Below are 144,179 nucleotides of genomic sequence, written 5' to 3' on the forward strand. Positions count from 1 at the left end.
AGCAGAAAGGGCTGACTGAAGCCTGAACCCAAACACTCACAATGATTGGAATGGCCATTATGATATTTTTTAATTGATTTTCCCTTCTCATTACCTTTGAGACAATTTTGAATAAAAAAGTCTTACTCTAATGGCTTTTTGCAGGAGTGTTTCATTTCTGGATCCTCAGAGCCAGGGAATATGGTTGAGATTTTTTGCTTTCATTGCTGATCTTGCTTTCTCCCTTTCTGACCCCATTTCTCGAGATTTGTGCGCTGTTACAGGTTTTAGTATTACTGTGCCAGGGTAAATGGAAGTGAAAAAAAGAGCGAAGCAGAAAGTTTGAGTACTTATTCCACCAAAAGGAAGCTTCTAATATCAATACTCTCTTGCAGAGAAATCCTTTTCAGAGCCCTACCAGGAATCAGACTATCCTGTGGTAAAATACCTGAGGGAGGCTCTGTATTTTGAAGTTGAACTTCTCCACCCTAAAGATGCAAGATTGGACCTCAACCTGGATGACTGTTGGGCTACCAACTCCCAAAGCCAGGACAGCCTCCCCCAGTGGCACATCATTAACCATGGGTGAGGAAGGCTTCCCTCCTCTGCTTGGTAACTGCTTGGCACGAGGTGCTGTACCTCAGGTGGGAGGAAAGGGAAAGTGGCAGAGGTCACCTTAGAGGCAATTGCTGCTAATCTGTGGGGTACTTGTTGGTGTCAGCCCAGTGGCTGTGCCTTCTGGGGGCAGCAGGTCATGCAAGTGGCCAGAAGTGCTTCTAGCTAACAATTCTGGCTGGAAAGAAAGCAGGAAGCAACCCGTGGCCACAGGCAGGGATCCTGAACTGTGGAGATATCAGTCATTCTCCTATGGCCCAAGGAAAATGGAGAACGAAGCTCTGCTGTATTTCACCTCTTTGCTGTGTTTCAAGATGTGGTTGAAGATTTGGATTAAATACACTTTCTTTCACTTTCCCAAACAGGTGTGAAAACAACAAAGACTCCCACAGAACTGTCTTCCACAAAGTTGATTATGGCCTCAGAGTAAAATTTCCTCAGCACCTCAAGAGATTTGAAGTGAGGATGTTCACCTTTGTCCAGGGCGCATCTCTGTTACAAGAGCAGGTGAGATGTCTCTGTTCTGTCATGAGTTGCTGGCAGTCCTGACAGACGAGCCTGTGGTGCATGCAGCCTGTGCTGTGTAAGGGCTCAGCTGGCCAGTGCCTGCCTGGGGCTATTGGACACCTCCTTGAAGGCATAACACTCTGGAAGGGGTGAATGAAGAGCAGCCCCTTGTGCTCAGTTCACAGAACAGAGTTACAGACTCATTCAGGTTGGAATAGACCCCCAAGATTGTCAAGTCCAATATTTAATGACCATCATACCCACTAAATAATATTGTGAAGTGCCATATCTACTCATTTTTTGAACACTTCTGGAGATAGTGACTCCACCACTTTCCCTGGGAGTCTGTTCCAATGCTTTGTCACTTTTTCAGTGAAAAGCTTTCACCTAATATCCAACCTGAACCGCTCCTAGTGCAATTTGAGGCCATTTTCCCCTTGTCCTGTCACTAGTTGCCTGGGAGAAGAGGCCACCCCCCTACCTTGACCTTCATATACTTTGGGATCAGTATACGTTGGATTCCAAATAACTATAATAAGTTCCCTATAACTATAAACATAATCTGTTTTCTTGTAGCTGTATTTCCACTGCACTGTGGTGATCTGCAACACTAAGCAACAGCCTCTAGACATTTTTTGTCCAATGAGATGCAGTCCTGGGAAACACAGACTTGGTAAGAAAACAGGCATGTCTCTCCTGTGGTTTTGCTCAGGAATTTGGCATGTGCTCACACAAGTCATGTCAGGTCACAGACTTCTAGTCCTAGATTATGCTGTCCAGGGAATGAAAAGCTGAAATGTCTTACAGCCCACATTGTGCATCCACATGGGCAAGTGTCATCTGGACCAGTGCTTGTTAGGAAGAAAAACTAAGGACAGGTTGGTGTCAATCTTAAATTACACTACTGGAATACCAAGTGTACTGCTGCTGTAATGTAACAGACCTGTGTGTGCCTCTCTTCTCCCTGCAGGTGAATGCACCGACTTCCCACAGACTAAACAAGAGCTACTTTGTTTTATGGAGTCGCAGTTAGGTGGCCTAAGCAAGCACAGCCTGCTGCCCAGATTCACAAGTAAAATTGTTTCTGTGGTATCTACTGGGAAAATAGATCATCAGTGTCTATAAAGAAAAGGGTCAGTTAACCAATATTGGGTGTAACTTCAAGTTAAATTATTGTATTGTTCTTCTCTGTTCCTCTACAGCATTAAAGTCTTAGGCTGCTCAGCTAACATGTCAAACTTGTGCTGCTTTGCAGTTGAAAGCATCTGTTTTGGAGTAGGGAATGAAGATGGCAACAGGTGTGAACTTAATTGTAAATCACTTCAAGCTTTTTTTTATTGTTAAACTTCTGTATGAACAAAGGACTGTAGGGAGCTTAATGTCAGTAAAAAAATGTGGTTGTTTTTGGAGTAAGATGGGATGAACATCCTTGAGAGCCTGTAGTGGCTGTTGACAGGAAGGCTGTAAACTGTGATTCTGGGAGGAGTGTTGTGGCTCTGCAATGTCAAGTTGCCTTCCCTAGGTGGGTCAAATTGCTCACAGGAAGCTTCAGTTACTGCCTAGCTGAGTATCCTGTCAGTCAAAATGGAAACAATTTTTAGTGAAGACTTACAATAGTAATAATGATAGTACATGGGCTCTATCTGCAAAGTGTTAAGGATTTTTCCTTAGTACAGTGACGCTTAAGGGGTCCTGTCAGATTTCCCTGTGTGTTTTGTTGGTTTTTTAAATGAGTAAAAAATTTCTTGGTTTCTTCTTTGCATCTGAACAATGGTGTGAAAAGAGTTTGGATTCAACATTGTTTTCCTGTTCTAATGAAAGTTACTGCTTAGCATGAATCTTGATCCCTTTGGGGTAAATAGACAATAATAGGTGCCTGCTTTTTAACTTTAGATTAAAGAGAATTATACAACAATAAATTTCTGTGAAAGCTAACTTGAGAAAGAACATATTTTGTTAATCTATTAGCACTTTGTGAGACAGCATACAGCAGAAAAAAACATGTATCTCTCTTGCTACCTATACAGAGAACCCACTAAACAGTTTGTGCTGTAACTGCAGCTCATTTAAGTCTTGTTTGCCTTCCAGTTGCCTGCTAAGCATATCTGTAGTAGATGTCTTACTGTCATGTCTGGAAAAACCTGTGTGGGCCTCATGAGAAAGATATCAAGACTTTTCCAGCACAGAAGACTATCGTGATAAAGGATTCATTTTGCTACTCCTGTTGTAGGTGAAGACTAAAGCCATGGGGCTGTGATATTGAGGAATATCAACACGGGAATAGCAGGAAAATGCAGAACACATAAGCCTGACAGCAGATTTGACAAGTCAGTGACTTAGTGCCCAGTGCTTTCCCTTGTGTTAACCCACTGGTCTGAGGACTGGTTAATGCTCAGTCTGCATGCAAAACCTGTTAACAAATCAAGGGAGACACCTCTAATGTGCTGCCAGGGTTTTGCACCTAGGAGAACACAACTGTGGGTGCTTTAAGTGATGTGGTGACTTCCCTATGTCTTACATTGTGCTGACTGCCTCCCCAGGAAGTGAGACTGTTAATCAGTGTTTTCTCTAGCTGAGTGAGTGACAATCTTCATTTTCTACCAGCACAGCACAGGCTGCCTTGAGGAGCATGAGCCACCTTCTTTCTTACACTTGTTGGGGGGGGGGAAGAGTGTAATATTTAGAGACTGCTGTGAGAACCAAGCCTGAAGTTGGGCAGGCTATTTCAGTACTGTTAACTCTATCTTGATTGTGGCTTCCTGGGTTTTCATGTTTTCTCTTCAAACCAAAACTCAAGGCATCAGGCATAGAAATCTGGTATTTACAGTCTTGTCAAAGACACCTTTACCTATTTTCATAAGCTTAGCCAACACCTTGAGATGCTTGTCTGTTGATGAGCTTTTAGGAGTTGTAGAAAAGCAAGGTGATGCCCAAGTATACTGTAGCTCAGCTCTTCTAAAAGCTTTGTTTAGTGCCATTTTGAAGGATGAGTTATGTAAAGAATCATCTTCTCTATTAACCTTTATGATATGTGGAAAAAATCAAGGAAGTTTCCCTCCATGGTTGAACAAGGATTTATATAAAGCTTCTTGTCAGATGTTCCAACAGCCTATGAGATACACAAAATCCATTTGAATATCAGTGAAATCTTTTAAAGACAAGGCAGTAGTATTCTCTCTACTTCAGAGGTGTCTGTTTATACTAAAATTCAGGAACTGCCTTCCTGGTTTTATATATATATATCTATATATGAAAAAAAAATCTTCAAGTGTTTTATCAACACCTCTTTGCCTTTTAAGTGGATATTTTATGACCACATGCTTTTCCCCTGGTATTTGGGATGTTATTTTTATATCCCTGTTAACACAAGTTGAAAGCAGATCAATCTTCTTTGTTTATGCTTAACGTTTTCTGCAATTTCAACAGGTGAATGACAAAAGTGTAAGGGAAAAGAGAAGGCTGGTGTGATTTGTTTTTATAGGAAAATAGGAACAATAACAAATGTACTGCAGATTAGTTATTTCCATTTCAAATAAATGTTAAGTCACTGCTAATAAGTAACCTCATATCTGGTCACTGATAGGCAGAAATCTCATTTTTTCTGTAGTCTATATTTAATGAGATCTAGTATTTTAAAGCTTTATTGTTTTGGTGACCTAAAGTATCAACAACTTATTATTACTGAAAAACTAAGAAAAATTATATTTCCTTTTTTGTCTCAATTAATTTTCTCTCACTGGCATATTCCTTTGCTTTTTCTTTAAATGCCAAAGTCTTCAGTAGATGCTATGCACCTATATCTAGAGGAAAATATGTTCTGACAATATTCTAATGATCTGGAAACTTTAAGGAAGTTCAAGTCTTGCCTTCTGTCACAAGTTTGAGTCTTTAGCTGCTTTCATGTCATTTCTGCCTTCATTTGTGCCTTTTGAGTCCAGAAACATCTAAATATGGTGTTAGCTAGAATGCTGGAAGGGTTTGTGCTTGGAAAGAAATGCTTTAAAGTATAAATAAGGTGAGTCTTTTTCTTTATCATGCCAAGTACTGTAGGAGTGCAAGCCTGGGCTGATGTCAGTGTTTAAAAAAGCAAAAATCAGGAAAGGGGGTTCAGAAGGACCCAGCTTCTATAGCTCACTAGAAAGAGTCAGCTTTACTGGGATCTGTGAGTTCTCTTTCCAGTTTGCTGTTAAAGGCAATAAGAGCATTTGTGGTTGCATAGCAAATAAGCTGGGGAGATACTGACACAAGTCAGATACTGGGCCCTTAGAAGCTGGGGGTGTATTCATGTTTCTGTGGAGTATTTTTTTTAGCTACTGCTAGGCAGAGCTGGAAGGATAGCTCCTGGCTTCCCTGGTCAGAGGGGATATGGCAGCTCCCAGAGAAGCTGCTCTCCCAAGGAACTGGTTGAAGCCCATTTGCAGGAGGTTTTCTTTGTCCCAAACACACCTATGTGCAGCCCAAATGTGTCACCATAAAACCTCTTGGCACCTACATGGTGCTCCTCAGCATAGAATTTCAAAGCACTGTGTGCGTGCGGGCGGCCCCAGGCTCCCCTCTGCTTTGGGGGTGGGGGTGAGCCCTGTGGATTACAGAGCTGGGGCTTGCCTAGGGAGCTTCCTCCACGTGTAAGCCTTTAACCACGGCCTTAAAGGATTGGGAATATTCTCTCCAAGGTACTTATTCTTACCTTCAAGAGGTGATTTGACCTCCTTGCCCTCCTCAGGTTCTATGTCTGGGCATTGCTGCTGCTGGCGGACAACACTGCTGCCTTCTCTGAGTAGAGTAGGCAGAGAAGCTGCCATGCTCCTGGATTCAGGTGGAAAGCCTGCCCTGCTGAGTGAGGCTCTTGAATCCTGGGCTAATGCCCTACCTGCAAGGCCTCCTCCTTTGCATTGCTGTGCCTCCTGCTAAACAGAGCAGTATCATATACTTCAGCTGCCCCAGAACAGCCTCTGCTCCCTGAGGTGGAAAATGAAACCCAGAGTCTATTCTCATATCGCTGGCACCAGCAACTGCTCCCTCCAGCAGCACTGACTGGCTCATGGAACCAAAGGAGTTAACTGGCATCAAATCCATTTTATGTTCTGCCCAGTCTTTTTCTTTCCTAATAAAAGGGTTAAGATGGATATGGGGCTGAAATGCCTCTTTTCCCTGCCTTCTGACATTCTTATCACTCTGTGGTTGCACCTGCTCCCCCCTCAGCAATTCGCCCAGAGAAGAAAGGGCACAACTCTTAGCATGAACAGGTCAGAATGAGCTGGTGGGGTCCAGTCATCTCACATGGTTTGGTGCCACTTGCTCATTTCTCTTGCCCTCAGCCTGCTTCTGGACTGCTTGTTTCTGGCTTGGTGAAAAGTATGCGTTTTAAAGTCTGGAAATATTTGTTTAAAAGACAGAAAAATGTACTTAAGTGCAGCAACTGATGGTAATCACCTCATCAGTAAACTGAGAGTGAAGAATGGGTAGTTCAACCCAAGTGCAAGACCTTCTGTAACTCAAGGCTTCTCCTGAGGTTCTAAAATCCATTTTGATTAATTAATTTCTGTGGGAGGCCTTATAATGTACTTTATCCTTTTTCTCTTTAGCATTTGAGGACTGGTCTGCTGTCCTTTCATTTTTATGGCTAGTATCACTTAAGAAATATGATTTCATGTACCTGAGAAGATTGAATACAGTAAGAAACCGTATTTTAGTTGTGTTGGTTTCTACTTTGGGATCCATGTTCTGCTTTCCAAGTTAGTAAAGAATTTTGATGACATGCTAACCTGCAAAAGGGTGAGCTCTTGGGGACAGAAGACTTAATTGTGTAGGACTAACTCCAGTTCCCTCTATCTTTTCAGCATGGTGCACAATTTTATCAGACAGAGTATAATTTAATTTTTCAGCCATGGCCTTTCAGCTATTTTAGCTTTATTTCCATGTATATTTTTAATACATTTTGTTGAGAGAAGGTGCTCCTGTGTGAGAGATCTTCTCTACTTCTGTGACTCGTGCAACTTTTTCAGACTGAGGTTCAAGTTTTTTTGCCTCTTTTCTACAGATTATTGTGGTGTTGCTGTTAGAATTAAATACCGCTTTATGGACCTTACAGTCCTGAAAGTTAGATCTCATAACCATAAGTGGGGAATTTGACCTCTTTCACATCACTTGGGTATCTTAAACTCCTGGGCCTAAAGGAAAAAGAATCTGAACTGTATTCAATTATATTTGGAACAATAAAACCCAACCTTTAATAGCACCAGGCCATGTACCATCTTGTACTGTGAATATAATAATTCAGATTATTTTCTCTGGGTAAGTGAAATATGTGTCAAGGGAAAGAATTATGAAAGGTGGGGCTTATAGAGATGTTTTCTGTTAGGCAGAGCAAGAATTAATTTCTTTCTGAAGGGGAGGACACATCCTGGGAAACACTCCATCACAGGCACATACTAAACCTTGTCTATTCCTTCTATTCTGACACATAATAGCTCCCACCCTTCCCCCCACCCCAAGTAAAAGGAGAGGTCCCCTGAAAGGGGATCAAACAAATTAAATGGTACATGAGTAAACCTATTCTAATAAATGCTCTTCGTTGTGGATGTGGGCTTTGGCCCCACTGTGGCACAGGGGCAGCTTGTTCCCCAAGGTCAGCTTAGATGCAGCCCTGTCCTGCTGGAGCCTGGGAGAGTGGCCCTGGACTGCTGGGGCCAGGGAGTAGGCACAGCCAAGGTTTGGTTCACTGACACAAAGGCAGTACCATGTTCTTCTGAGACTCACAGTCTTGCCTCATGGGTTACTGAGAGCTGCTGCTCCACCTTGGACTTGTGAGGAGACAGAGGAAGTCCCAAGGCATGTAAAAAAGTTACAGCTCAGCTAGTCCAGGGCCTTTAGCTCCCTGTTTCACTGGGGTGGGGGGGGAATGATGACTGAGCCACTTCTCCAAGGTGCAGGGTACCTCTTCCTGCTATATTCTCCATACAGCATCACTCAGGTTTGTGAGCAGCAGCTTTCTGAGGCCATTAGTTATCAGTCTGTTTGCAGATGTGTAAACTGAGGCAGCAATACTGGATGACCAGCCAAGGTCATAAATAAAATAACAATGAAAGCAGATACTTTTAACCCCTTGTTTCTCTGCTTTAACCATAACCCTATAGGCTTCCATAGCTGGAGAGCAGAGTCTCTACCTGTTTCAGATGTGGAACATTTAAAGGACAAAGTTAAAAGTCTTCCCATTAATAGATTTTGGGTTGCTGAGAAAGAATGGGGTATCAGGCTTTCAGTTATAGTTCTGTACAAGGTCCCATGGGCCTCATGCAGTTTCAATCCTTTGCAAAATAGATCCAGACTAACCTTCCCTACGTGGCAAATCTGCTCAAATCTGGATCAGCTGCACGGATTTTTACTGAGGAATGCTCTCCTGACATCAGTGTTGCCACCTCATATTTCTAATTTGACAATTTTATAGGGTTTAAAGAAATTATTCTATTTATATTCTTGCTGAAACACTAAAGCCTGTAACAAATCCATCAGGGGCTGGTTCCAAACAGAAGCAGATGGGATATGCTTAAATGTGGTTACATCTGAGTGACAGTAGTACCTGCAAAAATTTCAGGGTAGTTGCTTTTTTTGTGATGGTGCTGGATTTCATTCTGATTGCCCCAGTATGCACATACCATGTGAGAAGAGCATTCAGTCAGGTTGCTGATCCTTGGAAGAAAAAATGTACCAAGCTAATTGTAATTCCTTCCAAACAAAGAGGGGGAAAGAATTATGTTTGTTTTTTAAGTTTTAGCTTTGTGGGTCTCTGCTACAGGATTTATCCACAAAGCTAAACCATCTGTCCCACAGAGACATGCTGATCTGGGGGGAGACAAACCTGTTACCTACCAGCTGCTGTGCTCGCTGTGACTTACCTCTCCCTCAGCAGAAAAAGTTAGTATGACTTAATTAGCTCCCCACAGCTGGGGTTTGCTCTTCTCCGGCTTGTTTCATAGCCCAAGTCAATGAGATTTACAAAGCAGCACATACTTTTGGTGGTGTGGTGCCCATCAGCTGAAAGTCAAAGTCATTAAAGATTAAAGCTACATCCCCAGTTGTTTCAGGGGTTTTTTTGGGTTTTTATTTTTGTGTGCATGTGTTACAGGACTGTGACTGGCTGTAGGAAACAGCTGATCTGATGGATTTTAATAAAGTGACATGATTACCAGAGTCCTCCTAGATTTAAGTACACCTTGAGAATAGAACTTCACATATTTGTGAAACCTAAATCAATTTATTTCATGTCAGACAGTAGGATATCTCGATCTAATATTGTTTAAGAAATTTGATGTAAAAATATCTTCCATCATTTATCAGCACTGAAGAAGGGTTTTTTTACACATTAAATACAGAAAAATTATATACTTCTGTATATATTAATAAAGAAGAGAGGACTTAACAGCAATTTATCTATACAAAATGTCAGTTTGCTTATATTTTGTTTTCAATATTTAGCAGTCATCACTAGATTTTACTTATCTACCAATCAGATTTATAATACAGGATACAGACTGTGACACATTTACTTTTTTACATGCGAAGATGTTCTCACTATTACATAGTTACTTGATTTTTAGGTACAGTGAAAATGTGGATAAATAGACAATAGTTAGTTCAAATACATGTTCTTCCTCATCCGATGATTAAAGTGCCTACAAATCAATACACTTAGTATTCTTATAAAGCTGTTGTCATTTTTTAAAATTCAGTTCAATGCCTACGGATTTACTATTGGCCTTCTAAAACAAGCTCGGTCAGAACAGTGATATGTAAATCCTACGAAGATCAGCTGTTTTTGTTTTTTACTTTTGTATGAGACTAGGTTCAATATTTCTCAAAAGCTTATTAAAACAAACAAACAAAAAAATTTAAAAAGGCAAAGAGCAAGACTTGTGTCTCAGCAACCTGCAGCTCAGGTTTTCAGGCAATCCTACATCACCTTCCAGCGCAGCGTCCCAGGAACAGCGGCGGTCCCGCTCCTCTCACCGGGCCCCACCGCTCCCCGACGAGGAAGAACGCTGATGTTTTTTTGTCTGTACAGGCCCCGAGCGCTGCCCCAGTGCCGGGGCAGGCGCTCCCGGCGGGCTCTACGCCCGCTTGACGCTGTTGAGGAGCTCGGTGAGTTCGCTGATGTACTTGATGGTGTACTTGAGGGTCTGTATTTTGGTGAGGGGCTGGCCCCGCTGGCTGTAGATGGGGGGCAGGTAGTTGCGGAGCGTGTGGAGCGCGTCGGCCAAGGTCCTCATGCGCAGCTTCTCCCTCTCGCTGGCCTTCCTCCTGCGCTGGGCCGACATCCGCACCTTGGTGCCCTTGGGCAGCCGGGCCTGCCCGGGGCTGGGCAGGAATGCGGGCGGGAATTCCACCAGGCCGTACCCGGCCAGGCCGCTGCCGCCGCTGCCGTAGGGCGCCTCGGCCGCCGGCGGACAGGGGGACGAGGAGCAGGACTCGAAGGAGGGCGTCGGGGACAGGCTGTGCGGGGGCGACGTGGCGTGCAGCTCGAAGGAGCCGGCGGAGCTCTTCCAGTCCCAGGATGACAAGCAGGCGGGGTGTTCCGAGCCCAAGGCGTCTTCCATGTTTATCAACGTCTCGTGCAGTTTGTCCATGCTGGAGGAGCGCTCGGGAGAAGCGATGCCCTCTGCCCAGCAGCAAAGGCTGGAGCCGGCGGCTGCCGCGACCTTTTTATGATGGAGGGAGGAAAGTGACAGAGTGGGAACACGGGTTTGGTGCGAGGAGTTCAAAGGAGCGCCAGAAGTGCTAAGATAGAAAATGAACTCCTGATGTGCTAGTTTCTTCTCAGTGATAATTATCAACCTTCAGCTAAAAAGCCTTTAAGCTAACAGGCAACAGCAAGAAAGGGAGAAAAAAAGATTATCTTCTTGCAACTAAACCGATTAGGGCTGCGCATCTACACTGAGTGTTGGGCTGGGGGGAAGAGCGGTGAGAGAAGAAAAAGAAAATTAACCATTTTACAAAACAATTTACAGATCCGGAATTTATTGGTCACTAACACAAAGCCTAAATTTAAGCCATTGAGCCCTGATTTCTGGGTAACTGAGGGTGATGGCACTGCGGCAGAGAAAACGTGAGCCGTGCTGACTGCTGCTGGGGCAGTCTCTTATCTGCATGTTAATTGTGAAAGTCAATTGAATTTCTGTGTGTTATGGCTCTCTGTGTATTTCTCCTCTCGTGAGAAGCCAACCACTTTGGTTTTCAATGTGAGAAAGGAGGAAGGAGCTGCAATGCATTCCCCTGCGGTTTGTAGCTTTACGTGGTATTTTAATACATGACTGGGAAATCAAAAAGGAAATCTGTAATTGTAAACAAGGTCATAGTCCCATTAAAAATAGGAAAATGTAATTAAAAGGAAAGGTCTAGGAAGCAAAATATGCAGTGTATAAACTTTGGATCCAGAAAAATGTTTTTTGTGGAAATTTGATTCAAAGTTATACACAGGTTATATATCTGTTAGAGAAGACTAGAAGCTACTTCTGTGAAATTTTCTGCCTCTAGGAATCTGTTCTTCTGTCCAAAAAAATCTGTTTCCAGTCCCAGTTTAATGCAACAGTGGTTATATGTTTCACAGTACAAGTGAAAATGTGTAACTTATAAATTAGTGTCATTAATAACAAGCACTTTTCATATCGGTTTTAGTACAGCTTAGAGAGGTGATTAATGTTCTCTGTTACTCTGGGGAAAAGAATAAGTGGAGGCAAGGAGGAGCTTTCCCCAAATCACACAGCAAAGCATTAGGAGAGCCAGGAAAACTGTCCAAAACTCCTGAGCTCTGCAGCTGTTGAGCAGCTTGGCTGCCGGCCATGACTCTGTGTTGGCACATAATGGAAGCAAAATGTAATATATCATGAAAAGAAGGGGGGCATCAACCTGGAGGAAAAAATAAAAGTAGGATTTATTTTAGAGTTTCCTTCTTTATAATGATCTTTGTATGCTCCATAATCCCCTCCAGACAAATGCAGGGAATACCTCACAATGGCACAAAGCCAAAGCATGCTGGGGTTTTCTGGAACATGCCACTTCCTTGTGTGAAATCCTCCTACGACCACACAGAGAAAAATAATCCAATACTCAGCACACTTAGCCACTGGGAAAGCTTCTGTGAGTTTTTATGAGTTAGGTATCAAAACATTAGGAGACATTTTATGAGACACTTACTGGTTTCACAAATACATAAAGCAAAGTACCAATAAGTGGAGGACTTCTGCATTTCCACCAGCGCTGAGAAAGTTTGACTGTCATGACATCTACCCCTCACAAGAACTCAAGGCACAGCCCCTACAGACAGCATTGCTTTGTGTTTTATGGTTACCTCATCATATTCTGAGCTCTTCTCTGGTCCTTCTTTAAGGAAAATGAGATGAAACAGTCCTAAGAAGCACAGAGAAGATAAAACTGCTAAAAACTAAAATTAAGACAAGATGTACAGGTTTTTGCTGTGACTTAAGTGCTTTCAATAGGTTTCATTGAGTACCAAGGCAATGGTCACAATGTCACAAATTAGACACCAGATCTAATTTTGCATAAATATTTAACTTGTTCAGTCCCACTCTTTTTCCTCCCTGTATTTGTGTTTATAGTGTCTTTTCCACTTGATAGGATCCCTGTTCTTATTTCATGTCTTCTTTTTTTTTTTTTCCTGTTAACACAGGAATTAAAAGACTACAAATATAAAAATAGAAGGAGAGGGAGGTGGATGAGGAAGCACTTTTGTCAGGGTGTGAAAAGGAAATTCGCCAACATATGTATGTATACATGTTTACATGTACATAATATATGCATATGGAATATATAAATATATTAAAAAATACACGTAGTCTGCACATATATAGACTGTTCTATACAGCAGTTTTCATTTTGGAACCAAATTGTAATTTAATGCAGTCAAAATTAGAAGCCAAATCTTCAACAAGTCACTTTGTTTCCTGACTATAAATAATGTACCTCACCAGTTATTTTATGGGTAAATCATAGAAAGTGCTGCTCAGACACCAAGGTGGGGGGGGGGGGGGGGTGGGGTGGGGAAGATTTTGTGCATGTCCAAGATTTTGTACAGATTTTTGCTGTGAATGAGAGATTAGCAGGTTCTGATTTCATCTCTCTGTTTTTATATATTGGGATTCAGATGAGATTGGGCAGGGAAGAGGAATGCAAATTATACCAATAGCTATATCTTATGGGCAAGGCACGATATGAGAGTATGTAGACAGCAACTCTGGTAGCATGAAAAATCACTGGATCTTGTAAGCTTATGCTCTTGTGAACTGTTACACTTGCAAGAAAAATAATGGGCTTTTCTATATTAATAGATAATATGGGGCTAATGCCTTGCAGTGGCTGTGCATCCTTTTTATGACCGCTGTGCTCCCTGACACTGTTTTAGCTTGGACACACCTATTTATGCCCCAAATGCTGCCTGACTGTGGTCCAGGAGAGGCTAGGGGCCCAGGGGTGAGCAAAGGATTTCCCCAGATTAAAGCAGGCATTGCCACAACACAGCTTCAGAGCCAAAGAAGGGCTGTGCCCTGTTTGCTCTGCTGCTGGAGATGCAGACAGAGGTTCTGTTTGGAAAACTAGCCACCAGTTCTGGCCTCAGCCCCCAGGTTCCCTGAACAGACTCAAATGAAGCGTGCTTCTGTTTTGGCTGAATTGGGAATCTGTGTAACACCTCTCCATGATCCTGGTGTGATCCACAGCCTGTGTGAGTCAGCAGAGTCTAGTGGTATGTAGCTGTTCTTGGATTAAGTAGTTTGGGACAATGCTACAGTTTGCACCCACAAGAATGAGAATTCTCACTTACGAAATTATTTTGCAATGTGTAGAAAATTATAACGCAAAAAAAATGATGGGAACAGTAGAACAGTTCTCAGTGTTATTTATAACACTTTAAAAAGTATTGTACAGAAGAAGGCAAGGCTACAGGCTGGATGTCAGGTTTATTTTCTAAACCCTATGACAATTGGATGGTCTCATTAAAATACTAAGAAAGTCTAGTATTTCAGGTGGCCTCTTCCTTACAGTAAATTCACAGAAAAAGAAAAAAAAGAAAGTTTTGTGATCTTTATTTTATTCTGCCTCCAGCAAATTTTAGGAATTTCCTCTTTGTCCATTAATAATGTCATAACATTGAAGGAAAGTGAGATACAGGACTAGCACTCATGAAATATGAACTGACAAAAAATGATAAGGCATTTTCTTCTTGACTAGTAGTTTGGATTTTCATTTCAATAATCTATTCTATAGTACAAAGGCTAACATCTCAAGCTTCGTCTCCTTTAAAATGAAATGTTCCCTGCTCATATTTTTGCATTCATCACAGGAATATGGATGCATGGAAGGAGCAAAAATTTTTCCATTTAAAAAAACCCAAACCACCCATGGCATAGAAAATTTCAAGAGCTTCAGGTTTCAAATTTAAAATAAGTCCAGATAGTATGGCATGATTATGTATGGTAAAAAAATGCATTTTTGTGTACAGTAATTTACAGCTGATATATTTTTTTTCTATATTAGAATGTATTTTCTACCAAAATGTGGTTTTGGTAGGAGAAACATACAGTGAGTAAAAATTTGTAGTGGCTGGGAAGAATGCAGGCTGAAAATGAGTAAATGTGGATAAATGTGTTTAAATAACACTAATTGCAGTTAGCCTCCTTTGCAATCAGGACAGAAGTCTAGGCTTATTTTTCACAAGAAGCAGATCATACAAACATCCTTGTAGAGCACTTAGATGATACAGTCCCATCTTGCAGTTTGTAACGTGGAAAAAGCAAAACATCTCCCAAAAGCTTTTAAAGTCTGTTCACCTCCTCTTTTATAAACAGTTCCCCACGTACTGGCTGCAGCTTCACCCTCTTGCTGTGGAGGTGTCTGTGGCCATCCTGCACCAGGAGCCAATCGCCACATATAAAACGTGGGGCAAGCAGCTGCAGGTCTCACTAACTTCAGCAGACGCAGCAGGTGTTCAACACTTCCGAGAAACAGTGTTGAACACCTCTGTTTACACCCAAGCTGGCAATAAAGGAAGGAAAGGATCCACCACATTTGTTATCCAGACTCACATTATCCACCAGACGATGCTTCTCTCCTTTTTAAGGCTTTGCCTCAGTATGAACAGAACAATTCTTTTCTAGAATTTTTAGACCTTGAAGCTTCCTTCCTATTTGTGGAAGGTTTAATCTGGGTCCAATCTCAACTGAAACAAAAAAAGACTTCTGAATAAGCAAGCTGGTCAGCAAATCTGTATATTTGGGGGTTTTTTGAGGTCAGTATGCTGAAGAATGCAGATGCATTGCCACTTACAATTCCCAGACAGAAAGAAGGCATTAAGAGAACAAGGACCAATTCTTAGTCCAGCTTTATAAGAGGTAGCCCAAAACCCTTACTATAATCAATGAAAATAATGTGTAAATTGGATGTCTAATTGTCATTAGACAATTAGACCATCTTTGGTCAAGCAAACCTGTGGCTAGCACAAAAGAAAACGTTGTTATTAATTTGTAGTGATACCAGAAATAGTCTAGTTCTAATGCTTTTAAAAAATCCTGCCACAAACATTTAAAACTTTGTATATTCTCAAGGGTACAGCTCCAAAATATCTGGACTGGACCCTGCTCATAGAAAAGAAACAGTCGAGTGAGTATCACTGATTTCTCCAGGGCTTTGCATAGTGAGCAAGCATCTCTCTGGTGTTGGGCTGGCAAGATCAGGACTTATCTGTCTGCTTTATATCCTCAGATGTAAGTATTTGATCCTCCAAATAGTGTCAGTCTCCATCCACTGACAAGTAACATCAGCTCCGCAATTCATTTAAAACATCTGATCTCCAAGCAACTGGCTTCCCAGATGAAAAGCTGTGTGGAATTTACACCTACCCACCTTTTAAGTAGAGGGTTTATTACCTAGTGGTTTTCAGCTGATATTTAGGAATGTCTTTTTAATACCCCTGTTAACAGAAGTTGAAAGGAGGTTCGACTATGTGGTTGGTCTTTAATGTCCACTGGCTACTTCAGGCAGAAGGAAAAGGCAAAGCTGGGGGAGGAAGGAGAGCCTAGTAAGATTCATTTTACTCACAATTGAGAAGTAACAGATATTATCAAAATAATAGAAGCTGTTTCTGCAGGAAAACTGTATTAGCACTTAGTGCAGCTAATTATGTTATCTTTCATGTTTTGTTTTGAAAACTCTCGTCTGCTGTAATGGAGTGGATTTATCTCAATTTTTCATGGGAGAGGTGGAGGGTTACCTATTGCAAGTATTTAAAGATCAGCAATACCTCCTTTCATACCCAAATGATACTTCAAATTTAATAAATTGTGAAGTACAATATATTTTATCTCCAATTGTTTCTTCTACTGTCACTCAAACAGTGGGATGATTACCTTTGCCATGTGTAGCAGTGGCTTCACAGGAGTTATTAAAAAACTGGGATAGCACCTAAGGGTTTGTACTCTTGCTTTCCTGCTATCAAAGTGGGCTTTCATGCATTAATTTTGCAACATGATGAATTTTCCAAAACTAGGCAAATCTTGCAAGAAATTCCAATATGGAATGGCATTAAAAGCTCAGTTGTGACTGTAGTTGAGCTGCAGAGCTGAAGCTGGGTGTTTGTGGAGGGAGCTATTTTTCAATTTCTGTGATTGCATTCCAGCTCAGGCTGTTCCTTTTTTTCCACTGAACCTCCTCTTCGGTGTCTGTTCATTTCTTCCTCCCCCACATCCTAGCACTAATGTGCAGAATTGCTTTATGCTGCTAACATAAACCATGTTTGATCTCTGTGTTAAATGAAGTTATGCTCTGGGCACAGTCTCAGTTCAGTTTAATGATTATAAAATGGATCAATAGTCTGGATAAGAGACAACATACAAATGTTAGATTACATATTTTATTTATCACTTACATATTTCACATTCTGAAATAAAATGCTGTGTGTCTGTTTGAGCACCTTTCATGGCACGTGGTTATCCTGTGGGTGAGGACCATTGATTTCAAACTGCAGTCATAAATTTCTTGGCAAGTTGCTAAATCTTAATTTTAATCACATTCCATCACACACACACAAAAATAACCAAGAAAACAAAAAAAAACCCAAAACAAAACAATAAAACCCGAAACAAATGAACAAACAAAAAAACCACAAACATAAAACCCCAAGTCTTTCCTTCAGGCTATTGATGGGATGTTAATTTGGATTTATTTTTTTTTTTTTGCATTTTCTCAGAGTGCTTCCATGAATTTTGCCTACCAAATTAAACTCAGAAGAGTCCCATGAATATATTTGAGTAAAATTGTTCACATATTTTGTAGGTAATGCTGCATATACAGAGGTTTTCAAATGGTATTGAAGTGTGGGTAGTGGTTAATGTCTTGGAGAACAGAGCTTCCATCAAAGGGACTGGAGAAAATTATCTGGGAGCAGCCTTGGGATGTGCAAAGAAAGCAAAGGCGAATTCCTGTGCTGGCTGGGATAACCCCATGCAGCAGCACAGGTTCAGGGAGACAAGCCAGGAGGCAGCTTCTTAGAAGACCTGGGAAACCTGGTGGGTTGAAACACTGGAGCAAGGCCAGAGAAAGGTCACCAGGCTGGCCTTGGACCAGTGAATGTGGTGTGTGGGCAGAGGGCCAGGGAGCTGGGTCTGCCTTACCAGGGGGCTCAGGGACGCCTTTCCCCTGCCTGCAAGTGCAACTACCTGGTGGGAGGTGAGAAAAAGAGCAAGCAAGCTCTTTGCACACTGCAGGAAGGACGCAAGAAACACAATTTCTGAGTCTTAAAAGCCCTTGACCTTTCAGTGATGCATTATAGGTTTCCTGCTGTGATAGAAGACATTTTCCTGCCCGATTATGTTTTTGGACAGTTGTGTTTGGGTTACAAGGCCATAGTGCAGAGGTCTGTGTTTCTCTACCACTGAAGACTCTGCTTCTTTTCTTTACCTCATGATCAACTTTTATTTTCCGCCCCTTCTCAATTTTTCTTCTTCTAGTTTGTCCCATCTATCAGTAAATATTCCTTTTGCTCTTCTCTTTATAATTTAAAATTAATTTAATTTCTCTCTCTCTCTCTCTCTCTCTCTCTCTCTCTCCCTCTCTTTCTTTAAAGTTTCATCTGCTTGATTTTCTCTGTCTCTCTTTAAAGTTTCATCTGCTTGATTTTCTCTGTCTCTTTTTGGTGCTTCTTGGTACTGACAGCAGAAAACTATGCCTTTTCTTGACATCTCCTGCTCATATAAGTCATACATCTCTCTCTGTCTACTCAGTTGCATGTATAAAGTTAACGTAGAAGCAGGAAACATTTAATTATCCACTTGAAACAAGCTTTTTAGGCAGTCCTAAGCACAGCCTATCAAATACTTATATTGTTATAGTATATAGTTACAGATAAGGACTCAGTTAAGGTTGTAAAATTGGAAAAAAAAATGCTTTACGTCACTGCTGTTTAGAAAAGTAGTTTTTGTTTCTATTTTTAAACACAAAGAGTAAAAAAAACCTAAACTCTTGCCAAGAATGCTTAAGTATGGGCAAGTAAGTCAAACTTATGAATCTATCAGGTCAGACAAAGAGAAGATAAAATGTAGAGCTAGAAGGAAAAAAAAAAAAAGGATTACCAATCAAACCCTTCGCTTGCCTTCATTCTGAGAGCCCATTTAGCTGTGTGCTGCTGTCCCCATCACTCTGAAGAGACACAGACATCTGGTTTGCACCCTGCCTGAGTTCCTGCTTAGTTAATGGTAATTGGGATGTGTAAAAGCGGTGCATGCATGAATAAGCAGGTAGATCTCACAACAGCAGGTATGCAAATCCAGGAGGCAGCTGGTCCTGGCTGCAGCTCCACTCGCTTGGGATCCAGTTTGCTGCAATGCAGGGAAAACAGTAAAGCATGGTCTGCAGAGGCAGCACAGCCAGGTCACAATCAGGACGGGAAATCAGGTCACCAGTGTCCCGTTCCCAGCCCTGCCACTGACCTGCATGATCACAAAGAGATCTTTTCCCTGTCTTCCGCTCTTGCTCCCCAAATCTCCCTTCCTTGGATACAGGCTGTGTCGGGGAGGGATCACCTCTCTGCAGAGATCTCTACAGTGCCCACCACAGCGGTCGGCTTAACAGACTGTATAAAATGGAGGTGGAAATAGAAAGCAATTAAATCTAAATTCTCCGGTTGATACCGCTTTAAGCCAGTTGAGCTTCCAGAGAAGTGATTTTCTACAGTAAATATTGGCAAATGGGTTATAGTAAAAATAAAAACAAAGAAAAAAAAAGGGAAAACGTCGATTTGCCTGACATTGACCTGCCCTGTCAGCCTGGGGTGCGCATTCATCAGTGTCTCCCTCTTATCTGGTATCTGACATTCTGTGATGACTTGAAAGCAAAGTAACACAGATGTACGGCGTTCTCTTTTGAAGAACAAAATGTACCGCGAACCGAATTTTCAAGTACATTCAAAGTGAAGTTAACTCTTAGATTGAAGGAGCATCTTTTAATGGAGAGGCAGGAACAAAACCCCAGGGACTCAGTGGGGCTATTGGGGTTTCCCTGTGACGTGCATCCAAAGTAAACTAACATTTACATAGTCCCTGCTACTTCCAGTGTACTCCAGACAATGGCTAATCAGTACTCATTACACAGCTTTAAAAAGGCCGAGTATTCTGGGGTGGTGACCTGCATCCTCCCCAAATAAAACCTAGAGCCTGAAGCTATTTGGCCAGACACCTCCATCCTTGGAGCTTTCCTGAGATCAGGTTGGCTGTCCTCCTCCAAGGAGTTTACCAAGCCTTATATTCTTTCCGAGGAACAGCTCAATTATAGAAATATAATTGCTAATGGAACAGGAAGGAATTTCATCCAGGGAATTCTTAATTAGAGAATTCAGACTACTTTAGGAATCAAGTCTGAGATGAGAATGAAATGAGGCACTGGCTCACACACCTGGAATTCGATCCAGCAGAGGAATCAGATAGCTATGTGAAATTTTAAAAAAATCACGAGGGATACAATACTCCTGTTTGAAATATTCACCTATGTTCCTACTTAGGAATCCTTAGGCTTCCTACTTATATTGGGTTCAGATAGTAAATGCTAAGAACATCTTTTATGTATCCTAGGATTGTGTGTTTGATTATGCTTACATATGCTCATGGTGCCAGGAGCAAGCACCATGATTTTTTTTTTTTTCAGGGCTTCCTCTTCCAGCCCAAAGATAGCTCTCTTGCCCAGAGAGTTAATTTTTTCTTTTCTTTTTGGCAGAGCAGAATTTTAAATAATATTTTGTAAGTAGCTCCATGGCTGCCACAGTCTTTTCTCACTTGGTGTCAAAATTCTTCAAGTCTCGTGCAGCAAGAAGTTCCTTTCCATAATAAATTCAAACCTATAGAAGAAGTGAATCTTTATAGCTAGTGGGCCATCGGACTGTATTTTATAAAATTTCCCATGATGACTTTCTCTAATTTAAAATTAATTCTAACAAAATAAGTCTCGATGTATTTTATTTCTAGCTTTATATAAAGGCTGCTCAAATTCAGCAATAAAGTATTTTCTGGACACAAATAGTTTAATTATTTTTTACTAGTGTACATCTTCAGGGTGACTCTCAGAGTTACTTTTGCTCCTAGATCTTTCACCTGGTAAAACCTACACTAGGTGTCTGGCCAGGGGCACAGGCACTGAGGGGAAAAGATCAAAGGCCTATAAATGTGTCAAACTTTCAAATGCAAATCACCTGCCATAACGCTGCTGAGAACAAATCCTTCATTATCACCATTCTGTGAAAGGCTTAAATTAGCCTGAATTAGCTGAAAAGAACAAGAAAAAGAAAGCCATCTATCTTCATGTGGGTTTTATTACCTTTAGATTTATTTGGCTAATGGTTTGATAGCCCACTAATCTGAATATCTGCATAACAGATTCTTCAAATCATCCATAAATAATATATGTGATCACAGAATGTTGCTATTAAAGTTGAAGTGAGATCTGTGACAGTAGATTAATAAAAGAGCACTTACAATAAGCCACTCCTTTTCATTGCCAAACTATGAGCTACAGTGATTGATATAATAGCAATTATCAACTGGCTTCTTAGTTTGAATCCCATTTAGAGGATTTTTTTTTTGGTGCACTTCCTAAATTGTGTGTTCTCGAGATAGATGCTGTACCCATCTTTACTATTGGCTGCCGTTCTGTAACATAATTACTTTCCTAAGATGTACTGTATTTTGGAGTTTTTTAATGAATTGTTTTAGTGATGTAATAGAATATCTGATCAATTTGACTCAAAGAGCAAGAGTTATAAACCCCCACAATCGCACTATACTTTATTTATAAGGGGAAATCCTAGCACTGTATTTTGTTAAATGAACAACTGCAGAGAGGTTTTGTTAAGTGAACTTTATTTGGAACCTTAAAGAGGATAGACTGCTGTCAGAAAGCTCTTGGGTGGGTTGGACGAGGCAATGTCTGGGAGGAGCTGACTGGGCACCCTGAGCTCCACAGGTTTCTTCAAAAGGTGTTCTCAGGTAGGTCGGGTGGGACTTCCCACAACATCTGTGCTGGTAATGTCTGTCTGCACCATGGACACTGTACTTCACAGGCTCTTCTTTGGTCAGATTTTTAATTATTCCCCCCTGTTAAACATTCATCCTGCTAGAGTCACTTGCTCAGGTTATATTCTGAGTTACATTACTAGTCAATCACAATATACAAACTCAGGTCTTTTCCCCAGGCACGAGTAACAATGTTGTAAGATTTCCACACAGGTGGGCTATACCAGATCATATGGATACCCACTTGGATGAGGACCCCACAGTTTTGAAATCTCCCTGTTCCCTGTCACATCAGAGCAGCTCCAAGCCTTTGGCTTTCTGTGGTGAGAGTGGCCTGGCCATAGGAAGACACCAACAATTGTTGATAGCAATTTTTTTCTGAATCTGTAATTTATGGCTTTCCAGCACAAACAGTTTGGTTTTGTAGTAGAAAAGAAAAAAGAAATCCCACACTTAAATTGCTGGTATCTTCCAAGGTAAATATATTATTAAAAAGAGTGTTTTTGCAACATAACACCATTATTGTTGGAAGGAATATAATCTTGTTCAGTTCTGTAAAAATTCAAACATTTTTCAATGCCAGAGCCACATGCCCATTTTCCATAGTTATTCTTCAGCTTATCAGTGTGGGTAGAGGAATGTTCTCTCCGTAAGGCCTCAGTGGTGAGCTGTTGATAACAGAACAAGCAAAGAATTAGAGGCCTTTTAAAAATTTTTATTAAATATGCTAGGTTGTTATACAGAAATCAATAGATTATTACAGGGTATTTTTCAGCCCATTTTCCAAACCACTAACACCAGAGATTACATGGTGGAAGGTGATGGATTAGAAGCTTCTGGAAAAAGGTTTGTTTGGTAAATAGAAACTTGGCCTTTGAAGCTGATATAGCCACAACCAACCCCAAATAGAAAATATCACTGTTCATCCTGCTTGCTTTCATTACTATATCTCAGAACCCCTTATCTATATGACTATTGCAGTGATTTCTTCTGGTATTGCTAAAAAGAATATTCTTAAAACAAAACAGCAGAATAACATATTCTATGAGTTTTTACCATTATCATTCTAAAAACCATAGCAGTCAGCAACTGACTGTAATAGCAGGGGAAAACAACCAAATGCCATCAATTGAAAACAGCATTTCTTTAGAAATCACAAACAAAAATAACGATGGTACAACTTCTCCCAAATATCTTTCTTGCAAATTCTAAGCAATCTGCAAAAAGAAAAGGGATTTTTAGAAAAGGAAACAAAGTGACATCTTCTTTGATGATGGCATTTCAGGAGATGACAGAACAAAGGTAGGTAGGTAAGTATATTTCTGCTTGGAGATGCATGAGCACAAACCCATCACCTTCCCTTGGACCTGACTGATAGGAAGAACATCCACAAATACCATACATCTCATGATAAACAATAAACACAGAGAACACAAATCACTACCTGAAACCATGCTGTCAAAGCTTGTATCTTTCAGGTTAAAAGGTAAGAGAAAGGAATAGATGTTGGGGGCAGATGTTAGGAAAGGAGTAGAAAGGAGTAGATGTTGGGCTGTGCAAGCCTCACTAAAAATTGTTGTAGGAGCCATACACAGGGAGGACAACAGTTTGGCTGAGTTGCTGATCTGCATGCTTTGGGCTTTTCCAGGAGGTTTTGCAAAATCTGGCAACACATGTGCTTGGGAATTCAGGTTTCATATATGCTCTATGCCACCCCACTGTACTATTTCCTACTGTTCTGTTTCATTTCCTAAACTCTGTAACATCAGCATCACCTTTCTCAGTTTTTTGATAACTCCTTAAGGCAAATCCTTTGCATCCTCAGGTACTCCTCCTTTGATGTGACTGCCAGCCAAAGACAGCCCACATCACAGTTTAGGGCAGCACATGCAGGCTGCCCAGAGGACTCGTCAGCAGAGTCACTGCTGATTTCTTTCCATCAGGAAGGTATGGCACTAATTAGAAAAAAATCAGACTCTCTTCCACATTTCTAACTGGCAGGTCTGATTTGGTAAAGAAGCCATTCAATAATTAGAAAAACTAGCGATACATTAGTCTGGAGATAAAATCCTATGAAGCCTCTGTACTTTAGGTATGCATGTGGCTGTCACTCTTGAAGCCTTTTGTTCCATTAAACTCCAGGTTTTGGGGATTCTGCGAGCAAGTTCAGTGCTGTTTACCACACAGCTGTAGATCAAGCAGCAAATTTAATTCTCCAGTGCATAAGGTTCAAAAAAAAATGTTTACAGCACATCACAGTGAGCTGAGAGAGAGGCTTAAAGGCTAAATCTGCTCTGGGACGTGGCATTCATGTTGGACTGACAGTCTGAATTCAGCTCAAAGGGGGCCATAAATTTAATGGTTTTGTGGCAGATAAAACTTGGACCATTTCTAAGGCTGGACCTATCTCATCTGTTGTTATGTGGTGTCACTGCCTGGGCAACACTGTGATCTTGGGATAGAGGACTAAGACAGCATGGAAGGGTTCAGCTAGTTTGCCCATAAAATTATCCAAAACAAACCACACTCACAGTTCCTTCTACCATGTGCCAAAGAATACCCAAAACTTATCACTGATCCAACCTTTGTGAAAAATATATGGTGTGACAACTAGCTGGGCTTCAAGCCTGGCTGCAGAGGTGCTCTAGCGGAGCAAATTGCATTTAAAAATAAGATATTAAAATAACAAATACTAACATAGAGCTACTTCTACACTATGTTGGCATTTAAAATATTCCCAATTAACGTATTTTCCTTAATTGATTTTTATTCAGGCAGGTAATGAAAATTAAATATCCATCAGGAGTTTTAGTAGGGCTAGCTGTTTTTAATGAACAAGAGTTTCAAAGGTAACCCCCTTTCTCCAGTTGTGCTCAGTCTGTGAAGTGACAAAACCTCTGCAACTTGGCCAAGGGAAATTGGGGTGGCGGTAGAGACAAGGCTTGGGCTTAAAGAACTTTTAGTTTCTTATGTGATTAATCTTAAATTAAATTCAGTACTGATGGTAGCTATAACACAGGATACATGAGCAGAACTGCGCAGAGTGGTTCTGTCACCCATGGTAATTTTGTTTTCTTGAAACAGTTAAAGTGTTTTGTTTCCTGAAGGAAAAAGCGCTAAATCTAGCACGGAGTTTATGGTTTTGTCAGTAGCACTTGGGTTTACAACAACTCCAGTAATATTCTAACTGCAGTTTCCTTTTATCTGCTGTTATAATATGGCAGGGCCTGACACCTTTTTAGACATGAAAAGACTATCTTGTCTCAAGTAACAGCTGCCATTAGTCTCTTTCATCACTCCATTTCCAAGCGTCTCCCTCAACACAAGAGCACAGAGCCAAGGCTGTGCAGATCTTCAAAGTTAAATAAATCCCTTCTCAGACTAAGAAATTTCTTGGTTAACTAGCAAAAGGTTTATTGCGTTCATCAAATTTTTGTGTTTGTAAGGCAGATTCACACATAGATAAGTATGTCAATAATTTCTACTAATGGAAAAATGACAATGGGATACAGAGACAGTGAGAGATGATCTTTTAACTGATATATTTTTTCTAGCTCTCTATGTATGTATTCCATGTAAACAGCATTTATTTTCTTTTCTTGCTGATTGTGGACCTGAAATAGTGAGTTACAATCCCAAGGAATGCCAAGTAAATGTTTCCATTTGTCAAGGTATGCTGAACAAATGAGACACATTTAATGTTTAATACTGTTTATAAGTGGAAATATTTACACTGCTAAGACAGAACCTATGGCTCTGCTCTGTATCTCTGTGAGCATCATTCAAGCTAGAGGGATGCCAGCAAGAGTGACAGATCAGGTAAGACAGATCAGATCTAGGGCTAGGACAGCAGGTGTGCAGAAAACCTTTCAGAAAACGACTTTAAGGAGGATAAGCCCCTTACCTGCCCCACCTCCATAGAAGCTACATTTTTATTACTTTGTATGAAGCACCCCGGTAGAACTTATTAGACAGATCAGGACAGGTGATGAATGAAAATCTGTTCAGGCTCATGAGGTTGATATATGAGTTGATTTATTCTTCTTACAGACAGTTTAACATAATCCTGGAGAAACATTCCCTGCAGAAGAAAGTTAAATTACATCCCCTCAATTTATTTAAACATTATTCTCACAAGTGTGAGAGTTTGCAAAGCAGTCAGCACAGTAAAAAGCTCCAAAGAAAAATAATCCCTAATCTTTAGACTGAGTAAATTACATAAAGAGGAGAAACCAAAAAGTATTTTAAAACTGTAATTGCCCTTCTGTAATGAATCACAAGTTTAATTCAAGCAACGGTCACCCGCAATGATAAATGTTTTTATTTACTGCAATGGGCAGCTACAGCCTAAATAGAGGGAGCATTCTACATAGTTGTTTTTTTGTTCCCACATCTATTGCTGCTTCTAAAGTAGTGGCAGAAAATTGGCACAAAATTTGAATGCATTATATAGGAAAAAATTGAAATTTTTCTGCTTTTCATGCTTGAACTGTACTTGTTAAACCCAGTTAATTAGAAGGGAAAATCAGCAACATAATATCTTTTCCTCTGCAGTTCTTAATATATCTTGTTTCTGACTTTCATCATCCTCAAAATACGAACTTGTCACAATTCTAACACAGTATTTTCATCTTCTCATCCATTGAAGCAGTCATTTCAAAAAGATTTAGAAAACAAAGAAAATTCCCTCCAAAAACCACTCTGGCCCCTCAATTCTAAAGAAAGCTCTAAACCACAGAAATCCACACATTGTGGATGAAATGGAATGATCCCCCTGACAACAGAGCACGTTCTCCTACACTGGGAGGGAACAAAAGTGCGTGCATTCACATGATCTTGGTGTTTTTATTCAGGCAGATTTAAACCCTTGATTTCAACTTTCAGTATTCATCAGCAAGGGAAAAAAAAAAAAAATCACAAAAAAACCCCACTCAGATCTCTCCATTACTGATCACTGCATAAGGAATGGTTCCCTGTCCATGGCATGGAGGTTGGAACCAGATGATTTTAAGATCCCCTCCAATCTAAACCGTTCTGTCATGCTATGAATCTCTCCCTCCCTTAAAATTCTCAGGTGACTCTTACTCTCCTTCACAACACTTCTTCCAGCTACCCTCTCACATCAGCTGGGTGCAAAAGAGTCTCCAGAAGACAAAGACAGCCTGCAAAACTGAAAAAAAGTTTCCAATATTTCTGATTTTTTTCTAATTTCCAGAATACATTTATCATTTGGAAAATCAATTATAAATAGATTTTTTTCCATCTTCCCACGGAGTAAATTAAGAAACTACCATTTTGGCTAATTATAGACTGTATTAGCTGTAGGCTACCTATGTCTTCCTTAAAAACATTTGGAATTTAGCTTCCAAACTTGGTCCTTGACCATTATGAAGAACTGGTATTTTCACTAAGGCACAGATATTCTAAATTTCTCTTGTTAACAATATATCTTAGCAAGAGTTGTCTTCTTTCTGGCTGGTGCACAGAAAAAGTTACAAACAACTAAATACAGACAACAAGGCATTCCTGCAACAGGCAACTGTTGAATACAACTTTTTTTGATGTATGAACAGAGATTGCTTCTATAATAAAGAGGTAGGAAGAGCCCCTTCAAATTTATAATTGTACTCAAGTTTCCCCTTTTAAAAAAAAATCCAAAATGATATCATTCAAAGAACTCACAATATGATAATTAGATTTTCTGTAACTTAACTTTCACTCTGTTATGAATTGAAGTGGATGTTAGATGGAATTCCAACCTTCTTTAAGAAAAATACCATAATTAAATTCAAATTGAATTAAATTAACAAAAACTGCAATCAAATTTCCTTAAATACTAGATATGACAGCTACAACACCAGAGTATCCTTACATGGCTTTTTACATTATTTGGAAGCAGCACACCCACAAAGAACAGCTTGTTATGGGGCATGGCAGATATTAATATAGCCACCCTGCAAGGTACATCTGCTGTGTGTCTCTATCTGGTCCTTCAGAGATGGTCAACACAAGCAGAAACACAGGATTTCAAAACCCATTTCAAAACTTGAAAAATTAAATTAATGGAGAAGAACGGAGAATTTCAGTTTAAAAGTGCTGCATCACTTTGTCTTATTAGAAGAATCCAAGATCACTGCAGGTGCTGTTCTAGTAAGTATTTTTATAAGCAAGACAAATAGCTCTATATAAAATCTGGGTAATTGATTGGGGAAAAAAACCCCTTTTTCTTAAATACATCTACCTCATCCTTGCATACTGTATCCTGATGCTTATATAACAAGTTCAGAGTATAAACACAGCCAGAACGACTGGTGCTTGCCTACGATCTACTGGTACCTTTGTTAACGTTTTAATTTCAAACTTTGGCTCCAATGACAGCACTTCCTATTCATCAAAACTGTGTCCACATAAAATTGATACATACTGCAGACACTTTGAGAAAGACCTCTTCAAGAACTCACAGTTAACCGATAGTTAACTGATAAGGAATTGCTACCATAATCTATTTTATGGAGAACCTAATTTTTGATTCTTCTTTTCAGTCTTTCAGACAGGGGAAGGGGACTGTCTGCCCATGCGTAAGTCAGAACAGCACTTTTGTCTTCCTGTGTGGGAGAACCCAATCTTTCAATTGGTTGCTCTGAATTTTGGGAACAATTAACTTCCTCTACAGAGGATGGTTTTAGAGATACCTGTACTGGGAAACTATTAACATCTTCCTTTAAATTGGTCGTTTTTTTCTTCCCTTTAATTGTAAGGGCTGAGTCACTGTTTGTCCTTTTGCTAGTAACAACACTGCTCATTTTCTTTGTAAAACATTTTTTAAACTGGCCAGGGTTCAGGTGCCTTTTCTGCTGCTCATAAACCAGGATTTTATCCACATGCCCATCATCACTGTCTTCACTAGAAGAGCATCTGTTCTGACAGACACTCTTTTTAAAAGAAGCTTTCCAAGTAGTTTCAATACAAGCTTCTTTAATGTGACAGCCAGTTGCATCTGTTGGCTTTTGAGAAACTGGAAGCAATTCACACCCAGGATGAAACATCTCTGTTGTTTGCCCACTGAAGGCTAGACATGCTGCACCACTTATATAAGGGTCTTTTTTCACCATTTCAGCTGGGATGTCAGCTTTTTTGTACACATCTTGATAGATATGTACACTGGATTCACTTGCAGAGTTTTCTGATAGAACAGTTTTACTTTCCTGCACTAGGTTATTTAACTGACATGAGGAAGAGACATGATTTCTATCAGGATTCACTGTTTCTTTTGATTGTTTAAAACCATTCAAAGACTCCAGTTTCACTACATCTTCAGACAAAGGCTGTGATGGAATGGGAGCCTTCTTAAGTATTCTCTCGCTTAAAGACCACTCCTGAAGTTGTCTCACAGCATCATTTGAGAACAAATCATCTTCACTACCAGAATGCATATCAGACTGTGTAACATCAGAATATTCTGAGCTGTTTCTCACTGTTTCACGACTTAGTGGATGTGAGTGTTTTATGCATGTGGTTAAGTCTGCTGCTGGATCACAGTCATCACCTACACAGGCTGGTGAAGTGCTGAAGGAGGTTCCTTTCCCATCAGTACTGCTCAGTTGCAAACCAGCTGGTACAGAAGAAGAGGATGATATCCCTGAATACTTAGTACACTGTGAGGGCACAGATGAGTCAGCAGGAGCAGCTGTTGATGCTGACACATGAACTGTTGATGTGCAGGAAGCTGAAGGTAATGCTACGTATTTTGATCCAGTACTTCTCTGCTGTGTCTGATCTTCTGGGGGAGCTTTTGTATCTGACATGGAGTGCTGCCCAGGAAGAATTCTGTATGTAGGCTTTAAATTCATTTGAGACAGAAGACTGGTAACTTCATCATAAGCATTTGGTAATACCTTTTCTTCTGGTCTGTCTTTCTTTTCTGAAAAGAAAAATAATAAAAGTGCACTCTGAATAGCATATTAATCACAGTTCATATTTCTCAGTGCAAAAGTATCAAATAGTAAGATTAAAGCACAGTCCCTGTGAGGCATCATGACCTCATCTTGTTTTGGCGTGATATTGTTCAAGAGTGGAAGAAATGTTTTTTGCTTTTTTGCATTCTGGCAAGACACATAAATTCATAACAAATAAGTTTCTTGACTTACTTTTCTGTTTGTTCTGAAAAACTTCAGACTTTTCCACTTGATAGAGGGCAACAACATCAGGATAAGCAGCCTGAAACAAAGACTCTTCTTCTAGTGTGACTACAAACAACTCCACAGGCTCATCTTCTGGATCAACATAATGTTCTGAAAAACATAATGAATGTACTTTTCATATGAATATACACATCAAAGTAAGGAATGAAAAACCAAACAGCAAAGATTTGAGTAAAAAGAAGGTACATGAAAAGCCAATAGTATGATATTTGAGATTTATCTACAAGTAAAGTCTTTTTCTTCCAGTCAGTCTCCTGGCACAAATAGACACACTACAGGGAGGAAGCTGGTAGCACAGAAAATTTTATAGCTAGTAAATAGTGACAGCTTCAGGTACATAGTGAAATAAGATATTAAATACACAGTTCAGGTCTTATTAACATATACCAGAAGAAGCAGCTGAAGACCAAGTCCTTTGCTTTATAGGTTTTTTTTTTTTTCTTTAAAGCATTGCTTTTTCTTTCAGGGTATGTCAAATTTGATGTACATTTCCTGCTATTTCCACAGAACATTTTCCAGTCTTGCCCACATTCCATTGCCTCAAGAGTGTTGCCAAACTTGTCCTATTTAAATCTTGATTTTATCTTTTTCTATGAATTGTTTCATTCCATAATGTACACAGAAACCAGACCCACCTGGTTTTTGCCATTCAATTTCAAAACAAGGAATTCCATTTTTAATACGTGTCTTAACAATCCTGTAAGAAGAGAAAGTTCATTAAATGACTTAAATCTAAAATTATTTCAATATTCTGATTTGGAATGATACAGAGAAAAAAAATCTTCTTGCAAAATTGAAATTACTACACCTTTTAAAAAATACACTATTCAGTATACAGTAAAATTTGGAGTATAGATTTGAGCACTGAAGCATTTTTATCTGCCACTCAGAAGTGCATTTACACAAAATAAAAAAAAAGCTCTTCTGTAACAGACAAACATAATGCAGTCTCCTACAAACATCAGTTTGGTCTCTTCAGCTGACCTGCCTGAAAGGCAGGTCCTGCTTGACCACCTTTTTCCTGCTTGACCAACTCAAGGGGATGAGGGAAAGGCTGTGGATGTTGTCTGGCTAGTCTTTAGTAAAACCTTTGATACCATGTCTCCAGCTTTCTCCTGGGGAAACTGGCTGCTCATGGCTGGGATAGGTGCACCAGCTTAAAAATGGTTCAGGTGGCCAAGGCCAGAGCAGGCTGGTGAGTGGAGCTACATCCAGCTGGAGGCCAGTCACTGATGGGGCTCCCTAGGGCTCCATACTGGGGCCAGTCCTGTTTAATGTCTTTATCAATGATCTGGATGGGGGCATCAACTGCACTCTCAGTCATTTCACACATGACACCAAACTGACTGGCAGTGTTGACCTGCTGGAGGGCAGGAAGGCTCTGCAGAGGGATCTGGACAGGCTGGATTGATGCTGACACCAATGGTATGAGGTTCAACAAGGCCAAGTGCTGGGTCCTGCCCTTGGGTCACAACAAATCCTGCAGTGCTGCAGGCTGGGGAAGAGTGGCTGGAAAGTGGCCAAGAACAAAAGGATCTGTAGATGTTGGTCAACAGCAGCTGAACATAAGCCAGAATGTGCCCAGGTGGCCAAGGCCAATGGGATCCTGGCTGCATCAGCCATAGACACAGGCCAGCAGGACCAGGGAAGTGATTGTCTACCTGCATTCAGCACTGGGGAAGCCACACTTCAAATCCTGTGTCTATTTCTGGGCCCCTCACCACAAGGGGTGATACTGGATGTGCTGGAACATGTCCAGAGAAGGGCAGTGGAGCTGATGGAGGGGCTGGAGCACAAGTGTGTAAGGAGCAGCTGAGGAAGCTGGGAGTGTTTAGTGCAGGGAGGACCTCATGGCTCTCTGCAACTGCCTGAAAGGAGGCTGCAGCCAGGTGGGGGTCAATCTCTCCTCCCAAGTAACAAGTGATAAGAAAGGAAAGGAAATGGCTTCATGATGTACCAGGGGAGGACTGGACTGGGTATTAGAAAAAATTTATTCATGGAAAGGGTTGTCAATCATTGGAACAAATGGTCCAGGGAAGTGGTTGATCCACCAGCCCTGGAGATATTTAATTTAGAAGATGTGTAGATGTGGAACTGAGTGACATGGTTTAGTGGTGGACTTGTAAGTGTCAGGTTAATGGTTGGACTTCTCCAAACTAAATGATTCTATGATTTTTTTAAGACACTAATGCCAGAGAAGGCTGTTGCCCTGGACAGTAATTTTCTGAATGACCAGACAGGGTCATTTGTATCTTTTGTATGAGAGCATGAGGTGGGGTAGAACTTGATCTGAGAAGGGACAGTCAGTCACTATGAGATTTTTCTAAAAATATTATCTACACCCCAATTTAGTAACTGCCTATGCATGAAGAGTAGGATCATGATGACCCTGCTGAACCATTACTGCATTTTTAAACATTTGTTTACAAAAGAAATCTTCGAGAGCACACACCATCTGTCTTTTAAACTCTTGAAACACTACAAAGGGTTATAAACAGAGAATGTCAATGAATTCAACCATCAAGGTAAATGCTGGTAATTTATCTTGCCAATCTATTTAAAAAAAGCATTCTCCAACCAGCCTCCCCAGTCTTGTGAAAGGTAACACTGAATAGATCAGCATCTCTGTAAGTACTAATTCAAGACTATGACACATCAACCCAGAAGTGATAGTATCATACTGCTATTGACTGTCCTCCTGTGCTCCACAATTAATGTCTAAAAACCCTGACTAGCACAGAAAAATTACTAACCTTCCTCCAATAAAACAATTAGGGAGGCAGGGAGAATTTGGGTTTCATTTGGGAAACAAAACCATCAGATAAAGTTAAAATAAGTCACAATTCCCTTCAAAGTGAAGTTCAGATCTGCTGACACTATAGATTCTAGAAGTTGATTTAAGAAAAGATTATGTCTTTTAAAAAAAATTACATTGAGGGCTGACAGAGTAAGAAAATACTAATTCTGTCTCAGTAAATTTATCAGTTACAGAAATCTGGATGGTGGGAAAATACTCTGGGAGAAAGTAATTACATGCATATCTTGCTTTTTCTTCCCTTCATGTCCATTTTTAGTAACAGTATACTTGGCCATTTTTACAGTCCTTAATGTAGCAGTCCCGAATGAAAAGTAGTGTTGACACATAATACAATGACAGCTGGTAGGTTTGATAAGCAATTAGAGACTATGACTGAATTTGCAGATGCTCAGGCTTAGGCCTGAACTCTTATTTTGAGACACAGAATTCAATTGCATGTCTGCTAAGAACCTGAACAGAGGACCTAGGCAGATCCAATGAAAAGGAACACAGGAGAACACAAGCACTTCCAGTTAGAAAGAAATGTCTCTATGTATTACTTTGTGCAGCAGTAAAATTGGTGCACTGATCTGAATTTTTACGTCTATTCAAAACAACTTGAAACCAAGATGGAAGAAAACCATATTTCCTTTCTTTTTTCAGAAAAACCTTGTGTTTTTTATCTGCCACCAGAAGTAAACATATTACATTCAAGAAATCAAGCTACATTACCGTATTGCCCGCAGTTGTTTTGAGTCAATGTATCCAGATTTTCTCTGGATCATATCATAGTGTGTCAAAAGTGCTAACAGCTTCTTACAAGCATAATGTTTGGTCCATTCCATCTTCTCTGAAGCAAACAGCTGTTTGTATAAAAAAAATCCCAAACTTTAAAGCAGTCTTTATTCTGTTAAGTATCATGCTTAGATAGTTATGTAGTCGGGAGGGACACTGGGCTAAATACTTAAAATACCTAGGGTGCTTTTATATAGTGTAAGGCCCAACAACACCTCACTGCCAAGGGAGGGAACAGCCATCCCTACCAGGGCACATTCATCAGCTGTCAGTGACAAGCCAAGGGAACAGTTGTGTGGTGGCAGCAGGGATAAGACAGTTGTTAAACACCTTGTCAGACTGACATCAGCTCTACCAGGAACTGTGAAAACTACAGATTTCACATAAGAGACAATGAAAATGGATTTTCATTAAAGCCATTTTATTTAACTGTGGTCTACTCTACTGCCCATAATGCTTACACTGTCATCAAACCTAAAAAATGAAACACTGAGAGAGATCGGATTTTGTCAATAAAAACCAAGTGAAAAGCCTTCCTAGAAAACAATGCTAATGTACGTGTATTAACACCCTCACCCCATCTAGCAATATTGGACAATGAAAAAACAGAACAATGACAAGTGAGTTCTCTCTTTCTTCCAATTTTCTATCTACCTATTTACAGCAATTATTTTTTTCCAAAGTCTTCAATTTTAGGCTTTCAAAACAGTGAGGTATATTGAGATGTAGTAGCAAGATTCTTTAGTTGTTATTTCAAGTAAAATTACCATTGAAGACCACAATTACTACAGATGCCTTTCTCAGTAACACATAAAAGACTACAAAGCTGAATATTCAGTACTTTGATACATACCTGGAAGGATAATAAATTTGGCCTTCGACATTCCTTTATGTTGATCAATTTATTCTTGTTCACAAGAAACTCTTGAATAACCTTGAGATAAAATATAAAAGAGACAGTTCAAGAGAGAGCAAAAAGCTTAAATTTAAACTACTAGATTGAAACAATTGATGTTAAGTAGGCTTGTTTGTTACCTCAGAGAATGGAAAGCCCTCACAACTCTTGGCTTTTCTGCAGGTAAAAACAAATGTGTTAGGAACTGAGGATAAATGGGTAAAATGGAGAATCTAAATGCTCACCCTGCATACAAATGCAGGCAAAAGCAGTTTAATTTTCAGGCCATTCCTACTTTCTGATACTGTCCTCCACTGCATTTGCTTGTTTCACTCGCTCCCACTGATGCCATGCACAAGGGCAGCAGTGTTTGGAGTCACTGGGTTTGCAGCATCTCACGCTTTCACAGAATTTACATCCATTGTGCTCATGTTCCTTGTAAGATCCTATAGCAACAGACACACAAAGTGAGGAGAAAAGGGGTTCCCAAAATCTCCAAACCTATAAGGGCAATATTACAAATACAAAGCTCAGAACACATACTAATGTGATGTGAATAGCAGCTGTAAGCAGATCTGAGTGCATTAGTTGCATTTATGGATCTACAGTAAAAACTGAAAAAGACATGCAGGCTTCCATTTTTCCAAAGACTTTTTCCCTCAGCAGTTTCAGATCTTAAATGTGCCTTAACCTGGAAAACACATATGAGTAATATATTTGAATCAGGCTTTTCCTTCGCCATAAGATGGATTTGAAGGAGTTCACTGATCAAAGATGATACCAAAATTAGGGTCCTTGGGATTAATTTTTTTTTTGAGAAAACATGGCCACAAATCTCAGCAATTATGAGATTCTGTCCTCTTGATGCAGGACCAATTCAAGCAACTAAAGAAATAGTTGCTGGGCAGCATGGAGTATAACATGCTGACTTTACTGATCATGTTAAAAGGGCAAATATCTGGGATGCCACAGCAGCATTGTGATAACATTTCATCTGCTGTCACCTAGTTTCACATTTGGAGAAATTGAGTCTCAAGCCTTAAAAGTGTTTATATAAGGGTACATGTACACAATCTTGAAAATGTAAAGATGGAAGCTGAAAAGCATTTTTAATGCTAGTAGGAAAAAACCCATAACCCAATAAAACAAAACCTATCACCCCATAATAAAAAGTAAACCATTAGGCTAGAAGTACAGCTCAGCACTTTTCACACTGACCTGGATGATGGCACTCTGAACAATGAATTACCCTTTTAACAACCAAAGCTGGATTATCATCATACTGAAATTGTTCCTTCCACTGCTCAAACCTAAATACATGATGTTTAAAGGATAAAGAAATATTTTTGGCTTTCACATTTAAACCACTGAAAAATAATCTCTTTATACTTGTCAAGCATTTATCCAAAAAAACAGTTTTTCAACTTATGAAACAGGGTTCTTTTACAGTACATCATGTTGGATTTCTAACATTGAGACACACATTATGATAACAAATACAGAAAGCACTTGGTATCTCAAATCCAAATCCACAACCCGATTAAAAATCAGTATTTCTCATCAGTCCCTACAACTTTCACTCCAATATATCAACTTATACCTGCTAGCTCAAGAGCTAGGAGCTAATGTTTAAAAGAAGTAAGAGACTTGCCTAGTCAAACATCCAATCCCTTTAGCAAACACAAGGTAAGGAATGTGGCAATATCCTCCCTAACTAAAGTATTACAAATATTGTCTTGGAGCTGAAGTACATGCTATTAAGTCTTTGAATAAAAAAGCACTTAGGTAAATTTCCATTTTACCTTTGCAATAAATTTTGACCTCGCAGAGTCTCAAGTAACTTTAAAGCTTGTTCCTTCCCTACTCCTGGAACCCCCTATAGAGAAATACAAAATATTTTTTAATTACAAACAAAATATTATCACAAAAATATCTTTATTACATAGCGTAAAGAAATGACAAAGGGATTTTAGATGTTGAGAATAAATTGAAAAAAATATTTTTGACCAAGTTTAAGGGCAGATTACAGCTGAACCGCCAGTGTGCTGTTCTTATGCTCAACAGCACCTCACTTAAACAAGGCAAAGAAAGAAGTAAAAAGCAGTAATAAACTAAAAGAAGTTTGAGTCAGAATAGAGAAGTGAAACACTGGCAGAGGTTGCCCAGAGAGGTGGTAGATGCCCCATTCCAGAAGTATTCGAGGTCAGGTTGGAATGGGGCTCTGAGTGACCTGGTTTAATTGAAGATGTCTGGCACTGCAGGGGGGTTGGACTAAGTGAACTTCAGAGGTCCCTTCTGACCCAGACTATTGTACCAGTCTATAATTTAAAACACACATATTGCTTTCCAGTTCTTTCCATCTTCACCCTATTTTGCCAAGAATCAATACACCTGGTTATAAAGATTGTATTGAGTGTACTTTCTATAGTGTCATTACAAATAAATCTGTATTTATTCACCTGTAATGGCACAACTGAATATAAAATAAATCTACATTTCAAACCAAGTCCTCATTGGACGACAGTCAGATATTGAAGTAGTCAGATATTCAGCTTCTTCAAGGAAAGCATTATTTTAATGTATTTTCAACGAAATAATAATTCCCATAATTCAGCTTCCTTTATGAGTTTCTCTCTTCATCTACTTTGCTGAGCTGCAGTAACTCAAAGGATCTATCTGACATCACAAAATTGTGACACTTTAGGACTGTGTAAGAACCTGGCATTCCAGGAGCTGCTTTGGTACAATAACCACTGATTATCCAGTTTTTTTTACTCCCTCTCTTTACACAGTAGTAACAAACTATTTAAAGATTTCTAGAATAGAAGCAAAATTTAAAAAAACAAAAAAACACCAAAAAACCCAAAATAAAAATAATGAAAGGTTTGTTTTTTCCAGCAGTATGAGTTGTTTAAAGGGCAGTTTTATCAAATTGGGACACAGTTATTTAAGAATAACTAGGTATCTGTTGAGGCAAACCTGAACAGGAGCAACCATTGCCTGAAGTCACTATGTGAGGAACTGTATGGAAATCATCCCACTTTTTCCCTTTCAAATAGCCATTACAACAGCTTCTGTTCAAAGTCTCAAAAAAGAATTCAAGAGTTTACAGGAAAGAAAGAAAAAAGTGAAGTAGTAATGAGCGAGTGTCCTCTCAATTAGGTAAACTTCCAAAAAGATCACTTTTAATTCTTTGTAAATTATATATTTCCAAAGGAACAGGAATACATCCAAACTGCATACAGAATTACCTTTACTAATAAGTACAGCTCAAATCCATCATGACTGAGTCTTCCAAAGAGCACAGACAAAACCATTTTTTTCATTTTCTACACCTCCTCTGCCAGGGATGCACTTGTATGTGACTTGTTACAAAGCATCCTCATAAACAATGGAGTTCTCTCACCTTGGCTCAATGTAATCAGCTTATGCCTTCATAAAACTTATGCCTTCACCTCCACTATAGAAAATGTTTGGAACAACACAAGACAGTCTTAGAAAGATAGATGTTCATGAACCATTTTTAATATCTTTAGCCTTTTATGAATAGAATTTACAGTGACTTACTACACATCTTCTACTGGATCTCAGTATTCATGCACTGCATAAGCTTTCCCAGCATGCACATTTTCCTTGATACACTTTGTTGTTTTCAAGACAGTCTTAAGCACCAAATAAAAAATAACTATATTGGTTACCTTTGGAAGATAATCACAGCCCAGAAGAACTGCTAGTCCAATCAAAGACTCTCTGTCACAACCGAGTTTCTCTTTAATAGAGGACATTGTGTAACAGTCAAGATGTGGATCCTGCAAGAGAAGTTTATTGCATATTATTTCTGTTACATCAGGGAAAGAACTGCCCTAAGTCACATTCAGTTGGGATTGCTTACTCACCCCTATTCACCCACACGTGCAGGAAAGGGGTCTACCCCATAAGAGGGGGTCTCATAAAAAAAAAAATAAACTGCCATTAAAATTTATAATGTAATGCATCGACACCACATGAACAAGCTCTGGAACTTCAAGTATGGGCATCAACTGTAGAAAGAAACTAAAATAAGCCAAGAGGTCCAGCACGCTGCTGGATAACCATGTTACATGATGGTGACCAAATGGCTCACAGATCAGGCAGAGTTACTGTGGATGGGGTTAAATCAAGCTGGCAACCTCTCACTCGAGGAGTTCCACAGGGCTCCAATCGTCAGCCCATTTCTTCATTAACATCCTGAACTTGATACCAAAAGGGTTAATTCAATTTCAGGACTGGAAGGAATACTAAGTAAGTTTACCAACAATACTAAATTGGGAGGAGTTGTTGACTCCCTGAAGGGCAGAGACAAACTAGAGAGATGTGCTATCACCGCCCACATGAAGTACAACAAGGGGAAGTGCTGGATTCCACACCTGGGATGAGGCAGCCCTGGCTGTGTGCACAGACTGGGGAATGAGATGCTGGAGAGCAGTGCCATGGAAAGGGACCTGGGATCCTGGTCCATGGCAAGCTGAACATGAGCCAGCAGTGCCCTGGCAGCCAGGAGGGACAACCCTGTCCTGGGGACATCAGGGACAGCATCACCAGCCAGACAAGGGAGGGATTGTCCTGCTCTGCTCTGGGGCAGCCTCACCTTGAGTGCTGGGGGCAGTTTTGGGTGCCACAATATTAAAAATACATTAAACTACTAGAAAGCATCCAAAGGCAGCCAAAAAAGATGGTTGAAGGCCTTGAGGGGAAGCTGTGTGAGGAACGACTGAGGTCACTTGGTCTGTTCAGCCTGGAGGAGAATGAGGGGAGACCTCACTGCAGCCTTTAACATCCTCACAAAGGGAGGGACAAGGACAGACCCTGATCTCTGATCTTTTCACTCTGGTGACCAGTGACAGGACTAGAGGAAGCAGCATGAAGCTGTGTCAGGGGAGATTTGGGTTGAGTATCAGGAAAAGGTTTTTCACCCAAAGGGTGGTTGGGCACTGGAACAGGCTCCCCAGGGAGGTGGTCACAACATCAAGATACACCTGACAGAGTTCAAAAACTGTTCAAATAAGGTTCTCAGGCACATGGTGTGACTCTTGGGGTGTCCTGTGCAGGGCCAGGAGTTGGACTCAATGACCCTGATGGGTCCCTTCCAACTCAGTATATTCTATGATTCTAGCTGTTTTTATTGTTTACTAGCTGTAGAAAAAAGTGCGGCAAAACTAACATCATCGAATAGTAGTGGCTGCACAAGTCATTTCAGGAAGTGAAGTTTTTAAAATGCATGTAAATATTTCAACATTCTACTTAAGTAAAATAAAAGAAAAATAATAAAAACATTATTTAACATATTAGGCATGAGATAAAGGAATCTTTGAAAGGCAAAGGGACTCAAATACAAGATGGAATCAAGATTAACATGAATTAAAACATAGGCCAGTGCCTTCTTCCTCAATCATGACGAAAAACATCCCCCCACAAGCCAATAAACCAAAGTGATCTATTTTGCTAGAATAGATGCCCCTGACAGACACCTACTCAAATTATTTTTATGCTGACCAATATATAAGTAACTAAGTACACCTGAAAGACTGTGCTTGCCTTCACTGTTGGTGATAAATGACAAGGAGGATGAATGAAAGAACTAGGTCAAGGGAAGAACTCAAACATGGTGGCACCAAAGCAAATAACCTTCCATCAACCCTAATTATTTTTTTTTGAGTTAATTATTTGTAGTGCAGTTCTTTTGTTCTATTGATTTTGTCATATCTCTGAAGTATTTTCTCAACAGTAGTTTTCCTCTCACAGATGATACAAGAATTACCAGTGAATCAAATAAGATGTTCCTGTCTTAAACATACTATTTTAAACAAACTCAACTACTGCAAGTTAAATTTAATAACATATAAATACTTTTTCAAGTCCCTTCTTCCTATTTACATTTCTGTAAAGAGTCTATAGAAAGGGTGGAACAGGGTGAGGTACATTACCTTAGCATTCATGGCAAAGTTCCTATAAACTGTTTGAGCTCCATACAAGAAAACATCTCCATCATTGGTAATGCAGCCATCAACAAGTCCTTTTGCATTAAGGTATGCACACATTGCCTCTGCTTCTCCAGCTGCTTGAACCCAAGGGACACCTAAACACTCCAGCAGTTCAAGACACTAAAAGAAGGAACACAAAAGGAAAGAGGTTGAATGCTGAGCTATTAAAATTCACTTATTAGCATGCATTTTCTCAGACACAAGTGCATATAAAAACTGCTACTGTTGCTCCACCATGTAACACTACACTAATGAAACAATACTACAGCAAAAAAAAAATAAAAAAAATTCCTGTAACAGTGAAAAGTAAATATCCACAAAGAGTTAAGAATTAATTAACTTGAACACAGCATGTTTAATGGCCACTCCTTCACAAAAATCTTTACACATTAAATAGATATTTAGGATGTTTTCAGAAGAGTAATAACAAAGGAGTATTTATCTATGAGAAGTAATGCTGTTTACTCAAGCAATAATGCTGAGCCAGAACACCTGTTCTGGCAAGACATCTTCCAAACAGGTGCCAAACTCCCCAAGAATATCATGCAGGAAAGTACAATCTTGTCATCCTACCAAGACTGGATCACTGTACAAGAAACACCAATATATACTTAGAAATTTCAGAGAAAATACTTCATTTTAGAATTTAAGAATAAAGTATGAATTGGTATGTACAATCTAGTGAAGCCCTGAGTGTCCATAAATTCTACTTCATAAAATTTTGAATAGACAGGAATGGTTAATGGAGGAAGAAGGGTACGAAGAAGTATGGATACTAACACCATAAAAGAACAGCAAAGTTAAATTTTGCAATAAATCTTCAGTTATGGTTGTCAATCACAATAGCACAATATGCACAGGAACAAATCAATGAGAAAATTATTCTGACACTGTTTCTCTTCTATACTGCTTTACAGATGACAAATCCCTGGCCGGCATCCCCCAGCCAAAGAATTTTTGGGTGTGTGTTGGTGAAACCTCTCATCCACAGGGGATGCACACCCACCATGGGAGGATGCCCACAACAAACCAGCCTTTGTTTAACAACAAGCTGATTTTTGAGCAGGGCGAGGCTAACAATAAACAGATCCTGTGAAGTGGGATGCTATTTATCTCACCAGTTTCCTCCTTTACACAACTAGCTCAGGTGTAAAAGATGTACACACCAGTCATTCAGTGTCATTCCACCTTAATCCTACCCGAAGGAATCTATTAACAAGAATCTCAGTTATCTGGCCTTTGGGAGTGGGCTGTAGCAAAAGCTATCAATTATTTCAGTTCCTGTATTTAGTTTGGTTAAGATTTCTATCACATTAAAAATACTTAAACTCTCAGTTACGCACCTCTTTTAACATGGCTTTAAATAAAGATCTCCCTGTCCTTACAGCTCCAGCTTTCTTCGAAGGCCCATATCGCATCTCATTCCTCTTGCTCATGGTGTCTGCTTTCAGCCTGGGGGCCTCTCCCTCCATGACAAACACTAGTTTAATTCCCATTGATGTAAAGAAAGAGAACCGAAAAAATAGGTTTCTGCAATAAAGCAAAGTGTTCCATAAGCTGTACTGTTTGTGAAGACTGATTTCTTCAGACGTTTTCCTTATATACCTTGTATTTTCCTGAGCCTACCACTGGAAAAATCCTTTCACTGTCTTTACCTCTAATGATCCTCTCACCCCCAAGGTAAACAAACCTCTGATATATATTCCTGTAGTTGGCTGAAATGGTCATAACATTAAATTGTAGCAGGTTTACAAAATTCCCAAGAAAATACCACATATGGACAAGAAAAACCTTTTTTTCAGATGCAAAGATGTAAGCAAACTTAAAAGGTTTAATAAAAATGCGTTCAGTATCCAAAACCTGCCTTCAAACACATATTGACATTGATTCTTTTATATCAAATATTAACCCCAAATCTACCAATACAGGTACCTCTGTAGTATTGGACAGACTTATGGATACCACTACCATGCCGATTTATTTCACATTCACACCAGCACCACGGAGGGGTGGAGTTTTACAAGGCTGCAGTAAAACATATCAGATGACATCAGTCAAATTAAGAGCAGTCATATCAAACAGCACGTGCATTTACCAGCAGTTCCAGTATCAATCTTTCAAAAGGAGTATATCAACATTTACATCTCTTTGACTGACATGGAGAGACCATTAAACTAGATTTAATTTTGTACAGTTACTACTAGCAAAAACCAGTAAGCTGGTCTTTTGAAGTTAGTTCTATTTTCATAAATGATGTAAAAAAAAATAAATCCATACACTAAATTACTTGAAAATACAAATTCTCAAAAAAAAAAAAAATTTGCCTGTCTGAATTTTTTTTTTTTTGGTAAAAATCTGTTCAACCCTTTGTCTTGCTTTGGAGGTCTGGACTGATGCTTCCATTCCACTGCACACAGGACATCCTTATCAGTGTGATGCAATGACTAGTCATGTTGCCAGTTTTACAGTTAATTATCCATTTGAATTTGTAAGTATAAAACATTTTAAGACATTATTCTCAGAAAATGCTGAAATTTTGTATCATGCTGATATTTCATATCATGATGAATTCAACAGAAGTCACAGGAGTGTGTAAGACCATCTAGTAACTCAGTATTCTGCACTGGTAACCAATAACAAGCACTGATGAAAACTTGTGTATGTTTTCTTTTTTGCTAGCTCTGTTTGCAGAAAATAGTTCTTTGACATTATAGATGCTTAGACATGCTCATTCCTTAGGTAAGTCATTTAAATTAAAACATATACATATTCTTCAAGTCCATTCAAATGCCTGAAGAATGATTTAAACATTTAATTCAACATGGGGGTCTACTTAGAATTAACTTCAAACCCTTTACACATGTAGAACAAGTGATAACTGAATCAAGACAGCAGTCACATGCATTTCAGAGCTACTCTTAGAAGTCTATTGAATAAGTAACATATTCAAATTATACAGCTCCAAGACTTTAGGCTCGAATCATGTATGTGGATACCATACCTGAGATGTGGCTTGGTAACTACTCCAACCATCTTTCTAACAGTCTGTGCTTCACAAACCCACAAACTTAAATCAACAGCCAGTGTTTTCCCTTTAAGACTACTCATGCTGACAGGTTGTCTCACAGGCTCAAGGATTTGCCACAGGTAAGTCACTCCCATTGTTTTAGCTTCCTTGGTGTCAGAAGGTAGATTTTAACTGTGAAGACCAAACAAAAGTTTCAGAACATGACATGAAGTATATTTATCTTCTGAACTTCACAGTCATAATATTTGCCACTAGAAGTTCTACTTTTATGAGCCAAGAACACTTGCAACCAAGTCTAAGTGTAGTGACTCGAGTTCACAGATGGTTTATTACCAAATACCTTATTTGGACTGAACACTTGCATTACTAATAAGCTGAACACAAACAAAAACAGAGTTGACAAAAAGGAAAAAAAAAAAAAAAAAATTCATTTCCAAGTCTCACATATGCCTTATATAAACACAATCCAAGTTTTATTAAAAAACCCCCCATAGGATTCTTAAGAGAATTACCTCCTGATTTGAGATAGGATTCACATTAAAAATTTTCTGTTCAAATAGAAGTAGCTTAAAGCTATTTGAGTAATATTTACAATGACAACAGAATTAAAATTTTCCTTGCATTCCAAGATGATACAAGAAGGGTCAAGACCCAGAAATTCTTGGTAAATTCAAGTTGGAGTTCAGGAAAAAAAAAGATGGTATTGCTGCAGTGGTTGCTAACAAGTTGCAGATACTTTTAACATTCAGCTGGCATACTGTCCTGCTTTAATCCAATGGTGATGGAAGCCTCTCTGAGCAGGGCATCAGCAGTGATTGGCACCAAAATTTGGGAAGAGAGCTACAATATAGCATTAAGAAGAAAGCATTATTTTATTCTGGTCAGGGATGCCTGGGGAATAGCTCCACCCAATATGCACACCTGGCTCAATACCCTTGGCCAGGGATAGCCACATTCATCTGAAATTTGTTACCCTTCTGAACAACTTGTTACTTGGAGCAGGCACAGATCCTAAACTTACTACTTCAGGCAATCACAGAGCCCTGAAAAGGGATTGGGTCAACTTGTCTCAACATAACATGATGACTTCTGAATCTCCCTTCCAAACAAGGGTTCCAGCATTGCTAACACTGTGATGGCAGAAGCACACCAAGCGTGTAAGTTTTCACAGTGTCAATTTTGGTATTGTGTGACTAGCACTACCTATAATGCATGCCAGTTGAAAACATACACCCACTGGGAGATGCATTTCTTTGTCTTATGTGAATTTACTAATACAGCTCCATTCTCCACTACCATACTTATTTTCTTCTGATTTTCATACCTCGCCTGTATTATACAAGGCCTCTAGCATATGCTCTGCTTTCCCCCCTCACAATACCAATTTATTACTGCACTGTCTTATGGTACAAAGTTTGTCTCATGCTTATTTAGTTTCTCTCTTCTCTCCCAATATCAGAACATAAAAATCAAATATTACCTGGAATATTTTTTATTTCTTTCTGCTTTTGACACTACTGTATACTCAGATAAATTAAAATGTTCCCTTGAATAAATCAGACTAGATGACCTACCAGTGCTTGGAGATCTGCTTAAGACACATGAAGAGCTAAGCCACTGTGTGGTATCTCACATGTAACACCACAGTCTGTCAGAACAGCAAGCCTGCCTTTGGAGGGTGCATTCTTTTATTCTCTAATTCTGTTTTAAAGCAAGGCAGCTATTCAATTCCAGGCTGCTTTTATACCAAGTTCTTATATTAAGATTTACTTTCAACAGAATGTCTCTAATCAATTTCTTTAGCTACTGCAGTCACTCAACCTCATTTTCGTTGTATGCATACACAGTATTGCTTTTGGTGTTATATGTCAAGCACATAAAATTAGTTAAAAATACAAATTAAGCACACAACTACACAGTACAGTCTTCAAGTCCAAGATGATCAGTTTCTCTGATGCACAGGGGAAGTAGCCAAACCTTCCCAAAAAGACAAGCACGGTAATTCAGCTTCAGTAAGAGAACACCTAATAAAGAAGGGAGATATCTTTTTGGTGTTATCGTTTGGTTTCTGCTAGTCTGCATCAATACAATTTCTTAAAAAACAACTGTGTTAGTCAGTTTGCAAATACTGCTATGGAGTGTCACATAGGAACTAATGGGAAAGACAAATACACTACAAACACCCCATATTTGGTTAGATAACAAATAATAAAAAAGTATAAACATCTTAAAATAAAAAAAAGCCTGACCTTTTCATTGTAATAATATATAGCTATTTGAGGACTGAAGTTTTTTATATCCCATTGAATACATATCAAGGGGTGAGTTATGAAAGCTTGAAAGACCTTCCAATCTTTGTTTTTGAGTGTATTTCTTAAATATTTAAATTAGAATTAAATTTACAAATAACTACTTTTAATATGAATGATCTGTCTACTCGGATTTTATTTAAGAACTTCCTTAATCTCAAATCTCCAACCCTAGAGATGGAAAGTTCCAAAGAAGCAAGACTGAACTTGATTTATTTTCATATACTTAAAAATCACTGAATATAATTAACAATAAACATAAACACACCCCTATAAAACCTTCTCAATATCTCTTTAGGCCAGAACGCGCTAAACCTATAAAGCTGTTATATCTTATATAGTGTTGTAAGACTACGTTCTGCTCTACTAAGTTTTTCACACTGCCAGAAATGCCAGTTACTTAAAAATTACTACAGAAAGCTTTAAACGCTGAAATTCAATTCATACAGATACTTTCACACACTGCCAAGGTAACTTGCAAAGACAGCCAAGCATATGCTTTATGTCTCACCCAGAAGCCTTTAAAAAGGAGGAAAAACACGGCGGAGGAAAGACGAAAGCTCAGACGTCTTTAAGATCTCTCCCCCCGTCTCTCGGCGTTTCCCCAGCACAGCTTTGCCAATAAAGCCGCGCAGCCGACGGATAGCATTTACAGATCGCTCTTTAAGCCCCTCCGGAGCTTTGGCTCCGGACGGATGAGCACAGCCCCGAGCAGCTGCCGGCGAGCGGAGCGAAGCGCTCGGACCGCGGGCTCCTCGCACGCAGCGTTTGAAACTCCCGCCCCGCTGCGCCAGCGCTCCCCGCGCACCGCGCCCACAGGAACAGGCGTAGCCCGAGCTCCCCTGGGCCGCTCAGCCTCGGCTCGGGAGCGGGTCCGCCTCCGCGGGCACCGGCGGGAACGGACGGCCCCGCGCAGGCCCCGCCGGGCCCGGCCGGACCGGCTGCAGAGCGGCGGGCGCTCCGCCCCCACACCCGAAAATGGCGCGCGCACGGAAACGGGCCCCGCGGGACGCGGAGCGCGCAGGCGCCGCGCTGGCGGCGGCGGCTCTTCCGCCCGCTCCGGCCCGTCCCGCCCCGTCCGCCCCGCCGTGCGGGGCTCGGGAGCTGTCCCAGGTAACAGGGCGCGGGGCAGGCGAGGGGCGGAGGGAGGGGAGACGAGGGACGGGTGCCCCGTGCCGGGCCAAGGTCCCGGCGGGCGCTGTCCGGGCGCGCCCCGCGCTCCGGAGGCTCTGAGGGAGGGGAGGGCGGCCTGGCGGCCGCAGAGCGAGTCAACGGCTGCCAGCCGCCCCTCCCTCTGCCCCCGCGCCCCGCGTGCTGTCGCAGGTGGCTCTGCGGGGCAGTTAGCGGTCGGAGCCGGCGTTTGTCACCCGCTGCCCGGCCTGGGGTGCCCCGGCGGGTGTGAGCGCTCCCCCCGGTGCCCGCCTCTGCCGGCGGAGAGCAGGAGCGGCGGTCAGCCGGGCGTTCCAGCCGCCGAGGGACCCGCGTCCCTTTCCTAGGGAGTGGGGGATCCTTCCGGGTCGTGCGGTGTTGGGTAAAGCAACAGGTAATCGTGGACTTGAGGGTATTTCTGCCACTCTTTCGTTTTCGCTGTCCCTAGAGGAGGCGGAGCTGCCCTCTGTGCGGCAGTGCAGTTCTGGGCTCCTCTGCGCAAGACGGAGCTGGAGGTCCGGTGGAGGGCTGTGAAACATGATTAAGGGCTGAAGCATCTCTCTTATGAGAACAAGGCTGAGGGAGTTGGGCCTGTTCAAATTCCAAAAAAGACTGCTGAGAGGAGACCTCAGTCGGTATGAATATCTAAAGAGAGGGTGTCAAGAGGATGTACCAGGCTCTCCTTGGTGGTGCCGAGCAATAAGAATAGAGGCAACAAACTGATATGCAGCAAGTTCCCACCCTAACATAAGAAGGAATATCTTTACTGTGCAGGGGAACACGAACTGGAACTGACTGCCCAGTAAGGCTGTGGAGATTCCCTTACTGGAGATGTTCTAAAACTGCCTGAATGCGATCCTGTGCTGCTTGCTCTGGGATGACCCTGCTTGAGTAGGGAGGTTGGACCAGATGACCCACTGTGTTCCCTTCCAGCCTTCACCCATTCTGTGATTCTGTGGGTCAGGCAGTGCTTCTGCAGTGTTTAGATGGGATGGTATAGGCTTCTTATGCACTGGCTGTTAATGTATTAGGAGAGGAGTCGTGAGCGTCAGATTTGTAACAGTCTGACTTGGATCATCTGGCTCAGTCCCAAAATTGTAGATTACCCCACTGCTGTGTCTGAGGCTGGGCTTCTGATTTCAGCCCTCTGAAGTATGTCCCTTTAAGTACAACAGATACTGGTGTAGATCCTTCATTACTATTAACTGCTAGTGTCAATTTGTAATTTTGTTGTGACTCTTTGTAATATTTTTGTGACTCTTAAATGTACTGTGCTATACATCAGTCAAAAACCTCAAGTATTTTCTTCCTCTTCTTCCCATATATTGTGTTCATCCTGCCATGGATGACCTATCCCATGACCAGATGTATGTCTGCTCAGATGTCTTTGCTTTACCTCTGTTTTGCCAGCCAGGTGAAAGGCAGGGTTATAGCTGGGCTGGGTCCAGAGTGTTTAAGGTGGATGTCCCACAAGACAGATGGGATACCATCCTACCTTCCATGGATACCAGGCCAGTGAGGGCTGCTAGAAAGCCAGTGATGTCTGTTTGGTGACAGTGGGTTGGTTGTGTCAGCTCTGGATGAGCCAAGCTGTGACCAGACATGTAGGGAAGAGGGAAAGAGTTGTGGAAGTCCATTGCAGTGAATACTGTGGAAAGATAGTCCATTGATTAAGTTGGAACATGGGTGAAGCTCAGTGGATGCAGCCTCTGCCTTTCTATCCTTTGATGTGTACAGGGTAAGTACTTTTCTAATATAACATGTAGCAGTCCTTACAGTTTTATACAGAACACTTGGGGCTTGCATTTTTCTTTTGTGCTCTCATTATATGAATGTCCTGGTTTGAAAGACAGGTGTTTGCTAAGGAAAGCAGGAGCTTCCCTTTGGACTGAAAAAAAAAAAGTGATTCTTCTTATTATTATAATTTTGGAATTAAGAGAGCTCTCAGGCAAAGATATGGGGGTAGGAATAACAGTTCTTTACTAGTGTATCTAACGCGACAAACAAGAACAACAACAGCTATGAAATTACCCACAAACAGAACAGTAACTCAGTCCCAGTGTTTTTTGGCTGCAGGCACCTATTCCCTGAGCTGCAGTTCCCGGTGCTGGAGACGGGCGGGTCCCGCAGAGCCGCACGAGGGCTGGGGGTGATGGCAGAGCTGTCCCAGGGGGAGAGAGAGAGATGGAGAGAGAGCTCTCTGCTCACGGTGTGGGTCCCGGTGATCAGTAGAGTGCTGGATGGTGGTAGTTCACAGCGAGAAGACAGCCGGGCAGGGTCCGATGGTGGTTTCCCGACGCTGGGATGGCAGGGATGGGACACAGGTGGCGATCGTCCTTCTCGTCCCAACTCCGCGGGGGAAATGGGCCGAGGCCCAGCCTTCCGCTTCCTCTTCTGGCTGTTTGAATCTCGCGGGGCTTTTCCTCTTCCCTCCCGTCCCCTCCCCTCCCCCTTGTCACCAGGGCCCAGTCAACAGGTACCTTAGCATGACAACGAGGAAAATTCCACAGAGGGAAAAGGGAAAGAAACCAACCCCCAACATTATCCACCCCGAATTTTCCCCTACCATCATGCCAAATCAAATTAAAAATCTTCAAATTATAGACATCCATACAGTTACAGATACAGGCACAGTATTGTAGGTAGTTCACCCTAAAACAAGGTCTCCTTGGGGTATGCATCGGGACTTTCCATCCCTTTGCATGATCCACCAGGTACGCCCTGGCCCTTGAGCAAAAACCACCCCACTAATTGGATTGTCTTTGCTGGAGGCAGGGTTCACCCAAACAGTTTTTCCTAGCATACCTCTCATATGCACCACTGGAACCTTGTTCCCATCTGGTGTTCTCAAGGGCTCAGACTGGGCAGGGCCTGCTCGATTAGTGGAACCTCGGGTGTTCACTAACCATGTGGCCTTTGGTAGATTAATCTCCCAGTTTTTGAAAGTCCCCCCACCCAGTGCCTTCAAGGTGGTTTTAAGCAGCCCATTTGCACCGTTCCACTTTCCCAGCCGCTGGTGCGTGATAAGGAATGTGGTACACCCGCTCTCTGGCCCAGGTGTTTATGAGGCTGTTCTTGAAATGAGTCCCATTGTCTGACTCAATTCTCTCAGGGGTACCATGTCTCCAAAGGACTTGTTTTTCCAGGCCCAGGATGGTGTTGCGGGCAGTGGCATGAGGCACAGGGTAGGTCTCCAACCATCCAGTGGTGGCTTCCACCATGGTCAGCACGTAGCGCTTGCCTTGGCGTGTCTGAGGCAGTGTGATGTAGTCAATCTGCCAGGCCTCCCCATACTTATATTTGGACCACCGCCCCCCATACCAGAGGGGCTTCACTCGCTTGGCTTGCTTGATGGCAGCACACGTCTCACAGTCATGGATAACCTGGGAAATACTGTCCATGGTGAGATCCACCCCTCGGTCTCGTGCCCACTTATAGGTAGCATCTCTGCCTTGGTGACCTGAGGCATCGTGGGCCCATCGAGCCAGGAACAACTCTCCCTTGTGTTGCCAGTCTAAGTCTATTTGTGACACCTCTATCCTTGCAGCCTGATCTACTTGCTCATTGTGTTGCTGCTCCTCATTAGCCCGACTCTTGGGGACATGGGCATCTACATGACGGACTTTTTACGGGTAGCTTCTCTACCCGACCGGCAATGTCTTTCCACTCATCAGCAGCCCAGATTGGTTTTCCCCTATGTTGCCAGTTAGCTTTTTTCCATCTTTCCAGCCAGCCCCACAGAGCATTGGCTACCATCCATGAATCAGTGTAAAGGTAAAGCTTTGGCCACTTCTCTCTTTCAGCAATGTCCAGGGCCAGCTGAACGGCTTTGAGTTCAGCAAGTTGACTTGATCCACCTTCTCCTTCAGTAGCTTGTGCAACTTGTCGTGCGGGGCTCCATACGGCTGCTTTCCACTTCCGGTTCATCCCCACGATGCGACAGGAACTGTCAGTGAAAAGAGCGTAGCGAGTTTCATCTGCTGGCAGTTGGTTGTATGGCGGGGCTTCATCAGCCCGGGTCACTTGTTCTTGCTCCTCTTCATCGGCAAGACCAAAATTTTCACCTTCTGGCCAGTTTGTAATTATTTCCAAAATCCCAGGGCGATTTGGGTTTCCGATACGGGCACGCTGTGTGATGAGGGCAATCCACTTGCTCCATGTGGCATCGGTGGCGTGGTGGGTAGAGGGGACCTTCCCTTTAAACATCCACCCCAGCACTGGTAGTCAGGGTGCCAGGAGGAGCTGTGCTTCTGTGCCAATCACCTCTGAGGCAGCTTGAACTCCTTCATAAGCAGCCAAGATCTCCTTCTCTGTTGGGGTGTAGTTGGCTTCAGACCCTCTGTAACTTCGGCTCCAGAATCCCAGAGATCGGCCTCGGGTCTCACCAGGTACCTTCTGCCAAAGGCTCCAGGACAAGCCCTTGTTCCCGGCTGCAGAGTAGAGCACATTCTTCACCTCTGGTCCCATCCTGACTGGGCCGAGGGCTACAGCATGAGCGATCTCCTGCTTGATCTGGGCAAAGGCTTGCTGCTGCTCAGGGCCCCAGTGGAATTCGTTCTTCTTCTGGGTGACCAGGTAGAGAGGGCTGACGATCTGGCTGTACTCAGGAATGTGCATCCTCCAAAAGCCTATGGCACCTAGGAAAGCTTGTGTTTCCTTCTTGTTGGTTGGTGGAGACATCGCGGTCATCTTATTGATGACCTCAGTGGGGATTTGGCGCCGCCCGTCTTGCCACTTTACTCCCAGGAACTGGATCTCTCGGGCAGGACCTTTGACTTTGCTCCTCTTGATGGCGAAACCGGCTCCCAGCAGAATTTGGATGATCTTTTCTCCTTTCTCAAATACTTCCATTGCCGTGTTCCCCCACACAATGATGTCATCAATGTATTGCAGATGTTCTGGAGCTTCACCCTTTTCGAGTGCAGCCTGGATCAGTCCATGGCAGATGGTGGGGCTGTGTTTCCACCCCTGGGGCAGTCGGTTCCAGGTGTACTGCACGCCCCTCCAGGTGAAAGCAAACTGAGGCCTGCACTCTGCTGCCAGAGGAATGGAGAAAAATGCATTGGCAATGTCAATGGTGGCGTACCACTTTGCTGCCTTGGACTCCAGCTCGTACTGGAGTTCCAGCATGTCCGGCACGGCAGCGCTCAGCGGTGGAGTCACTTCATTCAATGCACAATAGTCCACAGTCAATCTCCATTCTCCGTCAGATTTGCGCACAGGCCAGATGGGGCTGTTGAAGGGTGAGTGGGTTTTGCTGACCACCCCTTGGCCCTCCAGCTCACGGATCATCTTGTGGATGGGGATCACGGCATCTCGATTTGTCCTGTACTGCCGGTGGTGCACTGTGGAGGTGGCAATTGGCACTTGCTGCTCCTTCACCTTCAGGAGTCCCACTACAGATGGGTTCTCTGACAGTCCAAGCAAGGTATTCAATTGCTTAATGTTTTCTGCCTCTACAGCAGCTATTCCAAAAGCCCACCTGAGTCCCTTTGGGTCTTTGTAATAGCCATTCCTCAGGAAGTCTATGCCTAGAATACACGGTGCCTCTGGGCCAGTCACAATTGGATGCTTCTGCCACTCCTTCCCAGTCAGGCTCACCTCAGCCTCCAGCAAAGTCAATTCCTGTGATCCCCCTGTCACCCCAGCAATAGAAACAGGCTCTTCCCCCACATGTTCTGATGGTATTAGGGTGCACTGTGAACCAGTATCAACTAATGCCCTATGTTTTTGTGGCTCTGATGTGCCAGGCCATTGGATCCACACCGTCCAAAAGACCCGGTTTTCCCGTGCCTCTCCCTGGCTAGAGGCAGGGCCCCTCTAGCACTGGTTATTATTTCCTTCCTGGGCATACATGTTGGAGGTTCCCTCAAGGGGATCTGACAAATCATCCTCCCTTTTGTAGTACCCTGCATCTTGGTTATGGGAAGTTGAGGCTACCTTCAATTTAGTGGAGCTTCCTTGGTTAGTGTTTCCCTCCCTGAGTTGACGCACCCGCGCTGCTAGGGCAGAAGTGGGTTTCCCATCCCACCTCCTCATGTCTTCCCCATGGTCACGCAGAAAGAACCACAGGTCAGCTCGTGGGGTGTACCCTCTATCCCTAGCTGGGGGGCGTTGGGCTCTAACTCTAGGATCTGTGACTTGCACTGGTGCTGCATTGACCTTCCTCATCTCCTCCCTCATCTCTCTCATCTCCTCTTTGAGTTCCCTAATCACAGCAGAGACCTGAGCCTGCATTGGGCCATTCATTATACTCTCAAAATTCCTGAGCCTATTGGCAACAGAACCCACTGTCTCGTGGTTGGTGTCAGCATTAATGGCTGCAATGAATGTGGTGTATTGAGATGGCCCCAGGTGTGCGAGATTCCACAACATCTGCCCTGTGCACCTGACCTTGTCGGGGTCATTGTCATGTTGTCCACCCCTCCCAAAGAGTACCTCCAGTACTGCCACTTCTCTCAGCTGTTGGATCCCCTCCTCAGCGGTTTTCCAGCGCATTCTATGGTGGTGGTCCTGCATTCTCTCTCTATGGACAAACCTCTCTCTTACACTCATTAAAAGCCACTCCCAGAGGGAAAGGGGGCCTGGTTCCCTTACGAATATGTGATCCACACCTGAGTCCTGGGTCAGGGGTCCCAAATTCCTTGCCTCAGTACCATCCAGTTGCACACCTGTACCCATAAGGTCCCAGACCCGCAGTAACCACGTTGTAAAAGCCTCACGACCCCTTCGTACAACATCTTTACGCAGATTACGGAGACTCTCGTACGACAGGGACTCTGTGACGATCTCAACCTCTGGCTCCCCTGCTGGTTGTGAAGGCCCTGCTTTCTGATCCTTATTATCCAGGTGCTTTGTTTTCATCTTAGACTTTCTAGTTTCCACAGGGGCAACTACTGCTGGCTGTGAGTGCCCTTGCAGTTCAGCTGGAACCTGGAGAGATGTAACATTTGTGGGTTCCACTGCTGCACCATCAGGTTCTCCCTCTTTAAGGCAGAGGGAGAGTTTCTCAAGAGCTGGGGGAAGGTACTCCTTCAGCATTTGGCCCATCTCCTTCACTAGAAACCCCACCCACTCTGGATGGTTCCTTTCTGAGGTGAGCTCTGGGGCAGAATCAGGCTCAGGGGCAACATCCTTAACCTCTGGGGCAGAATCCTTAGTCTCTGGGGCAGGGGCAGGGTAAGGGCAAGGCCTATTAGCAATGTCAGCCACTGTATGATATCATTACTGCTTAGAAGAGATTTGAACCCCTCAAAAGCTGGTGGAGCAGACCCAAAAAACTGTGTAAGGGGTTGGGACAAAATTTTTCCTGGTGTCATATCCTCACAGTATGTGCCATTATTAATGTAACCCCAAAAACATACAGTTAGAGTGTGATAGCCCTGAATCCATGTACCCACCTTCCAGAGGAAGTTAAAAATCCATGAATTTCTCACGTTATCAGCCCACAAAAGGAACTGGATAATAGTTACAGCAGCCTGAGTTATAGGACCCATGTTCAAGTAAGGGATTGCAAATGGGAGAGATAAAGCTGAGGCCACATGGAGCCCAAACCACGGTAGGCTGGACAACATGATGCCACCTAACACAAAACTGAGGTAACTCAAGAACTGTTATTCCTTTTTCACCCTTTTCTCTCAATGCCCTGGGGCCCCACGTTGGGTGGCCAAAATCTGTCCTGGTTTGAAGGACAGGTGTTTGCCAAAGAAAGCAGAAGCTTCCCCTTGGACTGAAAGAAAATGTGATTCTTCCGATTATTATAATTTTGGAATTAAGAGAGCTCTCAGGCAAAGATATGGGGGTAGGAATAACAGTTCTTTACTAGTATATCTAACACGACAAACAAGAACAACAACAGCTATGAAATTACCCACAAACAGAACAGTGACTCAGTCCCAGTGTTTTTTGGCTGCAGGTACCTTTTCCCTGAGCTGCAGTTCCCGGTGCTGGGGGCGGGCGGGTCCCGCAGAGCCGCAGGAGGGCTGGGGGTGATGGCAGCGCTGTCCCAGGGGGAGAGAGAGATGGAGAGAGAGCTCTCCGCTCACGGTGTGGGTCCCGGTGATCAGTAGAGTGCTGGATGGTGGCAGTTCACAGCGAGAAGACAGCCGGGCAGGGTCCGATGGTGGTTTCCCGACGCTGGGATGGCAGGGATGGGACACAGGCAGCGATCGTCCTTCTCGTCCGAACTCCGCGGGGGAAATGGGCCGAGGCCCAGCCTTCCGCTTCCTCTTCTGGCTCTTTGAATCTCGCGGGGCTTTTCCTCTTCCCTCCTGTCCCCTCCCCCTTGTCACCAGGGCCCAGTCAACAGGTATCTTAGCATGACAATGGGGCAAATTCCACAGAGGGAAAAGGGAAAGAAACCAACCCCCAACAATGAATAACAATTGCTTGTTATAATTTGTAGTAATCCTTTGATTGTTTTTATAATTGAATCTGTCTTGCCTTTATTTGCTTTATTGCTTCATTGTTCGGTCCAGTTTTTATTCCTAACTGTATACTCTTACGTTCCATGATAGTGAAGTTTATTTTCTTCATTAAATCAGTATTCTTGATTTCTCTTCCTGAATGACTGTTGGATTCTTGTTTGAATTAACTTAACTTTGTCATCATGAGTTTTTATTACTTTATATTGCAATATACCAAAGTATATTTTATTATTTAGTTTTTTATTTATAGTTTTTAAATGTGATGCCTGATATATTAAAAAATCCTTTTGTTAACATTTGCCATTAATGTCCATTGTTGGCTTCTCAGTAGCCTATTCCATATTTTAAAATGTATTGATGTATTTTTTTCCACTTTAATTGTTTCCAGTATAGTATTGCATACTTTAATAACCTTCAGATAGGTTGGATCAGCTGCTTTTCCTTTGCCTTGAATAGTTATTCCCAAACTGTTGTTCAGTTTAGGGTAAGTAGTGTTGAGACTGAAAGCAATGACTTTTTCAATTAAAAACTTAATGTAGAAAATTAGGGGCGCCTTGGTGCAAGAGTTTTGGGAGCAATTGAAGTAAAAAAAAATGTCAAAAATATTAAGGGACGCAAAGATAAAACTGAAATACGTGCCATTTTCTGTGTATTTATTTTTTAAAATGTTGACTGTTTCTTCCTGTGCCTTTTAAATTCTTTTTTCTTGTAAAATCTTACTAATGGGTTCCTTGTGATTGCAGTCAGTTTCTCGCTGCTTTTGGCTTTTTTGTTCTCATGGAAGGTTCTGCATCCACTGATATTTGTCATTATTTCTGAGGCTACTTATTACAGTTTGCTTGTAGTTCCAGCTTGTTTGTAGTACTAGCTCTTTAACAGTTTTGATGTGCAGACTGTTCTGTCTTTTGCCTTCCTCATAGTTAGATTACATGAGATTATTTTGTTCTGTTTTCCACTCTTATAATCTCTTTTCCTTGAATGTTCAAGTAGTATAGCAATGGAACTCATAGCCCTCATCTTTGGTTTGGATGTTATTAATTACAACATTTAAAGCTTGTGTTTCCCCTTCTTTTTAGAGGAAGATTTTAATGGAGTAGCAGATTCCATGAGTACTTGTCTTCATATTTGGGTGACGGATGCCAAGAGCTTGCAAGTGACTGTTTGCTGGATTGAGTAATTTGGTCATGAAGGCATGTTTCTCTAGCAACCCAAGAGCAGCATAGCAAAAGGTATGTAAGCCTAATCATGAAGTGTATCTGCTCCTTGATTTCCTTGTGTGTGGTATTAAACGACATTACATAAAGTGGATATGACAGTTTTGCTGTAAATACTTAATGGGCATCATCATTTTAATAATAATAGTAGTAATAAAAATCATCAGTAATAAGAATAATCATCCTTCTCCTCTTGCTCTAATATTTGATAAAGAAATCTCTACCATACAAAATGATTTCAAGAGTATCAGATGGGAAGTTTATTACATTTCTGAATTTGCTTTGAATTTTGTTCATTCTACATAATGGAAAGTGATTATTATGTTTTTTCTTTATCTTTTAGATGCTGTGTCATAGAAAATTAATGAGGGGATCATAAGAGACTGTATTTTATGAAGCAGTCAACAAATATATAGACTAGAAATTAGATATTCTCTGTAATGATATGTGAAATTTTGATGTCTCTTGTTTCTCTTATAATAAATGCTTTTCTCTGTGATGCTTGGTGTATAAGCTGTCTGACCTCCTGTCAGATGAATTCAGTCAGTAGTGTGACCAGAACATTAGGCTGACAAAAGGAAACTGCTCAGAGAAGCATCTCTTTCTCCACAGTGAGCCAAGCATACAGATCTGCATCATTAAGTGGTTAGGGAGCTCACCTAACTAAATTAAAAGAAAGAAGTTTTTTCCTGCATTGCTTTTTAGTAGAATCAGACACTTGAGGTGATGTATTATTTTGTTGTGTAAAGAGCTTCTTGGACTTGGAGGGATGAGACAGAATGAGAAGAGGGAAGAAAGACTGCTCTCCATTGCAGCATGAGTTCTTGTGACTGAAGTTCTACTTCAGCAGTCTCCATTTCATAGAGTTCTCTGTAGATCCTTCAAGCAACTAATCTTAAAACATTTACAGAGAGAATGTGGAGCAGGACCCATTGAGAATCTCTGGGAGGGCCTGAGGGCTTTGACAAGGGGGTCCCTGGGTCCTGAGGCTGTGCACTGCACAGCTGGACCAGCTGTGCTGACCTACCTGGCTTTCTCACTGACCCTGTCACCTTCTCCAGGAGATCATGTTAGGAACTGTTAGGCTGACCTGTATGACTTCTCTCCTGGATCATTGCGTCTCTCCTGAGGGACAAGGAAATGCTTGCCTGTTGTCATCACCTGTATCCTTGACTGGGAGTCTTTTGGCCTCCAAGCCCCCAGTGTGTTTAGATGTGTTACCAACTTTGGGCATGCTATGTCTCTGATGGCGGTCATTCTTTCCTGTACCCCACACATAAAAAAAAATAAAATAATTTTTATAAATAAGCAGCCTATTCTTAGACCACATGTCATGCAGTGGTCTTTCCATAGGAATGAATGTTAAATACTTTTATTACCTCTGAATTTTGTTTGAACGGGTGTTGTGCATTAAAGTTGGTTGTTATCTTTCTTAGAGGGGACATCTAGATTAAATTCCAGCAAACAAAGCTGAGTTGGAGAAGATAATTCATTTCTGCAAAGTTTTGATGTCAGAAAACTGTGCAACTGATGTTAGTTTTAGCCTGTTCTGGATATTGCTCGTAGCTGACTTGCTACTGACAAATAAAGATATAAAGACTATGTATTGCATTTTTGTAAATAGCATCTTGCTTCTACTTTGGGCAAGTATGTCAGCTTCTGTGTTTTGTGTAGAGCTTTGGGTCTGTATGTATGAAAATCTTTTATGTACTTTTGAGAGAATAAATGTTAGTTATATACTTATTACCATTAATCTTCAACTCCATTGCTGACCAAAAGCAATTCTAGAAAGTATTCCAAAGTCTAATGTACCAAGGGAAACAGAATCAAGGTTGACTTTATTTTTAATCAACACATTCAACTTGATTAGAATAATGAAGTTGTGTTTCTTTTGTTTTGATGCAACTCTTTCATAGTAGGTGTAGCCTTAGATTACTGAGTTCAGTAATTCAGTTCTGGAAAAGTATTTGTTGCAATGTTTGCTGTGATTTTAATATTTGTTTTACCAAAGTAAATAATTTACTATGTCTGTGCTGTCACCTGTGGGTATATTGTAACCTAGAAGACTGAAACCTATAATATTTCATTACTTTAATTTTTCAGTACTCATGGGTAAGAGAAAGGAAGAAAGTGTTTTAAACCAGGGGTCCCAGAAAAGGCAGAGAAGAGAATACACAGATGTACATAGTGATGAGTCTAACGAAGAAGAAACTTCAGCGCTCTCAGCTAATGGTAGTGCCTCTTCACAATTGGTAAGTAGTTTAAAAAGTCACAGAGATGAAGATATAAGAAAAGTTCTGTGCTCGTTGAAATAAATATCTTGGATGTAGGCATCTGTAGAACAAAGATAAAAGAAGCTAGGGATACTGTCTGTGATGAGGACTTTTGCATGAGGTTATTCTGACGTTATTTCTTTTGGATCATCTAGTTGTAATAGTTGATCATAAAATAACAACATCCTGATTTAATGGAAGTAATACTACTGCAGTGGTCAAGTAAGTGAAGGAAATGAATTTTGATAGAACTATGGTACATTTCATTTATGGTTGCAGTAAAAGCAGACAAAATATTTGGAAACTAATTATTTACTAAAAGAAGTGCCAAATACTTGTTTGTTTTGTTTTGTATAGCTGACACTTCCAGATGCCTAAAAAGGTCTAGTGTTTGAAATGCAAATTTTGATGGAAACTTGAAAACAGGAATGTTATTTTTTTTCTGCTTTTCTTATAGCAGTTGAATTTTAGTTTGATAGAAGATTTTTTAAAATCTGTTTTTGAGATTGCAAATACTGTGCTGTATATTTAGACTGGACATTAGGAAACATTTCTTTACCAGTGGTAAGACACTGGACCAGGTTTCTCTGGGGTGTTGAACCTGTCTGGGTGCCACGTGTGTGCCAAAACCACTCTGTCACTGCCCTCTTCTCCTGGGCAGGGGAGAGAAAATAAAACAAAATGGTTGAGATAAGGGCAGGGAGAGATCACTTTCCAGTGACTGTCGTGGGCAGAGCAGACCCAGCCTGGGGAAATTAATGGAATTTACTTGCATTCAAATCTGTATTTGAGAGATAATGAGAAATGAACCCAAATCTTAAAACACCTTCCCTCCACCCCTCCTTGGCTCATCTTCACTCCATTTTTTTCTCCCCCCAACAGCACAGGGAAATGTGAGTTTTGGTTAGTTAATTACATGTTGTCTCTGCCACTCCCTCCTCAGAGGGAGGACTCACACTAGTCCTGTGCTCCAGATTCCCTCCCAAGGGATGCAGTCCCTCAGGAGCAGCTCCAGCATGGGTCCCCCATGGGGTCACAGGTGCTGCCAGCAAACCTGCTGCAGTGTGGGCTCCTCTCTCCACAGCCACAGCTCCTGCCAGGAGCCTGTTCCAGGGGAGGCTTCCCACAGGGGCACAGCCTCCTTTGGGAATTCACCTGCTCCAGCATAGGGCTCTCCATGGGCTGCAGGTGGATCTCTGCTCTCATGCCTGAAGGACCTCCTGCCCCTCCTTCACTGACCTTGGTGTCTGCAGAGCTGTTCCTCTCACAAAATCTCACTGTTCTCCAGCTGCAGTTGCTGCAATTACAGTTTCTCTTTCCTGACTTAACCTGGAAGTCACTACCACTGTTGCTGATGGGCTCAGCCTTGGCCACCAATGGGTCTGTCTTGGGGGTGGCTAGGGAATGGCAGTGGCTGTCAGACATGGGGATGCTTCTGGCAGGTTCTCACTGAAGCCACCCTTGCAGCTTCCTGCCCCTTGCTACCACAACCCAAAGCCAGTGCAGCTTCCAAGAGAGGTGCTTGGTGCCCCAAGCCTGGCAGTATTCACAAGACATTTGGATAGTGCCCTTAATAAAGTGCTTTAACTAGGTCAGCCAACTGTCTTAATTGTCTTAATATTTTATATTGTATTGATGGTAAGTTAGTAATGGGGAGAACTGAAAGTTACTATGTGTGAGAGATCAGCTGTGGTAACTTTGTTTTTATTTTTCTTGGTATCTGCTCTCTAGCAAATGACTTCACACATTGCCGTGAAACCCTTCTGTTTTCTTATGGCTTGTACCAACCAATGTTTTGTGTCACTGTAATTTTAATTCTCATTGTGCTTAAAATACATAAACTTAATCTCATTTAAATACTGACATGACTTGAGTTTTAATTGTTAACTTGAGTTTTAATTGTGTTATCTTTAGCCTGACGGTGAAGTTGGGATAATTGAAAGTATCCAGCTGAAGAATTTCATGTGTCATTCAAATCTGGGGCCTTTTCCATTTGGATCAAATCTCAATTTCGTTGTTGGAACCAATGGAAGTAAGTATTAATTGCGTAGAGTCTTTATCAAAGAACCCTTCTGTTAATAATGTATAAGATGTAATTGTTATTTGAAAAAGAATTGTGAGCCATCTTTCAGGCATGGACAAGGATTCACTTTTGAAATGAGGTACCACACAGGTCTATCCCAGCGTGTTAAAGGCTGGTGAATTAGGTCTTAAAATTGGAGGTTTTTGTAAAAGATAATGTGAATATAAATATTTTAATATCTAAATAATGCTTAAATTTTTATTTGAACTGAATGTACTTATATGTTTATTATTAAATGCACAGTAATTGTCCCAGTGCCTGGCAGTTCCCATCACTGAGTTTGGAGGGGCCACAGTGGCTGTAATGGGGGGCTGAAGTACTGCTAATAGTTGAAAAATGCTGAACTAGATGTGAAGCACATTCCGTAGCAACCTGCTTCCTGCTGGTTTCAGCTGCCCAAGGACATCCAAGATTTTCCAAGGCAGTTGCAGTTAGCCTGGAGGAAGGGAAGGTGTGTGCTCTAGGCTGGCTCTCAGAAGAGTGAAGGGTGTAACTGTGAGCAGTTGCCGCTGGATGGCGCAGGCAGCCCGGGGTGAGGCTGGCGCGCGTTTCAGGACCAGCAGGTCCATCATGTCCTGTCATGTCCTTTACCATATCTCATCTCATCTCATCTCATCTCATTTGCCATCCTTACAGAGCGCTTCAAAAGGATAACCTTAGCCCAGGCCCCAAAAGTGATAAACACCTGTGAGGAAGGTGTTACATAATGCAGCTCTGAGAACCAGCACATAAATCAGCATTGTGATCCACAATTATTAAACTAATATCATGAATGGTTACAGCAAATTCATTTTAGCATACTCTGGTCAGTTATATCAACCCTTATGAGCCACACATTGGGTGCTAGAAAGGACTGCTGTGATTTAATCCCTTTTTGCAACTAAATACCATGCAGCTACTCATTCATTTCCCCGTGTCCCCCAGTGATGGGAAGGAGAACTGGAAAAAGGCAAAACCTGTGGCTTGGGGTAAGAGCAGATTAATAATCAAAATAAAATAAAATACAGTAATTATTGTAATGAAAAGCAGAAAGAAAGAGAGGAATAAGACCCAAGAGAAACAACTTATACATATTATAGTTGATCACAGCCAGCTCATCCCTGAGCAGCAATCGGTGGCTGCTGGACAGCATCCCATAGTTTATGCACTGGGCATGACATTCTATTGTATGGAATATCCCTTTGCCCAGTTTGGGTCAGTTCTCCTGGCCAGGCTCCCTCCTGCCTTCTTGTGCACCTCCTCACTGGCAGAGCATGAGACACTGAAGAGTCCTCAACTCTGCTACTTAGCAATGACCAAAACATGAGCATGTTACCAGCATTATTCTCATGCTGAACCCAAAACAGTGCTGTACAAGCTACTAGGTAGTAAAGGAACTCTATCCCAGCTAACCCAGGACAGTATGGGGCACATAGGAACTATTATAAGAAAATAAAGTGATACCTGTTTATATACTTCTTCTGGAGAAAGAATTTAAAAAATTAAATATAAATTTTGAAAGAGCTTGAAACCTTTCAGGTAGTTAGATGAACAGTAATGTGTGTTTGATATCTTTTGTTGTATACATGTTTTCAGTATGCTTTGAAGAATGGGGAGATTCCTTCTGACCTATGACATGTTGAATGCAGCATGTCATTCAATTGCTGAATAGAAGTAACAGAAGTTTGTCTCAGCATGTTGGTTATTTTTAGGGACAACCTTGAAAATGGCAGATACTTTACTATACTTTATATGTTCAGTAAGGACAGAATTTGAGCTTCTAATGCATGAATATGAAGAAATCAAAAACTGTAATATGGATGGACTAGAAGTTACAGTATCTTCTCTTTAAAACAAGTTCAATGCTTCAATTACAGGTGGAAAGAGTTCTGTATTAACAGCACTAATTGTTGGACTTGGTGGAAAAGCCACTGCAACTAACAGAGGTTCCTCATTAAAAATGTTTATTCAAAAAGGAGAGACGTAAGTAAAACTTTAATCTTAAAAGTTGCATATGTAGTTTGGCAGTTGTCATTGAGGTTGGCTTCTGAGTTGTCTGTTTACGCTAATTTTCTGCATCTTATGGGATGCATCAGACTGGAATAAAAAGCATAACACTGAAGAGATCGTATTTGAACAATACCCTCCTCCTGCAAAAAAACCCCAAACCCTGAAAACGAAAAACTTCAGAAGTTTTACCACTAGTACACCATTATTTGTGAATGTTGTAGTTTGAACCAGCTGGAAATTAAACTCCAAAGAGCTGGTCTCTTTCCCCTCCAGTGAGAGGGATAAAGGTAGAGCATACAGGTTGAAATAAAAATGCTCTGAAGAAAGCTATCAACAAGATAAGGAAAAAAAAAACCACTGACAGCAACAATACTAAACAACAGTGGGTGATTACAAGCAAAAATGCTTACTGTGAAAGTGACTTCACAGCCCAAGTCACGTATCTCCTGAGACAAAGAAGAAGATGGCAAATGGAAGTGTCTGTACCCATGTTATGAGCAAAAGAAACAGCGGTGGACAAATCTTCTGCAGCCACACTCCTTCCCCAAGCCCAAGATAAGAAAAACAATGACACACCAACCCCACCGCAGGACTGGAGGCACCCCACTGCTTCACTCACCGTCCACCTTCCCTGGAGAAAGGAACAAAATGATGGCATTTGCACTTCATGTTCTCCTTTTCTTCCAGCTGAAGCTGTGCCCCCAGGTATGATGTGTGAGAAATGGGATAATGGAGGCATTCACTTGGCTCCAGGCTCTGCACCTCACAGTACTGGCAAGAAAGTTAACTCTGTCCTACCTGAAACTGGGACACTGAATTAACTAACATAGTCATATGTCTTCTGTATTCCCTGCTCTTGTGTATTACTTCCACTCTGTAATTGAATATCCTGCAGAAAAATTGGGTTCTCTAGAAAAATTCATAGGTGACTAGTTATCATTGATTTGCAAGCAGTGAGGTTAATTATTTTTCAATCTTTCTGGTGATGTGAATGGATATGCAGTATAAAGACCTTGACTTAAAACATGCAAGAAGTGGATTCATGCCTGCGGTGAGAGTGAGGATAACATGTTTAGGAAAACTAATAAAAAGATAGGAGGTTTAAGAGTTTGTATTTACACTTTATTCAGAGTCCCAGCCTTTTCCTTTCAGAGGTGCTTAAGAGTAAAATTGTTGGTAGTACTTGCAGTATGTGTATTAAGTTAATGTTTCAGCAGTCACTTGAGAAACAGGAATTTGGAACTGAAATCGCATCTCAGTTTTTCTAGAGGAATGCCTTAAGCATTCTGCTATAGATGAGTTTGGTTGAGCTGTAGAAGTCAGACAACTGTTTTATACAGAACCCAGTTTGAAAAAAGGAGAACTACCAAAAAGCAGCTTGAGTCTGCAATGTAAAATGAGGGCACTCAGAGGGGAAGATGGACGAAATCTTCTTTCACAAATATTTGCTTTGGTTCACTATTTAGGTGAAGCATAGGTGGTGCAAGTAGCAGTCTGTCTTGGTTTAGAGACAGATCTAGGAGAAAACACTCTGGAATGAGTGTTTCCTCTAAAGAAAATGACTTCAGTAATACCTTTTGCCAATGAGAAAGTGAATACCAGTTGGTGAAAGTGAAAAAACCCCTCTTTATTAACTAACAAAGTGCCCTCACGGCATGAAAAAAGAATTGAAAAAATGCTAGATATTGAGCCTTCATGACCTTCCCCCCCCACACAGAACAGAACAAAAAAAAACCCTCAAGATGCTTGAAGAAATAAAAAGGCTGGCCGCAGGGCAAAGCGGGGACAAAATGCCATCTGACTTGTGTTTCAAGGAAGAGGAAAAAAGTTTATGCATCAGCTTGGGCAAAACAGATGGGAACCTGTTGAACCTCTGTTGTTGGTCCCCTCCTCACAGCAGTTGAAGCTGATGGATTTTGGTGTCCTTTCTCTTGTTGGTTCATCTTTGCCCAAGGTTTTGGGTTGGCCAGAGTGGCCCCCACTGCCAGCCTCGGCTGTTATCTGATCTTGGACCAAAACCAAGTTGAAACAGCTCAAGAAAAAACAGAAAAATACCTGCAGAAGGATTGCTGTTGCTGTCTAGGGGAAAGGTGGAGTGGGAGGGGAAAAGAAAACTTCTTGCTAAAGCTGCTAAAAAGCGGAGCTAGCTAAGCAACAAAGTAAGCATCGCTTTCCACAGCACCCAGCACGCTGGGGAGTGTCATTGAACACAAAATCCACACAGGAACCCCAAAAGGCTCCTGCCCCTCCTCTGGACCCACCTAAAAGCCACGGCAGTAATTTCTGGGCATAAAGCAGACAGGAGTGGAGCATCATCATAAAATTTTCCCAAGGCACAGTCCCTTTTCTCTTCCTCCGAGCCACGGCTTTTGTGCTTTGGTGCTGAAAGACAGCGCCGGCAAACCCAAGATGCCACTCGGAGAAAAAGGAAGGGGAAGGAACAGCAGCGGCAGGAGCGGAGCCCAGCAAAGCTGTGAACAGCTGCAGCCACAGCACCAGTGCAGCACTGGGGCAGCACCGCCACAACCCCACCATAACACCAGTGCAGCACTGGGGCAGCACCGGCACAACACCAGTGCAGCACCTCCACGGCACCGGGGCAGCACCAGTGCTGCCAGAAGCACCGAGCACTCCAGTCCCGCTCGTGCACAGTCAGGCCCAGGAAAAGGGTCCCCTGGCCAGTTTGAGAGCCCTGTCAGGTCCCACCAGGTTGTGTCTTGTCCCTGTTTTTCTGTTGTTTTCGGACTGGGGAAGGGGAAAGTTAAGCTGTGAGCATCCCTGCTATTGTGCCTTTGTTTTCTCATGCACCATGTGGCCCAGCACAAGGCCAGTTGCCATTCTGCTTTCACCTGGGAAACCATGCCAGACGCTGTCCTGGGGAAGCATTTTTGTTTGGTGGTGAATACTGTTCCTTGGGTAAAACACTCTCTGTTTTGTGCACTTTTATTGATATTGTGGGCTTGAGATTTTGCAGTAAATTGTGATTCTGTTTTACAATTTCTATTACTGTTTTCTCCACTATGGGAAGAGGGTGGAGGAAAGGGGATAGTTTGAGTGGATTTACTTTTCCTGCTGGGTTTTAAACCAGCAATGTGTCTAATGCTGCTATGGCTCAAACCAAATAAATGCACGTTCTTCTGATTGGTACCATGACTGACTATGACTATGCAGCTGTGACCTGCAGGACGCATGACAAATTGTATGGAAAATTAAAATGTTTTGATTTTTTTTGTTGTTGTTTTTAGATTTGAGATTAATTTAATTCGTCTTTTTTATTATTTTTTTATTTTCTTTTAGTTCTGCAGATATTTCCATAACTTTGCGAAACCAAGGAAGAGATGCATTTAAACCTGAATTGTATGGTACTTCTATTACTGTGAATCAGCGCATTAATCAGGATGGAAGCAGAACTTGCAAATTGAAAAGCAAATCTGGTTGGTGGTAGTTTGCTTTGTTCTCAGTCTTATTTCTCTGAACTTGTTCATGACTTTGAATTGCCTTGATGTTAGTAAAGGATGATGTTTCTCTTTTCATAAAATCATTCAAGGATGATGACAATGTCCTTTTTTTTTTTTTTGTTTTTATCCTAGACTAAGAATATTTTGGCATGTTAAAAGCATTATGTATTTATCGATATGTATTATTTAGTATGTCAGGTGTTACACTATGTATTCGTTTTTATAAAAATCTGCTTGTGTGATGAGGCTGAACATAGTTTTTAGTCTTTTTGGAGATTGTATTAAATTTACTGATTTATCTAAATTCTGTCACAGAGAACAACTTCACAAGGAAGGACTTCAGTTAGAAGTCTTTCTGCGCAAATGCAAACATATTTAAAAATAACAATAAAAGAACAAACCCTAACCAATGTTCCTCATTTAGGACTAAGTCTGCGTTACAAAAAGATTGATCTCATTTTTTACATTTTTTACAATGGACAAAAGACTGCGGCATTGGACCTATTGATATTTTTCATTTCTTTTTTTACCACTAGGGACCATAATTTCTTCAAAGAAAGAGGAACTCATAGGAATACTGGATCACTTTAATATACAGGTAATATATAATAATATATGAGTAGTTGTAGTGTTTAAATTCTATGCAGTTTAAGAAGACATTGGCATGTGATATTATAATTCTTCAATTAAAAAGAAATGTATCATTCCTTGAAGGAGTTTCACCTCTTCCATGTTATTTAAAGATCAAATTCATCAGCAAAAGGAAAATTGAAATATATACCTCATGCAATGCAGAATAGGATGCTGTCCCAGACAGATAAGTATTTGCTGTCATCTGTGAGTCATCTGTCCTGTTGGTAAAAGTCTTGACATATGTAGCTTTCTTTTGTATCTGGAGAGGTTTGTTCTGCTGATTATTTCAGTTCTTGCTTTTCAGAAATTTGAATGTGATTTTACTGCCTACATGATTAATAAGAGATCAGATAGTGCCTATGAAGTTTAAAATATTCAACATACTTAGAATTTCAAATCATAGAAATTTAAGTTAGGATGTATTGATTTTGTTTTGTGGCAACGTCTGTAAGAATATATGAGTCAATTCATTGCATTTATTGCAATACTTTGTTACAACAAGAATTTCTAATGCTGTTTTTGTTAAATAAATGGAACTTACAGGTACTGTTTTTATAGAAGACACGTATCCTCTTGTAAGCAGTTCCTTAGTTGTCCTTGCTGTGGTTCTGTTTTGTACTTGATATAGTTGGATTTTTTAGTGTTCTGTTTGTTATTGTTTTTGTTATGTTATGTTTCGGGTTTTTTTAAGATGTGAGAGGATTAGCAAGCTTGATTTCTGAACCTTAGCTTATTACTAAGTTGCAAGACTGGAAAAGGGTGCTCATTTTCGTGTATTTGCAGTTCCATGGTAACTTGTAATTAAAATGAAAATTATTTATTTTTTGCAGGTAGATAATCCTGTGTCTGTTTTAACCCAAGAGATGAGTAAACAGTTTTTACAGACTAAAAATGAAGGTGACAAGTACAAGGTAAGAAAAACAATTTAGCATACTCATAAAACATTAAAATAATAGTTGCAAATTTTTAGAGCATTTTGAAAAAAAATCAAATTCCGTAATTTTAATAACCTGTTTTGGGCTAACTCAGGTAAGTAGCTAAATACCACACAACCACTTGCTCACTTCATTTCTGTTCTGCCCCCAAGCTTGGGATGGGGGAATAGGAAATGAAGAGTAAAGGTAAAAAAAAGTAAGAGGGATGAGATAAAATTTGTATTGCAACTGAAGGGAAAACTGAAAGCATAGAGAAAGAAAGTGAAACAAAATAAGAGATGCTCAGGCAATTGCTCACCACCTCCTATTGGTAGACTGAGGCCCAAGCAGAAGATGGGTAATCCCCCTAAACCCTCTTTTATCTGTTTATATTGCTGAGCACGACTCTGCTGGTTTGGGCTGGGTTAATTTTCTTCATGCCAGCTTGTGTAGGGCTGCTTTGTGGATTTGTACTGAAAACAGTATTGATATTGTGGAGATGTTTTAATTTGTAAAACTAAAACTGTTTTTGTAACTGAGCTCAGTGGGTCTCACTTGGGCCATTGATTATAGGTCACAAGAGACTGGGCTTTAGTCACAGTAATTTTTCATCCTGACCACAGTTCAGGTCAGTAACTTTCTTTGACAATTCTTAATAGAAGTGTTGTTCTGCTTGGGTTGTTAGTCAGGCAAGGAAAACAAGTTTCAAAGGCTCTTCATCAGAAAGAGTAGCATGTCACACAGTCCAAGTTCCTGGGAGTAGAGGGAGTTTCTGATAAACTGAAGAGGAGCTGAGCCCAGCTTCTGTTCATCAAGGTTGGGGCCTAACAAACATTTCAAATATCACATTGTGGCCCGAGGTGGGGTGGAAGTTGTGTGTGGAAGTACCACCACAACCTGACCAGTTTTTTCATTCTGGGTATCATTCAGCATGCAGGGATATTGGGATGAATGGTCTTCCTGTTGTAATTATTGAAAGTCCACTTAAATAAGGTGCTGATCTCACATTTGCATCTTTTTATTCCTTTTCAGTTTTTTATGAAGGCAACTCAGCTGGAACAAATGAAAGAAGATTATTCATTTATTGGGAAAACTAAAAAAAATACCCGCGTTCAGATAGAACAAGGGGAAGAGGTATGTAAAGGTTGAAGTAATTACTAGGACAAACCTGAGCAGTGAGGGAAGTACAGGAGTTAAAATGCATAGTTCTGGTTTTATTAGGTCTCAGTGACATTAAATTTCAAAAAACCCAAATATTTCCAAAATTTCATATTATATCACAGCTTTTTGTAGTCATGATTGAACCCCTGTTTTCTTTTTTAAGCGTCTTGAAGAACTTAAGCAGCTGTATTTGGAAAAGAAAGAAATTTTCAAAAGCATTAAGTTTGTGAGTGACATGCAAAATCGTCTCGAAGATTTGAAACATCAAATGGCGTGGGCAGTGGTAAATGTCTTGCTAAATTATGTTTGTTCATGTGAAATGTGCTTCATTTCCAGTCTGCTGTGGATATGCTAATATAGGTTCTCTTTAGGTGATTGAGATGGAAAAAGAAATAGAGCTGCTCAAAGAAGGCATTAAAGCTGAAGAAGGAAATACAGAGCTCCTTCAGAAGGTAGAAGAATGCCAGGTACGTGTATGTTCTAAACCAGATATCACTCTAGCTGTAGTCACCCTCCAAGTCAGAGATCTGTTGTGGAGATTTTCTTGGGTATCATTGCCTTCAGAACAGATAAATGATTTCAGGAGACCTCTGGAAGTTTTGGGATGGTTCTTGAGACTTCTTGTATGTAGCAAGAAAGAATAATTTTGTCATACATTCTGATTCACATATGAAACACATTTTATGCAGAGAAGCCATCATCAGTGTTTTGAATCTAGAATAATGGAATGGATGGGAAGAGACCTTAAAAGATCATCCAGTTCCATCCCTCTGCGATGGGCAGGGACACCTTCCACTGGATCAGGCTGCTTAAAGCCCCATCCCATGTGGCACTGAACACTTCCAGGGACTGGGCATCCACAGCTTCTCTGGGCAGCCTGTGCCACTGCCTCACCACCACCACAGTAAAGAATTCCTTCCATATATATATCTAACCTAAATTTCCCCTCTTTCAGTTTAAACACATTATACCATGTTATTTAATAAAGATAATGAAGAGTCTCTCTCCAGCTTCCTTGTAGACCCCCCTTCAGATACACAAAGACTGCTATGAGGTTTTCGTGCAACCTCCACTTCTCCAGTCTGAGCAGCCCCAAAACTTTTCAGTCTGTTAGCACTTAGTTTCCTTTTTTTAAAAAATGTTTTTATGATTGTTTTTCTTTCTTTTAAAAAGTATTTGTTTCACAATTGAGACATTTTTGGTTTATGCCTAACATGTCTATATAGTGATGAAGAAATATTGTCTAGATGCTGGTTTCATTTCTTTTGATGTCCTGGTACTGACCTTATTGTATTAAGAGTCCTGTGTTTGAGTAAACCTTGAGATAGAAGAAGAGGTTGCTGTCTGCATCACAGATTTGGTGGTCTGTTGATTTCCCAAGAATGAACATTTATGAGTTTTCATCTTAGCATATCCATAGTGGCAATAACTTGCTTTATTTTTTCAAATCCAACAAAAACAATTGAGGTGTGTCGGATGGATCCTTTTGAGAGATATTTGTCTTGTAACATAAAGAAGTTTTGAAGAAAATTTTGTTCCATTACTACTTGTTTTGTTGTTTTTTTCACCAAAGGTAAAAGTGAATGAAGCAGAAAAAAATTACAAAGCAATACAAGACAAACTTATAACAGTAAGTGAAGAAGCACAAGCTCTTCATCCTCAGTGTATTTCTTTGAAGGCTGAAGTGCAGGCAAAAAGAAAAGCAGTCAATGAAACTGAGGTAGGCAAAAAAAAACCCCTTTCAAAGTTCATACCAATTTAAAGCTTTAAACTTGTCCATGCTCTACCCATCTGTAATTCTGCACCTGTGTCTTGGCTTCTTGAGTCCATAGTGGAGTTCAGAACAGGTGCAATTTCCTGCGTGTCTGACCAGTAGTGTCTGTTGGGGGCCCCTGGCGTTTATGTTTTTGCATAGTTACTAAACAGTGTTAAGCTTAGGTCAAAATAAATAAATAGATGTAATTTTTGAAAATCGAGTTAAGTTTGTCTGGTTTGGTGCAGCTCAGTATTTACTCAAAACTGTAGTTCTTTTAGAAATTATTTCTTCTATTTCTTAAACTACTGTGTCCTATTTCCTTGATAGATTGTTTATAATCGTTCCAAAACTGAGTTAAAACGTCTGGAAAAAGACAGTGAACAGCTGCGTAAACGAATTGAAGAACTGAAAAGCTGGTAAATACAGATACAGTGGTTATGGTGTATGTTTATTAAGGTACAGGTGGAAAAGAAGTGGGATTTTCTGATTAATGAGGAAACCTGCAGTAATAGAAAATATTTGTTTAGTCTTTAGCAGGCTCCAGTTAAATGCCTGAATATTTCTGGTCCTGCTTCTTTACATACTAAGATTTTGACTAGAATATCAAAAGAAGAGGTAATTGAGTAGAAAAAGTGGCTTCTATTTTTGTTTGTTTGTTTGCTTGTTCGTTTGTTAGGGGTTTTTGTTTGTTTTGGGATTGTTTTGGTTTGGTTTTGGTGATAATAGATATTCTCTAGCTTCCATGCTAGTATAAAACAAACATGTCTTAAACTAAATGCAGTAGGAATGTAACTGGGGAGAGTTACATGAGATTAGAAATTTAAAAAAAATTAAAATTGGCATTATTGCTACATAGATCTTGCAAGTTAACAGAATCTTAAATGTAAATGATGAGTATGTAAATGTAAATGATGAGTAAATCGTCTGTATGCTACAAGTAATAAAATTCATTTCACTTGTAAATCATCAGTATGGTTTTAAAATATGGACGTATATTCTTTTCTAGTGCTAATCAGGTTTCAGAGCCTGAGAAATTGGAAAGACAGAGGAGAATTGCATACCTGAGGGAGCAGTTAAAAGCATTCCATGATGAAGAAATAATGATTGGTCAGCAGGTGGATCAGTTTCAGCAGGCTATATCTAAGTGTAGGGAAGAACATTCTAGACTCAGGTAAGTTGTGGTTTTTGAGTGTAATTGTTCACCTCTTTGAAATTAGAGAGAATCCCTTCTTTTCTATATTCCTTCTTACATACCTGTGGTCTCTGAGGTGTTTGGCTCCAGTTTCTTTTTCACATTATAAGAGAATAGATACACTTAGGAGTAACTGCTGCTTCTATAGTTAAGGTAGATTCACAGAGGCTTTGAGGCAAAGTGGTTCAAATTTAGCCCATACACAAGATAGAAAAAACAAGGCACTCTGGCTTTGGTTTGGAAACCTGAACTTGAACAATGATTACTGGAGATATTATGGAAATGTCAATTATTGTCTTAAAGGATTTGAGAATTGTTCGTTAATGAACTTGGTTTAAATTACTCTTATCAATTATTTTACCCAATGCTTACTGTGTTTTGTTGAAGATCTTTGAAGACAGTGAAATTGAAGCATATAATTAGAAATGAAATAAATTTATTATAATTTGTTAGAAATAAAGAAGTCTTGTGGAACTGTTGCAAAGTAGTAATTTTATCTTCTTTAATGTTTCTTGAAACTATAAAAATATTATTGCATGTGTGTACCTAGCTTTATATTGAACTACTGACATCTTGATACACAATGCTATTAGTAATTGAAAAACAAGGCTTTATAATTGTATTAGTGCACTTAAGGCTCTACAACGACTGAAAAAAAAGTCTGTTATCTTAGGAGAGAAAGCAGTGAAGTGCAGCAAGCACTGGATGCCCAGCAGAAACAACTGAGAGACCTGAAAGATAGTAAAACAAACACTTTGAAAAGATTTGGACCACATGTACCAGCATTTCTTGAAGCAGTTGAAGTAGCCTATAAACAAGGACACTTTAGAAAGAAACCTCTTGGACCTTTAGGTAAGCATAATTGCTGAAACTTATTTTCTCATGGGATATTTTAGTATGGCTGCCAACATAAGTAGTAGTCTTTTTGAAAACTTTGTTCTTTAAGGAGCTTCAGATATATCTTCTTCTTCTGTGCTTCCTGGACTAAAGTTTTTATCATGATAGGTTACCTTTTGCTTCTGTCATGCACTCACTAACAGCTACTGGCTTTCCTCATTTTCCAGCTGTTTTTGTTGAGGTATTTTACAATGGTAAACTTTCACTGCATCCTTGCAACTCCCCCACACCCTCAAAGCATCAGAGAACTGTGCTTTGACTGCTTGTTCCTCAGTGGATAGCACTGTCCAGATCTTGGACAGATTTTGTTCAAAATGTTCAGTGGCTGACTTGTGGGTTTGTCAAACTTGAGATGTTTTGCATGGAACAAGTCAGATAGACCCAACTGAGATTTTCTTGGGAAGCTAACTTTTATTTGTCTTTTGTCCAGCTCTGACAATGGCTGATATTTTTAGTTTGTGAATGGTAGGAAATGTTTCAGCATATTCTGGATGTAAAGTACATGGCATTTACTGCAGGGTAAGAATGTGCAAACGTGTGCTACTGAAGATAGGTGATAAAATGGAAATTTTCATGTTTGTTTAATTTGCAGTATAGTTGCTCCACTGCCTTCATCCTTAAAGCATTAAATTGTTGATAAGCTGTCTTTGCCTTGATACACTTCTGCTAAGCTGCCATAAAATTGGTACCTTAATGGAAGAGAACATAGGCCTCCAACTATGTGTAGGTGTCTCTAGGCAGAGAAATTATATGTTTGTGTTCTCAGGTCTGTTGTAGTCTTTTAACTTTTAGTCAGCCTCTTAATTTTTTTTTCTACCTGTAAGGAAGTTTTATTTTAGACTCTTAAAAAAACCTGCAATACAAAAAACCAGGACCTTGAATGTTAAAAATGCTCTACTGAATGTTTTGTCATGGAACATAGAACCTAAAGACTTGCTTTGTACATTTATTTAGGTGCTTTGATTCATCCAAAAGATCCTGAACTGATCTTGGCTATTGAATCCTGTTTAAAAGGCCTACTTCAGGCATTTTGCTGTGATAATCATGGCGATGAAAGAACTCTCCAGTTTCTGATGTCAAAATATTATCCACGTGGACATAGACCTCAAATAATTGTAAATAAATTTCAGAATAAAATTTATGATACTAGTCAGAGGTAAGTGTGTTTTCAATTTTATTGTTTAGCCTTGATGGTTGAAAAGAACTGTTTGTAAATTTTTTTTGAAGAATCTCATGTGAGTTTTATGAATGGTGTTTTTTTTTTCTTTTCTTCAGAGCTGTTCATCATCCAGAATTCCCATCAGTTCTGACAGCACTGGAAATAGATAATCCAGTGGTTGCCAATTGTTTGATCGATATGAGGGGTATCGAAACAGTGCTGCTGATTAAAGTAAGGCTTTATGCTCCCTGATGATCTGTAAAGAAACATGTGGAGCACTTATGACACCTTCACTGGTAGTGTCTGTAATGGATAAAAGAGGTAGAGGAAGTTTTGCTCTCCTCTTTGCTCCATGTGTTTCAGGACCTTCCCTGTTTGTTTCTGGATTGTTTGCCACTACCTTTCTGGGCCTCTAAGTGGTGTAGCTTCCCAGCCTAAATAATCCTTGTGTGTGTAATCAGCCTCCTAACTGCTGGCTCTGTCTCATGTCTCTCTGCTAACTGGTGGGTTCAGGATGTGTTGGGTTTGTGTAGTCCAGGAGTCAGCAAAATTGGCAACCCGCCCCTACCAGTTGTACCTAGAAGCTGGTAGCTAAGTTTTCTGACACTACCTGATCTCTGATCTTAATTGATTTTTGATTTTCTGTTAGTACTGAACATACCAGCTCTTGGAGATAAGATTACAGGTAAAATGTTCAAAGATAAAAATAAGGTGTATGTGTTTTTATTTAAAGAAGGGAGGTATTCTCTAAGTAAGCAGAGCTAAGGATCCTTACTTTTTGTGAATTTTAGCTTTCTCCAGAATCTCTTGTCCCAGTTTATCCTCTGCCATTCTTACTGGAAAGAGGCAGTTCGTGCTCTGTCTAATGTAGAGCTGACTGTTTATCAAGCATGACTGTCACTGAGTGGGTGATATAATAGCTGAACTCTGTAGGCTTTTCTCATGGCAGGGATGTTGGGATTGTTCTTCCCCGTCTGCCTGAACTAATGGGTTATTTTCATAATATTGTTATCTTTGGGCCCTACTTGAACAATTTCAGCTGAATCTGAAACAAGTATTCTGTGGGAAAATTGATACGTTGGAATGGATAATATGGTTGCCTTGGACAAAGGCACTTGTGACCACTTATTCTGGCACTGTCCATGTTGGGGTCTTTTACCAACATGTTTCCCTGAACTTTAATTGAATATTGTTTGGTGTCCTTCATACCTTGCTTTGGAAGCTTGTTTCCTCTATGTTTACTCTACTTTTGACAGTTGAATATGTCTGTGCATAGTGGCCTTCTAGTTAGTGATTTTTTTCCCCCCCCCGTGGCAAATTATAAGGGACTGATTAGACTACAGAATTCACAAATAAACAACCAGTTAAGCTTAGTGGGTTCTCGAGAGCATAAATGTCTTACTCAACTAAGAAAAGTAGATTCTTGACATTATAGATAATTTTCACATTCTTTCATTACTGTATTTCTTTTTAATTAAGAAATGAAGTTATTTCTGGGTGAAAACATATAGACAACTTTTAAATTCTTGTCCTTGATTATGGTTGCTTTTCTGCTGGTATTACAAGGCCATTTTGTTTTTCAGAATAGCCGTAGGGCTCGTGAGGTAATGCAGTGCAATCGGCCTCCAAAAAACTGTAAAGAAGCTTTCACTGCTGAAGGTGATCAAGTATTTGAACGTCGGTATTACTCTTCCAATTTTGTCAGACCCAAGTTCCTAAGTCAAGATGTTGAAGCAGAAATCAGGTTGGCATCTTGAAATGTCTTTGTAGAAAGTGCACTTGTTGGCATGAATAGTGGAATTGCATATTTGTCCATTTGCATGTACACTACTCTCTAGTCTCTCCATTTTCTTTCTGAGATTTACACTTCCTTTTTGAGAATTCGAGAAAATCTCTTCATTTCAGTGCATTTCTGTGATAGGAATAAACTTGCATTGTATGTAATTATCTTTCAGCTTGTAGTATGTAGATCTTACCTACGAAGCAGGGATTTTCTGTGCTCAGTAGTCTTCTTTTTTCATTCTTGGTCAAAAAGAGTATGGAGTCAAAGCTGTTCCTTTAAAAATGTAGCACTTGAGCAATGGTGACATAAATCACTGCAATCAAGGCCTGGCTGTTCAAAGTTGTTAGCACATATCCTCCTACTGGTTTCAAACTTTGCATCTGTGTTTCCTCAGACTTTTCACTTCATTCATGGTAGGTATCTCTGAGAATTCCCTCACCTTTTATATTTCTAGGGTTTTTTTCTCTCATTGCTTTCAAAAAGGTAGTTGAAAAAATAAAATGTTCTTCAAAGATTACAAACTTGAGCTATCCCCAAGGAAATTTGTGACAATAGAATACTTTCATTTTGAGGCTCAGATTATATTAGAAACATATTAGGTAATTTTATTATTAATAGCTGATAGTATAAACTGAATTGAATGATAAAATTTATTTCTATTACCTCAAAAGTTTTAAATATGTCAGTTAATTGTAGTTTGTTCACGTCAGTATATAATGAATTTCAAAGATTATCTTAACTTTCAAAGTATTACAGGCATTCCATTACCAATTTTGCTTCATACATGTAATTTTTATTTGTGTATTTCTATATGTGTGTGTCACAAATAATATATATGTAGTGTGCAACACCTCAATATCTCTTTGTTTATAAAGTCACTTGGATAAAGAAATTGAAAACAAAAGGGCACAGTTGAAAGCCTCTCAGCAACGCTTACATTCCATTGAAGATGAGATTAGGCAGAATGAAGATCATCTCTGTGGTCATCGGCGACACCAAAAACAACTGCAGGTACAGTGTTAGCTTTTTGAAACTCCTCAGTCTTTCTCTATTTCTCTTTGACTTCTGCAGTCTGTTTGGAGTGCCTGATAGTTTTTAATTTTTATCCTTACTTTTGTTGTTTGCTTTCATGTTTTTTGTTTTTGTAATATGCTCTTATAATTGAAGACAGAATGATAGAGGCCACATCAATCCTAGCATATGCAATTGTTTCTGTTTGGTATCTTTCCCCCCCTTGTGCTAAATCTTAGAAATTTCTACTGCTTTTTTTGACACTAGTAGTAAGCTGTTGCACAGAAAAGACACTTGCAGCATATAATGCTTCTCCCTCCTTTATTTCTGCTGAGCCTTGCCTCTTTATTCCCAGAGTTTTGTTTATCTTCTTGCTGTTCCAGTATATTCCTAACCCATCTTGATATGCTGAATATCTTTTCCTTAAGTTCTCTTAATTTTAATTTCTTTAAAAACCATTTTACAGCTATTAGCCTCCTTTCTGTGGTCTCTGGTGCTTCTAGGTAGGATATATATTTGTGGTGGACAGTGGTGCTCCAGGTAGGCAGTGTAAGCTAATACATACTGTATAAGGTTGTATTCAGTAAATTATAAGTAAGAAGCTGCACAAAAACCTGGCATGTATTGTGAAATAATGAAGATAAATACTTGGAGAAAAGAAAATGTATTTCATTCAATTGTCATATTGAATGGAAGTATGATAACTTAATGAAATAAAGCACACAACTTTCAGAACAAGTTACATCTCATGAAAATGAATTCCACAGGTGGGTGTGAAGAATTGTGTCTCTTGTTAGTCACTAGCGAAACTGAAAAATACAAGTATCTTCTTTCCTGTGATGACTTAAATGAACAAATGTGAACTTTTCTCTTTAGTTAAGCTTCAGAACATGTATTTTTTTTTGTCTTCTCAGGTAAAAGTAAGAACAACAAATGCAGAGATAGCAGATCTTGAAAACATGGAAGAACACCAGTCAGCAGACATCCATATATTGGTAAGAATCCCTCAGTCTCTTCTTTTGGGTTTTAGTGACAATTACATTGAGCTGCTCCTATTCTCACTACAGTTATAGAGTACTTCATGTAATACTGTACCCTAATACTGATAGTAAAAGTCTGGTAGAGTAGTTTATAAATGTGTCTCCTTTTATTATTCTTTACTTTAATACATTTTGACAGCAAGATGAAGCTGAAGAAAATAAGGGTAGGATGGAATCTGTAAAACAAGACATGCAGCTACAAAGCAGAAAAATGGAAGAACTGAAGAATAATCTCCAAGCAGCTGAAAAAAAATTAGAAGAAGCGAAAGAAAAAATTCATCAAGTTGAAGAAATTGCTGGCCCAATTAAGGTAACAATAATTTTATACTGTTTTTTTTTTTTTTATTTGTCCCATTTGTGTGTCAAGGTGAATGAGGTTAAGAAGAGGTGAGGCAGGAGAAAAGAACTTGCTGTTGCCTGATGTACTTAGGGTCTACCTAGAAAATAGAAATGGAGCATTCCATCTAGAACATGTTGGAAAATGGGCTTGCCAGCATTTTGAAGGTGATGTTGATTGTTACATGTAGTCGCTGTAGTATTTTTTTGTTTAATATGAGTTCATTTACAGTTATCTTAAGTCATGGAGTGAAAAGGCTGGAGAAACAGTTTCCTTGACTTTCCTTTCTCATGCATCACATTCGTTGTTTCTCTTGTTTGTTTGTAAGAAACCTTGGCTCAGAATGTTCATAACTGTTCATTTCTCAAATTAGCATTTGAAGTTCTACATGAAGTAGTTGTTATCTTATGAAGTTACTTAATCACAGAAGGTACCAGTATATAGTTTTAATTATTCAAGACTACAGAAGGCACCTGGAAATGGCAGAGAAGTAACAAGACTTAAATAACAGAATGGTGATGTGCAAAATTTGATATTGACAAATGCAAGGCAGTCTCACTTTGGCAAGAAGAACTTATAGTTTGAAAATAGAAAACAGAAATAAGAGTTCAGGGCATTTATAGTACTGTAAACTTGTAGAAGGATGAACTGAAGAAAACATAAAGATCACTATGGGAATCTCTTACACGTCTCACTTAAGCTGTAAATTGCTGTGTTAGCCAAAATTAAAAGAGCAGACAGGAGTAAGGAAACAGGGCAGCAAAGCAACAGATAAATGTGTTAGTTCTAATATATCTAATATAGAAATTATATATTAAAAGAATTCTAATAATTTAATAGAATATTATAGATTTAATTCTATTACTGTTCTATTAATATCAATATTAAAATTCTATTTTAAAATAACCACTCTGGATGGAAAGCAAAGAGATTTATTCAGAATATGAAACATTACTGCTTGTTGTTTAGAGTACTGAACACAATTGAGGGAAGCACTGAAATTCCTGAAAAGGTTTTAATTCAGATGTGTTGTTAAGTGTTCTACAGTTGTTTAATGAGCTACTGACATATAGCAAATTGTGGTTTTAAGATAGTATTGGAATAAAGTAAGAGCACCTGTTATTGTTGATGATAGTTTTCTTGTTTGTTGTTCTGGGTTTTTTTAGTTGTTTCTTGTTTTTATTCTGCTTGGTTTGGTGTTTTTGCTTTTGTTGTTAAGACAAGCCATCTAGTTGACAGGATTGAGGAAGAAAATTATGTCCTGATTTATGTCATTCTTTATACCTCTTTGGTTCTCTGGAAAGATAAATCACTTTAACAGTATCAATACTTACACAGTGTTAGGTTGCTGGTGAAGGGTCTGGAGCACAGTTTCTGTGAGGAGCAGCTGAGGGAGCTGGGGCTGTTTAGCCTGGAGAAAAGGAGGCTCAGGGGGTACCTTAGCAGTCCCTACAACCACCTGAAAGGAAGGTGTAGTGAGGTGGAACTCAGTCTCTTCTCCTAGGTAACAAGTGACAGGAGGAGAGGAAATGGCTTCAAATTGCACCAGGGGAGGTTTAGTTTAGATATGGGATGAAAAATATTCTTGGAAAGGGTTGTAAACTGTTGGAACAAACTTGCCAGGCAAGTTTGGAATCACTATCCCTGGAAGTGTTCCAAAAATGTGTGGCTATTGTACTGGAGTATGTGGTTTAGTGGTGTGTGGTGGTGATGGTTTTGGGTTGATGGTTGTACTTAATGTTCTTAAAGGTTTATTCCAACCTCAACTATGCTATGATTCTATGACTTCATGTGACAGGTGTAGCAGGACACTGAATTTTCACACAGAAATGCAGTTCCAGCTGATGTTACACAGACATCAGAAGTTCCAGATAGAATGTAGTGTAAAAAATAAATGCAGCTTTTTGAGCTTTAGGAGAAAGCATAGCTTTTTTTAAAGATGGAAACATCTCAAGATATAATTCCTAAAATCACTCCATGTACTTACTCCTTGTCAAAATTAAGTATAGACTTTCTCATAAGCTGTTGTTAAAGCTCCCAGACTCTAGAAGTAGTGCTACTGAAAGAAAAATAAGTTAGAACAACCTGTGAGAAATCAGTAAACACTAGAGAGATTCTCAGGAATCTACCCCAAACAGCTCACATTGTGATTTCTTCCAAACAGGCTGAATTAAACCAGGCTAAGTCAGAAGTGGAAAGCAGCAAATACCATTTGCAGCACTATGAAGACAAACAGAGGGAGCATGAGGCTTGCATAAATAAGCACAAAGATTTACTCATTTCCAAAGAAAAGGAATTAGAGGTACGTGTGGTGGTTTTTTGGTTAGCTGTTGAAGTCAGATGGTCATGATTCTTCTAATATTTAATATAAATCATTCCACTTGTATAACAGACAGACCATATTAATATACTCAGCTCCACTGAGTATTCTGTCAGCTATGTCCTACACTAACTATGTAAAGCTAGTAAAGTAATTTTGTATAAATGAATTGAAACCTCTTTTTTTCTGACAGGACACCATTTCTGTCTTGACAGATAAATTAGGGTTCATCCATCTAGGACTATTTCTTCTGTCTTTTGCAATGAGAAGATTAAAATTACTTAAAACTTGTGGCTTAAGTTAAATTGAATAATATTGTTTTGGTCTTGTATGGTAGGTTTTTCCTTGTGCAGGCCCAATATCTGGTCTTTTCAAGACTTACCTAATCAAGCTTTATTAACTAACTCTGAAATCACATCCGTGAAGAATTTTGAAAGACTGCCCTATTTAAATATGGTGATTTTGGTTCCTTATTTATCTGCATTAGCTAAATAACCATGATTGTATTAAAAATCTTGGATACAGTTCTTGGCACTGAAATAACTACTCATGTATAAATGTTGTCAATAAAACTGTTAACTGGGTTTGCTGAAGAACACACAAATACTGTTTTTGCTTGGAGTTTGTGATTTTCTGTAGCATAAAATACTTGTTGTGAAGACTAAACAGATTTTTGAAAAATATGACAATTATTTGAGTTTCAAACATTCCTTTAGGAAAAAATGGCAAAAGCAAAACAAATCTTCTCGGAGCGCATCAAGGTCAGCAGAACTGTTAAAAGTCTTGATGCAGAAATGAATCGCTTGAGAGAGAAGATAAATTTAGAAAGCAGTCACCATGGTAACAGAGAAGAAATAGTCCAGTAAGTCATCTTTACTAAAGTCTAAAACAGTTCAGGTAGGACGGAAAAGAGAGGGGAAAGAAGAGTTTTCTTACCGACTCCCTATGTGTTTATGTGTGTATTTAGTACTTAAGCTATGTATGAAGGTGTAGAAATGTGTTGTACTGATTCTCCCAGTTTTATTCTCCCAGATTTATGAGTCCTGAAACACTTTCAAGTGATTTTAAACAGCATCTGTATATATATGATGATACCAATAATCAGATACCCTCTTAGTGTTTTGAAGTATCCCAGTTATGACTGCACAGATTTGACTCACCATTATTTTGTGATGTATTTAGTATTAAGCATAATTCTAGATTGAGTAACTAATGCACCGGCTGGGCAGCTCCTTGAGGTTTTGACTTTAGTGTATTTCAAGGAAGCAGTCCCCTCATATATTCTTGAGTGTTGGGAAACCAGTCCTTCATTCTCCTTGGTGAAAGAGTTTATTTTCAAAAGAATTAAAAATAGAATTAAGATTTAATTTTTGTCCACATTTCATTTGTGAACAGTTTCTTACTTGATTTATCAAATGCTTTTAGCTTTCACATAAATCCTCACAAGAAAGCTTTCACTTGAATATTTGATTATCAAAATTATTTTCAGCATTTATAACAATAGCTCAGTTTTTATGTAATGCATATTACTCCTAACCTTTCTGTTAATTAAAACAGGCAATTTCGTTACACAAAGGAAAGATACGAGGATGCAAGCAATAAAGTAAAGAATTTAAGGAGGTTTATTGCGGTGCTGGATGAAGTAATGACAGAGAGACTCAAAGTGTATCGGCAGTTCCTAAGGTGAGTTTGAGGCAGTGTTCACAACAATGTTTTTAACCTAAGCTTGCTCCCAGTTGCAATCTTCTCATGCCTGAGAGTTTAGAGGAAGCCAGGACTGACAGCTGGAAAAGCAGTAAGGTAGTGCAACCTGTATTTTGCTTAATCCAAAAGACCTCAGCTGTGCTGATTTCATCCAAGGCAGTTCTGTTTGAGTGCTGGTTTTGGTCAGTAAAAGGTCAGCAACACAATAGGACTTGAAATAATCTGGACTGTCACTCTTTTTTTATTGATTATAATCAGTGGTGCTGAGCTCCTATAATTTCACTGTGGGCCAAACACTTTTCTGCTCTCTGTTGAAAAATTTTGAAGATTTTCATTCAGATTCTATAATTTGACAGCTTCTGCTCCATTACTGTGTACACCCCATTTTTCTTGCTTTAGTCCCTTAATATCCTAAACCTATCCATGAAGATGTTGTTGTTGCCTTCCTTCAAAAGGATTCTCTCCAGTATGTCTAATGTCACCCACTTGAGAGTGCAGTTAATTTTGGGAGAATGTTGTTATTGGAGGAGGAACTGATGATGAAAATCTGTTGTCACTTTTTCATGTATTTAAAAACTTCCTCCCCTAATGTTTGTTTGCTTGATTTAAGGAGCCTTTCTATGCAATGCAAACTCCACTTTGAGCACTTACTACGTGTTCGTGGTTGTTCTGGACATATACATTTTGATCACAAGAATGAGACGCTTTCCATAACAGTAAGTTATTTTATATTACTTCAATTACCATAATACATAATGAATTATTATTTATTTTAGTCTCAGGTGCTAGAAATGCATTGCAAATGATAGAATAAATTGTTTTTCCCTCTTCAAACTGTGATGCGCTAAATTGTAGCAGTGTAAATATTCTGATCCAGTAATCAATTAAATCATATAAAAGAACTAGTTGGGATTACAAGTAGAAAATTGTGAAGTATAAGTTATAGAAATGTTAGGAATGTTGTGCCTTGAAATATGCAGCCATAGGAACCTCACCAAGAAGTTGCTGGACTTCTGTGTTTTGGTTAAGAAATTATGGAGACTGTCATGCACACCACTTATGCTGCTTTGGACACCCCTAGCCTTCCCATCTTGGTTTGAATATCAATGATTCCAATCAGTAGACCTCAGTAGAGATGACCAATTGGGATAAGAATATTGATGAAGTTATATAACTAACAAAACCAGTCATTGCAAAGGTTAAATTTATTAAGAGCGGCCGTATTAGGCATGGTATGTAAAAGAACTTACGTAACAGTGATTCAGCAGAAAAAATATGTAAAAATGGCTGGATTTTGTCTGTTGAGAGGAACACATTGGAGGAGTTTCCAAAAGCCTGAGTGAAGAAGTGTCTGCTTAATCACATCAAATTGGTGTTGGATAAGTTTCTTCTGTCCCATTTGGTGCCAGGAGGATGTTGTTGAAAACAAGCAAGGACAGAAAACATTCCCATTTTAAATGGGCAGGTTGCTAGATTACAAGGAATAAATGTGGACTGTTCATCCAGTCTTTCAAAATAACTCATTCTTTGTTCATTTATAGGAGGTTCACCAGTATTTGTGTGATTGCATAATGGCTCTAGTTGTTATTTAAACAACTTAATGCAGGAAAGCTTTGATAGGCTTTTTTTTCTGTGTCCTTTTTAACATAGATCCCAAAAACTTTTATCATGGATTTATTTACTTGAGTTTCTGTGGGAGACTTCAGTTTTAGGGATTAAGGGGAAAAATGAGCAGTGGCAACATAAATACATGTCACAGTCCTAATTAGACAGGTGAAGCACAGATATCTGAAGAACTAAACTCAGTCCATAAAATACCAAGTCATTACTTGATTTTTAGGAATATATTTTTCAATAACTGATGTCTCACGTATCTCACAAGAGATCTGTATTTAGTCAAGGAATGTAAGTTGCAAAAAGAAAACAATTCCCTGTAAAAAAAATTCCACATCAAAATAATCCTTATTTGCCTGCTTAACTTGTTAAAGGCGATGCAATTGGCAGGGGAAGAAAATGCTCAAGTTTCATCTTACAGGAGTGCCACAAGATGTCATCATAATCAATGTAACCAAACACTGTTCACAATGTTTCATGCATACCATATAAAGAATCCCTTCCTCATTTTAAATTCTTTTGTAAATCAGTTGCCTGCTTTTCTATTGTACCTGGTAACCATGGGATTTGACTGTTATGTAAACATTCATGTTGACATTTATTAAACGCTATTTAACAGCTATTAAAAATAGAGATTTGAGTAACAAAACTGTGGCAGAGTCATTCAGTCTGTTCAGTATGTATGACTGGGATAGAAGAAGTTGCAGTGATCCTAGAAATGTGTTAGTAAATGGTTAGGAGCCATCCCATTCCAGAATGGCAGTTGCAGTGAAATGGCAGAAAATTGTTTTCAAGTGATCTCTGTTGATGTATAATGTGTTTGCTGTTAGAACTATGATTCTGTTAGTATGTCTTCATATCAGATTTAAAAATTGTTAAAATGTTTTTATTTCAAGGTTCAGCCTCGAGAGGAAGAAAAAACTGCCCGTAGTGATCTGAGATCCTTATCAGGAGGTGAACGTTCCTTCTCCACAGTTTGTTTCATTCTTTCTCTGTGGAACATTTCTGAATCTCCTTTCAGATGCATGGATGAATTTGATGTCTACATGGTATATAGTTTAAACTTTAATTAAGTCTCCCATTCTGATCTGTATAAATCAGTGAAATAGTTGGGTTGTTACTTGTGTTTGGTTAGATTTAAAACCACCATAGTTAACTGTAAATTATAAAAAGTCCCCAAACTAAAATCAAAATTCCCCAAAACAAAATTTGTTAGTGATCTTGTTCACTTTGGTGACTTCTGAAGCTTATTTCGTTTCTGAAGTTGGTATCCAGAAATATGAGCCTTTCTGTTAATTGATGTGTTCAAACCTTTGTTCAGCACAAAAATAATAAATCATCTGTTACTGTGTTTGTCAGAGGTTGACTTTGCACATTTCTGGGACATTCTGGGCTTGGCATGTGCTTTGATTTCTGCCAATTTTGAGATCAGTGTGAGGTTTTTTCAGAGTAAATGTAACAACTGGGTTCAATGCTGCTGCTCATTTTATGGAAACTCGATGTTCCAAGATGTTAAAATGCAGAATAATGAACAATAAATACTAATGTTAGCTAAAACTGTTAAATCATATCTTTGTGTACAGCTTCCCTGGACAGGCCACTAACCCATTTTGAAATTTATTTCCTTATATCTAAAATTTATTTCTTACTTATTAATATGCAAGGTGGTATGAGTTTGATAAAATAGTTCTGTGAGGAAAAGATTTGATACCAGCTTACTTAATTTTGCCTCAGTGTCCCTTCCTCATCCATCATTTATTTGCTAGGAATCACCTAGAGGGAACAAAGATAATATAGTCTATATTAAAGAATTTCAAAGAGGAGAGTATGCATCTAAGGTAGTGAAGTAGTAGTTTTTCAGCCAACATTCAAATCTTAGATTGTATTTTAAAAGTTAGTGGTGCAGAAGTTTATCCATCTTTCTGGAAAAGCATGGATACTCAGAACTGTAGGCCTTGCAAAGAACTTACATGTCATCTATTCCATAAATTTTTCCTCGTAATTTGTCTTTCCACTGCAGTTCCAGTTAGTGCAGCCTTGCTGTTCACGCATTCTGCAGTTGCTCTTGGTGTAATCACAGAGCCCCACCCACATGGGGACTCCACAGTGTATTTTTGTGGGACATCTCTGCTTTCATGAGGAACAGCAGCAGAGCTTCGTTAGTCCCTCCTATTAACAGCTTCCTATTGCACATCTTCTTCAGTAACCCTAATTCATAGGGTTGCATTCAAAATAGTAATTATGATAGTAGCAATAATAATCCTTATAAAAACAAGCTCTATAGTATCATAATATCATGATATGATAGATTTCATGGGGCCCTTAAATCATTCCAGGTGGTTTTTCAGGCAGGATTTTACGGGAAACATTATTCTGCTAAAGTACAGTTCATCTCAGCATACCAATAAAGTAAGAAGTACTGTATGTACATCTAAGATAATAGAAAAGCACTATAAGTAGATGAGTGTGTGATTTTTCTGATAGAAGCTTTCCATTGCCCATGTATACTAAAAAGTACAGTCTAAGAATGTCCCAGGCTGTAATTTGTAGCTTTTAGATTTTTACCCCAATGTTTCTCCAGTTTTTCTTAGTTTTTCTTAGTCTTATTTAGGTACTTTCTTTAGCCAGCCTTGGCTGTATAGCAGTTAATTCTGGTAGGTGTTCTAGAATTATGTTTTCTAATCTATTTATTACTGTCTGTACCACTACCTGAGAAATCTTTTGTCTTTAGGATATGGTTAACAGAAGAATTGCCATCGATATGGTTCTGGAGAGGGCTGACTTTCAGCGGCATCGACAGTTCATTTTGTTCACCCCCCTGAGCATGAGGTAATACTGCTGTGGGTTATTTCAGGATACAGCAATCGCAAGGGAGTTCTCTTGCAGGGAGTATAACTTGAAAAAGATGAATATGAGGAGAAAGAAATTATGCTGTTTGTAGCAGTAGAACATAAACAATTAAGCAGTTCATTGCTGATGGTTCTGTGAATTTCAAAGGGTTTTTCTAATAGGTGTTTTTTTTACTCTTCCTTACATATTGGTAATTCAGTGGGACTTGAATCAGTTTATCTGATATAAAACGACTTTTAGAAATGTTTTATTTTGTCAAACAGGCTCTTCTTAGCTTGGCTTTGTATGTCCCTCTCCCCTCCCAAAAATAACAAAAGACCTGGGATTTTTTTCTATTAATACTACACTACTTTCAAGGGGTTTTTCATCTGAGTTGATTTTATTATCTGGGTTTTAATGTTGCAGATCTGGAGGCTCATAGCTTACACCATGTTTTAAATTTTTGATCTAGTGGTTTAAAATTCTTTCAAAACCTCTATATAAAACCGTGGTAGAGCCATTCCCTGTTTAAGGGGACAGTCATGTCTCTAACCTTGTGCAGCCAACTCCTTTCTATTATCTCACTGTAACCAGTGAAACCTGTGAGGGTAATTAAAGCAGTCTTCAAAAAGAAGTTGATTTATTCCTAATTGCCTTCCCTTACTAAAGAATATAAAAAAGTAGAGTAGTGGTATCTGTTGTTATTTCAGTAGAAATGCTTTTGTCGAGATTTTCTGAAACTAATAAATACACAGGAATTTTTTGTATGGTTTTTGAATTTATTATATTGTTCCATGTTTCATGTTCAGCAAACATTAAATTTAACAGAAATATGGGGGCAGATTCAGGAAAAATCCATTTAGGATCATCAGTGGAGAAGCCTGTGTATATTTGTGTTTAGTATCTTTGCTCATTCTTAGTATGTTGTGATTGATTACACGTGTGTATATTGTGTGCTACTTCAGGATCTGTAAGGCTTGTATTCCATCTTGTATTCCATCATTTGTTCATTTGGAGGTTTTTGTTAAAGGACCTTTTCTCTAGTTAAGGCAGTCTAGTTGTTACAAATGACATGATTGAAATGAGTGCTTGTCTTTACCTCAAGCTTTTTTTGAAATCAGACCCAGAATCAGTTCCGTGAAGCCTGAACTTCACCCCATGTTTATGTTTTTCAAAACTGTCAAAGAAAAGAGGTGGAGTTATTTAAAGGAAAATATGTAATGTAAAGAATCGAATGGAAATACTGAAATTTTTGGAGAAAAAACACTGTTTAAATGATGCATCCTTTATTTTTAGTTCTCTGCCTACAAGTCCCCATATTCGAATCCTCCGCATGCCAGACCCTCGAAGAGACCAAAGAACACTGAATTTCCAAAATAGGAATGACAGAGATGAAGATCACTAAGTATCTCTGTATGAATATGGTATAATATTGCAGACAAATGTGGAATAATAAATGTAAAATTATTGCTTCCTGATTCTGAAAAAGACTATGATTTGTTAGATACTCTCAGGAAGATATTTCTTTATTGTTATTAACTGTTTTTTAAAGGAATACTGTCTGTGCACAGAGCAAGAATAAGCACAGTTTGGATGAAGAGAAAATTTTAAATGTTCTGTTGATATTTTTAGCTACTAGCTGTAGTTTTTTTTTATCTGTTCTTCTGTTTTTTCTTCTGGAAAAGTTGAAATATATTTTGTATAACTATAAAATAATATTTTAATAAACTGTTTGAACTGATACTTTTGGTAATGTTTTAGTGTCTCTACACACTTAAAATTAGCATTAAGTTAAAAATGTTTCTTCCTAGCTATGCTTTATTTCTTAAATATGTGGTAGGTAATTAATACATGCAGTAAAATGTGTTTCATTTATTTTCTAATGAAACCTCAGTAGCTGAACATGAGAAGCTGTTACAACTTATACTTTCATAATTAGAAAAGGGAAAAAATTATATGTAGTGGGAATTTATATCTTTGTGGGAAAATAGTCCTTTGATTACTTTCCTGGAGAGCTTGAGTGTCTTTGGACATGAGCTGACAAAACCTAGCAAGATGTGTCTTTATAAACCTAGATTCTTAATTCCAGTGAATCAGTTCTCTTTAAGTTTCCAGATACAGAATAAGTCTCTAAATATTCATTTTATTATAATAAACTAAAGAGACCCAAGTCTTTACAATATATAGGAATGGAGAAGAATAAGAAGTTTGGGAACTAATACAGTAACTTTTCTACAGCACTGTAGATCTGTGTTTTGTTGGGTCTCCCTGCCCTTCCTCCCCTGCCATGTTTCCCTGTGACTAGAGCACTTATACTTGATTTGTTAAGATATTGCAAGCATTTACTGGGGATAAGAAGGAAAAAGAACCAGGTTTTTCAAAGTCACTCAAGTTAACCTTTTTTTCCTCTCCTGTTCTTTTTTTCTCCAGGACCTTGAAATTTTTGACAACTCTTCAAAAAAAGTCACTTTTTAGAGTTCAGCTGCATTTCTTTTTTGTTGTTGTTTTGGGGGATTTTTTGTTGTTTGATGTTACGTGGCTACAAAAACTATTGAGACTACTCAGAGAACAATATTCAGCAGTTTCTGTACTTTTTTACTGAATAGCAGTTCCTCAATAAAACCTTACTACAGCGTAAGTTTTAACTTGACTTCGTAGTGTAATTTGTTTTCAGTCGCAGCATAGTATTAAACTTGTAGGTTTCTTTAAAATATGGAGGCTAGGTAAGACTTGAAGGAAATAACACCTTACAGAATCGTGGGACCATAAAAAATGCTGAGTTGAAAGGGACCCATCAGCTGCATGATGTTCCCAGCTGAATTCTGGCAAGTTGAAGTCCCTCATAAGGAGGAGGACTGTTGAGCTGGAAGTGTGCCTTAATTCCTTAGAGAACCATTGATCACTGTCATTGCCCTGGCCAGCAGGTCTGTAGTAGACTCTCAGGATGACGTTGCATTATTTGTATGCCCCTTGATTCTTCGAGGCTTGCAGCTGTGCCATTACCTACTGTGGGCCCCATACATTACATCCCTCCCACTTCTACCCTGCCCGTCCCTCCTGAAGAGCCTGTAAACATCCAACAGGGCACTCCAATCACAGGACTAAACCCACACAGTTTCACTTATGCCAGTGGTATCAAATATCTGGGATTGGGCCAAAGGCTTGAGGTGGTCTTGTTCCTCATGCTGTGTGCATTAGTGTAGAAATATTTCAGGTGTGCTGCTTTGCAGCCAACAAGCCTGAAGGAGATGAAGGGATTCCATTGGTTTTCTCAAGTTCTGGCACACTGTCCCATCATTCCCCAGTAGCAAGCCTGGTTTTGTCCCTTTCGTCCTTCCAAGCTGGTTTAAAGTTTTGTCAATGAGCCCTGCTGTGACCCTGCTCTAGAGCTCTTTTTCCTCTCCGAGATAGGTGCATCCCATCAGGTGTCAATAGAGCAGGTGTTGATAATCTCATGGTAAAAAAGAATTTTTTTTTGCCTACCCCAGCCTTGGAGCCATGTATTGACCTGGTGGACCTGCCTATTCCTGGCAATATTATTCCTCATTACCAAAAGGATTATGGAGATTGCTACATGTGCTTCTGATCCTTCAACTGAAGGCCCTGAAGTCTCTTTGGATTGTCCTTGGAATTCTCTTGTTTTTTTTTGTCACTGCTGGCTTGAGCAACTAGTAGTGCATAGTAATCAGAGGGCCTTACTAGACTGGAGAGTTTTCCAGTAATTTCTCTTATCCATGCCCCTGGGAGCCAGCAGAATTCCCTGTGACTTGGGTCTGGTCTGCATGTCAGGCCTTCCCTCATCTCCCTCCCCTTGAAGGGAATCTGCTCTTACAGCTGCCCTTCTTTTCCTGTTAACAGAGGAGGGCTGGATGTGGGGTACGGGAGGTGTTGCTTTAGGAGGCCCCTCTGCCCCAAAAGGACCTTCACCTGGCCTTGTTCCAGAGCCTCATACCTGTTGTAGAAGGTTCCAGTTCTATTTGTTTTCAGAAGGAGGAACCTCCTGTGGAGTGTGTGGAGTGACCTGCTTCCTGCCTTCCTCTTGAACAGACCCTTGAGTACAAGACCTTGATTAATTACCCTGCAGGGTTCTGAGTCCACCTGCTTCTCCACTACAGAGGTTTGAGACTCCTGAGAGTCTTGAGACTGTGGCATCTGTGTAAATAACCTATCCCTGACTTGTTCACTCAAATACCACATAACCTGTTCACTTCCTCCTGTAGCTCCTTTACCTGTCAACAGCTCCTCAACCTCAGCACATCTGCATAGGAGCTGTTTGTCAGCCCCAGCCTGGCAAAGAGGCATCAGGCCTCCTGTCAGCCTGTGACCTGCACAGCTACCTCTGTCCTCAGCAGACCTGCAGTCCAGAGGTGTCTGACACAGCTGGTTCAGTGACTCTAGCTGCAGGGGAGTGAGCTCCATGCCACGTCATCCATAGCTGAGGAAGCTTCCACTGGTACACAGGTACAGCAGGGACTGAAGGGACTTTTTCATGCTCTTCTTCACCAGGCACTGAGTCTGTTTGCCTCTACAGGTGACCTCAGAAAGCCCAGGGTAATGGGCAGACTCCTGGCAGCTGTGAGGAGGTTACTGACAAAAGAGCACCAGCCTCCTTGTTAATGTGCATGCTGCAAGAGACAGACAGCAGTCATTGATTGAAGTGGGGAGGTTCTGGCTGAGTAAAGCAGGAGGGATTGTTCCTGATGAAGGTAAGAGGCCTTTGAACATGTTACAGAAGGTTTTGGAGTCTATTGAATAGGCTCCTGCATCTCCTTCAACAGGGAGCTGGGGAAGAGATCTATGAATGCCCTTACACACCTGAACAATTACATAATTCATGGTATTTAGGACTATGTGAAGAAACTGGGGAGTATCTTACAAAGTACATAATTTGCAAAACTTGTTGGACCAGCAGGTTGAGGGAGGTGATTCTACTGCTCTACTCTGCTGTTGTGAGATCATGCCTTGAGTACTGCACCCAGGTCTGGGCTCCTCAGCGTTGGAAGAGCATGGACCTGTTGGAGCAGGATCAGAGGAGGCCACACAGGTGCTCAGAGGGCTGGAGAACCTCTGCTGTGGAGGCAAACTGAGAGCTGGGTCTGTCCAGCCTGGAGAAGAATCCTCATAGCGCCTTCCAGTACTTAAAGGGGCTGCAAAAGAACTGGAGAGGGACTTTTTGCAAGGGCATGCAGTGACAGGACAAGGGGGAGGAGCTTTAAACTGACACATAGTCGTTTAGATTAAATATAAAGAACAAATTCCTTATTGTGGGGGTGGTGAGGCAGTGGAATAGGTTGCCCAAAGAAGTTGTGGACACCCCATCTCTGGAAATGCTCAAGATCAGGCAACTTGTTTTAATGGAAGATGTCCCTGCAGGGGTTTGGAATTGAATCATCTTTAAGGTGCCTTTCAATCCAAACCATTATTTGATTCTAGGACATGATCATGAATCATGTGTTTACTGGATTTTATGATGAAATTGGAGTATGTTTTAGATCCTTTTACAATATGAAACAGAATGGCATTGCATTATTTCCTCTTGATTTTCTTCAGCATCCAAAAGAAAAAAAAAAAAAGCAAGACTGCAGAGGCAGGAAAGAGTAAAGCATTTATCTTCATTAGTCTTCTATAATGAGTTGTGTGGAGAAATGAGCTTAAGGAAAATTAGTGCATTCCTACTGAGCTAGCACTTCAGCTTTCTCCTGTTATTATAGATTTACTTGAAATATTGGAGGAGGTGGTAACAATTTGTGGTAACAATTCTGGTCTTTCATTCAAATCAGTACATTGTATTCATTCTAATCTGACCCTGTACTTGATGAGGATGTGTTCCTGACCGTACAATTATTATAAGCATATTTTGATGGTGGAGAATTAATTCTGAATAAACAACTACTGAAGCCCTTGCATGGATGCACTTATTTTTGCAGTGGTCCTACTAAGGTCTCAAAACTATCATATTCTTGGTTCTTGAAATACAGGGTTTACTATTGTGGCTGCCTAGAGAGATGATTGCAGTGCTGATGTTAGATTTTTGAGTTTGACTGTCTTTGAGTTGCTGGCCATTTTGGATGGCAGTGCATCTTTTAATGCTGCACTAAAGTAAATGGAGCCTGTCTAATGACATAAATTCAAGGTGCAGGAAAACATAGAATGAAAGATTGCTTCTCATATATGTAAACCAGAGGTATCAAATCTGAGAAGTATTCAAGGTGGGCATGTCATTCTCAGAAGTATGTAATTTCTAGAATGTGCATTTCAAATTATGGCCAAATGCATGAAGTATACTCCCTAATTTGCTAAGACTATCACTTGTGTAGTGTAAGTAAAATTCTGGTATTAGAAAATGTAGTTGATATTTCTGCTTTTGCTGTTTGTTTGGCATACAAAACAACTGAAAAATGAGAGGATGGCTGTGGTTGTGGCAGCAATCAATTCTGTGATCCCCCCCACAACAAGCTGGTTTGTTGCTTTTCTTTTCCCTTTAATTTTCCGATGAGCTTCACTTTTTAAATTTGAAAATACAGAGAATGATTTGGTTTGTGTCATGTTTTATTGTTTGATTTTTAGCTATTAAAAGTACGGTCTCTTTTCTTCATAAGGTAAGGAAAAAATATCAAACATGCAATTTTAAGATGCTCAGATTGCTTTTTTTTTTTTTTCCCCCCTTTTAATCCAGCAAGCAACCAACTGTTTAAAGCATCAGGGCATAGGAAGGTTTTAATCTGCAGTTTCTGCGGTCTGATAGTTCTTCATCCTTTCCCAAGGCTGTGCAGAATTTGTCACATAGATAGAAACTTGATAGTTTAGATAGGATAGAGAGAAACTTGATTTGTGCACATGGAGTTGAAGAGGAAGTTGGTTCTCCTCGCTATCCCTCCTTTATCATCATACTTCATGGTTAAGTTATCAGTTGTGATTTTTAACAATGTCTGTTTATATTAAACAGAGTAGTTTAATGCCAGATGGTAAGAGGAATGTCTTTTAGTTCAGGAGGGAACAGCATTAAAAAACAGGTTTAGGCTGTGCAAATAAACTGTATTTCACTTAGACAGCTTAAAAAGCAGCACAGGTCTAGTAGCTGTGCTGGTAAATCTTAGCAATAGCATCTTAGAGCATCAACAGCTGCTCCATCCCTAAATACAAGAACTACAACTTCTAGTTTTGTATAATACGACTCTTCTAGTGAGTGAGTGTAAAGTAGTTTTCTTCATGGTTCAGTAATGAAATACTATTTCCCAGCGTACACTGACAGATAATTAAAGAGATTGAACTTGTTTTTTTTTTTATTACCATGCTGAAGACATGAAATAAGAATTAGGGGAAAAGGTCAAATGTTATAAATTTATTTTGGGACATATATATTGCAACCTCTGTGGAAGCTTTTGAAAATTCTGGCAAAGATCAATACGCTTCCAATAAAACCTTTAAACTTGCAATAAAACAATATTTTAAACATTATATATATATATATTTATATATATTCTTAATTAAAGGGTAAATTTTAGCAGGATTTTTTTTTTTTTAAATATACTGCATTCCTCTGACATAGCTCTTTCCAGATTGAAGGGATGCAAATGAGGTAAGAATTAAGGCAAACCTAAAAGGCATGCAAATGAAGTACATTTATATCCACTGACAATACAAGCACGTGTGGATCAGACTTGGGAGCCGAGGAGCTCTTCCCTTCTGTCTGTCCAGTACTACTTTACAGCAGAATGGTGACATGATTTATAATAAACAGTTAACATTACAATGGGAATTCAGTGTCACTAACATTACTCAGCCTAGGAGACACAGAGCTAGCATCAGTAAAACATGAACAATAAATAATATAATTCACTGCAGCACAGGCCTGCTGCACAGGCTTCAGAGGAAGAGGGTTGTTATGAAATGATATTGCACACATCACGTTGTGGCAGTTTATTTTTATAATATATACTTTTAAAATTCTTTAGCAAATGACATTCTCATGCACACAAGTGTTTCAAACACAAGAAGCAAGTCCATTTATAGGTAGTCCAAGCAAATTTTTGTGTGTGTGGAAATAGCTGCAAACTGAATGGAACATTAAACTTCTGTGCAGTCTATGACGCGTCGTACACAAGCTCATTTTTGAATGTCACACTGCAGGAGTAGTACAATGGACGGATCACTCTTTGCAGCTTCTTTGAATTCATCCAGTGTGATCTGATCGTCTTTGTTCTTATCCATCTTACTGAAGATCTTGTCTACCCGTTGCTCAGGCGTCAGGCCATCCTCATTCATTTTCATCATTATCACAGTGCCCACCATTTTGTAGATGGCCTTTGGAAAGAAACCAAATGGAAAATTCAACATGAAATTCAATCTAATTTTTTTTATGTGATCAAATTCTGGAAGTATGTTCTAACAATAAAATGACTGCAAGTTTCTCTAAAAATTGTTTTTGGTGTTGTGGGTTTGTTTACTTTGTTTGTTTTTTTTTTGTTTTCTTTTTCTGTTGTTTTTTTTTTCCCCCCTTAGAATGCAAAGTTCAGATACTTAAAACAAGGAAGAATATATTTTACTTTCTTTAGATGTAGGTTTATTTTGATGGTTATGTTTTGCATCCCACAATTAATTTCTTTGGTTTCCCATTTCACAATGTAAAACTCCTGTAACTTACTCTCTGGATCAATTGTTCAGTTGAAATATTTCACATAAATGCTGAAAAATTAGTTTTAGAAGTCACCACCCTTAAATAGGATTCTGTGTGTATGTGTGGGCACAATCTGGTATTAGCTGCTGTGGCAAGTTGCTGGCAGACGAAGGTGGTAAACTTCAGCCTTCCTCTTATGAGTTGTGGCCATCTTAAAGTCCATCTGTGAGAGCTCACTTAAAATAGCATGTGTTTTTATCCCTGTAAATTTCTGTAATCATCTGAAGTTAATCTCCAGTGAGGCTTCAACTACTTGAGCTACAGTCCAGTAATTTCAGGGGTGTCAAGTGACTTCAAGATGAGCTTTGTAAATCCTGTGCTGTGCTGTTCTTGTGATTAATCCATTCATCAGGGAAATAAAATCTCAGGATATTTAAAAGCTTATATGCACATATGTACTCTGCAGTTCTCCAAGATTACATCTATTAACAAACATGTTTGTGTTCTTCTACCACTTGGGCACCAGTCAGTGCAAGATTAATGTGTGTAATGTGCATTTAATGTACTGCACAGCCTCTGGTGAGCCTAAAACCTAAAGTCTGTGTGAACAAGGAATCAAATTTTATTAACGTTGTGACATTTTTGAGTGTCATATTGATCTCACCTCTATAATTTCCAGCATTTCCACTCTTGTAATTTTACCATCACCATCCAAGTCGTACATGTTGAAGGCCCAGTTCAGCTTTTGCTCAAAACTGCCTCGTGAGGTGATGGACAGGGCACAAATGAACTCTCTGAAGTCAATGGTCCCATCTCCGTTTTTATCAAAGGTTCGGAAGGCATGCTGGGCAAACTTAGAAGCATCTCCATATGGAAAGAACTGCAAAGTAATATATAGAACTGTGTTAATGCAAAGGAGATAGCTCTTTACCTGACTGCAAAGTGCCAAAGTGAGGCATTTATGAAGAGTGGTTGGTGAGCTTTGTGGGAAACTGAGCATCTGCAATGTAAGGTTCCCTAACAGTTATACTGGAATGATTATTAAAAACTTATTTCTACAAAAACCTCTCAGGTTTCCACAGGCTATAATACAAATATATATAATGCTACTTTAAAGCTAAATTAACTAGATAAATCTTAAAATGAAGTTGGGTGTAAATGTCAGATTGTGTATAATTTTCTCTGACTATGAAATAAAGAAGCCAGGGTGCATTCCAAGAGAATTTGAACCAGCCCTTGACATGTCGCAATCAAGTATATGTGTAGGATTGTTATATAACTTCATTTATTAAAAAAAAATAATCTACACATAACATAAAAAACTCACATGAACATATGCCAACCAACATTCCAGTACACAAGATGAAAACGCAGATTCAGTTAAATAATACTGTGCAGTGCTCTTCATGTTTAATATCTTAATATCCTTCCATGAACACTGCAATTGACTGTAGCTTAACAGAATATTTTAAATGACCATAACATGTAGGTTTTCAGCTGATATATTTTCCCATCAGGAAGTGTATGGTTTAAGACATTTGAGCAGGTAGTACTTTCTGTTGGCCAGACCCAAGAAAACACATCCCTAAAGAAATGGAGTTTTAAACCAGTGCTGTTAAACCTATTGCAGTGCAGGAACCATACATAAACAATGTTTGCGTATGTTTGTTATTATATTCCCAGCACAATTTCATGGAGGTTTTCCTGCTCCCACACTATAAACATGCATAACTCCCCATATGAGAGCCATCTTATTTTGTTCTTTTAAAAATTCCTATTCTTATTAAATATTGCATTTATTATGTAAGTTTGAAGGATAGTCATCAGTGGCAGCTGAAGTGGAGTTGCATTTTACAATTTTCCATTTCCCCATCCAGCTCTGTGTCTTGCCTTAAATATGCAAAACTTAGAGCTCAGCCAGCTGCTTTGCACTCTGTGGCCATGTGAGTCACATCAGCAGCCACTGCTGTGTTGCCACAGGGGTCCCAACCTGAAAGTTTCCTTTCAGCTTTCTGTTTTCCCTGAAAGAGCATTTGGTATTGTCTCATCCTGAAAATGTAACTTCTGTGCCTGTACTCAACCCAAGCCCTGTGTCTGTTTTGATAATCAAAACTGATGGAGCGGTCAAGGTACTGCTGCAGCTCCTTCTGAACTTTTTGTTTTCTGCCTTTAAATATGATCATGATTGGGCTCATCAAGGGATACAGAGATCTTTGGGTTCTCTAATACAATTCAGGATTTCAGGGCTGCAGTTGCCAGACCTTGCTCAATTGTTATTTTAGTGACAACCTCAACCTTTTGTCAGAACAAGGAGAGCTCCCTCCATGAGAAGGCTCCTTGGGCTCACAGGCTGGCATTCAGGGTCAGAAAAAAAGTTTGAAAATGTTATCTAAAACCTGAATGTTATTTTTAGATTCCTCATTGCTTCCTTTTCTCCATGATCCAGCTCCCCCTTCAATTCCTGTACCAGCTTCAAATGTTAAGATAGGTGATATTTAATTTTATGTATATGTGTAGAATGTGCACTTCTCCAGTCCACTGCTGAGAAGTTAAGAAATGGCTCTCATGGTCTATATTCCAGCATGAATTCCATGTCCCCCACCTTGTATTCTGGAGAGTCTGCTGGGTATTCAAAGCTGAAAGGAAAAATTTTTTGCTTTTTAAATCTGTGCTGGTGACTATCCTGTGATGTGTGTGTAACAGAACAAAACACTTCAAAATTTTACAGTCTTTCAAGCATTTTTGCTCAGAGCTGACTGCTGCTGAGGATGCTGCCTGATCTCCGTTCTGTGACGGTCACTCTACAGTCTCTTTAAAAAAAGGTAAATACCTGGAAGGACCTGAGACTGTTCTTTTCACTGCCCAGAAAACCAAAATACAGAAATGGTGCAAACATATTGATGAGACCAAAGAACAAAAGTACAATGAAAAAGCACACCTACACAAAAGGTGAAGAAGTGTCAGACACCCAAAAACATGTAAGAGTCCAAGAACAAAGTGGGGAATTAGGTTGGGTCAGTGGCTGAAGATGTTGAAGACCGTTTTTAAGTTGTTCTGGAACATATTTTTCAGTCTCCCACTGGAAGAGCATCAGCAAGCTGTGCCTACCTCTTTGCTCGTCACACCACTAGCCTCATGTAGCAGTGAGAAAAATATCCTTCCAATTTTTTTACCACAGACAAGACAGTGATTTTTTTCTTTACTGAGGTGAAAAAGAGTGGTACTACTCAGCTGAGTCTTGGTCTTTACAGCATCACATGGAACTGTAACCTTTTTAATTTTTTTTTTCTATTTGTCTTCCTGTAGGGAGCAAATGCAGTAAAAGGTCCTGTAGAGACTGAAGGCACTGTTCTCCATTCTGTACCTGCTGATTTGTATTATTTTTAGCTCAGAACAACACAAAAACATTGTCAAAACTTGTTTAAAAACCTACTTGAAGATTTCCATTGGCCTGTTTTGAAACTATTCATAAATAAGACATGAAGTAAGGAAAACTAAAACAATTGCAGAGCAAGATGCCAGCTCTGGTAAAACATTTTTGACTATTAAAACACAGTGAGGCCTTAGGAAAGTATAAAGGCTTTAACTACTTTCAGAGCAGCCTAAGCCAAATGGCAATGGGAGACAGGGATCTCTGAAAGACAAACACCAATTTTTTGTCAGAGGGAATATGAGAAGGCTGGTTTAGTCTGCCTCTCACATGACCTCAGTGAATACTTCAGAAAAAAGTAAAGAAACACAGCTGGGATTTTCAGATGCACCTTCAGCTTTCAGTGTTCCCTGCAAACCCTTGACCAGGTGATCAATCTACACATGTAAACAACAAGTTCCCTTCTACTGCAATCTGCCACTGAAAAGGGCACTCCATGCCTTGTCTCCTTATTGTCTCCTTATTTACCCTTTTTGACCAAAAATCATGACAAACTATAACAGACAGTTCCATGGGTGACCTAACACTGTTCATTCCTTTGTTTCTGCTTCTCTAGTCTCATCTGGTGAAAGGCCTCCCTGGTGTAGAGAAAGGTGTCCCTACCCATCCCAGAAGGTTGGAACTAGGTGATCTTTAAGGCCCCTCTCAACCCCAACCATTCTAGGATTCATCTCTTGCTTGGTCTTTGTATTTTATAAACAATTAGATCAACATGCTGGAGTGTGAACAAAGTTTTATCTCTACAGTCAATGGCCAACTAAGAAAAGAAGATTTAAAAAAAAATTCCCTTAATCTGCTTCTAAATCTTGCATGAGGACTGTCTTGCAGATTCTGACCTCCCACTGTTTCTGGACACCTTTCTGGTGTATGGGGGGCATTCAATCAGTCCTGGAATCAGAATATCTAGTGAATAACACCTACTAATTGAACATAACTCTTGGAGAAACTGATCAAATACCTGAAAATATTTATCTAATTGGCTGCAGCTGCTTTAGCCTCTTTGAAGCGATGCTGATCACAGGCAACTCAGTGATCAATTCATTCACATCATCTTTGGGAGGGATTACTGCAAAAACATGAAGCATATGCTAAAGAATATGGCTAAAATTTTAGCATGTGGCTAAAACAACATTTTAGTATGGATTAAAAAAAAAAAAAAAACCAAACAACCAAAATCAACTTCCCCAGATTCCCAAGTGATAGGGAGGGGTTAGGAAAGAAAAGGTCTCTCCATCCTTAATAAGATGGGGTGGAGTGAACCTCTAAGACTGGCCTGAGTAATGCTTTGTTTTCCACATGATGTTTTATCATAGGATATTGAGATGCATTTCTATTACAAGAGAAATTCTGCTATAAAATAGAGAAAACTAGTGTAAAGAAAGCAGGGCACACTGCCTACACATGCCCAGGTAACAACTCGGTCATGCCCTGTTTGTGGTTCAGTTCTGCTGAGAGCTGAAGCAGAAAAGGGGAAGGAGGGGGCTCAGCCAGTGCAAGGAGCAGAACAAGCATTGTCAAGGGCCAGCATGTAGAAACAAGCCAAGCAGTTGTCTCTTGTGAGAAAAACTTTAAACATTTGATGCTGTTATGCTTTAGGTAGGAAGGAATTACTTACCCTTCTTATCTACTTTATTAGTGCTTTATTAGTGCTAGGCATTTGCGTTAACTTCGTAAGTGAAAAACACAAGCACTTTGAGAATCAGAAAGTTCGACTGCTTTTAGAAGTTCAGACAAGTATTTTTTAATAGTAAACCTCTTGAAGTTGAACCTAGATGCTGATAGCTGCTGGTCTAACCTAATGTTACAGCTCCTCGGAACTGAGGTCATTGGGAGGATGCCTATGATGATGGGGAGCAGGTTTCTCCTTACTAATTTTCCAAAAAGATGAAGTTCTGGATTCCTGCCAGCAGCACAACAAGATCACAGAAGCTGATGAGATAAGAAAAAGATTACTCTTTAGCTGTCTCCTTTAGAAAAAAAAGTAATTGAAATTTACTACAATGCACTGTACTCTTGTGCTTCATGTATTAAGACATAAGAAGGGGAAGAGTTATCCAGGCTGTGGCTGTCAGGACCTGTTGGGAAGGATGTGCCATTCTGGTACCACGGTGACCTGCAGGGCTGCAGCCTGTCTCTGCCACCACCTCTTTTTAAAAATGAAAACTCATGTGTCAAGGGCAAAACCAGGCCAGCACAAAAAGACACAGCCACACATCTGGCCTTGTTTTGGAAGAGATATGACTGCTGCAATCTCCAGCACTGCAGTGTAAGGTAGAAATATCCCACCCAAGGCAGAAATATCTCAGCCACCTGGCTTCAGCCTGCCAGAGGGCCCCAAGGAGTGGACACCATCCACAGCTGTGGGTCTGCAGGTCTAGCAGCAGCTAAGCCATGGGGAGAGGATAATCTTGTAGACCACAAAAGACCAGAATCTAAATGTCTCTTTAGATTCAATACTCAATTCTCCTTATGTAAATCTGTGAGCTGTCCCCACCTCAGAGGTGCATTGGGAGAATAAATACAAAAAAGGCTTGTGATGATTTCAGATGCTGCAGCAGTGGAAGTCACAGAGCTGGCAAGAACTGGAGAGAGCTGCCAAACCCTACAGATGTTTGCTCATGGATATTTGTTCATGTATCTTTAGTGCTGTGAACACGTGTGCATGCAGAGACACCAGGGGAGGTTTATAACCAGCTGTTAGTTCTATACATGAAGAAGAAATATTTAGATGAGCCAAGAAATGTAACTTCTTCTATTCACCAGGAAAATTCACAACTTGCACAGGCCAAACTGGGATCAGCAAAGAGTTTGTGTCTCACCCAGACCTCAAAGATTATCCCTAGCCCCTACATTATGGTCGAGGATGAAGCTGCTCTGTCTTGCAGGTGACAGAAATGATCATTTGAAAAATATGGAGAATAAATATTTGAGAATTTAGGAGCTGACTATGAATTATCAATACCAACTCCTTTCAATTGTGTGAGACATGAGATAGGAGACCAAAGAAAAAGCACAAATCACAGTCTAAGAGAAGCCTCTAAAAAGCAAGAACACACCAAGAGATTGGAGGAAGATGGATGGGAAAAGAAGAGTCATGCTTCTTCTTCACAAACACCCATCTGGCAGAGTCTACCTCTAAAAAAACATTCAACCTGAAAAGTTAATCTTTATATTCACATTTGTGGGGAATTAGTCATTAACTAGCAGGAAATGAATTGATTTTCAATCCCAGCTTTTCTCTGATTAGATTTGGACAATAAGAAACTTAATTGAGCTGTGGTAGTGCTATAGGTCAATACACTAGCAGCTCAGCTATTACTCAGTGCTAATAAAAAAAAATCTTCAGGGAGAATTCTCATCAAAACAATTAGTATTGCTAGTGCTTAATGCCACAACTACCACTGATTAAAAGTTATTTCTCTTTGATCTTCCTTAACTGAGCAGCAGCACTGGAACACTTTATTTTAAGTCTGGCACAGTCTTCCACTACTCCAAGGTCAGCGACAGCAGGGGCTATCAGGATCCTGCTGTATTGTGTCTATGTCCTGGCCTAATTACAGCTTCTGTTGTCTTGACACCATGTTACCTCTCCAGGAATCTGGGAATATACCAAATGGAGGATACACTGGGAAATATCCTTTTTCCCCTCCTTTTTTTTCTCCCCCAGTAAAGATCATCTGACTTCTTTTCATTTCTGAAAGAGACTTTATTTTCCCAGTGAGTTTTAGCTCCCAAGGTTCAAAGTATCAACTTGAATGCTATGCCTGCTGTGTTGTGAAGTCCTTAGTGCACATTCCCCAAAAGAACAGGACTACAGAAGCATCAGTAAGTGCCATTTCCAGCCGAAAAGGGATTTGAAACACAAGTCACTATAGTCCGAGACAGCCATCTCATGAATATACAGATGGAACTACAGAAAAAAATACTTGTGCCTGAAATATATGACTGTCTCATACACTTATGTAATGTGTCCTCCTAAAATTCTTCTACATATGGAGTTGTTATAGCCTGGTACTGCAGAAAGAAAACTGCAGAAAGAGAAGGAAAATGGCTATAGCTGGGCCTATCAGAGAACTGATACTTTCCAAAGGGAAGAAGAGGGAATGGAATGGAATGGAATGGAATGGAATGGAATGGAATGGAATGGAATGGAATGGAATGGAATGGAATGGAATGGACCCCAAAGTCAAAGGGGAGAGTTGGGAAGGATGGTAGCAAGAGCATCAATAGTTGACATAATACAGAAGAGACAGGTGGGCAACAACTTGGTGTGGTTGTTTTTTCTCTGTTGTGCCTGGGCAACAATCCTATTGATTTTTATTTTCAGTACTGAGTTTTAAATCAATCCAGAAGCTCACAGAGGAACTGTACTGAAATGAAGTTTTGAATAATTTAAAATCAAGCCTGTGTTTCTAACTGCTGCAAGGTCTGTCTTAAAGCTTTTCTTCTGCAATGAAGCTGAGAGCAGATAGGCTTTCAGGTAGTCTTGAAACAATTCTGTACAGGCTATGAGATTCATCTGTCTGTAACCCTTCCAATTCTGTTCTAATTGAGACTAATATTAATAAGTCTTTTACCACAGTGCAGTTTTAAGAAGACAACTTTCTAGCAGAATTTGTTTTTGTCCATATCTATCCTTCTCAAATAACATAATCCCTTTCAAAGGTCAAGGCCAAGACTTACAAGCCCAACAGGATATAAAAACCTTGAAATACCAGCATGCTGGTGCAAGGTATCATGCATCTATACCTATACATACACCTAGAGAACATATATGTGTATATCTATAAGGAGACATGCATCAAGGGGATGGACTAAATAATTTCTTTAGAAATGGGACAGTACTGTTGAACTCACTGATGGTTAAGAAAACCCACTTAAATTTACATGAAGTGCTGTGCCCATTTGCAGTTCCACATGGATAGCTATTGCTTTTATTGATAGTCACAGTATCTAAGAATCTTGGTTGAGCAGCATTTGGATAACACCTAAAACTCAACATGTAAAGAAAGAGGAAAATACAGTGCAAGGAGTCTGGAAGACTTCTTTTTGTGACTTGAAAGGATTTTCACAAGGGTGGAGAAGCAAACAGGAATGGCGCAACACATTGTGTCACCTTCTGGGAATTACAAAGCTGTACAGGCAGGTCTAGAATAAACCACAGGTATTCAAGCAATGACAGCTCACAGGTACACTTGGCTTTAGCCTCACAGAGGAGCTTCCCTAAGGGGAAGATATCTTGAACAAAGACTTTCAAAGGATGTCTGGAATCATTAAAAAGAAGCATCATACTCTTGTTCCTTGTCTAAAATGGTGCAAGAAGGGAAAATCCGCATCATACACTATCTATCATTTGTATTCTTTCCTCTCTGTAGAAAGAGATGTAGAAAACCTCCCTGTGGGCCATATGGATAACTGCTTTCACATAGAGATGCCATCTCCCTGAACATGCTGTTGCTGTGCTGGTACTGGCTGTGCTCAGCCAGTGGAGACAAAATGTGGATATTGATACTAGTGATGATACTCAGTACTAGATGGTTCCCTAAGGTATCTCCTTTTTAGGGAAGAGACCAGCTAAAGAAGACAGTGTCATGCCACAGAGTTCCTCCCAGATTTCATCCCAATCTACTCCAGTCAGCTCTTGGGGGTTGCAGATTTTTGTGATATTCCATGAACTGGATCTTTGGAGAGGGAAAAATTACCCACAGATTCTGTTTCCTCAGTAACTTTTTATCAAGGTAACTTTGTAACCCAGCTTCCAGAGGGCTTCTATGGGTTTGTCAGCTCTTCCAGGTATCAGACAGGATCACAAGGGCTTATTTTAGGGCAATACATAAACCTATTATTATGAACTGGAACGTGCTGCTTTTTGACTTAGAGCACTGCAAGTGAAAGGCAAGATTGCCTCCTGTCCTGCATTTACCTGCTGATGTAACCTTAATTCCTTCAGTGCATGGTAACTTTGAATTTCAGCTCCTTTTTCCCATGATTGCTGATGCAATAAACCTATGACTAGAGTAACCTCTTCTGTTAGAAAAAAGCCAACCAGCTATGGGCTTACCTGCCACTTGGCTCCTTCAAGATCTTATAATTCTTCATATACTTAGTCTGTGAAAAACTTAACACTAGAATGCCGTAAGACCATAAAAAGGGATAGATAGGATAAAAAGATAAGACCCATTCTAAATTCAGCATAGAATGTGTTACCTTGAATTAAAAATTATCTTTTTCTAAAAAGTGAGAAAAACTATACTCATTTAAAAAATCATCAATATGCAAGCTTAGAAGAAAGCCACTATCCATGCCCATTCTTCCAACACCAGGATATCTCATTGCATGCACTATTTGACATCATTACAGTGTCTGAAGTTTCAATAACATAACTGGGAGTCATCTGAAAGGAAGACACAACAAAAGGCACTTAAGCAATGCACTTCCGTGATGCTGATCCTTTGCTGCTTTATTTATCACAGAAGCTTAGTGTAGCCACATGTTTTCCTTTGGATTAAGTTTCCCTCTGTGCACCAGACCAGCTGAAGACCCCAGCACCACTTCAGTTGTGCAAAAAATTCCGAGTCTGACAAATGTAAACCTGACATCTTCACTGGAATGGTGAATGAAATTTCTTTTCAAAACCAGATCTCTATGAACTTTTCCCACCATTTTTACAAAAAAAAAAATCTCTAAAAATCTGGAAGTCCAACTAAATAAAATTGCAAGTAGCAAAACACATAATCTGTTCATAGACATGGCAAAGGATAGCCAGAGGGATGTATCATAATCAGTGTTTCCCATTACTAAACATTAACTCAAAGCCACACTCAAAAATGTAGAGTGATGCAATTTGAACTGCCCAACACTCTAATTATAGAAACTATCTCACACTGGGGAGCAACTTTTACTTTTCCAGGCTGATTAATGAATATGAGTAATAGATTTGTGTCCCTCTCCCCACTCCAAGTATTCTGGTAAACATGTTAAATAAATCAGATTGTAGGGTTTCATTAATACACAACAGCTACTCAGTCCTTAGCAAGCACACAAGAACACAATGACAAAAATAATGGCAAAAAAAGAGGTTGGTACTGGGGTGAGAACTCAAAGGAGGTTTGATTAGTCATATGTGCCTTTGGAGAAGTTCACTCTTATCTTGTGAGAGCAGTACACTGCATCATCCTTAATATTCTTTTACCCCAGAGTCAATGAAGATGATTAAAAAGCTATATAAACATTAATGGTTGAACAATAAACAGTGTAATCACAGCCAACCTGTTTTGCTACCAACTGCTTTCCAAAAGGATTCTGGTTTATGCTTGCCAAGAGGGAGCCTCCCAGGAACACTGTTCTTGGTGAAGCCAGTTCCCAAAGCATCCTCTTAAAGTTTACAGCTGGGGGATACAAACCAGTTCCTGACATCTACAAGTTCTTTCATATCTCCTCTGTGAGCTGACTGCATATAATGCTCTCTAGAGACAAGTTGTTTCTAGAGGCACAGCAACAACATGTATTTTACACTTACTTGATGGACTCACGTTTCATACCAGATGTAATTAAGGAAAAAATACAATTAATTTATTCTGGAAAGGTGTTAAATTCTCAAATAAATGAAAAATATCAGAACCAAAGTCACAAGAAGATGAGAAACAAGAAAGCATTCTCTCAATTGCTTGCTATTAACACAGAGGTAAGAGGTAGGCCTTTTCTTCAGCATGGGGGCTTTTCTGAATTTCCTCCTCCATTGCATTTTCTCAACACACTCCTATCTTAGAGTCTTCTTGATGATCAAAGGATTTTAGAAGTCAAAGACTCTAAACATTTAAAAACCCATTTGTAAGAGGCATTCAGTGAACAACCACTCTTATGGCAGCTGTCTCTAGACTGCAACAAGTTTCACAGAGACACCATGTGACATCTTATTTAAAAATATATGACAGGGTTGGCATTTCAGCAGATTTAGAGTTCATGTTCTTACAAAAACAGAGCAACCTCCCCTTTCTTATAGCATGCGATCTTTATGAAGAGGTGGCAGTATCTTCATAACTAAAGTTACAATCAGATTTCCTCCTAAAGAAATCTCAAAATTCTTTGCATCTTTCCTCAGTGACATCCAAACACCTAAGGGTGAAATATGCCCGGGAAATGACCTTCTACAAAGCAGCCAGTCTCTGAGGAAGTAACAAATACTGACTGAACAAGAAACACAAGAGAATTGTGACTAGTCCCTGTTAAAAAATAGGATAGGAGAGAAGAAACTTGAAATATGGACAGGACAAGTCTAGCAAAAAACAATAGCCTGCCAAGCTAATGGGAGCCAATATTTTTTAGTGCTGTCAAAATACAGACAAGCTTATGTGCCAGGCTGGGGTCTAAGGTCCAGCTAGGAATCACAACGCTGGCATTTCTTACTGTACCTGGGATGGAGCCCAGAGGATACCTAGTCCAGATGCCAGGGCAGATTTAGCAGCATCATCTGCTATGACCCTGGGAACAGACACTGCATGAGAAAGAAGGCAAAATCCTAAACCACAGCTCCAGAGCTCTCGAATTCAACATTTTAAGCATTCACCCTATAGAAGACACCATTAGCAGTTGGGAGCAGTACTTTAATTCTCTGAATTTTATGACAAGACAGTCCTGTTGCACGTCCAGTAATATGCATAAATATCTGCAATCTACAACTTCCTAATTCAAGTGCTGATCTGAAATTACAGGAAGGGAAAGGGAAGGTGTGGTGCTTAAGCTTGAATGCAATGCAAATTTGAGGCCACAGCATCATGTGTTTGAGACCTGTCATGAAGCTGAAATACTACTGAAGCTGTCACAGCAATACAATGACATCACAGTTCAGCATGCTCATGGAAGCGACTAAAAGCCAGGATGACTGCAGAGCCAAGGGAAAAAAAAAGCTGTTTTGTTTTCCTGCCCTGTGTACATAAATAGGAAAGATCTGGTTGTGCTGTCCTGTGAGCACACTGAGATGTCAGTCTAAAGCAACAACTAACCTGAGCTATAATTACAGAGTGGCAGAATATGTTGACTTTTCAACTGAAATGCATCCTTGGCTGTTTCTCTTGCAGCAGAGCTGTGTTTTCATAAGAGGGCAGTGTACATTTTCTGGTCACAGCAAACCAATTTGTGCTTTTCCCCTGACACATATATCAACATTCCCATGGTCACAGGAGAGACAGCAATCTGTAGATGTAGCCAGCTATACCAATTTGTAAGATGTGTATTTAATAGCAGGTTTTTAATTTTAAAAAGAGCTGTTTTCACACCTACACAATGATCCCAAAGTGCTTTGCTGACATCAATCTAATCCCACAACCTATGCACATGGGTGAACATGAAAGAACCTGCAAAGCTAAGCAACAAAACAAACGAGCTCTTGGAATCACACACAAATAAGCCATTTACCAGCTTTTATACCTGACCTATCACTTTATTACTTTTTGGATCCATCTGCTTGGGACTATCAGGTGAAAACAGCATGGAATTTCTTTTAAGTAGGCTTCATGAAAACTCAAATTCCCAGATAAAGGATCATCCTGCATTTGCAGACTGAGTCCCCAGTGAGGCACAGCCTGTATGACATGTACCAGGAGCTCCAGGGTGGCTGCACATGCACTGCAATCAAACAGCACATGAACAGTATGCCCAGGACTGATGCCAGAAGGTTCAAAGCTCATTGTTTTGGAGCAAATCAGTTATACAACACACAGACATTAGTTATACAACATACAGACATTGGGAGGAGCCACCTGTTATTCACACTGTGTGCTGTGGAAGCATGTAGCTCTCCCCACAATGATTACTGAGAAGTCCGAATATAACTACAAGAAACAGCATTTTTTGAATGTGGATATTGGAAAGAATTAGCACATCTTAATCACCTGCAGCTCTCAAGCCATGAAAGCAAATAGCACACAACTGAGAGGGAAGGCAAATTTCTGGCTGCTCTGAAAAGCCCAGGAATTACAGTTTCCATGTAAAGCAGGTGAGATCTTGGTTTTCAAATACTTTGGATCATGAACCTGATCTTCTTCCAAATTCTACACGGAAAGGTTGTTTTTTTTATTTTAGGCATTAGTAAAAAATGCCAAGGCCAACTGATGAGCTAAGATGAGGCTTTTATGTCTGTGTTATGTTTCTGAACAAGTCCCAACCACTTACATAGTCATTTACATTTGAATACTGTGCCATTCATTGCTTTCCATTGCACTGTTAAATGCCAGGTTTTCAACTTTACTTAAAGATTGTCCAAAGGTGAGGGAGACCATGAAGTGTGAAGGACCTTCCAGGAGCTTCCACAGTGGGGGACCAGTTTCATACCGTCTCAGCATCTGATGCTGCTCAACACTTCTGGGCTGCTAAAAGCTAGGCAGCATCCCAAGAAGCTTCAGGGAACTGGCAGAGTTCTGAGGCCCTGCAAATAGTGAGCATTTTCACTGGAAACATTTATGACATTGGAACGAAGGTGGCTCCATGCTCCTCATCTTGCATCAAAACCCTGTGAGCATGTCCTTCCCTGCGTGGAGAGCAGATGCAAGGAGGCTACAGCACTGCTGTACCTTCAAAAGCCCCTTCCACCATCATCTCTTTTCAGTTTAGCTTGAAAAGATAAAAGTAATTTAATCTTTCCTGCCTTCAACTTGAAGGTTTTGTTCTAAATATATTTTGACAGCAGAAATAAAGACAAAGTTTTAATAGAACTAACTGAACCACAAACTGAATTATGTATTTCCATTTCAGGAGACAATCTCACTGCTAATAACATCACTCTCCTTCCAAAAGCATGCATGACAAAATTCAAAGCACTTCTCTGTTCCTTCACGGCATCTGGTGTCTGGCAGCAGCTATGCAGCACAGAGAGCTGCCTCTTACACGTGTATGTGTCATGTGTCTCACTTGCTTTGTCCAGGAGCTGGGGTGGAACCATCTCAATTGCTGAACCAGTCTGTCTGGAAAATTTGTATGCTAGCGGACTGAAATGCAGGCTGAACCCTGGCAACTTCCCTGCTTTGGATGTCTGCCTAGAACCTCTTTTTCTTCAGTGTTCTCTGGAAACCTGCAGCAGCTGCAGGCTCTGTAGGACCCCCACACCAGCAATCTTCCCCCAGAATGGAAGCACATAGCAAGGCAGGTCAAAACTGTACTGACAGCCGAGCATCTTAATTTTTCAACACTAGATTCCTTATTTGTTTCCCATCTTACAGAAACAATAGCAGTCACTAAGCAGCTTACTCCAGGGTCAAATCCTGAAGAGATGCCTTCCTTGCTCACAGATTTGTTCTTAGTTAGCCAAACACTCTCTGAAGTCATCAAAAGTGCCAATTTTATTTTGTGACCACAAGGAAAGGGTTTGAAAGAATCTACATTGGCTGCTAAGCATATGCTCTAATAACCACCACTGGATTATTAGTAGTGACCTAGATGTAGAAATCTTTGATCTTCTTACTCCTGGTTTATTATCCATTTTACAGATCTCTTAAGGTCAACCAGAGTGAATAAAAATTAGGATGGGTAGAAATTGTGTGTGATCCAAGAACGAGGACCATGAAATACTGATCCCAGATATTTCACTGACTGAAGCAGGCAAACACCAGTAAACATGATTAATAAGAGCAAGCCAGAAAACAACACTACATTTCAAAGTCTAGGGGTGAATAGCTTGAGGAAATGAGATACAAAATCTTTCACATGTAGGTCACCCATTTTAATCCAGCTCTGCTCATAGCAAACTCCAGTCATTAATATCTGACAGCTGTCTGGCAGCCATGTAGAATGAGATGGTGGTCTTTGTTTAATTGCCAGTGGTATCTGCAAAATAAAACATATCAACAGAACTGCAATGCTGTAAAAAGTCTAAGCAGGAAGGTCAAGGACTGACTGGGCTTTGACAGAGGATCTCTACCCTCTTACCAAAAAGCTTCACTTCCTATTAGTGTAAACCTGATATAACTCAAGAGTAATAAATCTTTGTGGGTGAACAGAGGATAAAGATAGCTAAAAACAGTTCAAAGAGAGTTGTGGTGACTTTGCTGCCTTGAACTCAGACCAAGGGCCAGCTCCCCAGCTTGTGGTTCCACTGAAGAGCCAGCACACCAGTCCTCACTGGCCCAGACTGCTCCCTGCTCCTTCCAACAAGAGCAGCACAAAGCCAGAGCCAGCAAATGCAAGGGCAGACACATGGAGCCAGGGAAGGAAGGCAGAGAGCAGATCACGGCCTCAAAAAAGAGACTGAGAAGGAAAAAGGTACTCTGAACAAGCCTAGAGGATGACAGTGCTGAAGAGGACCTTAGAATGGGTCTTTCCCCACATGGAGCTGGTTTTCACATCTTGGTCCAGTAAGAGTTTAAGATGTGCATTTTGGTCTCACTCTGTCTCCCAAGGGGGTCACAGAGGGCACCAGGGCTGCAGAAACAGCCTGGCCACATATCAGTGATCCACCCCTCAGCCCAGGGTCCCTTTCCAGAGCCACAGCAATTTGCCAATTGAGAAGTGTTGTGTGGGGAGAGGTTAAAGCTGGAATTCACATGATTGGAATAAAGAGTCCACCCATAAATGATGAGCAAACAGCCTTTTCTTTACAATAAGAGAAAGGTCTAGATTTCCAAAGCCCATGTGAAATACCTGACATTCACCTCAGGAAATGAGAGAAGATATTATTTTACAGCTTATAAAACAAATCCTCCTGCTTCCATATCAGAACAGAAAGCTCTGATTTCTATGCATAACTTAAAAAAAAGCCCCATATTATTTAGGGGTTTTGTTGTTGTTGTTTTGTTTTTTTAAAAAAAGACCGGGTTTAAAAATTCAGTTTTCATTCATAAGAGCAAATTGTGATTTTTGTTTTTTTTTTCTTTTCCTCTAAGAGCTGTACCTCTGTTTCTTTGACAAAAATTTATCTCACTTTATCTGTTCCAAACCCAGGTATTCCATCTTGGCTACTTATCAAGCTTCCCTCAACAGTGACCAAAGTGAAGCAATCACCTCCAACAGGAGACTGTTCTTCTTAAACTAGGAGGATGTTTGGAATAGGTAGGATGAATTCTCCTTCTGGGTGGTGGTTGCTGGAAGTACCCAATGTGTACCTGATTTGGACTCCAACATGACAAAGTTAAGTAAGTTGAACACAATCTTTTGTAACCTGGAGAGACTCTTGAAGCATTTTATGGACATTTTACATGGATATTTTGGGTCCTGTCTTGACCAGTGTGCTCTTGATGCTATTATATAAAGCATGGTACTTTTATGTGTAGTCAGACTGTCTGAAGATTATTTGCTTGTGAAAATGACAAATCAAATATGCGTCTAAAAAGAATAGTACAGAGTTAAAAATGATGGGTTTAAATACTTCTTCTTCACAACTACCAGTGTTGTTTAAACTGCTCAGAATAAGAAACATGCCAAAAAGGGAGTCATGGGTTTTGTTTGGATTTTTTACATGTATTTTCCTTTTTAAACTCCTCCACTTGCTTTTGGAACTGTGTACGACATTCAAGAGTCACATTTGCAAGTATTTTGCATTCAGCAATATCTTATAAATACCAGTGTTCTTTCATATGACATTTTTCATTCTATACCACATTCACATGGCCTCTTCAGCTGTTGTACAGGGACAGACTTTCCAACAGAATTCTTTTATGTTTTCACTAAGTAAACAAATAAATGATGCAGAAATGTAATGAGGTTGAATATCCCCAGGTGAGAATTCTCCCATTTCCAGGACAATTCTGCATAGCACTCTCCAAACAGCTATCCATCAGTCTGGAAGGTAGCCACCACTAGATGGTGGTGGTGGATGCCACACATGGAGCACCTAGCACTTCTTGGTTGGCTTTCTCACAAGAAACACTTGGGCACACTGTGGAAACCTCCACTGTGCTGTAAGTTGAACATTATCCTGGATCCCTCCTCAAGCAAGAACCAAGTGCTTTAACTTGCTACAGGCTGTTGTATCCCTGTCAAAAGCTGCATAATGGAAAGTCTTAAAACTCTGGAAGAATGTTATGCCCAGTGTGAGACAACTGAGCACTGCAGGACATTGATAAAAACAAAAATGAGGAATTCAGGAGTTTATCTAGATTTAATTTAAAATAAATTCATTTAAAATAATCACACTCTGCCCCGTCGTGGTTCAGCTGCCTTTGTCAAATTTAGCTCCCTAATTGGAAGTGGAAACCATTTTCCTTTCTCTCTTATGGAATTTACATGTTCTGCTGCTCTTCCTTCAAGCAATGTAATTAAAAAGCCTGCTTAGCATAATTAATTTGCAAACAGGTTGGATGAAATGGGATTGTATCCCAAAGGCTTTTTCAGCGTTAAGTAGAACTACTTCTTCAAGTATACTTTAATCTAGACTCTCCTGTACATAAATTTCTTGCATTTTGCATTTTAAAAGCTCTTCATTTTAAAACGTGCTGCAATTGGCAGCCCAGTTCTGACTTGTGATGCTGATATGGACCCAGATTACACAGCTCATTCTGCAAACCATGTCCCCAGAGCACCCAGTCCCTGAGCAGAGCGAGGCTGTGTAGTCAAGAGCTCCTCCATGTAGAAGAGATTTTTTTGCCTGAACAAGTTATCTTCCTCAAAAATCCTCTTTCCAACCTGATCTGAAACAGCAACATGGCATTTTAGATGTTAATAGGAATATTAAAATCAGCCTTGCACAGCCATCCAGAGGAACACTGAGGGAACAGGGCAGGAGGAAAACCTTCCCACAGGGAGCAGCTGGGACCTCTGCTCCTGTGCCACTGCTCGGATCAATGCCTGTCGTTCCCCACTGAGAGCTGTTCTGCTGCCTGCACCAAGACTTGGCATTATTCCTCTCTCATCTGTAGGCTTTATTTTAGGTTGAGGTTTTTGTTGTTGTTGCTGTTTGCTTTTTTTTTTGTTGTTGGTTTTCTTTTTTGTTTGGTTTGGTTTGGTTTTTTTTGAACTGAGAACCTGTCCCCTTCACTCTACAACAGAGAGATTTCAGCTCCCTCCCATGATAAACTCATTTACAAAGAGTGATAATAAATCAATCATTTATGGCATTAACAGCTTAACTCTAGAGACTTAACTCCAAAACAGTCACCAGTAGGTGGTAACAGCATGCAAATGGAAAGCCCTATCCTCTCTCCCCCCCCACCTCATTTAAAGGTTATCATCCCAAAGTAGAAACAAGAACATTATTTCAGTGATCTAACCTGAGAAAAGATAGTTTAGTTAGTTTTACAAAGAGGGAAGTACACTTGTGATGTGACAGTAATGGACAAGTGATGCAGTAAACAGTCCAGTCCTTCATCACAAACTTCCAACAACTTGAATTGACATGGAGACTAACAGAATTGGTCGCCATTGCAAAGAATAAAGATTATTCTCTGGTAATAAAAACTGAGGTGTGGTAGTGAAGTACATATTAAACTCAGCTGTCATGCAAAAAAAAATTCATTTAGCAAGCTCATGGTTTCTAGTGATTATTGATATTACCTGACAATATTATTTCTATTTATGCCCTAATCATGTTGCTTTTATAAGCAGTAATTTTCTAATACAAGCGATACAGTTCATCAGCTAGTGAACTGAGTGATGCTGCTCAAGATATCACCAATGGAGAATAAGGGGAGAGAAGTCAGTGGACTTCATCTGTTGCTTCATGACTTGAAGCAATGAATGTGCATGATGAGGTCTGAGCCACTGAACTGGTGATTCTTCAGAAATCAGACATGAATCCCAAATGGTCAATCTAACAATGCTTCTAAAACATGCAGCCATTGAGCAAAACCAGTTATGTTACAAGAGCTACTGCCTTTATTAATGAAGACCTCTTCCACACATAATCACTGTATCACATCATTGGAGAGTTACAGGACATATCACAACTAAAAAGCCAGGAAAATAGTCTGCAGGGCACACCTGAAGCCTTGAATTACAAACTTACAATAGACATGGAGGTTTATCAAGATCTGTATGTACGGCTACTAATCATAACCTACTATGGTTTAAGCAATAAATTTAAAATCATAATGATAAGACAAAAATAATGTAATACATTTTATCTTGTTTTAAATTATTAATAGAATGGGAGAGAAACAAGTACTTGATTGCTTCCGTAGGCTTCATAATCTTAATTGGTTAATATCAAATACTTATTGAAATAGTTAATAATTTAGTTTCATTATTAAGTACGATATTGAACAAGCTATTAAACTTGCTAACAGGGGACAGATAACCTCTTGAGCATCAAGCTCAGAAAAACTCATCATTGCATCTCACAGCTGAGTGCCCATGTGAATTGTCTGACACATCAGAAGGTTGCAGGCATGCACAGCTCAGTCACATCATCTTCATTTTCTTAAGAAAGGAGACAGTAAATATTGCCCAGACAGATATGACAGACCAACTCTGGGCCCAACCAGCGACCTTGGCCAGCAGCTCTGACACAGCATGGCCCAGCACCACTTCCTTTGCTCAGCATAACAGAGGAGAGTCCGAGGGAGACTGACAAAACCACATTAATACCAAGTGTCAATGGGACCTTAACGGGAGCTTAGAAAACTACACTGAAATACTTTCCAGTGGTGGTAAGATTGAATCTCAACCCCCAGTATGCTTCAAGGAACTACTTTATGTGCTCCAATGGAGACAGACACACCATTTTTTGGAAAAGGTTTGATTTTGCTTTGGTGCCCTGCTCCAGGAAGGGCTCTCCATCCTGGGAAACAAAAACTGACAGACACAGCCATATTCAGCACAGGTCATGGGATGCCATGCTTCCTGGGAGCACTGTTAGATCCACCCCTCCCACTCCTTCCTGGACATTTTCCATTGGAGAATCAGCTCTCCCCTGAAAATATTGGTTCAAGTGATTAAGCTGACCATTCTGTTGAGCAGGCACCTAGAAACACACCTCGTGTGAAGAGAAAAAGAAAAAATATATTTCCTCTTGAATCTATCCATTTAGGTTAATTGTGCATTTTTTGTTTCTTTAACATCTCTATTATGCTGGTACACCCAGGATCTCCTGTGGACATGCTGTTTGCACAAATTCTTCCCAAAAGTGCTCTTCATCTATATAGGCTGTTCACGCTCCTTTTCCCAAATTAGCCCACCAGAGCAAATTACAGCACTTGCTGTGGAAGTGCTTCATTTCTTTGAGACACACTGTCAGTACATGGATTTCACTTCTGAATTCTGAGTATAACAGAGGGATGCTTAACTCATAGACATTATCTTATCATCCATCCCGGGTCCCTTTTCCCTGGCAAAGGCAGACAAAGAATGATCTTCTCTCATGCTGAGACAGAGAAAAAGAGATCAAACCCAAGCACAGATGCTGTAATAAACTGGACTCTGACTTGTTAATAATAAGGCTTACCATGGAGAATAGCCACTGCTCACGTATTTTATTGATTACACACAGTGTGTTGAGCCTTCCACTAGCAGTGGAAGGGAAAATAACAGCTACATGTTCTTGGCTGCACATGGTGGAGAGCTAACCCACTGACATCAATAAGCCTTTTTGATAGAAAGATTCTGTTACATGCAAGAGGAAGGTAAGAACTGGCTAGTTGCTCTTTCTGGACCTGCCCTATGGTCCCAGCTTCAAAAGCTGCTGGTTCAGGAGTGACAACATAACCCCTGTATCCCAAGGAGTCCCAGATGGGGCCATGGTGAGCACAGCTGCCAGCACAACCACTGACAAGCACAACTTCCCACTGTCAGAGCAGGCACTGCTCTCATCCAAAATCAGAGGGATTAACAGATTCATTCTCTTGGACAGTTAACCCAAAGACAGAGTTCCTCCATACTGGAAAGAATGATTGCCTTGACTGATGTCATCCAGATGTATTTTTTATGGAATCACAGAATCATTTACTTTGGGAGAAACTCTTAAGATCATCAAGTACAACTATTAACCTAACTCTGCAAGACCATGACTAAATCATGTCCCTAACCACCATGTCTACATGACTTTTCTTGGCTTTTAAGTTTGTTTTTTTTTTTTTTTTTTTTTTTTTTTTGTTTGGTTTTGTTGTTTTTTTTTTTAATACAAGTTACATTTTCTTAGCTCAAATTTCTTAAGTTAAAACATGTGAGTGCAGGTGAGAACACTCCTTGGAAGTGCTAGCATGAGGAATAATCAAAATATTTAGAGGTTTATTTTTTTTTCCCATGGTTTTTCTCCACTGGTGCTTATGACACAATCTCTTTATTCCAAGCACTTCAGGTTGGTACCTTCAGGTGCTGCCATCCAAGAAGTATTATGATCCTCCTTCATGAATGATCATACACATGAGAAAAGAAAAAGGTAGCCATACTCTGCAAGATAGTAATTGCTACTCTGAGAACAGCAGTAAGATTTTCAAATGAGAGAGCCATTGCCTCTCCTTACAACTTAAAACAAATCCTTAGGAAAAGTTAAGGCTAAGAATGCATTGCTCCTCAAAACAGCATTAACATAATATAGTTTAAAAAAAAATACAGTACTGTGAGGCACAGAAATCCAGAAAATCCAGTGAAAGACTGGATCACAACATCCTGCATGGATGTTAAAGTGAGGAGTTGAAAGTCTGGGGTTATCTGAGGTGTACTTGTTTCTCAAAGTTCCTATGCACTCAGTAGAAAGATTCTTGTTCTTGGTGATTCTAGGGAGAACTTTTATCTTTTTTCAATAACTTTTTAATAAAAAAACTAGTAGACACTAATTTCAGTCTGGTGAAGGTCTTTGCTAGATTCTTTGGAAAGTCAAGGAAATAGCATTAACCAGATTATCTTTACAGAGATGTCCACCTACCCCATCAGACACCTCTGAGAGGTAAGGAAAGAATACACAGTGTTGATTCTTCCCCAGCACACTGTAAATACAGAAATAGCAATGGATACATTTCAGACTTCACACTAGTGATGCTGACAGGGGAAATACAGTTAAATTGGACAGGTACCTGAGTGGTAAAGAAAAAAATTTGTTCAGTCAGACTGAACAATCAATATAATTTGAATTGTTCTACGTCACTTTCCCATGTCATTTGCCATTTTTTCCTAAAAATACAGTGTCTTTTTATTATAAATAGATAAACTACTCCTATTTTTAAATTATTTTTAAAATCCAGTTATTCTATTCTTATTGTGCACAGCTATAAATGTGTGTATTTTTTTATTTTTGCACAGAATTTTGTTCCAGTGTTTTTCACAGTTTAAATATGCTATCCCAAATGTCATAACAGTTTTGTTGCCTCATTTCAACTGTTTTGTGAGTAAAGCAGCATGTACCAAAATGCAAGCAGTACATGTGAAAATGCTTTGTCTCTTACAACAATATTCCTAAGGGATTTCATGGATATATGTTGGTTTCAAGGCAACCAAGAGAACTAAAGAATAAGGAATTTATTGCATAAACTGCCTGGCTAAAATGACATTTTATGATGTTATATTCTCATCTTGAAGTATTGTCTGTCTTGAAGTGCAGAAAAGTACAGCCATTTTGTAGGAACTTCCCTTAAATGCTTTAATAAAGACAGTTAAGTGTGTTACTTGGCATATAGTGTTATTCTAGAGGAGGAAATGCCTTAAGGAAATATAAAACTCTTTCAAAACGAGGGAAAAATATAAACAAATTTTAGAGGAGAATGAAGAACTTCTGCTTCTGTTGAACATAATGAAAATCTGTCACTTTCACTATCCAAGCAGCTTGAACTTGCTCATTGAAGACTTTCTTGGTCCTACAAAATTTGTCTTCTTGCTGTTAACACCTTGCCAACACTGCTGCAGAATTCATTTGCCTGTCCTGCTAGTTGAACTGCAGCCTTCGTGGTACCTCTTTCTTCACTGTACCAAGACACAAATGCAGACTGGGTCTTCACTTCCCACCAGTGGATGTTGCCTGTTACCATTTACAGTTTTGTAGCAAGCAGCATTACATGTTCTTCCCAGTGCAGGATAGTGCTTCCATTTCAAAATGTCTCCTTGAAGTCTGTCCTTTGTTACCTGAGGCTTGACAATTACACAGCAGGCATTGGGTTGTGGCTTCTGGGGCTCTTGGTGTTGTTTCATTCTTCACACTTATTCTCATGGTACGTTCCCCTCCATGAACTGTCTCCTCCTCCTAGGCAGGCTATTTTGCAGGGTAAAGACCATATTTATGCCTTGTGTTGGTACAACACTACTGATCATGAACCCTTAGACTTAAATGCTAATGCCAGTAACTGCAATAGCATTTCTAACACCCAAACCATTTCTTAGAAACAGTCCCACCCAACTGAGCCAAAGCCAGCACCAAAAACCCATGGGAAAAGAAAGCCAGTCAAGCTTTTGAAAAGCGTTCGAGACTGACTCATTTCTTATCCAAATATAAATACATTTGTCTCTAAAAGAAGAAGCAAAATCACTATGCAAAATATTGTGAATCAAACTTGGTTGGAACTAGATGATCTTTAAGATCCCTTCCAACCCAGGCAATTATATGATTCTTTGATTTAGAAATACTATATTCATTAAATAAAATCAAATTAAATTTTCTTGGCGATGTTCTCCCTGTTCCTTACTCCCCATTATCCAATACTGCATATATACCTAACACTTCTTGGTAAGGTTTGGCAAAGCAAAACCAATCTGACCATAGCGTGTTTTCAAGAACAAATCACCGAAATACAATAAATTGATTGATTTTCTTAATTTTCTCTAACACATTATATCACCCTTATTCACATATTTCTAGAATAGTATTGTATTCCTCATATACCTCCACATTTCTACATATTTCCAAAAACCACATTCCTCACTTGTTATTTTAAGTATATTATATGTCTGTGTGTTTCTATCCATCCTCTTTACAGATCTGGGATTTAACTCCAGGCTTTGGCAGGTAACAGCCCTGTTGCTTAGCAGCAGCTGAGGCACATGTAAATGCAACAATGGAAAGTCTCGTGGTTTCACAAGTGGAAAGCCTTTGCCTGCTAAAAGACGATGTTTATAACTCGTCTGGGAGTGGAGTAACTGGCATCATTAGATTAGAAAAATTCTTTCCAGCAAAACACAGTTTTGAATACAAATCCAACTGGCCTGACACAAGTAAAAGAGACTGAGGCTAAAAATGCAAGAGTCAGTATTTAATCCTGATTGCTTTTACATATTGATTATTCCAGTATTTTAACCATCATATGATTACCAGTAGAAAAGGCCAATATTCATTACATTTAATGGGTGAAATAATGGACTCACAAGAGTCAACCACAAAACTTTCACTGCCTTTATAGAACTGGGTTTTCTTATTTTCTAAATGTGTTTTCATTAACTCTTATTTTAAAAAACATTGATCCAGTGTCAATGTGGATCTAAAGCCAACTGCTTAGCATGCCATCTTTGCTTCAAAAAGGTACCTGTTTTAATCTGCATTTGACAGATCCACGTGCTCACAGAAACATGCAGATTACAACCTAAGCTTCTTAATTCTACAGTACCAGCAGCAGAATGGAACCTAAAATGGTCTCCAAACTGAAACAAATTAACTTGAGAATGATCCCAGTCAATGACAAGAACTGCCCCTTTCTACACATACTTCAGTATTTTCTGCATTGCTGGCATGTAACATGTTAAGGGGTGAGACCATAATCCTCATGTAATTTATCTAATCAATTTGCATCCAAGTTGTCTAGGTCTAAAAGACAGATATGAAACATGAGAATCCCTCTATAGTGAAAGGAGAATGATGCTTCTATGGCATTAACTTCATTCAAAAATAAAGGTTTATGGTCAGATTGATTCCTTTGAGAACTCTCCTTTGATCCAGCAGCTATGAAAGAAACAAAGGTGGTTCTGCATGAATCAGACAAAATGAATAATCCCATGGAACTAACTCTGTCTTTCCACTGACCCTAGTTCAGACAAAAGTAACAAACTAGCCTTCAGATGGCAAAATTAATCCCAACCCTTGATTCTGTGCTGAAGCTCAGTGGCAGAGATGAGAGTGACCAAATAATCAATGATCTATTGGAGAATGACACGGATTTTAAATGACAGACTCATCCCCAGAGGTGCAAGCAATCTCCTGAAAATTAATTTACGTCTATTTCTACCTCCAACCCAGACTGATGCTTACAGTGTATTATTTTGATACACAGGTCTCTTCAGGGCTTCTTTGACCTAAAGATAATTTAAAACCTCATATTTTTCTCTGCAGCGTCACATTCCCTGAGTTCTAGCTCCATTTGTTGTTTATACATTACATATTTATACATGGCACAAGATTGTTTTTCTTCACTGAACTCTGTACAGGAAAATTATTAAATAACAGATTTTCCTATTCTAAATATTTGACAAAAGGCTTTATTTATTTGAACAGAATGCTATTTATCCATGATTTTTTCCCCCTTCTAAGTATGATGGTTTGTCAGCTTGTGACACTCATTTTCTATTCATTTTCATCAGCTGTGTCTCTGGCTCCCATGAGAACACTTTAATTTTGTTGTATGGCCCAGAAATATGATAATCAACAAATATTTCTAGGCCAAATCCATTGTCACAGTGTCAGCAGGCTCATGTGAAATACTGATGCAATTAAACACTGATTTGCCACTCCATCTCCCAGCAAGACAGACATAAAATACAGTTTGGTTTACATAGGCCTTTTTAAATGATTCCCTTTAAAAACCTTATGAAAGATAATTGCTTATACTGAAGAACTGAAAAAGGAAAAAGTGCTTAATACTTTTACAGTGTTTTGCATTTACTGCTGTACAAACATTAACTAATTAAGCATCACAATACCCAAGTGAGGAATGGAAGGAAGCATTATTATGGTTATATATTATAATTATACTGTCTCATTTAGAATTTCCTGGGTTTTGACTTTTAAAGTAATTATTGTAATTATCACAAAACTAATAAAAAGTCAGAAACAACAAAAAGTCAGAGAAAAAGTCAGACTTTTTCTCCCTGCATGAATATGCTCTGAGCTAAGCAAATAAATAGTTTAGAGATGCCTAAAAGAACACTTTTTTCCATGTATCTCAGCTTTTGCTTTCCCTTTGTCCATATGAGGCCACAGAATTTGATTTTATTTCCACCAAAGGGAAAGAAACTCTTTACAATGATCACAGTGGTTACTTGAATTTAACAACAAAAGGATAAAGAATGTGTGAAGTAGGATTATCTCTGTGATTTTCACCATTTGCTAAGAAAGTATTATGCGCTATAATCATATAAAACATGCTTATATATCCCAAGCAACATTATAAAATCTATATGATACTTTGAATTTGTTTGCAACACTAATTATTATTGTTACTATGCAAAATTGCTTTTCTCAAATACCTCTTCTGGATTCCTCTTCGCAGTTCTAGATATCTAACAGCTCACTGGCACCCTTTAGATACAGGTAGACAGGTTCTTTCCAAGATTGATTTCTGCCATGTCTCTCGTACATCTATCCTGTAATGAGATTTCCCACTGGAAGTGCCTTTGCTCTCCACTAGTAGCCAAGTCCCATAATACTGGAATTTTCAAGGCCTTTAGGGACAAAATCCACTTTATTTGCTATACAAAATTGTCATACAACATTTGAATGTTCAATTGGCTCCATCACAAATAGCTAGTCACTGCAAATTCTTAGGAGTCAACCACAGCTTGATCATCTTCTGGGAGAATTTTCCCCATAAGGCCATAATCAACCAAATGATAATTTGGAAAAGTATCTCATGTAATTTCTGTTTAATTAGAAAGATAGTTCCCTTTTCTTTTTTAATTATATAGGATAGACCTAATAATAATAATGCTTATAGAGTGGATCAAACAGAAGAGAGGAAAGAGATGTCAAATGAACCCAAAATATACACAATACTATTTTGTTGACAAGGACTAGAAAAATAAACAAATAAAGATCTGATAATAAATCAAGCAGGTCAAGCTGAGATTAATAGAAGACACAAGAGAAGGATGAGATACCATCCATAGGGACCTGGAAACACTTGAGAAATGGGCCCAAAAGAACCTCATGAAGTTCATTAAGGTCAAATGCAAGGTGTTGCACATGTGTTGAGTCAATCCTAGATGAGAACACAGACTGGGAGAAGAACTCACTGAGAGCAGCCCTGCAGAGAAGAACTTTGGGGTTCTTGTGTATAAAAAGCTGGACATGAGCCCACAGCTCAGAAAGCCAAATGTGTCCTGGGCTGCATCCAGAGCCCCATGGACAGCAGGGCAAGGAGGAGATTCTGCCCCTCTGCTCTGGTGAAATCCCACCTGCAGTGATGCATTCATCTCTGGGGTCCCCAGCACAGGAAGGACATGGAGCTGTCAGGAGCAAGTCCAGAGGAAGTCACAAAAGTGTTCAGAGTGCTGGAGCACCTCTCCTGTGAAGACAGGCTGAGAGATTTGGGATTGTTCAGCCTGGAAAAGAGAAGGAGCTGGGGAGACCTTATAGCAGCCTTTCAGTACCTTAAAGGAGGCTTAAGAAAAGGAGGGAGAAGGACTTTTTATATGGACAGGTTGTAACAGGACAGGGACAAGGGTTTTAAACTGGTAAAGGACAGATTTAGATTAGATGTTAGGAAGAAATTCTTTATTATAAGGGTAGTGAGGCAGTAGCACAGGTTGCCCAGAGAAGATGTGGATGTCTCATCTCTGGAAGTGCTCAAGGGCAGGTTGGATGAGGCTTTGAGCAAGCTGATCTAGTGAATGGCATCCCTGCCCATGACAGGCAGGTTGAAACTGGATGATTTTTAAGATTCCTTTCAACCCAACCAATGCTATGATTCTATGATTCTAATACTAATAGATTAGTGTTTCCACCTTGCAATCTAGACACCAACACTAGCTGCACTCAGCCTGCCAGCTTCCACCTACCCAAACCATGGCTGGACATGGTGCTGAGTTTGTTTGCCTGTCAGAAAAGGAAATTGTCATCAAATACCATCACAACAAGGGTTTTCTGTAATGTAACTCCTTTTCTGCAGTAAGTTGCCAATACAATCCTTGCGCTAGTTATGGATAGTATTTTGACTGCACTTTTCTCATGACACTAGAAAGACCATCTGCCTAAACAGATGTGGTAATCTGATTTGTTTGGCCAATGAGCTGAAAAATCCCACAATGGCTTGAATGGGAGTTCCCACGAGTGCCCAATCCAGCATCTTCTCTGTGCTTCCAGATATTATGTTTATCTCTTCAGGAACAGCTTGGTAATGGCTTATTTGCTTGTGAGAGTTACCAAGAGAGAAGGAATTTCCATACAAGAGACAAGAAATGTGACCATATTTTCATCACAAAAAAAAAAAAGAAAAAAAAAAATTAGCCATACAGCCATCTGTCATTCTTTAACAGTTTCATGTTATAAAAGAAGAAACTGTTAAAATGCAAGCCAAACCTTGGTCCCTCAGAAGGTGTCAGACCTCCCATGGGTTTTAATAGCACCACTGGCTGTTTCATCTGTTTATTTACAACCTTATCTAAAGGATGCAAGTGCAGGTCTTCTTATAACCATGTGTTTTATTACAGATGTACAACATTAAATATGGAATGGCTTGTCTAGATAATGTCCCTCTGCCAACATAATCCTCATATTTTTTCTTAATTTGTAAACCCTTAGGTTTATAAGAATAAATGTAATTTTAAATCTTCCAAAAATCTACAGTAAGTTTACCCTTATCCATCCTGAATTTCTTCTCTTTTAAATTTATTTTCACATCTCAAGCCTGTACTGTTTGATATCATCATGTATATAACTTGCATTGCTGCCAAAAAAACCTAAAAATTTAAGAATTACAAAAAACGACGCCCATCGTGTTTCTGATTTTATAAATTAGAAATGCATATGCTTAAACATGAAGGCATTTCAAAAATATTTCTGGACACATTTCATTTTAGTTCAGGTAATAGAGTCTGGACAGTTCCTTTTCTCAAGTGTTTCTCAGCACCATTAACAGTGAGTAACAAGCACTTAATTATGTCCATTAATTCTGCTTTGCTATGCAGCATCTTGCCAGAGCTGGTAGACGAATATTTTAGAAAGGTTTCCAGCTATAAGGTTCTTCTTTGCATAAAGGATTGGGCTGGCTTTCTGTTATTGGACTGCCCTTATCTTGAAGTAAGGAGAGAGACAAATGAAAATAAACTGACCAAGCCCCAATCATAGGCTGAATGAGCACAACTAACAGCAAACTTCTCATTAAGCTGAAGTCACAAAGCTGAGTTTGCAGAAATTCAAAAGCTGGAGAAGCAAAGGACAGAGGTAGAGACATCCCATCAGGCTTCAACACTCATCTAGCCAGTGCTCTAGGGAAGAAGGATATGAGCTAGCTGAGAAGAAAAGAAAAGCACATTATGGTTAAGAAAAAGAGGGGGATGTATCTACAGATTCCATATGCTTGACAGCCAGGATTGTATAGAAGTTTGGAGATGCCAAGGCTGCATCTTCTGGTGCAGTCCTGGAAGAAGGAGGGTACTTTGTTCCTTTAGGAGGAAAACTTTTATTTTTTCATTATATTGCATTTTGTGAATTTGGGATAGCAAGATAGCATGAATTCAGGTTAAAATGCAACAAATGAGTTCTGGAAATTTTAAAAAAAACACATTTTCAATCCATCATGGATTTTATTAATGGAACTATCCTCATTTTGGTCAAACTCCATCATAATGCCTCCACTGCACTGTAGATGTGACATGCACTGTTACCACTCCCTTTGGTTATACAGAAAGTGATATACAAGTAACTAGAGACTGCATTTCTTGTAAAGAGTTCCTTTCTCCCTTTGTTTTTCTTTTGGCTCCAAGACATCCTATCTGCATGGCAGCACAACTTCAGCTGTCCCTTGACCCAGCTCTTGCACCAATGTGCTGGCAATAAATCCTGTGTGAGGCTTCTTCTGCCAGGGAGCCACCTGAACTCACTCACACCACCCACACACTGGACCACCACCAAATTTTTATATCGTCTACACAAAAGGGAAGGAGAAAAGATACAAAGTATTCTAGTCCACTGATGTACCTTGCAGTGACATGGGCCACTCCACAGAAAGCAGTGGTCCTTTTAGCACTATGTACTGCCTTTCACAGCATTATATGTAGAACAATACTTCTATGAATCTGGAAATGTAAATATAGCCCAAAGTACTCTGGCAACATGGAAGATGCACATGCATGAGCCCAGAATAGACAACAGCAAAGAAAATTATTGAGATGAGCAGTCACGTGGAAATAAAAACACTGGGTACATGTATAGAAAATGCAAACAAATAACTGAAAACTGCCTGAAGGCAAGTACTACTGGTGATAATCCAGGGATAATGTTTTTGTAGGGATTAACTGTTCTAGAGAACTTTTCCCATGTGTAAAACACAACATACTTTTTATTCAGCTAGGTTGTTTTGGCAGTCCCTTTATTTCTAGCAAAAACTATTTATTGGGCCTGTACAGAAAAAAATTCCAGCCTTGGACAGCCAGAATACAGTTTCCTTTTCTTTCCCACTGACAATTGCCTTCTGGATAGAGCTCAAGAGCTAATTTCCCACAGATAGTTCACTTCTATAGAATTATTTGAAGCTTGTATGCCAAATTAATAATTTTGAATCTTGTATCTTTAATGAATTTGGCTACAAGTTAATGTAATTTTTACACTGATTGTGTTCAGTTCACTCTTTGGAAACAGATTTCATTTCTTTGCTAAAATGTCATTATTCTTACAGAGAAGTAACAAAGAGGTACATCACTTTTTAAAAGAAACTGCTGGGTACAAAGACCAGCATTTATCTTTTGTTAGCAGTGATTTTATACTCAGTTTTATTGCTGTGGACCTGCTGGTGATTTTCTGTATGAGAAACCCAACTTTCTGAGAATGAAAATCCTTTCAGGTTGTTCAGAGCATGTGCTCTTTCTCATGATTTTTCATGTTTCAAAGATACCCCAGGGTAGTAGATACAGGAAGCAGAAATATCCTTATTCCTACAATTCTTGGCCGTACATTAGAATAAACCCAGAATTTATGTCTCTGTGAAAATAACCTCAGGTCCATTAAACACCATTTTCCTGCTGTACAGAAAAGCTCTGGGGAAAAGAATCTTAAAAATAAATGAGTGGATAGACTAATACACCATAGGGGCTAATTTGTGGCACTGAGTAAGCAATTCTAACACAAGGCCACTAATTTGTTGGGTTTCCCTTGTCATATACTGTATTTAATTATGGCAAGAACTAATCAACAGATAAATAATTGTTTCCTCAAGCCAGGACTATATAGCACCTTTACAATGAAATATTATTATTACTATTATCAACTACAATTTTCAGCATCATGTCCTAGACTTCAACCACAGTTATCTTGCTGGGCTTTTAAGAACCACAATATAGAATTCAGAAAGTGTACCTTTCTCAGTTCAGGTGTTATGTGAAGTATTACTTTGTATTAAAAACCCACAATCAACCAAACAAATGTCATATATGGAAATTTTATTTAAAAATAAATAAATATCTAAAATATTTTTTTAAAAAATCAGGAAGTTTGACTTCTATGAGTAATAAATAGTATTAAGACATCCCTTGTTCTGTACAAATGGGCAACAGAAGAGATGAAAACAATTGTGTATGAGATGAAAAATAATGATGTTCTGCTGTATCCTTTTGTGGCTCTAGATATACTACAACTGTATTCCTCCAAGAAAACTGCGGGATTTGGTCATCACTAAGCAACTGTGAGCTCAGAAGTGACTGCCATTTAAATCACTTGTCCTAATCAACAAGCTTAATATGTGTGTATAATGTTTGTACTGAGTGTACCAACCCACATGTAATATAAGACTCAATGTGCTGAAGATGCTTTGTAAAGAAATGTAGAAATCAGACCCTGAGGAAAGGAGATGTGTCTTCCTCTTGAATGAAATTAGCATTGTTAGTTGAGCACAGGGGACAGCACCTGACCTGCCAAGGTGTGGGTGAGAGGGTAAGTGGGAAGAAGAAGGTGGATAGGAAGCAGTGATCTCACAACTCCATCCTTTCCTGCCAGGCTAAGGCATGTGTGTGTGGATAGAAAGGCTCAGAAAGAAGCTAAGGACAGCTGCTTTTCACCAGGACCACATCCAAAGAGCATCACCTTCCAGAGACCAGCATTTAGCAGCTGGATAAAATGCAGCTGGCTGGAGTTTATTCCAGTGAAAACAGATCCATGCTAAGAGGAAGTACATCCACCAAATTCATCTGCATACCTCTGATGTCCTGTGAGACTTTCACAACGCAATTTCTTGTTTTAGCTGATCCATTCTTAAACAATTCTATTATTTCACTTAAATGTATTAAGCTATTATTGTCTCATAAACGCATAAAATTCGGGCACAGTAATTGCTACATTAATAAACAATGTTAAATTAAAAAAATTAATAAACAATTAAAGCTTTTCAGAACCAAAAAGATATTTAGAAGAGGGACACAGGTATAGCCAACATGGATATTAACAGTACAAGCTGGAGCCTGTGAGCACAAAAGCAAATCCAAGCACTGTTCCCTTTGATCAATCCCTGTGTATCTGGTATTGGCACCAGGGACAGGAACAACATTGTCAAAACTAATTTATCTTGGAATAGGGCTTCATCCATCTTCTATTCTGATGGGTTTGAGAGGGAAGAGAAAACTTGAGGATATCTGTCAAAGAAAGCTGTACAGTTATAAGTATGCTTAGAGGTGTGTAATCTCCTAGTAAGGGATAACAGCAATCCTAGGGTATGTCCTACCAAATGAAAGGGGACCTCTAGAGGCACCTAGAAAAAACTTCATAATCAAATATACTCATTCTGAAAGCTTCTAACAAGGTTCACATAAAATTTTATTTCAATTAATGACATAGAAAATTTTAATTCCTTTTTTTGTTAACATGGAAATAATCCCCAATTAATATTCACTTTGAGGTGGACTGCAGAATTAATTTACAATTTTGTATATACTGCACTTTCTTTGAAATACTGGGATATTTTATTTACAGTTGCATGTTCAATTCTGGGCAATACATACAACCAGAGAGCCAATCTTCACATCTTCTCAACCTGGTGGATTCACACCACATTTTTCTGGGAATGTTTCATACATATTTTAGTAAAATGGCAGAATTGCCTACTGCCCTAATTTTCCTTCTGTTGATTACTTTATCTTGGAAACCATATGTTTTCCTTATTTTGCTTTGTTTGTGATTGAATATAAAATTAGGACAGTTACCTAATTCTCATGCCAGGTAGCAGTAAGTCATCTCAATTTGGCAATCATTTGGTTTGTCAGCGCAAATATTCTATTCCTATGAGCCTTAATTAAACATGAAAAGATGGAAATTTGCTCTCATTGAAGAAAAAGGCAGTTGATATCCCAAGGTACTGGAAATGTTCAGACTACAAGTAATAGAAATATGACTGGAATGTCAACTAATGTCTACGTGATAATAAAAACAGTGTTTGACTTGATAGCTAACCAAGCCCCCAAATGCTTTTCCATTCCACAGTACCCTGAAAAAGCCCTTCTTGTTGCATTAGCTGCATAGCTATAGCTTCCCACAGCAGCACACGTTGCAGAGGTAACAGTGATTTGCCATCTCAGCACACCACAAGCAGATGGGGCAGGCTGACACAGGCAATGCCTGGCTGTGAGAGCCATGGTTAACTCTAATGAGACCTCTTTAAATTTTGAGATAGTCACACCCAGCTACAGTGACTCATTCCACCAAGTACATATTAGCATGGTAAATTAACTTTCTGCAGGAGTGATGAGTTTCCTGGGAGGAGAGTGGGAGGAGAAGGTGAGGCATGGAGTCAGAGACGGCACAGAGAGGTGAAGGGATGCAGCTCAGAGCACCAAGCTCCTGTCCATACCTTATGAAACAAGAATGCTGTTTTTTCAGCTCCAGGCCTTGTGCACAAGTGAGATGTTGAAAGGAGACTTTGATACTGGAGGAAAGCACTTCAATGTTTTAAAAAAAAAACAACTTTAAATCATAGTAATTAATTTCAGTGATGAAATGAAGTGTCCTGGTTTAATGCTTCCTTCAGGAGCCCTGTTTAACTAAACAGCTTTGTATATATATGCATTAAACAAACATCAATGTTTATAGTTCAAGAAATGTGACAAGAAGTCATCCCTGGAAAGACCCTTTGTCTCAAGTAACAAAAACACATGCTTACTAGCCTTCAGAATAAGGGTAGTATCATCCTAAAAGGATGATCTTAATTTCAAAATCCAGGTTACTGAAGACCTACAATACAGGTTTTCACTAAGACATGGTCACACTTTAACTACAAGGCACAGAAATCAGTGTAGATTTAAACTAGATATTTGATTAACATTGGCCAGAAGCACCATACTGTTATGTGCATGTATAGTTCCAGAAAGGCATTGCCAAGCCATTCTGTAGGAAAAAAGAACAAACCCTCATTCCAAAGAAATGAAGCAAAGGACATTTATATTTTGACCCGTGAAGTAATTTCAACCCTGACTTTGCTAAAGACATCAGGCAAATGATTTAGCCTTTTAGTATTTCAACTGTTCATACATAATATAGAGACTTCATGTGCTCCATTCATGATGATTTTATATGATTGCAAGAGAAGGGAAGATCTCTGGAAGAAGTAGTCAATATTACTTCTCTCTCTCTCTCTCTCTATCTCTCTCTCTCTCTCTCCCTCCTGCATATCCTCAAGGATTTTCACTGGTTTTGTGAATGCTCTTCCCTGTGATGAGAAAGAAAGCACTGAGGTGTGGTGAAGGAAGGCAGGAAGCAGAAGTTTCAGGATGCCAAGTCTGGAACAAAGTCTGTTGACTTTTGCAACAGGTTGTGTAGAGGTTGTGAACCACTGATCAATCCTGATAGCTGCTGGTAGGACTATGTAACAGTGGCAAAATAAGCATTGCTACAGCAAATACTAGATCTAAACATAATAAAAGCTATGGGATGTGGTGCTGACAGTTCACTGTTTTTTTTTTCTTGGAGTTCTTTTGTTCTTTGTGTTAACAATGGCTCTCTCCATCCAAGCTGCAGCACTCCTTTATTACCCTTCAGATAACCTTATTAATGAATTCAGTTCTTTGCTTCAGAAATAATCACAGTATCCCAAATTCATTGTTTTCATTTCTCAGAGGAATAAAACATAGATCAGAGGTGAACTGCAGAGGAAGAAGATCTCTTATAAAAATGCATGACAGTTTTGGGAACTGGTGAACTTCCTTCAAAATAAAAGATGAAGTGAAAGTAATTTGCATGTTATTGTTGGAAAATTAACCCAGCCTGCATTCTTTTGTCAGACTACGGTGGAAACTGGGACATGCATGTAAATGGTGATATTTTTAAGCATTCCACACTGGATCATCTTGTCCTGTCCGGATTTACTCTCTTCAAGTAATTTTAAAATGCCTCCAAGAACCACATATAGCCACAGAATTACAGATATATTCAATACTTGGTAATAATCAGAGGTTTGGACTAAATCTTTGCATGCCCACACATGTGCTGACTCTCTAAGCCCTGAAGATGCCTTTGGACAGTTGGACTGCTTTTTGGATTCATGTGACCATGATTCCTGCCTCTTCCAGACAGAGTCTCAGCATATGTTACAGATTTGTTCAAGCATTAGGAAGATTCATTCCACTAGCCTGGATACTCCACAAGCTACTATTTAGAGCAATTAAGATTTAGCTGTTTAGATTTCATCTTTTTAAATTGTCTGACTTCCTCATTTCCCAGATTTAGAGTCTCCAGAGGAGTTGTCTAGAGGATATGGGCCATTATATGCTCTGCAACAGAAAAAAAATAAATAATAATAAAAAATAGCCTTTGTATTAGCCACTAGCCATAACAATGCAAGGAGAAAAGGACTAGTCCTTCTTTGCCTTTCAAACTTTTTTTACCAGCTTTAGGTAATAATTTCACCCCTCCCCCCCAAACGTAGTTTTTAACTATTGCTGCCTTTAAATGACAGCTCCCAGTGTGCACATCTTCACATGTGATGAGAGGAACTCTCTGGACTCCAGATCCAGCTTTTAGGACTGTACACTAATGGTTAATGGAGCTTGCACCAGACTTCACAGCACTTGGGTCTCACAAAGATAAACAATTCAGGAGCTCAGTACAGTCCTAAGAGCTTAAGTAAGGATCAGGAATGAAAATTCCCATTAGCTTTACTGAGATTAGTGTTTCAATCTAAACTGTCTCCATTCCACATTGTTAAAGGCTCTTAGTATCCAGTGTTGTGATTTACAGCCATATTTTCAGAACTGTTTGCAACCCAGCATGCTGGTCCTCTTCTGGAAATTACTGTTTTCAATTTGCTTTGCAGCTTAAAGGAGAATCCGTGTTTATTTACTGTATTTTGTTTTTCAATATGGTTGCTGATCTTTAAAGCTCTGTTTACTAAAGACAGAATTTAAAATCTGTCCCACGAAATGTTATTAAGTCCAGACATTATTTTTCCTGGAATAAGCAAAGAGACAGAAAAGCAGCAGAAAGGCACGTTACCAGTATCCTCCCTTCCCTGAATTGCTCAAAGTCAGCCTCAAAGTTAACACTGCCTTTGGGGTTTGCTTGGTTTTGGTTTTATAAGTAAGAAGCATTCTGGCCCTTTGTTTTAAAATTCATGGAGCACAATCCCAGCTCCTGTTTGAAATACATAACAAGCCTTTTATGTGGTTTAGGAATAGACCTGCATTTTGGCACAGCACCTGCCTATTCATGTCTGTAAGGAGAAGAAAAAGAATAATGGCAAAAGCAGTTTTTTACGGAAAATATCCAGGCAACATGACCATGTCTCTTTTTTTAGCCAAGTCCTGTTTGAAAAGCAATTGCAATCACTTTTGGTTTTAAAGTTATCACAACCCAGTTTTAATACAGCTTTGAAGCATCAAGACCATTGCTCATTCTGGAAAGCCCTGCCCAGTGATAGTGCTGGGCCACAAGCACAGTTGCTTTTCAGCACACTGCCATTTAGATTCTGCTATAATAATTTTCTTTTCATAGCAACTTCACTGAACCTCTGATGAAAAAGAGAATTTCTTTCTAATGATTTACAGTAATTGTCTCAGATGTGCAGGTTTGTATTAAGTGCTTAAGGAATGCATTAAGAAACTCTATCTCATCAACTGTTTTACACCCCCCGACAAGCAAAACCTCTGAGGCCAATAATGTTACTGTAATTCCTTTCCAGACTCTATCTGCCTATCTAGATATGCACTACTCCTTTTAGAACCATACTGTGATGCCCCCAAACCAATGCTATTTGCTACTCCACTTGTTTGCATCAAACATTTCTAAAATAACAGTATTAGTTTTATTATTCCATGTCAGTTTGAAAAATTCAATAACACAGCAGTAATATTAATAAGTTTAAAGATTTTTTTTAGAGTCATCTTTATAAATAAATACATATGATATTTTCTGTGTTGCAGTTAAAATTTAGGTGATTCATGCAAGCAAATATCCCATCATATTGTCTAGGAATACTGCTCGCACACTAGATGTGATCTTCTGGAAGGTAGCAACAAGGCTAAAATCATTGTGTGGGTAGGTAAATCAGTATTTTATAATCTACATTATTTCAAGACATGCTGCAGTTCTACAGCAATGCAGGATTGGTATAATATGCTAAACATATCAATTATATTTGGCATAATATACTTCACATTTGTATAATATACCTTAAAAGTATTCCTGTTATAGGGAGAACTTAAGTGGCCAAAGCACAGTCATAAAAACAGCTCAGCTCTACCAGTTAAGAGATGATCTCAGGAAACATCAGCTTCTGCCAGTACAACTGCATCTATGTTTGGGACATCTGTAAACACAGCTGTGCCATTCTGGAATTCTACTTTTTTACAGCCACTGAAGGCCTGAAATCCAGCTCTAACCTCATATTTTGAGGAGATCTGTGCCATCTTTAGAAAGATGCTAGTCTGTCTTGAAAGAGGCTGCAAATACACCCACTTAAATTTCAATAGATTTTTGAGGTTCTTTTGTTCTAGGCATCTTAAAATGAAGGACTAAAAATCAATTCCCTTCAAGGCCGGAAATGTGAGATAGAAGCAAAAAAATACGACAAACCATTTGATTCTAATTAATGGAATAGAATTATTATTTTTCCCCCCCTTCATTTAAAAGTTATCTATAAAATTCCAAAACATACCTAAATACTATAGGTGCAATAAATTAATAAAGTTACTTTATTTAATGTTAGCATTATATCATGGTCATACCTAACTCTACTCTTCCAGTTAAAGGACCACTGATGATTGTTTCTGTTAAAAGAGAGATCTGTTTCTCATGTTGAGTGACCCAGTTCCAAGAAGTATCACAATATAGAAGCCTATTTTCCACTTAATAAACATGCATAATTCCTGTAAATATTAGCAGTGATTATGCACACTTACATACTCTAGGGTATATTCATCTAAACCCGGTGAATTCGAAAGATCTGAAGGAAAATGTATTTGGCCCTCTAGACTGCAAGAAACCCTAAAGAATGATAGGAACAGTCAAGAGTTTTTTATTTGTATCTTTTATTGTAATGACAGTTGTGTATGTTAATTTCTTAGCCCTCTGTCGCCAACGCTAATGAAGTTTTATGCAAGATAAAAGAATTAAGGACTTTTTAGGAGAGAAAAAGGAAAATTAAGACAGCCAGGAAGGATTAAGCTCAACAGCTAGGATATTGTCTTTGAAGAAGGAAATTCTAGATTCCAGCTTGTCTGATGCTATTTCCTACAGAAAAATAAGTTAATTGGGATATTGCCAGTAGCTCAGAAGGTCATAGCACAGGTAGAAAAGTGAGAGGGCATGCAGTGGAGATTTAAGCAGAGTCATGATAATTCACAGAATGGGTAAAGTTGGAAGACACCACAGTAGATGATGCGGTCCAACTTCTCTGCTCAAGCAGAGAGCACAGAGCAAGCACAGAACTACATCCAGAGGGTCTGGAAGACTCCTCTCCTCTGGGAGACTCCTCAGCCTCTCTGGGCAATCTGTGTGTGGTCACTGCACAGTAAGGAAGTTCTTCCTCATATTCAGGTGAAACTTCTGTGCATCACTTTCTGCCTCTTGTCCTGTTGCTGGGTACCACAGAGCAGAGCCTGGTCCATCCTCTTGACAACTTTCACCTCAGATACTGATAGACATTGATGAGATCTCCTCTCAGTTATTTCTTCTCAAAGCTGAACAGACCCAGCTCCCTCAGCTTTTCTTTATGACAGAGATGCTCCAATCCCTTCATCATCTTTGTCACCTTCTGCTGGACTCAGTTCAGGAGCTCCATCTCTTTCTTTTCCTGAGGAGCCCAGAAATTAACACAGCTCTCCAGATGCATCTCACCAGGGCTGAATAGAGGGGCAGGATGACCTCCCTTGACCTGCTGGCAATGCTCTTCCCCAAACTGATTCAGTTTTCTACAGCTTAAGGAGCAGATAAACCACTCTGATAAAGGTAAGACAATTACATTGTTTTTTGTCCCTTAAGAGAGAAAGCAAAAGGACTCCAGTCAGTTGATTTTGCTTTTTCTACTGTTCTAGATGATTCTCTGCAGTAGGAGGATGCAGCTCCCTTACCCTGGAGAAACTTAGAATTTAGCACCAGCTCCTGTCCTGAGCAATGCCTTGTGATTCTGCACGTTTCTTCACAAAACAATGGCTTCAGTTTTGGCTTTCTCAGAATGCTATCCACAGATCTGCCCCCCTCCCATGTTCTGTGCAGACTGTCAGAACAGCTAACTCAGTGTTTCAGTACTTAGGACTCTTCATGGATCTGGACTTGCAGTTTATGACCAACTCTTCAGTAAACTACTAAAAAAACTGCAGAAGCATTCACTTAATTCAGTGCCATGGTAAACATGAGCCCTAAGAGTTTGCCACAGATTTTGTATCCCAAGAAGAATCTATCTATCCAAAAATGCACCAGTATTTTCAATTAACATATTATACTGCAGAAAATGTTAAATATGCAAGGCTATAAAGTGTATTTCTGCCTATTAGCTGCTTATTTAAAAGAGGCATTATTGACTAAATATTTTTATAGACACTTCCACTAAAAGTGCTGCAAATAATTTTCTGTACAGTCCATTGGTGTAACTGCTATTTATTTTAAGCACTGGATGATTTGTATTCATAATGGAAACTTCAATAACAAATGTTTCCAAGCCAAACTAGAGTAATTCCCCCTTTAGTCAATACAGTCTTCATCTACATCAGTAAACAGCACAGTACAATTGATGCAAATATGTAGAGTTGGAAGGGTTCATGTTGAGGACCTGACATCCACATCACACATGTTCCAGAGGTTCCCAACTCAAGCTTATTAGCAGGAATTAGATACAGTAACACACGAGATGTGATCCCAGGACACATCTACTTATGTTTCATTAAAAACAAATAAACAAACAAACAAACAAACAAACAAACAACCCAAAACAGTTTCTATGCCCATTCTGTAATTCTGATGGGAGAGAAGTGCAGATAACCAGGAAATTCACCTCAAAGTATTGCTGACATAAAATGTTTTGTCTGTTTAAGCTGAGGATATTTTCTACTGTGTGTGAGCAAAAAAAAAAAAAAAAAAAAAAAAAAAAAGGGAGCTTCTTTTGCATCTAAGATGATCAACACCTTTTTGTCAACACACATGAAAATGCACCCCACAGCTCTCACAAACAAAGAAAAAATGTCATCTTAGGTCAACGTGAAGTGGAAATGGAGGAAACACCTGTATTTCTTTTCAAAATATATTGATCTATGGAAATCTTCCTCAATAAAATCCAGTTCAGACCAACAGATAAATGTCATCCCTCCCAACTATAAGTTTATGCAGAAGAATTGCAAATCAATAGATGCTTCATGCATTTTCATCCTGACTATACTTTAAGTGAACTGAGATGCCATAAATGCAATCATAATGATTCAGGTCTCCTGCTGCTGGATCCTCCTGGAAAGATCAAATTTCACATCTGGGGATTTATCTGCAGCCAGAAGCTGGGGTAGACAGAATGTCCTACACAGGAGAAGTTTCCACCATGGCCAGTACTCAGACTATGAGCTCCTCAGAGACATTATTTTACAAGTATTTTTGAGACACAGAGAGAAGTAAAACTCTGGATTTACTACAGCTAATCATATTTCTCCTCACAAAATTTTGCCCCCTATAGATATTAAATATAGGATGACAAGAAACTGGACTAAATATATGGCAGTGCCACTGCAGAGCAATAATCAAACCCCACAACTACCAAAGGAAGGGAGAGAATCATATTTGATGTTCGTGTCTAAAGATACATGAGGCCATAAAACTAAAAGCTGGATATTGCAGCTTAGTAAGATTACAAAGCTGTCTTCAAATTTCAGGAGCAAAATACTGCTTGTGCTCTTCATGTGTTTTTTTTGCACTGCCATCTCTGCAAACATGAATTCACTCTCTGATGTGTCTTCATGAGTAAAGTATCTTGTGAAATATCTATGAAAGCTTCAAAAACCTGTTTGAAGGAAGGAAGTCCTGGGGTTCTGAGTTACTCTCAGATTTTTTTAATCACATATACAAAATCATAAAAAAAACCACACAAAACCACCCCACTAAAAAGCAAAACACCAAAATTTAAAAAAAAACACAAACCCCCAACAACAACAAAAAACAAAACCAAACAACCAAACAAAAACAAAGAAAAAACCATCAAAACAAAACAACAAAAACACCTTTACTGTGATTTTCAAAAAATAAACAATGATTTCTGAAGAGTTGACATAATTTATTAAGAATTTTGTAAAAACTGTTCACTTTTGCCAGAATCATGTATGAGAAATGACTGGATGTCTGCTCTTGCTGGATGTGCAGCAAGTACTATTTAAAGTGGAACTTATAAATTATCAGTCAATAACAAGCACAACATCTGAGGCTGTACAAATTCTTTCATCTGAAAATATAATTCATTACAAACTCACTTATTTCTTAAGAAAAGGATTGTGAGGCAACACCTTCAGCCACAAATATTAAAATATGAAGACAGAAGCTTATTTGTATAAGTTGAATTAGAAGTTTTTGCTAGAACCATTCATCAGAAACTAAAAGGGTCTAGGTAATACTTTGCAGAGTGATCTGGCTCAACACTGAAGAAATTTAGGAAAGAACTGTACCATGCATTTGAGGGAAATAACAGTCCCACTTGTCTGCAAAAATGCCAGTGTTCTCAATATAAAATACATTTGAAAGGCTGCTTTATTTTTATTCAGCCTCCCATTGTATTTACAAGCTGTTCTGATCCTACAGTTCACCACTGTCATTCAATATTTCTCCTAATTAACATTACTTTGAAATCTCTGACCTTTAGGCTGACACTCAATTCTGAATTAAAATATAATTATCTTTGTAACATTAATACACTTTTTATGCTACCTCCATATTCTTCTTGTTACAGAATAAATACATAGCAAATGTAAGGAAAGACTGCACTGAGCATGACAAAGTAATGAAAAATAAGAAGAGAATTAACAGATCAGCCTGCTTTCCCTTCTCAATAAAAAATGAGAAAAAAGTGATAGCCGGAGAAAAATAAAGGCAATGCCTAAAATTTATGGGAGAATTCCTTTGTGCACAGTGCATACTTTATGTGCAGGTCATACTCTATGAAACTTTACCACTTCTATGTAAGTATATCCAGCAATCCCATGGTTTATATTGAACAGGACCATGGCCGTCCTTTGAAGGTGAACAACGTCCATGAATTTCACAGCACAAAGAATGTATAATGTTTTTTGTGAATAAATCACAGCTTTTTTTCTAAACTTTTGGTTCTGGTCACTATAGTTGCATGAATCGCTGGTGTGACGTGGGTAACATTTCCCACTCATTGCCTCATCTTCACCATTGCCTCTCCAAACAAAGTTATTCCTCAGTCTGAATGACCAGCAGCACTGTTCTATATGTTTGCTTTACGACTTCATAACTTCTACAGTCAAATAACTTACATTTAAGTTAATAAATAACTTAGTATATAACTTACTTTCACGTAGAGCTGCTGGAACTCCTCGAGGTTCAGTCTACCACTTGGACAGTCCTTTAGAAATCCCTTGTACCACTGTTTTAGCTCGTGTTCATTGAACTCCGTGCTCTTCACCAGATCCTCCATCACCTCAGGGGCCAGCTTACTATTTTGTTTCCCCATTTTGCCTTAGGAAGAAATAAATTAATACAATTAGCCAAATGTGAACACTTTTGCTACAGTTTTCTTCATGACAGATGTCTTTCAGTTACTTTTTAATCAGATGACAGACAGCACTTAACTTGTCCCACAGAGAACTGCAAAGTGATGAATAATTTCTTTCCAGAGCCCAGCTTTGCATTTCCATTTTTATCTCCAGTATAGCATCTGTGTCTAATGACTGCACCACACTGAATGCATTGATTTCTAGTCCTTATCACCACCCATTCCTGATTTTAATCTATTGCTTTTGGCATCTTCCCCTATTTCAAACAGAAGTTTCTTTCTCCTCCAAAGGACATATGTTGTTCTGTTCCAACAAATCAATATATTTATATCATTTCCTTTATGGGAACATTCCTTGAGCAGGTGCAAAGTTAATAATTTCTCCTGGTCTCTGTGTGTGGTCAACACATCCCCTGGGGCCACAGTGCCAGCAGCACCAGGTCTGCTCCTAGAAGACCTAATGGCCCCTCTCCCTTTTGGCCATGGTCCTTCCTGGTCTAAACTTACTTCATGCTCTAAACTTACTTTGAGGCTCTGCTAAGCTCCCATTCACACATTTTGGTAAACTCAGCACAAATATGTGAGAGTCCAATCTTCTACTTAGTTGCCACAGGTAAAACTGTACACACAGATGTCCAGAAATCAGCTATTATGACTAAATAATGGGTTTGCAATTTAATGTTTGCAATTTTTTAGAGCAACTGCCCCAGCCTTGTATCTGAAGTCCCAGTCTTCTCACATATGAGTTGTCCTGGCTTACAATACAAGATATATATTCTATTACCATCTGAGAAAGGTGATCATCCTTATCTCTGTGGGAAATGTCCTCTGTTAATGGGCCATCGAGTCCTACTGTATAACTGATAAGATTACATCATCCCATTGGGAGATGCTCCAGCCAGGAGGACGAGCCAAGCCTTTCCTACCTAGATAAAAACTGAGGTTTCAAACACCAAAAGCAGCCTTTTTCCACTGTATTCCAGAGGAAGAACCAGGCTTTTTCCACATCCTCGCTGGACCCTTTGGAGGAAAACTGCACAAACACCCTGACTGACACAGTATCAAGTTGTATTCTGACTCTGTCAGTGGTTTTATTTTTTTATTATTGCATGTATTTTGTTTTTCCTTTTTCTCTTCCCTATTAAAAATTGTATTACTGACTTGAAGTCTCACTGGTTTTGCTTTTCAAACCAGTACAACATTGACCCAGTTTGGTATATTCTGAATTTAAACTCCATGGAGACCAAAGTATACTAATGCAGTTATTTCTCTATATCCAACTCAGATAGCTTTTACAAGAAACAGTGACTTTTTAAAGTTTGTTTTGTTCTTTATGGGGCATGTTTGATTCTTCTTTTTCCATTTTATTTACACTCTGTTATCTTTTGCAGTCATAAGGTGCTTTGCTTAGACTCAGAAAACCCCTAAAGATACTCAGCAGTTATAGTAACTATCCTAGGTAGATTCAAAAAGCTTTATTTTTCTCTCTTAATTTAGCCAGTTGTGCTTTTGCTTGACTCTTCACCTGAATTCATATTCCCATAAGTATTTAACTCAACAATATTTACGGATGAAAAAAGCATCCTCAATGGGCAAAAATGAGGGGGTTTTGACTGACCACTTTTCTGTTTTAGCAGCTTTTTAATCTTTATCCATGTCAGCTTTACAGTCCTTGGACCTGGCACTACAGAGAGGTGGAACACACCTCTAAATCTCAGCCACATCTGCCAAAGTTGCCTATGCTGTTTGCAGTGATGTGAACATCATCCATTGTAGAACATCTAGGGAGAATGGAGTGGGTCTGCATGCGTGTAAGAATACATGAATAAGGACACACATATCCACACATAACCTATCATGAGAGCCAGAGAAAAAAGCCACCAACTTTTTGCCCCTGTGAACCAGGTCCCTAATTTTGGCTTGTCTGCCACAGGTTGTCCAGTAAGTGCCAAACACCTTTCAGCTATTTCTGATGTACCTTACCACAGAATATCCTCTAATAAAGGAAACCACAGCTGACATTTTGAGAAACACTCTCAGAAACTATTTTTTCCACAGAACCACACCAGTATTTGAGAAAGGTATAATTTGTGACTGCTGGGTTCTGTACTCTTATTTGCTGCTCCAGCACAGCATGGAGCATAATCTGCTGGGCTCTGTTTGGGATAGAGTGAGCAAACTGACCAAGCTGGTAACAATGCTTTTCTGGAATTAGAAGCACTCATTCTTTCTTCATATTTTAAAGCTCCTTTCTTACGGAATTGAATTACAATCTGCAAGAAAGCTCAAGAGTCTCATATAATTATCAAATATAAACTCAGACTTCTGTCTCTGGGAGATCCGTCTTATTTGGGAATAAAACTCAAACACATAGATTATCTAGTTAATCATATCCTAACATCTTCTAGAATTTCATTGAATCTCATTATTATTGAAAAAGTACAATCACCCATTAGCAATGAGTATGCTACTGCCAACACATTTAGTTTTCTAAAATGAAAACTATTTTTAATTAACTTACAATCACAGTTTCTCAAACATGCTTTTTCCACGTGGATATCTACAAATATGACTTAGCAAAAGACAGGAGAGAACAGCTGCATAATCACCAAGATTACAAGAGGAGGAAAGTTCACTCTGTGATCATTCATTTTTAGTACATTTTATAATTTTCAACTATATATTTGCTTTTAAGTGCCATATTTCCAACCATGCAATATGACAATCCAAGCACTGCTATTCATACTCGGTTGTGTTTTCTGGCAAAAAAATCATGAAAGAAGAAAAAAAAAAAGGATTCATGTGGGGGAGATAAAAACACATGATAAACAGGGAACCAGGTACCTGGGTGCCACATAGAGTCAATACAATGTCAAGTCTATTCCCAGTGAGATTACTCTGGCAGGAGAATTCTTATTAACACTAGCAAGGGCAACACAATCTGAATTAGAGATCAAGAAAAACACTAAAACTCTCCTGTTGTGCAAGAAGCAGCAACAGCAATAAAGGTTGCATTTAAAAACATTATCACTTTTCTGAAACACTTGAAAAGACCATCAGCCATCCAGAGAAAATTGCTTTTCAGAAATACTTAGTAGGCTACTCCAGTGTTTCATTAAGTAACACCGTAACTGCTGCTTTTACAGGTCCATAGGAAAGTCAGATTTAAAAGATGGAATTTTATTAAACAGCCAATCCCCAACCTAAAGCAGTCCAGGCTTTGCCAGCAGCAGGCAGGGGCAATATGAGGACAGATCTTCCTGCTGTTTGCCGTGCTGGACCTCAGGAGGCCCACGCCAGACAGCTCCTCCAGCTGTAAGAACTGGTATTTTTTGTTTGATGCATTTCCTGCAATGCTATTGTGTCCCACACATGCTCCTGTTGTTTCAAAAGCTCTCCACTCTATAATCATCCAAGCCTCCTCGCCAAGAGCAAGGCTTTTTCCCTAGAATATTTCACAGCAAGTCCTGCACAAGTTTATCAAGTCTCCCATTTGGCTTGTCAGTAAACTATCAGTGTGAGCACAGTTTCACAAAACAAAATTTAAACCGAACACCTAAGAAATAAAAGCTTAATTTGAATAGCAAAATATTACTTACAGAATCTTTCTTGTTTGCTGTTCAATGATTTCAAAAGACCCCCCAAACTGCTTACACAGATCCATTTCCAGTCTTCTTTCCCCTCCCTTTACTCCCCTTTGGCCTCCTTGGTATATGCTCAGTGTTCAAAGGGACCAAGAGAAAACAAATGGAACTCTCGCTGCTCCTAAGGAAGAGTAGAGTGCGGCCAAAGATCTGCTATTTGTGCTGTAAAAGGACCCAAATTCCACTGAGAAGACAGCACCAGCAATGTTCAACAATGTCCCTATAACCCAGCTCTGTGCTGTTTTGCTTACTTTACTCAGACATAGTTACATAAACCCATTCTCTTTCCAAGTTGCATTAGAAAAAGTGTTGCCAGTAGTTTGAGGGAGGTGATTGTTCCCCTCTGCTAAGCACTGGTAAGACACCTCTCACCATTCCCCAGGTCACTGTGTCCAGTGCTGGGCTCCCTACACCAAACAGACACTGGAGTCCAGCAAAGGGCTGCCAAGGTGGTGAGAACTCTGCTGGAAGCCTGAGAGGGCTGGGGCTGTTCAGCCTGCTGGACAGAAGGCTCAGGGGGTCTTATCAGTGTGGGTCTAAATACCCAATGAGGGGAACAAAGACAGCAGAGCCAGCCTCCTCTCAGAGGTGCCCAGTGAGACAAGAGGCAATGGGCACAAATTCAAATTCAGGAAATTCTGTCTTGATGTGAGAGAACATTTCTTTACTGAGCAGATGGTCCAACACTGAAACAGGTTACCCAGAAAGGTTGTGAAGCCTCCATCCTTGAAGATATTTAAAACCCAGCTGGACACATCTCTGAGCAATCATCTACAGCTGACCATGCTTGAGCAGGGGCTTGGACTTGAGCATCTTTGGAAGCCCCTTCCAATCTTGGTGATTCTGTCATTCTGCGAAACACAGAGAAATGTGTTCCACACATAAATGGGGCAGTCGCACCACCTATTTTTGATATCCACAGTACCTGTCTTATTTCACTAAATTCCCACATGAGTAGCTGAGAGAAAAATTGCTCCTCCAAGACAATCTTTGGAAAGAGGTACTAGTGACTCAAGCCACCTCCTCCCCCACCCCCCTCACTGATTCCAGGAGTGCAGAAAAATTCACCTCATAACCTTGGGTACAAGCACCAAGGAGATTTAGGCTACCCCGACTTATTACCAATACTCTGGCTGCTTTGGCACCTGCCCATGTTCACATGCTCACTTTCCCAGTAATTCTGCAGGAGCTGAGGTAGCTGGTAGTCAACCAATACCTCTGCAGCCTTGTGAGGTCTGTACATTAAATTAATTCCCTTGTATGGTGCATGTTTTTCTTGCTCTTCTCTGGCTTTGGGAAGTGGGAATGGGTCGTGTGGACTATGCCAGAAGGAAATGACAACACTCACTTTGCCAGCTCAGCTGTGCTGGCATGCACTCATTAGGCTGGAAGGAAAACTGTGGTTTATCCCCACCCCTCTGCCCACTCCCAGCCCACAAGCTCCCACAGGAACGTGCTGACCCCTGGGGATGACATGTGAGATCCAGGCATTGAGCAAGCAAGAGCGGTGGGTGTCTCTGCAGTCTTTGACACAATGCAAATCTATAAATGGCACACCAGTGTACAGACTCCAACATACACACATATATATAGGGGTAGCAAAACCCCAAACAATTAATGCTGGGGAAAGCAGAGGTCTGTGTCTATAATCTACAATAGCAGAATAATTTTCA

At 39.6% G+C, this 144,179-nt stretch overlaps 5 protein-coding genes across 7 annotated transcripts in view; 2 read left to right on the forward strand and 3 right to left on the reverse strand.

The window, feature by feature from the left end:
- LOC134041513 (uncharacterized) overlaps positions 1–7,233 on the forward strand; it is a 15,755-nt gene extending 8,522 nt beyond the window's left edge. Inside the window, exons 16-20 of the mRNA XM_062488312.1 lie at positions 375–564; positions 960–1,101; positions 1,678–1,774; positions 2,072–2,173; positions 7,142–7,233. Of these exons, the coding sequence (XP_062344296.1) occupies positions 375–564; positions 960–1,101; positions 1,678–1,774; positions 2,072–2,173; positions 7,142–7,233 (623 nt within the window). The remainder of the gene's footprint in view (positions 1–374; positions 565–959; positions 1,102–1,677; positions 1,775–2,071; positions 2,174–7,141) is intronic.
- A 2,975-nt stretch (positions 7,234–10,208) lies between these two features.
- MSGN1 (mesogenin 1) lies at positions 10,209–10,724 on the reverse strand. Its single transcript, XM_062488458.1, has one exon. The coding sequence runs from the start codon at positions 10,722–10,724 to the stop codon at positions 10,209–10,211; it is 516 nt and encodes a 171-aa protein (XP_062344442.1).
- Positions 10,725–28,146: 17,422 nt separating this feature from the next.
- GEN1 (GEN1 Holliday junction 5' flap endonuclease) lies at positions 28,147–43,875 on the reverse strand. The gene is made up of 13 exons (XM_062488460.1): positions 43,372–43,875; positions 41,714–41,900; positions 40,314–40,490; positions 38,049–38,159; positions 36,153–36,226; positions 35,569–35,660; positions 34,646–34,796; positions 34,491–34,527; positions 34,309–34,389; positions 33,393–33,523; positions 30,499–30,560; positions 29,810–29,953; positions 28,147–29,583 (listed from the first exon to the last, which is right to left on the reverse strand). Exons 1-13 carry the CDS (start codon positions 43,530–43,532, stop codon positions 28,181–28,183), a joined length of 2,811 nt encoding a protein of 936 aa, XP_062344444.1. The 5' UTR covers positions 43,533–43,875; the 3' UTR covers positions 28,147–28,180.
- A 2,911-nt stretch (positions 43,876–46,786) lies between these two features.
- SMC6 (structural maintenance of chromosomes 6) lies at positions 46,787–89,216 on the forward strand. Of its 2 annotated transcripts, XM_062489690.1 has the most exons (29): positions 46,787–46,820; positions 56,359–56,511; positions 58,600–58,748; positions 60,684–60,801; positions 62,709–62,814; positions 66,139–66,275; positions 66,836–66,897; positions 67,763–67,843; positions 68,879–68,980; positions 69,171–69,290; positions 69,379–69,474; positions 70,581–70,727; positions 71,091–71,179; positions 71,770–71,934; positions 72,629–72,807; positions 73,807–74,008; positions 74,128–74,242; positions 75,595–75,755; positions 76,670–76,805; positions 77,720–77,800; positions 77,985–78,155; positions 80,347–80,484; positions 81,219–81,364; positions 82,060–82,185; positions 82,817–82,922; positions 84,717–84,869; positions 86,552–86,649; positions 87,946–88,062; positions 89,080–89,216. In XM_062489690.1, exons 3-28 carry the CDS (start codon positions 58,605–58,607, stop codon positions 88,052–88,054), a joined length of 3,288 nt encoding a protein of 1,095 aa, XP_062345674.1. In that variant the 5' UTR covers positions 46,787–46,820; positions 56,359–56,511; positions 58,600–58,604; the 3' UTR covers positions 88,055–88,062; positions 89,080–89,216. The 2 variants fall into 2 exon arrangements, with proteins under 2 accessions (XP_062345674.1, XP_062345672.1); XM_062489688.1 differs by lacking the exon at positions 89,080–89,216 and having other exon boundaries at positions 87,946–88,636.
- Positions 89,217–94,755: 5,539 nt separating this feature from the next.
- Positions 94,756–138,820, reverse strand: VSNL1 (visinin like 1). 2 transcript variants are annotated; one of them, XM_062488461.1, is made up of 3 exons: positions 138,659–138,820; positions 95,931–96,146; positions 94,756–94,953 (listed from the first exon to the last, which is right to left on the reverse strand). In XM_062488461.1, the coding sequence occupies exons 1-3, from the start codon at positions 138,818–138,820 to the stop codon at positions 94,756–94,758; spliced, it is 576 nt and encodes a 191-aa protein (XP_062344445.1). The 2 variants fall into 2 exon arrangements, with proteins under 2 accessions (XP_062344445.1, XP_062344446.1); XM_062488462.1 differs by lacking the exon at positions 95,931–96,146.
- Between the last annotated feature and the right edge of the window lie 5,359 nt (positions 138,821–144,179).

The sequence above is a fragment of the Cinclus cinclus genome, chromosome 3 (genome assembly GCF_963662255.1).
Source record: "Cinclus cinclus chromosome 3, bCinCin1.1, whole genome shotgun sequence".
Taxonomy (NCBI): Eukaryota; Metazoa; Chordata; class Aves; order Passeriformes; family Cinclidae; genus Cinclus; species Cinclus cinclus.

Excerpts from the sequence above, each read along its gene's own strand:
- VSNL1 (XM_062488461.1), bottom strand. The coding sequence starts at position 138,820 with ATGGGGAAACAAAATAGTAAGCTGGCCCCTGAGGTGATGGAGGATCTG. Across the intron at positions 96,147-138,658 it reads TCCAGCAGCTCTACGTGAAA|TTCTTTCCATATGGAGATGC; the intron begins GTAAGTTATATA and ends ATTACTTTGCAG. Across the intron at positions 94,954-95,930 it reads AAATGCTGGAAATTATAGAG|GCCATCTACAAAATGGTGGG; the intron begins GTGAGATCAATA and ends TTCTTTCCAAAG.
- MSGN1 (XM_062488458.1), bottom strand. The coding sequence starts at position 10,724 with ATGGACAAACTGCACGAGACGTTGATAAACATGGAAGACGCCTTGGGC.
- GEN1 (XM_062488460.1), bottom strand. The coding sequence starts at position 43,532 with ATGGGAGTGACTTACCTGTGGCAAATCCTTGAGCCTGTGAGACAACCT. Across the intron at positions 34,390-34,490 it reads AGGGCTTTCCATTCTCTGAG|GTTATTCAAGAGTTTCTTGT; the intron begins GTAACAAACAAG and ends TTTTATCTCAAG. Across the intron at positions 29,584-29,809 it reads TTTTCAGAACAAACAGAAAA|AAAAGAAAGACAGACCAGAA; the intron begins GTAAGTCAAGAA and ends TTTTCTTTTCAG.
- SMC6 (XM_062489690.1), top strand. The coding sequence starts at position 58,605 with ATGGGTAAGAGAAAGGAAGAAAGTGTTTTAAACCAGGGGTCCCAGAAA. Across the intron at positions 66,898-67,762 it reads TGGATCACTTTAATATACAG|GTAGATAATCCTGTGTCTGT; the intron begins GTAATATATAAT and ends TATTTTTTGCAG. Across the intron at positions 78,156-80,346 it reads AAATTGCTGGCCCAATTAAG|GCTGAATTAAACCAGGCTAA; the intron begins GTAACAATAATT and ends TCTTCCAAACAG.